Here is a 144179-nt window from a genome sequence, read left to right on the forward strand (position 1 = left end):
GTGTCCTTGGTGACGTGTGCTGATGAGTGTGTCCTTGGTGATGTGTGGTGAGGAGAGAGTCCTCGGTGATGTGAGGCGAGGAGTGTGTCCTTGGTGATGTGTGGTGCAGAGTGTGTCCTTGCTGATGTGTGGTGCGGAGTGTGTCCTTGGTGACGTGAGGGGAAGAGAGAGTCCTTGGTGACGTGTGCTGCAGAGTGTGTTGCTGGTGATGTGTGGTGAGGAGAGAGTCCAGGGTGATGTGAGGCGAGGAGTGTGTCCTTGGTGATGTGTGGTGCAGATTGTGTCCTTGCTGATGTGATGTGAGGTGAGAGTCCTTGGTGATGCGTGGTGAGGAGAGAGTCCTCGGTGACGTGAGGTGAGGAGAGAGTCCTTGGTGATGTGAGGTGAGAGTCCTTGGTGATGCGTGGTGAGGAGAGAGTCCTCGGTGATGTGTGGTGAGGTGAGAGTCCTTGGTGATGTGAGGTGCAGAGTGTGTTCTTGGTGTTCTGAGGTGAGGAGAGAGTCCTTGGTGATGTGTGTCCTTGGTGTTGTGAGGTGAGGAGAGAGTCCTTGGTGATGTGTGGTGAGGAGTGTGTCCTTGGTGACGTGTGGTGAGTAGTGTGTTGTTGGTGATGTGTGGTGCAGAGTGTGTCCTTGCTGATGTGTGGTGAGGAGAGAGTCCTTGCTGATGTAAGGTGAGGAGTGTGTTCTTGGTGATGTGATGTGACGTGATGTGAGGTGAGGAGAGAGTCCTTGCTGATGTGTGGTGAGGAGAGAGTCCTTGCTGATGTGTGGTGCAGAGTGTGTCCTTGCTGATGTGTGGTGAAGAGAGAGTCCTTGGTGATGTGTGGTGCGGAGTAGGCAGTGTCATGGGAAGTGGGTGAATGGCAGAGAAGGTGAAGTGGGAGGTGTGGTGAATGAGAGGGCAGGAAATGTGGGTATGTTGGGAGGGGTTGTGAATAAGAGGGTAGTACGCGTGGGTAGTGGGGTGTCCTGGGAGATGTGGTGAATAATAGGGTAGTGAGTGTAGGCAGCCGAGTGTCTTTTTTGATGGGAGGTTTGATGAATGGAAGGGTAGCAAGTGTGTGCAGCCAGGTGTCCTGGGATCTAGGAAGTCTGTTGAGTGGGAGGGTAGGTGGAGTGGGTTGTTGGGTGTCCCGTGTGATGCTAGGTGTGGTGAATAAGAGGGTAGTAAGAGTGGGTAGCTGGGTGTTCTGTTTGATGGGAGATGTGGTGAATGGGAGGGTAGAAGGTGCGGGCAGCGGGTGTGGTGGGAGACGGGAGGTGTGGTGAATAAGAGGGTAGTAAGGGTGGGTAGGTGGGTGTCCTGTTTGACGGGAGGTGTTGTTAATAAGAGGGTAGTAAGGGTGGGTAGGTGGTTGTCCTGTTTGATGGGAGGTGTGGTGAATAAGAGGGTAGGAGATGCGGGCAATCACCCGGAAGTAGTGATTGGTGGAGGACAGGGGTATTAACAGTTTTTGGAACACGGGAGCTCCCGGAGGGGGCGTGAGTGTTGATGAAGGAAGGAACTAGGGGGCGGAAGAGTATTGTGGGGGTGAAACTAGGAAATGTGGGTAGCAGCTACGATCAAACTGTTGACACATCTCGGTGAGGTCAAATCCTGCAAGAATGACTGCACAGATGAATGCCTACTCCAGCGGTCGAAATATGAATCTCCACATAAACGATAGAATGATTGGGGGGGGGTCTCTCACCGCCCCCCACCACCACTGGCTTCACCCTCCGAAAGGACACCCCCGCTGCCCACGCGTGCCTACACCTCTCAGCCGCACGTGCTCCGGGGAGCCATCTTTGAAAGAATTAGTAAAGGGCCGGCCCTGGCGGGCACCCCCTGCAGACCCCAGACCCCTGAGCCTAGAGTCCCCCGTCCCCCAAGAGTGACAGGAGCCAGATGCCTCACGACAGGCTGGAGGGGCGTGAAGAGGACGCACAACAGACCCCAGAGCTCCGCCGACCCCTAACTGGGAGCGTGTCCCGGGGCGGCCAAGCGTGGGATGCAGGGGGACAGGGCGGAACCGGGGGGAGGGCGCGACTGCCCCAAGGGCGGCCAGGAGGAAGAGGAGGCAGCGCCCGACTGACAGCCACCAGCACCCGGGGGCCAAAGGCAGCAGGTCTGCGGGTGCACCAAACCGGGGCACCAGCAGCCGTGACAGGCCCGGTGTGGGGGGAGATCACACAACTCCCCTGACTGAGGTACCAGTAGCGGTGACAGGCCCGGTGTGGGACATCACACATCTCCTCTAACTGAGGTACCAGCAGCGAGACAGGCCTAGTGTGGGAGATCACACATCCCCTCTGACTGAGATACCAGTAGATGTGACAGGCCTAGTGTTGGAGATCACACATCTTCTCTGACTGAGATACCAATAGATGTGACAGGCCTAGTGTTGGAGATCACACATTCCCTCTGACTGAGATACCAATAGATGTTACAGGCCTAGTGTGGGAGATCACACATCTTCTCTGACTGAGATACCAGCAGTGAGACAGGCCTAGTGTGGGAGATCACACATCCCCTCTGACTGAGATACCAATAGATGTGACAGGCCTAGTGTTGGAGATCACACATTCCCTCTGACTGAGATACCAATAGACGTTACAGGCCTAGTGTGGGAGATCACACATCCCCTCTGACTGAGATACCAGTAGGTGTGACAGGCCTAGTGTGGGAGATCACACATCCCCTCTGACTGAGATACCAGCAGCATGGCAGACCTAGTGTGGGAGATCACACATCTCCTCTGACTGAGATAACAGTAGATATGACAGGCCTAGTGTGTGAGATCACACATCTTCTCTGACTGAGATACCAATAGATGTGACAGGCCTAGTGTTGGAGATCACACATTCCCTCTGACTAAGGTACCAGTAGATGTGACAGGCCCAGTGTGGGAGATCACACATCCCCTCTGACTGAGATACCAATAGATGTTACAGGCCTAGTGTGGGAGATCACACATCTTCTCTGACTGAGATACCAGCAGCGTGGCAGACTTAGTGTGGGAGATCACACATCCCCTCTGACTGAGATACCAATAGACGTTACAGGCCTAGTGTGGGAGATCACACATCCCCTCTGACTGAGATACCAATAGACGTTACAGGCCTAGTGTGGGAGATCACACATCCCCTCTGACTGAGATACCAGCAGCGTGGCAGACCTAGTGTGGGAGATCACACATCCCCTCTGACTGAGATACCAGCAGCGTGGCAGACCTAGTGTGGGAGATCACACATCCCCTCTGAGACTGAGGTACCAGTAGATGTGACAGGCTCAGTGTGGGAGACCACATAGCTCCTCTGACTGAGATACCAATAGATGTGACAGGCCCAGTGTGGGAGATCACACATCTTCTCTGACTGAGATACCAGTAGATGTGACAGGCCTAGTGTGGGAGATCACACATTCTCTCTGAGTGAGATACCAATAGACGTTACAGGCCTAGTGTGGGAGATCACACATCCCCTCTGACTGAGATACCAATAGATGTGACAGGCCTAGTGTTGGAGATCACACATTCCCTCTGACTGAGATACCAATAGACGTTACAGGCCGTGTGGGAGATCACACATCCCCTCTGACTGAGATACCAGCAGCGTGGCAGACCTAGTGTGGGAGATCACACATCCCCTCTGACTGAGATACCAATAGACGTTACAGGCCTAGTGTGGGAGATCACACATCCCCTCTGACTGAGATACCAGTAGGTGTGACAGGCCTAGTGTGGGAGATCACACATCCCCTCTGACTGAGATACCAGCAGCATGGCAGACCTAGTGTGGGAGATCACACATCTCCTCTGACTGAGATACCAGTAGATATGACAGGCCTAGTTGTGAGATCACACATCTTCTCTGACTGAGATACCAATAGATGTGACAGGCCTAGTGTTGGAGATCACACATTCCCTCTGACTAAGGTACCAGTAGATGTGACAGGCCCAGTGTGGGAGATCACACATCCCCTCTGACTGAGATACCAATAGATGTTACAGGCCTAGTGTGGGAGATCACATATCTTCTCTGACTGAGATACCAGCAGCGAGACAGGCCTAGTGTGGGAGATCACACATCCCCTCTGACTGAGATACCAATAGATGTGACAGGCCTAGTGTTGGAGATCACACATTCCCTCTGACTGAGATACCAATAGACGTTACAGGCCTAGTGTGGGAGATCACACATCCCCTCTGACTGAGATACCAGCAGCGTGGCAGACCTATTGTGGGAGATCACACATCCCCTCTTAGATTGGGGTACCAGTAGATGTGACAGGCTCAGTGTGGGAGACCACATAGCTCCTCTGACTGAGATACCAATAGATGTGACAGGCCCAGTGTGGGAGATCACACATTCTCTCTGAGTGAGATACCAATAGACGTTACAGACCTAGTGTGGGAGATCACACATCCCCTCTGACTGAGATACCAGTAGATGTGACAGGCCTAGTATGGGAGATCACACATCCCCTCTGACTGAGATACCAGTAGATGTGACAGGCCCAGTGTGGGAGATCACACATCCCCTCTGACTGAGATACCAGCAGCGTGGCAGACCTAGTGTGGGAGATCACACATCCCCTCTGACTGAGATACCAGTAGATGTGACAGGCCTAGTATGGGAGATCACACATCCCCTCTGACTGAGATACCAGTAGATGTGACAGGCCCAGTGTGGGAGATCACACATCCCCTCTGACTGAGATACCAGCAGCGTGGCAGACTTAGTGTGGGAGATCACACATCCCCTCTGACTGAGATACCAGTAGATATGACAGGCCTAGTTGTGAGATCACACATCTTCTCTGACTGAGATACCAATAGATGTGACAGGCCTAGTGTTGGAGATCACACATTCCCTCTGACTAAGGTACCAGTAGATGTGACAGGCCCAGTGTGGGAGATCACACATCCCCTCTGACTGAGATACCAATAGATGTTACAGGCCTAGTGTGGGAGATCACACATCTTCTCTGACTGAGATACCAGCAGCGAGACAGGCCTAGTGTGGGAGATCACACATCCCCTCTGACTGAGATACCAGTAGATGTGACAGGCCTAGTGTGGGAGATCACACATTCTCTCTGACTGAGATACCAATAGACGTTACAGGCCTAGTGTGGGAGATCACACATTCCCTCTGACTGAGATACCAATAGACGTTACAGGCCTAGTGTGGGAGATCACACATCCCCACTGACTGAGATACCAGCAGCGTGGCAGACCTAGTGTGGGAGATCACACATCCCCTCTGACTTAGGTACCAGTAGATGTGACAGGCTCAGTGTGGGAGACCACATAGCTCCTCTGACTGAGATACCAATAGATGTGACAGGCCCAGTGTGGGAGATCACACATCTTCTCTGACTGAGATACCAGTAGATGTGACAGGCCTAGTGTGGGAGATCACACATTCTCTCTGAGTGAGATACCAATAGACGTTACAGGCCTAGTGTGGGAGATCACACATCCCCTCTGACTGAGATACCAGCAGCGTGGCAGACCTAGTGTGGGAGATCACACATCCCCTCTGACTTAGGTACCAGTAGATGTGACAGGCTCAGTGTGGGAGACCATATAGCTCCTCTGACTGAGATACCAATAGATGTGACAGGCCCAGTGTGGGAGATCACACATCTTCTCTGACTGAGATACCAGTAGATGTGACAGGCCTAGTGTGGGAGATCACACATTCTCTCTGAGTGAGATACCAATAGACGTTACAGGCCTAGTGTGGGAGATCACACATCCCCTCTGACTGAGATACCAGCAGCGTGGCAGACCTAGTGTGGGAGATCACACATCCCCTCTGACTGAGATACCAGTAGATGTGACAGGCCCAGTGTGGGAGATCACACATCCCCTCTGACTGAGATACCTGCAGCGGTGGCAGACGCAATCTGGGAGATGTCAGACCTAATTTCTCTCATCATTCTCAGCCACCGGTAATCACTCTTGGCCGCATTCCACTCCATTGCATTTTAGCTCAACTATGTCACTGCAAACGGGGACTAATATTCAGACCAGTCCCTCGACCATGGGATTGTTGGGTGTCACAATAATGGGCCCAATCCACAAACTGCATGTTGTGGTACGTAAAGTAGTCCCGCAGTGGTACTTCTTACTTACTACACAGTGCAATTCACAAATATACAAGTGTAAATCCCACCTCTCCTCTCTGTTGTATGGTTAGAGCTCTACTTAGTTGTAAATGTAGGAGGGACCGGGCAGACTGTTGGGAAAATGGGGAATGTCCATTGCAAAACGGGAAGGGTTTAATGAAAAAATAATGTTTTATGGTAGTGACAGGCTACTACAGACACACACAAGAGTGCGCGCATTGCTAATCACAAACCACCCTTTTAAAGTTACTAAAGGTGTCAAAACAGTATTAAATATACTCCTGTCCAGTCTTGGAGTAAGTCAAGCATGGCACATGGTCATTCAAAGGTACTGAAAAACACTGCCATAGAAAATAATAGTGGCAGCGGCTTATAACAACACTCCATAGGAAATAATAGGAAACTAATTTGACTTTTAATGTTATATATATATATATATCTATAGAGAGAGAGAGACATTTAATTATTAAACTTATAATTATAAAATATAATACACTCAGTTTAACATTTTTATTAAACTTATGTTAAAAAAATCAAACAATGTAAATTAAATCAACCAAATGGTTAATACAAATTTAATATATTGAATATGAATAATGTTACAGAGGGTGGCATGTTTAGAAAAAAATATATAAATTTAAATTAGGTTATTATTTAATACACATGAATGAGTTAATGTATCAGAACATTTTATTTAATTAGTTCTATATAAAAAAGTTTTATGTTATTTTACTTTTATATTATAATATTTAAAACGTTTTTCTTAAAGAATTTTAAAACTTTAATACATTTCCCTATAACTTCCCACAGGGAGATCTCTATTGTGATGGTGAAGAGCTCCACCTATGTGTGAAAAGATACTAGTAGTAACTTTATAGTGGTAAAATTACTTTTAGATGTCTCCACACCCTGGTTTCAGGAGGTAGAGACATGCAAGTCTACACTTAGGAGTAAATCGACATTTAGAAATGGTGAGAAGGGCAAAAGTGAATATTTACACCTAAGTGGAAGAGCAAATTTACATGAGTAAAACAACATATGTGAATTTATTTTACACAAGTACATGGTAATCTTTTCCAGGGAGTGCACCGTACCTATGTTCTTACCTCTTTCGAGTGAATTTATTATTTAAATACTTTTTTTTGTTCTTGAGTGCTACATGTATTTATTTGATACTTATTTTCTAAAGTACATGTACATATATTTCCACAGAGAAATCTTAACCAGGCAAGCAAACGCTATTGGCTACCCATATTCCTAATGCCATTGGCTGCCAAGTCAGAGACATGTTTAGCCTGCAACTCTGAGTGACAATGGCAAAGTGATTGGAGCACCAACAACGCTCAGATGTCCTGATTGGCTCCTTTACTTCTAATAGTCGAGTTCAATATACCTTTAGTTCAAACAACCTTATTTAGCTCATCCATCAATGACATTACAATTCTATTTGCTTTGGCTACTCTTCTTTACCCTAAACTCGACCTGAATGCTAAACTTTCCCTGAATCCTAAAATGTAATTACATTATATTTTATTGGGGCTAATACAGTAACCCCAAATTAAATACAGGTTTTATTTTAAGAATTAAATTATTATAAGTCATTTTATTCTGGCCACATCCGAATCCTACAATAAAATTAATTGATTTAATTGGCTCCATTAGAATCAATACTCACTCTAAATATAATCCTATTTCTTCTAAACTATCTATTTAAACACATCCGCAAATGAATTACCTTACTTTAATCCTAATCCTAAACTGAGCAATTTAATTCAATTTAAAATCTTTAAAACTAATTAATGTATTTTGCACATAATTAATTACATTAAGTTAATACAATTATAAACCTTAGTTTAACCATTATTCTAATTCCAGCCTTCTATTTTATTAGCTAAACATATTTTTAATGTAATTGCATTCAATTATTTTCATACCAACACATTAATCTAACACAAACCCCAACCCCAAAACTTAAATTTTTAATAAAAACATTTTTCAGATACGTACTGTAATATTAACCATAAATGTAACTATGGTACATTAATACAAATCATTTAAATTTTTTTTTTAGTTTTTTCAAATTCTTATGCTACATTATACTTACCACTTTCCTGTTCCTTTGGGTGACGTGATAGTCTTACAAAGTAAAGGTGGTCCCGAAATAACAGCAGAGAAGTAAATATCAAAAGAAGTAAAGACGGGAACAGAAAGTTTGGACAACTCCCAATATCCCTCAATTGAGTTAGGACACTTACATATCTTGACACTCACCTGTTAAGGGGCTGTTGGGTCTGGTGGAGAACACGAATTAAATCCTTAAAGACTAATTAAATGCATAATCAATGCCCCCCTCTGGAAGACCAGCTTGATGGGACAGTCTTAAATTAACAACCTCCGCTGGGAGTCGTGCTCCGGAGCGCCAGTAACGAGGAACCGGCCAGCGTAAGTAATCGGGTTTGATGAAGGGACGCTGAGACTCGAGGAAAGGGCTGAGCTGGTCTTTCCACAAGATGTAATTGAAGGGATCGGTGAGCTTGGCGCCAGCTTTTCGCGCTGTCAGGGGTGACTGGGGAGACAGCGCTGTTCCTGGCATCCCCAACCCAATTTTTTTTTAAACTAAATTGTTACCATAATTTTTGAGGAAGTGCAGTTACTTATTGCAGATGAAGATGTCCCAAACCCTATTATTGTGATGCATCTGTCTTGCTGTGTTGTGCGTATGCCGATGTTGGGGCGACTTGAAAATAATGCATATACCAACAAGCGATGTTGGTTAGAAAGCAGCTGTCGAATGAGCATAGAAACTATTCAGCTCGCTGTAAGGTCATTCCTTAAACATGAGGCCTAAATGTACTTCGTGTTGCTTGGGGGTTAAAGCGTTGCTGCGCAACACTGCGCTGCGCCTGACTTTTTTTAATGGTAAGTAAACCAACACAAAGTTTTTCATATGTTTGTGCCATGCAATAGCCATGGAAAACATTAGTACATCACCCAACAATCCGTATTAAAAATCTCTTCAGTTACTGTTTTGCACACGCGCTTTGATTCCATCATACATGCGCTTTACAACAAAAAAACTCAATAGTGTGAGGAATTCCTTTGGCCTAAAATTACACCCTGGGAAAAAGGATCTTTAGCCAACTCGTAATTAGGGCCCAGTGTTTAAAATGATAATAAATGAAAACAAATACATCAACTGCCCCACACCATTCAACTATAGCACAGATTCAGTTGTGTCCTGTCATTTTATATTTAAACTTGTATATGAACTTAGAGTAGGGATACAAAACGTAGGTACAGAAAGGCAAGATTCATGCCTGATTTTCAGGGTAATTCCCAAAAACATTTACACACAATGGGCCGTATTCACGAAGGTAAATTCTGCCGTAAACGTATGCTTACGACCAAATGTACCTAAGGAAGTTAAAGTACTACGAATGAACACATTTCTACCTAGAACCCAGGAACTCCACTCTCCGGGGCTGTCATGGCATGGCAAAAGATATTTACACTTTTAGTAAAATAAAAGAAATTATATATACATGATTGAATTGAACAGAATTCTCCGACAAATCACAATTCATAAATATAACTTGTTGCTGATCACTTGATCACACCTCGCTTGTTATGAAATTGTTTTTGATTTGTCGGTTTTGACACGGAGGTGGTCCCTTCCTCAACTGGGGGGGCTGCCACATCTTGTACTGGTCTCGATTATGCTATTATTGGTTCTAGAAGTCTCCTCTATCTGATCATTTGTAAAGCGATCTGATACCCTCGTGGGCCATGCACCTCCGCCATAGTTGAGGAGCCGCCACTACCTTTTTCTCCTGTGCAAACTCCGCACAGTCGGAACAGAATCCAGCTGCGAATGTCACAAGACCTTCCTTAGAATGAACTCAGAAACCTGTGCCTAGTCCAGCATTCCATGCGTTTTCCTGGGAATATTGTGAATTTAGAAAATTTGGAAATCTGATCTCGCTCGTAGCTGTGGGTGCAGATGTGCTACTTTGTTTATGAAACAGGCTAATGGATCTGAATGAATCATTTATAGCAATGATCTACAAGCGTTTCAGTGCTGCGATGCATACCCACACATATTCTCGTTTAAGTTTCTTTCTACTTCACCTTGTTTTGGTGGACTGTACGGCCTCAGAGACCCAGGGATATGCGGGCATGAAGTCAAATAATCTTACTCGTGTGCTCACCCCCGCCCGTTTCTTTGGGGACAAAAAAAAGATAGGACAAAAGAGTTGGAAAATTACTTTCCGGAAAATCTAGACTTTATTAAAGACATGGAGGATATCATTAGGCATGAACCTCTTTAATTACATACATCAGAAGCAACATTTGAAAGAGAAAAACACAGGACTACCCACAGATTAGTTGGTACCAACCCAAACCCTTCCTCTTCACTGCTTCAAAGACAAAACCTACACCTAATCCACCAAGCTGTGTGAATGTCCTTTATCCACTCCTCGGATGTCTTCTTTCACACAAGATCTCAAACGCATTGTTCCTCTATAAAAGAACAGCAACATTCACTAACAAGCATTGGCAAAACTAACCGTTATGTCTTTTGTTCGGGGGAGTAGTTTGTAATGTTTAAGTGACTGAGTGTGGTGCCCCCAAACCACTAGAAAGAAACATCCCATAATGAGGCAATATCTGGGCTGCAACAGTGGGAGTAGGGTCCATTTGCTGAATATATCAAAATATGACTTAGTGGATACTTTTTACAGAAGGACCATAAGCCATAAACCCGACAAGGTGTTATCAGGAAACCTTAGTATTAGAAAGGGAAACATCCTTTACCACGCAACCATTACAACGCGGTATGGTTACATCGTGGTTTTAACAACGCAAGTCGTTACACCGACTTGCGCTGGAGGGCGCTGTAGGATAAGGAATAGTGTGAATTACTTTCCAACACCTTCCCTACTGTACGTAGACTGGAGTTGGAATAGTAATTCACACTATTCCTATGTCCAGCGCCCTCCAACGCAAGTCGATGTAATGACTTGCATTGTTAAAACCGCGATGTAACATACCACGTTGTAATGGTACGCGTTGTTACATCATACATCCTATTAGAAAATCAATGTACAAGGTGATCAGTGAATAACATTGTCTTTATGACAGTCTAAGTCATCCAAGCACCAAGTAGTTCCCAAACAAACAAAGCCATAAAACAGCAATTACATTATTTTTGTCAAGACAACATACGTACATAAAAGAATACACCCTGGATCTCAACGCATCATGTTGCAACTGAACTCTACTAAAAGGATTATTTGAAGCCCCATCAACAAAACCAATGTAACAATCTAAAATGCCATGGCCTTGCTAGACAGCCTATCCAAGCAAGGAAAACAAATGAAAAGAACATGAAAGGCAACTTCTGAAAGGGTTGATGCAACGCCTACTCGCTATGCACTTCTTCGTATTATACTGTTTTGAAGAATTGATGACATGAGGTCAGCAGGCAGCAACAGCTACACCCAAACCTGCTGGGGTCAGTGAGCACTTACATCAGCCATCGACTGCGGCACTCGAACCCACGAAATGAGCTGTCATAGTGCTTCTAGCTCGGTCTACGAACAGTCGCTGTACTCAACCACACACAGATAATTAATGGTACAAATACACATATATTCATCATGACTAGAGATTAAAAACCCGAGGCGAAAGTGAAAAACAGACAAGGTGGACAGCTTCAACTATTTTTATAACACAAAATAAACTACCCGTCTAAGATCGTTCCCTCGTACAACAGATATTCCTTAACTGGTTTATCACTATTCTCAAAAGACATGATTTAACACATATTATGAAATCCGAAACCCAAAGACAGGGAAAAAGACTGCTTTGCTGTCTAAGGAGCAGCATTTTAAAGAGGAAGGAATTGAAGAGTTTCTAATAATAAAGTGCAATTGGGAAGATTTTATGTGTTTCTCAGTTTCAGCGGTTCTCGACCTTTTGACTTCTATGGACCCCCCACTGAATCATTACTGGAATCCGGGGGCCCACACTGAGTCATTAACGAAGTCTGGGAAAGTCTACTGAATCATTACTGGAAGCTGGGGGACCCTGGCCTAAGCAATGTCTATGATTTGAACCTCAAAACAATACAGAAAAATACAGAAACAAGTATACACCAAACAAATACACAAATTATGGCATTTTAATTCACATACAAATATAGGACAATCGAAATTATAATAGGAAGGTTGGATTTTATTTCAAAATGTGTTTTTTTAATTCGAAAACCCGAAGCAATATGCTGGAAATAACATATTGAGTTGTCTATTTTGCTGCTAACGTGTGCTCTCTTTTTTGAAGAGTGATATCAGGGCTTCAGTTAGGGCCACCAGTAGTCCATACAACATTCTATTTGCAGCAGTTGTGCAGCTGCCTCAAATCCAAAGAAAGATAGCAACTTCATTTTTAATCGCCGATTGTAACTTCCTAAACATTTACGGGACGTTTTAATATTAATCTTCTAAACAGTTGCGGAACCCCTGAGTAGGCATGCGGAGCCCCAGTGGTCCACAGACCACAAATCGCTGCACTATTGTTTTAATTTTATGCATAGGTGCAGAAGTTTGGAATTAAAAAGATTACTGCTTCATGCCAGCCTCTGGTCTTGTCATACAACAAGGCTGAATTTCATATTAGCGGGTTGTGATGTGTCTAACGGAGCAGATATTAATGTGGACATTGAAACTGGGTTCTAAGATCACTCTTCAAGATCCCTCCTCAACAAACAGCAACCAAGTGAAGTAACTCGGAGACCCAACAACCTTTCTTGGCCCGGATCCCCATGGAGGATAATAAGGTTCTTGGGCAGCAACAGTTACGACAAGGTGAAAAATTGTGGAGGGCCAGTAATGGATAGTAACACCTTTGAGCTGTATTAGCGCCCCAGCCACCATGTAGACCTTTTGAGTTTATTAGCTTTAAACTGAAAATTGAATTAGTGCAAATAACAGAAAAATAACCAATGCAACGGAGAAGATATTACACAATGACACAAAGTCTCTCGAGCCCAGAAAAAGGACTCCGTTATTTTACCTACACAGGACAGGCGCGAGCACTAACTATGTACAGCTACAAAGGCTCAGCTCTGCCTTCCTGTCCTCTTCTGCATGGTCGGCTCTTTGGTGCTTAAAATAGCTGATATTAGTCCTTCGCGAACACTGCTGCTCCGCTGCATTATCTGAAAGACCTAGATCTCTGGACTCTGGGTCTCTTCAGGTACATTCACCCATGGGCCACCAGCCTCGTATAGGTCCAGGGAGCCGCTCAGACAATAGGCACTCGGAGTCCACTCTCCATATTCCATAACAGAGGAAGTTGGGCTAGCAGGGACACGTGAGGAGTCAATGCTGCTCCAACAGGAGCTTTGCCTGGACATGGGGATATGGCTACCGGTCAGGTCCACGGATTTGTTACCAGTCTGAAGGTTCAACTTGGCCACAAGAGGCTTGCCAATGTTAACCGCCTTATATTCCTCGATAAAGTCATCAATGCCATGGTATCGGTACTGCAGGCAGACAGTGAAGGCCAGGTCAGCCTAGAAGTCATACAAGAGGGGCAAATTAACAACCATACTCAAAGTCAATAAACAGAATACACAGACCAACAAAAAAGGCAATACAATCACTACATCTTTTATGGCAATACCCAATAAACTTCAACTAAGTCATCAAAAGACAGTATGACAAGACTCTGCATTTATAGTATAGAACAAGTATTGTTGGTAGGCATTTATTTCATAAAAACATACAGCAATTACAGCCACAACCTTATAAAAGCCCCGCTCTAACAGCAGGCACAAAGTCCACCACCTACGCAAATTCTAGGTTGTCTGCATCACAGTCAATCATAAGAGCCACAGAGCTGCTCACAACCACCAACTCTCAACAAATTTACATTTTGAAACAGCCACATTTTAAACACACAATTTCTTAGTAGGATACTCTCATACACCACGAATAAACGTCATTACTAACATCATTATGATCAAACACTCCTTCCAGTGTTAACAGTTCCACAATCACAAGCCTTCTGCAACTAAAAAGCAATTCATTTGTATGATTAATAAAAATGTTCTACATTATTTTACACCTAGATCTAGACGTGGCTATCTTTGATCAACTGCTATCTAGGTTCTAGCCATTCCTATCTTGAAAGGAGGAACACGTTGACCTGCTCCATCGGTAGATAAACAGGCGATTAGCGTCCTCTGTGGTAGGAAGCTTGATCCCCAATATACTGACAAGGTAAGACCGGGCAAGTACCAGAAGACCTGATCCCACGCTCTGCGAACCTTGAAGGTTACTCATGTGATATAATCGCAAGAAGGAGCTGGACCCACAGTACAGCCATGTCTCACGCAGTGAAGAGGACCATGGGTAGATGGATCATTCCGGGAGGGCAGGAAGATGGGGGAGGGCGTAAAAGTAGGTCAGGGCCTGGACTGTTCTCCCCTGTTAGGGGTGAGTTTTTAATATGTATTATATGGATTCTTTTGTAAAAAATATATATACCAAACTCCAAAAAACAATCACAACCACAGCCCAGCATACAAATTCAGCTAAATTACACATTTTCTCATATCCATAAACGTTCCCAATGACTGATAAAGCAATACATCACCAGACCATACTACAACGTAACATGACAAGCATTAAAACTACACACTTTCCACAGCAGGTGACAGAAAATTGCAAACCCTCTCACAAAAAGACATTAAAGACACACCTAAACTCACTGCATGCGTAAGCGTGCCATAAAGCTCTTTATAGAACCAAATACACAACCCAAAGGGGACCTGTGTCTACCACAAACTCAACGCTGATACAACATCATCACAGACATTTTGCTTCCACAAACTTTTTTGTTGCAGCATCCCACAGTCACAAGTTTAACACAATAACAAGCAAGGGAGAAAATAAAGTCCATTAACAAACACAATGGTTTTCCATTGCAGTCATGAGTACGCCAATCACCCACAATAACAGCGTATAACCCGAACCCCTACACACAATCGTCCGCACCTTGAGCTTCTGCAGGCCACGTATTCGGGTGTAGAGGCAACAGTCTGGGAGCTCTTTGGTCCGACTGGTAAAGATCATACAGCCCGTCTCTTCTGGACTTTCCTTGTTGGTGAACTTCAGATCGACTTCCAGGTCCTGAAAGAGTCAAGTGCTTGTGAATCACAGCTCACGGTGAGTTTGTGATCTAGGATATGCATAGGTGCAGCAGCAGACCCCAAAACTAAGCAAAAGGGGAGCAGCAAGCTAGTGCCTGCTAGCCGTAAGGCAACGTTTGCCATTTGAACTTTAACGGGGTATGGTATTTATCCAAGGAATGACAAAGGGAGCCGACAACAGCCAGGTCTTTTCTTCTGTTAACCTTCTGAAATAGTGGTCTCGTCACTGGCAGATCGAGTGGTTCAATTCAGTGTTCTCACTCAAACACAAATTTATTGTAAGTCGAAATATCGACTACAGAATCATCGTGCTACCTAAATATCAAAATCTACAAAAAAAGTGATGGATGGAATGCTTGACTTGATTTCAGCCACTGGTAGTAACTCGGGCAGTATCCCGGTCCATCATTATTTTGCCCACTATGCCACCTCAGTTTGGATTCAGCCATATGCAAATCAGTCTCGACCCTGTTCCAATGGGGACTGTCCACCCCGAACTGCCAGGCCAGGTCGATCCTGAACCAGAACACAAGCAACCCAGGACCGGTTTCACCCTTATTAGGGCTCATCAGTGGCGTATAGATTGGTTCCAGTGGCATAGTAGGCACAGGACCCATGTAAAACCCGTCCCACTTAGAGTGTCACACTGAAGTATACAAAAAAGTGACGCTTTTTATTGAGTTACAAGTGAACGATTAGATATGTTAGATCATTGTGAGCACCAGCAGAGTAAAAAGCCTCTTAGCACTGGTTTGCAAAAATGTTTTTTTTCTCTCTCTCTCTCTCTCTCTCTCTCTCTCTCTCTACCTCTCTCTACCTCTCTCGACCTCTCTCTCTCGACCTCTCTCTCTCTACCTCTCTCGACCTCTCTCTCTCTACCTCTCTCGACCCCACTGGCTCCCTCTCAAAACGCCAGAACAATAGCTCAGTGGGTTAATGTATGTGCTACAGCAATCTAGTTCAACTTTACAAGACACCTGTTCGAAAGGGCCAATCTAATTACACAATAAGCTTGACTCAGCCTCTCGCTCGCCTGAGCTGTATACAATTGGGGCCATCATAACAGGAGAGCAGTAGCCTCTTATTGACAGTGCTGCAGAGATGCTGGACAGTGGTAATCTGCACGTGGTATCTAAAGGAGAAAACAATGGAGCTCAAGGAAGGACAGGATTCAGACTCCTCACCTCAGGCATGTAGATCAGTTTCGCTTCACAGCTCAGCATCTCCTCTGGGATTTTCAAAATTTTTGTGTAAATGATCAAGATGTTCGAGAACTCTGCTGCAAAACCCAACTGGACCAGAACTCCGCAATCAAACTGCAGATGCCGGCTCTCCGGGAGTACTGTGAAGGAAAGGGGAGATATCAATAGATGGGAGGGGCCAAGGGGGTAGGGCTCTTTCAGTGATTTGGAAAGGAGGATGTGCTGAGAAGATGAGCAGGGAAGTAGGGATGCAGGATGAGAGGAGGACATCAGTGGGTACCGGTGTATGACAAGGGTGCACCGCTGGAGGATGTGGGTTACTAAAGAAGAAGCGCTTAGGGAGAAACACAGCATATCAATGGGGATCATAATGGTCATAAAAAGAGCAGCGGCAGGTTACAACTGCCGAGGATGCTGCTGAGAACATCAGGGGACACTCAACATAGAGGAGGGTTGAGTGGACAATAGTTGAGTGCCGGCGAAGACTTTAGAGAAGACAGTTGCCGCTCAATACAGATCAAGAGATTAATGGAGGACTAATGCAGGTTCAGAGCTTAATTTGTAAACAAATAAGTAGCAGGGCTCTCGTCAGGAGGCCGATGCAGCTTGCACAGCATATTTCCCCTGCTATGCTGCCAATGATAGTAACAACACAACTATTAACTAACCATCACACTCCTACAAGTGTGACAATTCAGACTATTCCAGGCCCCCGAAGCTATAAGAATGGTTTGGGCAGCAGGCAATAGTCATTTTTTATGTATATGAACTCAATAATTAACTGTTGTTTTGATCATCTCTAAATTAGCCAGACAACGCCACCTTGTGGCAGACTATCGCAAGCACCGGTGTTGACAATTAAGTGCCTGTGCCGAGCACCGGAGTCCACCGGCTCAAATTAAGCACTGCATGGGCTGGAGGCTGCTGTTGAGAACGGTAATGGGAATGCTGGGGATAGAGAATGAATGGGGCACAGCATTGGGTTACTTATCAAGGATGCTCCAGAGGGCAGGGCAAGTTACAGAAGATGAAGAGGTTATGGAGGGCAGTGGCATGTCAAGGAGGATGGAAGATGCTATAGACTGTAGAAGGTTACAGGGGATAGCGGATGCTGTTAAGACAGGTGCTAGGAATGGACATTGGTGCCTGCTTCTTGCGCCCCCCGCACACCCATGGGAACTTTGATATCATGGAAGGGACAGCACATACCTCAACGTCCCCTTCTACAGCACGGATCTGGCTAACACACATTTTGCACTGATGCAGGGGGGTGTTCCTCATTTGCTTAGTGGCAGCTCCCATGCTGACGAGGTGACACTGACTTTAGGCCTGCACTGTATTACAGAAGCAGGTGCAGTGGCAAAGGAGGCGGGCTGATTGTGCTGCACAAAGAGGTGGTGCAAGTCAGTGTGTGCTGCTTATTTTGAGGAGGGTATAAAGCGGTTGAAGGGCCCTCCTAGGGTGAGTTCACTGGACCTACCTGCAGGGGAATCTCTACCTTCCTTTAACACATAGGGCAGGTTGCTGCTTGCATTGAAAGGCAGACCAGTGGCTTCAAACAGCCTGTCAGACTTTAACTAGTGCAGGTTTGAGTTTGCACCTGCACTCTGAAAAGCACATTCACCATAAAAGGGTCAATGCTCCAGTCTGCTCCCGGTGCGCACAGCAGGGGCGGCTCCTCTGCTATGGCGGAGGAGCGTCGCCCCACTGCTTTTAAGCAGTGCATTGCAAAGTAAAAGAAACATAAAATGATAATAACTGAGTTATTATAATGTTTTGTTTACTGCTGCTTTGCGGGCAGGCGGGTGGGCAGGGCTGCTCTGCTCTCGGAGCAGGGCAGGGGAGGAGTGGTTTACCCACTCCTAAGTGCGCAGTGACTGTTGGTTGGCCCTCTCAGGCCCAGGCCCCCATTCCCTGGCTGAGCGTCCACCCAGGATGCTCAGATCAATCACAACTCTGCATTGCAGCGTTGTGATTAGTCAGGGGAGCCTGGGTGCTTACCAATCACAACGCTGCATTGCAGCGTTGTGATTGGTCAAGGGAGCCTGGCGGTGCTTCCTGTGCCCCAATCCAACCAGGAGAACAGGAGCAGAGACGTGGTACCCGGCGTGGCAAGGTAAGTGCTTATTTTATTGTTCTTTTTTTAAATTGCTCACCATTTACGCCTCACTGCTAGTATTGTGTGGGAATTGTTGGAACTTGCTGGGGAATTTAAAAGGAGGGCAAATCTTTTTAACTCTGAATTTTCGCTGCATTATATGTTTTTAATTTGACTGTAACTGGAGCTGTGTTCAATGCTCCTCCAGGGTTGATAATTACGGTGTAGGTCACCGCTCTAGCTGATTGCAACCTGCCACTCCTCCCCCCACGTGATCCCGCGTACTCGGGCTCATTAGGAGCCGAGGACGCGAACGCGAAGCGGACGCCTCACTGCTAGTATTGTGTGGGAATTGTTAGAACTTGCTAGGGGAATTTAAAAGGAGGGAAAATCTTTTTAACTCTGAATTTTCTCCGCATTATATGTTTTTAATTTGACTGTAACTGGAGCTGTGTTCAATGCTCCTCCAGGGCTGATACTTACGGTGTAGGTCACCGCTCTAGCTGATTGCAACCTGCCATTCCCCCCCCCCACGTGATCCCGCGTACTCGGGCTCATTAGGAGCCAATGAAGCGAACGCGCAGCGGGCGCGCCAAAGGCACGCGTAAGGCAAGCCCGTTTGCGCCCGTCCGCGCCCGAACGGGACCAAGGGCCAGAACCCCTGCGAGTTCTAAGACTAGAAAAACTATCTACTCACATGATCAACTCATGAATTTGAAAACAGAGGTACCGCATAATTGCCTACACTCTATGTGCTGTGACTCTCCCTCCCCACGATGCTCTCATTGCGGCTATGAAACTGATCACCGCCAAGGCGGACATGAATCCTTATTGGAGGAGAAAAAATTTAAAATGTTCCTTCTCAAATGCCGCTCCCTTGTTAAACATGCAGTGGAAATCCACATGCTAATGGAAGATGAAAAGCCAGATATCTTATTTCTTACTGAGACTTGGCTAGACAAAGACTCGGACTATGTTATTTCTGAAACTCTTCCTCCTCATTATTTGATTCAGAGGCATGATCGAGAGTGTGGGCGTGGAGGAGGTATTGCTAATATTTACAAGGAAGAATTTAAATGCCGCTTCTCAAGTAGTCCTATATCGCAATGTGAGAGCATTTTTTTTTCAATCCAACTATCCCCTACCTCTACCTTTTCAGGTATACTACTTTACCGCCCGCCTGGCTCGACTGCTCCTTTCTGTCAAGTTCTGATAGATAGTGTAACTAATTTTGCCAGTTCTCTACCCAACTTTACGATTCTGGGAGATTTTAACACTCATTTTGATAAAATGAAACACCCCCAAATAACAGAGCTTGTTGAGGGATTAGAGACCTTTCAGTTCGCTCAAAAAGTCTCTGGACCCACACACATTAAAAATCATCTATTGGATCCCATTTTTTCTAACATCCAGTCTTTGACGGCATCCCAACCTATTCCCCTTCCTTGGACTGATCATTTCCTGATTCCTTTATTATGGGTCAGGCAGGAATTAAAACCGGTAGTGCAGAACACAAAAAAGTCTATTCGTACTTGGACAACCCTCTCTTGGAATATGTGGGAAAGTGAACTGGAACTCACCCGTCCCCCACTTCACTCTAATCCTATAATGGCCAATGACATCTTCAATAATTGGCTGGAGTCTTCGTTAAATAAAATTTTGCCCAAAAAAAAGATACAGGTGAAAACGGGCTCTAAAAAGAATCCGTGGTATTCCCCAGAACTTAGAAAACTCAAACAAGAGTGTAAAAGATGCGAAAGGCAATGGAGGAAAGGCTTCTTACTGACCAACAGAACTAAATATAGGAATGCTATTAGAGCTTATAAAATAGAGATAAAATCTGCACAAAGTATTTGTTTCCATGAAAAAATAACATCTGCAGCTAACTCTCCAAGGAAAATCTTTCAGATTGCAAAGTCTCTCTTGGCACCCCCCTCTCCCTGTCCCATTCGGGAGAATGTTCAATCCTGGTGTAATCAGATGGCAAACTTTTTCTCAGAAAAAATTCAAACTATCTATAAATCCTTTCCTTTGAAGGTAGATGTACATCTGCTCCACCAAATGGAGTCAAGGTTAGAACAGCCTCTCCTGGTAGAACTTCCTCTTGTAGATGAGCTGGAGGTAGATGGAATTCTTACTCATCTTAAATCTGGCTCCTCCTCCTACTGCTCTTTTCAAAATTAGGAAAACCATTTTATCAGCTTTGGTTGATCTGTTGATCTTATCAATGCCTCGTTTTGCACAGGTATTGTTCCTCCCCTGTGGAAAAAGGCAATGGTTAGGGCCCTGTTGAAAAAGCCCAACCTGAATATGGAAGACTGGTCGAATTACAGACCTATATCCCTGCTCCCAGGTGTCTGTAAAATTGCATAGAAGCATGTTAATTCTGTGTTATCTAGCTTCCTTGAAAAGAACGCCTTGCTGCATTCATCGCAGACCGGCTTTGGGGCACAACAGGGCACCGAGTCCGCGCTCCTGTCGGTGGTGGAGGAATCCAGGAAGATCTTAGATAACGGAGGCTGTGCTGCAATTATCTTACTAGACCTCAGCGCAGCCTTCGATACTGTGAACCACTCACTCCTGATTAAACGTCTTCAAGACATTGGGGTCAGGGGTGCTGTATTGAAATGGCTCAGTTCTTTTTTGGAAGACAGAGTCTTCTCCATTTTTGCGGATGACTGCAACTCTGACCCAGTACCGCTTTCGTGTGGAGTCCCCGAGGGCTCAGCATTAAGCCCCACCCTGTTCAACGTCTACCTGAGTTCACTGGCAAGCATTGTCACCCCGTTCGGGGTGCACATTGTCACCTATGCAGATGATACTCAGCTAGTTGTTTCTTTGAACAATGATGACAACTCAGGAGGGGCTCTCACGGCATGTCTGGAGAGAGTGGCTAGCTGGATGGAGGCATCCTACCTGAAGCTTAATGGAGCAAAAACGGAGGATATGCTTCTCGGTAAAGTAACATCTATAACCATTGAATCCTGGTGGCCGGTTAGCCTTGGACCCCCAACCACCCCTAAAAAAACCATAAAAAGTTTAGGAATCGTTTTAGACACCAATCTTGACTTTAACCCCTTCAGTGCCCATGACGAGATGGTCTCGTCATGGGCTGCGGTTGCGCTGTGCCCATGACGAGACCATCTCGTCATGAACTCCGCCCGCTAATAGAAAGCCCGGCACAGGGCGGGGAAAGGGCGTGGCACACAAGGGGTTAAGGAACAGGCGCGAAAAGTTGCAGGCACCTGTTACGGTCTTCTGCGGATGATTAGGAGGATTCTCCCCATGCTCCCCTTTTTGGCTAGAAGACTACTGGTACAGGCACTTATCCTGTCTAGGTTGGATTACGCAAATGCCATTTACCTTGGAACCCCGTTGTCTATTACTAAAGTATTGCAGACTTTACAAAATTGTGCAGCTCGACTCTTGCTGAATCTTCTGAAACGTCTATCAGCCAGACCAGCACTATCCTCATTACACTGGCTCCCCATTCAGGAGAGGATCAAATTTAAATATATGTGTATCATACAAAAATCTCTGACTGGGAAATGATCCATGCTGATTGAGGCCATGATGCACCCCTATCAACCACAAAGAACTCTAAGATCAGAGGACAAATACCTGTTGACAGTTCCTAGAGTAAAACGCACCAGATGTGGAGGCCGTAGGTTCTCCTACTGTGGGGCGAAACTCTGGAACATGGCCCCCCTGCATATCCGGTCTCAAATAAACAACGTTCACTTTCGTAAACAGCTAACAACCTTACTTTTCCCATGAACGATTACTAATGAGTAGAGTGTCCGTTAGCGCGGGGATGCCTCCGGGTAACCAGGCGCTTTACAAATGCTCTTTCATTCATTCATTTACCCCCTCCTCGCCCCCTCGTGCGCCCACACCTGACCCGCCACTCGCGAACCATGCTGGCTGCCACTGGCACATAGTTAAGGGTCCCTGGTGCCACAGACTGGGACAATGCGGCGCCCTATATGTAATATGGCCCCTGGTGCAGTTTCTTTAAGAGGAATTGTTTTACTATATCTTGTGAAAGACTAATATTAGCAATGTTTAAGGGTGCACCCTGAGTACACACTTGTGGCATCTGTACTGACCATGAGCCCTGGACCACTGCAGATTCCGGACCGACAGTTCATCAGAGCCTTCGGGCGTCTTAATCCGGTCTGTGAGGGCGCGCCTCTCGGACAGGTTGCTGCGCAGCTCCAGAGCCTGCTTCCCCCTGGTGATCTCACACGTTCCCATATCTGCAATACAAGAAGCAAATGAAACGAGGTGGACGAACCAAACAAGACAAAAAACACAAAACACAACCACTCTTGTGCCTCCATGAAGCGATAAACTCAGGATTATTTAATTTGAGTGTTCAGCACCGGAAAGCATGAACCTCCCGAACGTGAAAAATGAATCTCTGGCATCTATTCAGATGGGAGCAAACCAAAGCAGAAGAGGGGTGCCACTCAGGCGAAGCAGTGCAAGCCGCTCTAGCTGGGATGAAAAGTTTAGGTTTCAAGCCTGGTTGCCTCCCTGGGAGAAGGCAACCAAATCTGGAAAACCTCATTACCTGGCTGCTACAGGTGAGATTGGGATCTCAGCATCACTGAGCTGAGGGTGTCTTTCATTTAATTCCCTGACAATTATCATAGGTGGATTGGCCTAAAAGAATCTTTTTTGGCATTCATAGGTGGGTGACCTCTGAAAGTCCAGTGTTCCTGCTCTTTCCTGTCCAGCCTTTGCCATCCTCTGACGTCAGGCCCTTGCTAATTATTCAGGCCCTGTCCTTGCCAGCCTATCAGGCCCGGCCACTCTTTGCCACTCCCTCACATCCAGCCATTGCCACTACTCATGCCTAGCCCTTTATTTCACTCTCAGGCTCATCCCTCCTGCACCTGTCACGCCCAGCCCTGCCGCCCTCTCAAGCCCAGCCCTGCCACCCTCTCACGCCCAGACCTGCCGCCCTCTCACACCCAGCCCTACCGCCCTTTCACGCCCAGCCCTTCCACCCTCTCCCACCAGCCACCCCCTCACACCCAGCCTTACCACTCTCTTACACCTAGCCTTGCTGTGAGAAGTTGGCCTGGTATATGCTGTCCACTAGTTATAGTGGGCACCTTGTACCAGTCCAAACAACCCTTATTGATGAATAGGTTTAAAGACAACCTTTATTGAAAGCTGTACTAGTGGTAGCTGTGGAGAGCAGCCTTCAGGACAAGTCTTGAAGGAGTGTAAAGCAGCTTGGTTTACCAGATTATAACCTCTTGAATCACTAAATGAAAGGAGAACCACACAAGGTATATATAAAATATATGTATTTATTTCTAAACACTCACTACTAGTCTCTTTATGAGATTTGAGTCCAAGATACACAATAATACAGTTCTAAAACGACAGTAAATGGCACAATACACAGTGGGCCCCGGGGGGGGAGGGGGGGGGGGGGGGGGGGTACCAAACCATATATTAAGAAAGTGGAATAAGAACCACGACTTGACTAGACACAGTGCCTAGAGCACGTAGAATCGCTGGGACCCCAAGAAACCACCCAAGGTAGTGACACAGGAGACCCACGGGGGACGCGTGCAGTGTGAGAACACAGGCGCGAGTCCCGTACTATTCTATGGGAAAGTCGTGGTTGGAATTTTAGAAGTTAAGGACACTTAGGAGAGGACTTTGAGCAAACCCCTTTAGACTTAGGGGGTTCTAGGGCCAACACCCACGGGAGCACGGGAGTACTCGTGTTACCTCACCCAGGAAAGCCGGGTGCATAGGTGTCAAATGGTGTCGGGAATCGTCGTTGATTTCAATGGCGATCTGCTGCAAAGTGCTGGTGCCGGGAAGAAGAAAAGTGCCTGGTGTGATTGAAGATCAGAAGAACCTGAAAGCAGAGGGGACAGAGTCTGGGTCACTAGCCAGTGGCCAGGGACACGATAGACGAATGCTCACCGATGTCGCGTGTTTCAGGTGCGAAGAGGTGAAGCTTGACTCTGCAGCCACGAGGACCAGGAGGCGTCGACGATGACCAGGAGCTGGATTCGAGCTGTCCCACGAAGGATGTCGAGTGCTGCGGTGTCGGTGCTCGGATTGAACCCAACAAGCCTTGGCAACAGCAACCCACGCAGGAAGAAAAAAGATGCTTCGGTGTGGACCAGCAAGGTCCTGGGGACTCCCCAAGCGATGGAGAGTCAGGGCACGTCTGGAGCAACCAGGGAAGCCCAATTAAAGTTAGAGTTGCCTTCACAGGGACCCACCAGTCGACGGACGAGGAATCGCGAAGGGACCTTGAGAGGAATCACACAATACCAGCCCACGGGACACTCACTGACTGTAGGCCAATAATCTTCGGTGGAGACACTGCTCGGGGTGTGGACTACAAGTAGCCCAAAGCACAGCCTCAAGGATCGACGAGTAGCATATGCACTTGCAAATGTGCACGGTGTCCAGGGGTTCCGGTTCCACGGTCCCCACGATGGCTACAGGTCTCAGCTTTGCTGGGAGCTCGGGTCGGCCTCTGGAAAGTCTGGGAACCCTCCTCCTGTATTGCAAATTCTTCGGAGTCCGCCGGGAGCTTCGGAGATGCAAACCGGTCAGATGCGTCTTAGGTGCCTGCCTTGCAGGGGAGTAACTCCTTTACTCCAAGGGAGATTCTTTAGTCATCTAGCGCCTTGTAGAACGTCGAAGTTCCAGGATTATGTATCAGAGTTTCGTCCAGGTAAAATCTAAAGTCCTGTAGCCAGGTGTTCCGATCTTATACCCAAGGAAGGGGTGGGACAAACTCTAGGGAGCCACCTATGGGAGGGTCAGGAAAGAGGGGTGGCTACACCCATTTCCTTTGTCCAGTTTCGTGCCAGAGCAGGGGTTGGTAGCCCCTGCAACCGGTTTAAGCTGGACTATGCACAGACTTCAAAGCACTCTTGAAGTGCACCCACCCAGCCCCAATACACTAAAGCCTGTCTGAGAGATGGTCACACCTCCCTGTGACAGGAAACCTATTGTCCAGGCCTTCCCTGCCGGAGTTTCATCCAGCAGCAGGAGGGCAGACTCGTGTCTGTGGCTGGCAGCATCCATTTTGTGATGCCAGGGTCTGTTAAGCTGGTACCAGGTATACCGGTGCTGTCATGGTTCTCCCTCTAGAAGGGTGGGATCATACTCCCACACCAGTTACTAGTGTGGGGTTACGATGCCAAGGTGTTTGACACCAAACACGACATGTTTCCATGCAGTCATCCCAAAGTTAGCATTTACCGCGAGGTTATAATGCACTTAAGAGTATATGGTTTGGCTGCATCACAAACAACCCTGGAATAAAGGTTCCGAAAGCTGCAGAGTTGCTCTGCTCATGCATGGTCACCCTCTCACATGAAACCCAGCACCCTGCCTTCAGGATTTTAAAGGCCTGCCATAGGGGTTACTGATAGGTTTACACGTGCAGTGATCTGGAGAGATATAGGTAACCTATATCTCAGTAAGGGGTGCATACACCACCTTACTCAGGCTGCAGTAGCAGACCTGTGGTGTCATTTTGGAAGGCTTCCCAGGGGTGGCACAATACATGCTGCAGCCCCTGGTAGGCCTCTGGGGTACCTATGCCCTGGGTACATAGTATACCATATACTAGGGACTTATAAGGGTACCCCAGAATCCAATCTGGAGTGTAATCAATCAATCAATCAGTGACACTTGTAAAGCGCGCTACATACCCGTAGGGTCTCAAGGCGCTGGGGGGGGGGGAGGGGGGGGGGGGGTGCCGCTACTGCTCGAACAGCCAGGTCTTCAGCTTCTTCCTGAAGGAGAGGTGGTCTTGGGTCAGGCGCAGGTCGGTAGGGAGGGAGTTCCAGGTCTTGGCGGCCAGGTAGGAGAAGGACCTTCCTCCTGTAGTCGCTCTTCGGATGCGGGGGACGGCGGCGAGGGCGTGGTTGGCTGATCGGAGGTGGCGTTTGGGAGCGTGGAAGTTGACTCGGCTGTTGAGGTAGCTCGGGCCTTGGTCGTGTAGGGCTTTGCGTGCATGGGTGAGGAGGCGGAAGGTGATTCTTTTGTTGACGGGGAGCCAGTGAAGGTCTCTCAGATGTCCGGAGATGTGGCTGGTTCGTGGGATGTCGAGGATGAGTCTGGCTGAGGCGTTCTGGATCCGCTGGAGTCTCTTCTGGAGCTTGGCGGTGGTACCGGCGTAGAGGGTGTTGCCGTAGTCCAGTCGGCTGGTGACGAGGGCCTGGGTGACGGTCTTCCTGGTCTCGGTGGGGATCCACCAGAAGATCTTCCGTAGCATGCGTAGGATGTTGAAGCACGCCGAGGAGACGTTGTTGACTTGCCTGGTCATGGAGAGGGAGGAGTCCAGGAGGAAGCCCAGGTTGCGTGCATGGTCTGTCGGTTTGGGTGCGGTGCCCAGGGCGGGAGGCCACCAGGAGTCGTCCCAGGCGGAGGGTGAGGAGCCCAGGATGAGGACCTCCGTCTTGTCCGAGTTCAGTTTCAGGCGGCTGGTCGTCATCCACTCGGCTACCTCTTTCATCCCTTCGTGCAGGTTGGATCTGGCGGCGGCGGGGTCGTTGGTCAGGGAGAGGATCAGTTGGGTGTCGTCGGCGTAGGAGATTATGCTGAGGTTGTGTTTGCGTACGATGGCCGCGAGGGGGCTCATGTAGACGTTGAAGAGGGTGGGGCTCAGAGATGATCCTTGAGGGACGCCGCAGGTGACTTCGGAGGCCTCTGACTTGTACGGTGGTAGGCGGACTCTCTGTGTTCTTCCGTCGAGGAAGGAGATGATCCAGTCCAGCGCCTTGTCCTGGATTCCGATGTTGCTGAGGCGCCGTACTAGGGTGCGGTGGCAGACCGTGTCGAATGCCGCAGAGAGGTCTAGGAGGATGAGGGCCGCTGTTTCTCCATTGTCCATCAGGGCTCGGATGTCATCGGTGGCGGCGATGAGGGCGGTCTCGGTGCTGTGATTGGCTCGGAAGCCGGACTGTGAGGGGTCGAGGGATCCGTTTGTCTCGAGGAAGGCGGCCATCTGCTTGTTGACGGTCTTCTCGATGACTTTGGCTGGAAACGGGAGGAGCGAGATGGGGCGGTAATTCTTGAGGTCGGTGGGGTCCGCTGTAGGTTTCTTTAGTAGGGCGCTGAGTTCGGCGTGCTTCCAGCTCTCAGGGAAGATGGTGGTGTCGAAGGAAGTGTTGATGATGTCTCGCAGGTGGGGTGCGATGACAGCGTCGGCCTTGTTGAAGACGTGGTGAGGGCAGGGGTCGGTCGGTGATCCGGAGTGGATGGAGTTCATCGTGCGGATGGTGTCTTCGGTGCTGATCGGGGTCCAGGCGTGGAGGGTGGTGGTGGGGGGTGGTTGTTCGGTCATGGTGTGCGTTGGTTGGTTGTTGAAGCTGTTATGTATGTCCGCGATCTTGTTGTGGAAGTATGAAGCGAGGGAGTTGCAGAGGTCTTGCGATGGGGTGATGTCGTTGTTTCCTGCGCTGGGGTTGGAAAGCTCTTTCACGATGTTGAAGAGTTCCTTGCAGTTGTGTGCGTTGTTGTCCAACCGGTCTTTGAATGCTGTTTTCTTGGCGGCGCGGATCAGCTGGTGGTGTTTCCGGGTGGCAAGTTTGAAGGAGGTCCTGTTGTCTGGTGTCGGTTCCCTTCTCCAGACTTTCTCGAGGGCTCGGCAGTTCTTCTTGGAGCTCTTGAGTTCGTCGGTGAACCATGGGGCCTTCTTGCTGCCGGGTCTGCTAGGCGGGGTCCTCAGTGGGGCGAGTTCGTCCGCGCAGTTGCTGATCCACTTCGTGAGGTTGTCGGCGGCTTGGCTGGGCTTCGCTGAGCTGGCAGGAGGGTGCTGGTTCAGGGAGGTGGCGAGCTGGTCTGCTGTGATCTTGTTCCAGCTTCTGCGGGCTGCCTGTTGCTGGTGTTGGTGGGTCGTCGTTCTCTTGAAGGTGAAGTGGACGCAGCTGTGGTCCGTCCATTGAAGCTCTGTGGCGTGGCTGAAGTCTATGTCTGTGCTGGATGAGAAGACTGCGTCGAGTGTGTGTCCGGCGAGGTGGGTGGGGGTGGACACCAGTTGCTTGAGTCCCAGGTTGGCGAGGTTGTCGAGCAGGGTGCTGGTGTTGCGGTCGTTGTTGTTCTCCAGATGGAAGTTGAGGTCTCCCAGGAGGATGTAGTCGGCGGAGGGGAGGGCATGCGGGCTGACGAAGTCGGCGATGTCCTCGCTGAATTGTGTGCGTGGTCCAGGGGGTCGGTAGATCAGGGTGCCTCTGAGGGTGGTGTTCGGGTTGGTGTGGATCTGGAAATGCAGGTGTTCGGCGCTGGTCAGGGTGTTGTCGGTGCTGGTCGTGAGACGGATGGTGTTCCTGTGGATGATGGCGATGCCTCCTCCCATCTGGTTGGCGTTTCGGTCCCTCCGGACGACCTTGTAGCCCTCTGGGATAGCGATGGCGATGTCGGGAGCTGAAGAGGCGTTCATCCAGGTCTCCGTGAGGAAGGCGACGTCAGTACCTAAACCTAAAGTACTGGTAATACATTTAGAGAGGAAGCAGCTAGGCTGGGGTCCTGGTTAGCAGGGACCCAGCCAGACTAAAGTCGAAAAACAGTGAAACATCAGCAAAAAGTGGAGGTAACTATAAGAAGCAGATCCTACTCTCCGGCACCTGCTGCCCTTTCAAGCCCAGCCTTGCTGCCCCATCATGCCTAGCCCTGCTGTCCTCTCATGCCCAGCTGCCCTCTCACGCCCAGCCCTACCAACCTCTCACGCCCAGCCCTATGATCCTCTCATGCCCAGGCCTGCCACCCTCTCCTCCCCAGCCCTGCCGCCCTCTCATGCCCAGCCCGCCGCCCTCTCAAGCCCAGCCCTGCCGCCCTCTCACGCCCAGCCCTGCCGCCCTCTCATATCCAGCCCTGCTACCTACTCAAGCCCTGCTGCTCTCTCACACCCAGCCCTGCTGCCCTATCATGCCCTGCAGCCCTCTCATGCCCTGCCCTGCCGCCCTCTCATGCCCAGCCCTGCCACTCTCATGCCCAGCCCTGCTGCCCTCTCATGCCCAGCCCTGCCGCTCTCACACCGAGCCCTGCCACCCTCTCATGTCCTGCCCTGCCGCCCTCACACCCAGCCCTGCCGCCCTCATATCCTGCCCTGCCGCCCTCTCATACCCAGCCCTGCCACCCTCTCACACCGTCTTGCCACCCTCTCAAACCCAGCCTTGCCGCCCTCTCACACCCAGCACTCGCCATCCTCCATGCCTCACCTTCAGCCACCTTGTCGAGGAGGACGGTGATCTTCTCGTCCACCAGCAGCCACTTCTTCAGAAAGCTGATGAAGATGCCATTGGAGAGTCCACCTTGGTTTATCTCGTAGGCTTCAGCATCGGCACACCTGCAGGGGGCGCAGAGAGAGTTACAAGGAGGAGGGCGGGAACTGGGGTCAGAAGGTTGAAGAGGGCCAGAGCTGGAATCACAAGGAGGAGGGCAAGAGCTGGAGTTACATGCAGGAGGGCGGAAGCAGGGGTCACAAGGAGGAGAGCGGATGCAGGAATCTCAAAGAGGAGGGCAGGGGTCACAAGGAGGAGGGCAGGGGTCACAAGGAGGAGGGCAGGGGTCACAAGGAGGAGGGCGGGGGCAGGAGTCACAATGAGGAGGGCAGGAGCTGGAGTTACATGCAAGAGGGCAGGAGCAAGGGTCATAGGGAGGAGGGCGGATGCAGGGGTCACACGGAGGAGGGCGGGAGCCGGGGTCACAAGGAGGAGGGCAGCCAGGGTCACAAGGAGGAGGGCGGGAACCAGGGTCACAAGGAGGAAGGCGGGAGCCAGGGTCACAAGGAGGAAGGCGGGAGCCAGGGTCACAAGGAGGAGGGCGGGAGCAGGAGTCACAAGTAGGAGGGCGGGAGCAGGAGTCACAAGAAGAAGAGCAGAAGCAGGGGTCACAAGGACGTGGGAAGGAGCAGGAATCACAAGGAAGAGGGCAGGAGCCAAGGTCTCAAGGAGGAGGGTGAGAGCAGGGGTCACAAGGAAGAAGGCGGGAGCAGGAGTCTCAAGGAGAAGGGTGCAAGCAGAAGTCACAAGGAGGAGGGAGGGAGCAGGTGTCACAAGGAGGAGGGCGGGAGCAGGAGTCACAAGGAGGAGGGCGGGAGCAGGAGTCACAAGGAGGAGGGCGGGAGCAGAAGTCACAAGGAGGAGGGCGGGAGCAGAAGTCACAAGGAGGAGGGCGGGAGCAGAAGTCACAAGGAAGAGGACAGGAGTCACAAGGAGGAGATCAGGAGCTGGAGTTACAGGCAGGAGAGCAGGAGCAGGGATCACAAGGAAGAGGAAGAGGGAAGGAGCAGGGGTCACAAGGAGAAGGGCAGGAGCTGAGGTCACAAAGAGGGCAGGAGCTGAGGTCCCAAGGAGGGGAGCAGGGGTCACAAGAATGAGATCAGGGGTCACAAGGGGGAGTGCGGCAGCAGGAGTCATAAGAAGGAGGGCGGAAGCAGGGGTCACAAGGAGGAGGGCAGGATCAAGGGTCATACGGAGAAAGGCAAGAGCAGGGGTCGCAAGAAGGACGGCAGGAGTCACAAGAAGAAGAGCAGGAGCCGAGATCATAAGGAGGAGGGCAGGTGCTGATGGCATAAGAAAGAGGGCAGGGGTCTTAAAAGAAGGTGAAGGAGCCGGAGTTACAAGAAGCGGGTAGGAGCTGACGTAACAAGAATGAGGCGGGCATGAGCTTGAGTCAAAGGAGAGGCAGAAAAGCAGGAGCGAGGATCAGAAGGAGGAGGAGGGCTGTAGATGGGGTCTCAAGGAGAAGAGGTGCAGGGGGGTCACAAGAGGGGAGGCAGGAACTGGAGTCAGACGACAGTAGGCAGAAACTCAGCATGAATCACACGCAGCAGAAAACAATCACTCCAGACTGAGCTCTGATCAAGATCTTGGAAAGAACAAAAGTCACAGAAAACTGTACCCACCCAAGCACAATGCAGAAGTGACTGCGAGGGGCTAAGAATACCCTCTATCGCGGCATTTTAAACTGGAACACTACACATACACTCAATACATTTAGAAGTGTTGACGAGGCATGGCCTGCATGGGACAGGAGACAGACGTGAAATATACCCCATAGCTACATGTTTAAACTGGGCTGCAGGGGCTGCCAGAAGAACCGGTGAGAGGTTGGGGGAGCGGGCTGTCGCCCTTCCTGGTCCTAGAGCCGGAGGAGGCGTGTTTAGGGCAACCTTAAAAGCAGAGATTGGAGGGAAGCAGTTCTAGCTGTGGGGTCTGAGTGGACCCAAGGACCTGAATCGTGAAGGGGCACACTGGTTCCTGAATGACCAAGTGATGGTGGTAGACAGTGTGCTAAGCTGTCTGCTGGGAGAAGTTCATCAAAACGTTAAATGTTGGGGGGCTGTGCACTGCCTTGCAGACCAGCGTTAAGAGTCTATAATGTACCCAGTGCTTGGACAGGAACCCGATGTTGGCAGAGAGAGGAGCAAATCAGCATGGGAGGTTAAAGAGATTGTCTGTCCAAGTAGAAGGGATAATGTTGATGTCAACTAGGAGGCTGTTGCGCTAGTCAAATGTACACATCATGGCATACTGCACTACACATGTAAGCAACCTATTATGAACAACACTGCCAGAGTTTACTGAAGGAACATATGTCTGGAAGGGCAGAGAAGGACATACCATCTAATTGGTGAATGGAACTTGGATGAAGTGGCAAAGGTGCAGTCGCGAGCAGCGGGGCAACACCAACATCCTAAACCGACCCAGAGAATCAGCTGAGAGTTTTGCGATATTCCGTTGCACTTACATACACGACTACATTTAGAAGCAGAAAAGAGGGAGGTTTTGTAAATGAAACAGGGGAATTTATTTTCCCGATTGGCTTGCATTCAAGTGAAAGTAATTTCAGTTGGAACAAAGGTAAAATATAGGTATTTTTGGCTTTAAGAATCGGGGTCTCCCGTCTGTATCATTGTGTATGCTCTTAGTAAAGGCTCTTTTTTGAAGCACTTAATGAGAAACAGCACTGATCCGTCAGAACTGGGAGCATTCAACACCACTTATCGTCTGCGTTGTATGAAGCTTCTTGAGTGACGGCGCCCCGTTACCGGGGCCATAAATCAGGCCCACAAAAGCAGGAGTTTGCCAGAAGCGGAAGCAGCAGAATCAGGAAATGAGCCCACGGACAGCAGACTAGGAAATGAACACATGGAAGCACCTGGATACCTTGTTGGGTGATTACCCGCTCTTTACAAATCCTGACTGATTGATTGATAGAATTAGAGCAGCAGCCATTAGCGGGTGACACAGACGAGAGGGGGGTGGGACACCATGAACTGATAGCACAGAAGAAAAGGAACAGAGTCGCTAATTGAGTTTGAGTCCCACACTTCGGTCTCACTTGTGGTGTGAGTATCACACCTTGGTGCCCACTCACAATTCTGTGGATTAAATATCAAAGCTTGGCTGTTACAATACTCCCTTGCTGGGAGTCCTACTTCCGGCTGCTCAGTCTCACATCTGGACAGTCTCAATGGCCCCACTGGCCCTAACCACGGATTTTACGCCAGTAGCTCTTATATTTTACTCCTGTGATTCCTCTTTCTAGAGAGCTCCACTGAAGTACAGACTGGGGCCTGAGTGGCCATAGGCTCATCTGTGGAGTAAGAGGGGGTCAAGAAACTGAAACTGAAGGGACATGAGTTTCAAAAGACATTCCTGCTTGGAGCGACCACTGCAAGAACATGGGCTGCTCTGCATGAGGGGCGAGAGTTTCTGATTACAAAGATACACGAAGAGGGAGAAAGAAAAGAGACATTGAGTAGTCACAGGGGCAGGCAAAAGAATAAGGAATAACCCGCATGCACTGCAGAAAGACAAAAAGCAGCAGAGACAGATGTAGACTATGGCAAGATGGAGAAAACACATCATGGTTGGCACGGTGGCCATAGCGCCTACAAGAACCTGGATTTCAGACTGCTGAGAACAGGAAGTGGGGGGCACTGAGCAGTGGTGGAACAGTAAATGCAATGCTTAGTTTGTGCCAGAGTGGGCAACAAGACTCATTTTTGGGGACTGGGCTTATTTATTGTCATCAGACTTTGACTCAGAACAATAAATAAGCCTGACAAGGAAGAAAGGAGGAGGAAGAGAAAGACTGGAAAAAGTAAAACAACGCTGGGATGAAAAAGTGCCTGCAAGAGTGAGATAAAGAAACAGGAACTGTAGATAATGAAAGAAGGAGGTGCGAGGTGGAATCAAGTTGGAGCGGCTTTGGAATTCATGCAATAAAGAGACAGGAAGTGTAGGGGGTGGAAGAAAAAGGGATGAGGTGGAATCAAGACTAGGCAGACTCAGAATTCATGAGATAAAGAGACAGGAAGTGTAGGGTGGTGGAAGAAAGAGGCATGAGGTGGAATCAAGACTAGGCAGCCTAGGTATTCATGAGATAAAGGGACAAGAAGTGTAGGGGGGTGGAAGAGAGAGGTAGGCATCCTTGGCATTCATGAGATAAAGAGACAGGAAGTGTAGGGGATGGAAGAAAGAGGCATGAGGTGGAATCAAGACCAGACAGCCTCAGTATTCAACAACCCAAGCATTCACCAGTTCCTAAAGAACATTTGGGGCTCCTGAACTTACTTATTTATTTCTACAATTGAAGCACTAAGTAAACAGTAATAGCCACATATAGCATCAATATGTGCTCTGAAACACACATGACCAGGGCTTTGGTTGTATATTATATGGCAGACTCAGAAACAATAGAAAACATTTCAGTGCCTCATAATAAAGCCATCGCTCTCGCCCGCAGTCCCTTCCAAGGGGGAAGTATCGGAACAAACCGAAAAGTGGTAATGGGTGACTAGACAGCCACTTCCTAAAAGGTGGAAAAAGGGAAGAAAGACAACAAAGAAACAATAACTCACTAAGTTTGAACTGAGCCCAAGAGCCACTGACTCTGGCCATAGAGGGTACCTTGGCAAGGCTCATAGTGCCCACTCCCATCTCCTAGGGGGCTCCACATCTGATGCAGACTATGGAAGGGAAATTAAATCACCTACGTGGCGTATCCGAAAACGATGTTGGCGGTGACCTTGAGCGCGCCAATCTGGGGTATGACGTCATCATTCATATTCCTAAAAAACAGAAAAAGAACAGAAAATTTCACAAACTAACTGGGTTAAAATATATACTTTAGAGGTTTTCAGCTCAGTAAAGTAAGTTGGTGCCGGTTTGTTCCACAAGGGGGGACTTTAGCCAGACAACTGTGCCTTTGCTGAGCGAATTGCACACACACCCACACCATCACGTGAACACATGCCTCTTTATTTTGTCGTCTTGTATTTCAACGGACTTGAAACTAAATGTAAAAATCATTCTCTCTTTTCCATGGGATGGTGTAAGTTTTTCAGTGGGCACCTCCTGAAAGGTGAGGCAGGCTCCCCATGCAGAAGTGTCCATCAACTAATTAGGTGAAAGTTTAAGCTCCTGTTTCTCCCATTGGAGGGTCTCTTACCATTGCTTTCCGCTTCCATCCTTTACCTCTCCCTATTTTTAATGTTTACTCATCCCCTTCACAGTAGTATACAATCAGAATGAAGATTCAATCCTCTAACCTTCATTAACTCACTTACACACATGTAGCATTGCTAATAATTTACAAATATAATACATGAACTTTTACAATTTCGCAAAACTATTGTAACTTTTTCTTTGAGAGATCAAACTAGAAAACATGTCCCTGAAATAAGCCTGCTCTATGTTTGCTCACATAATATTAATTACCAATCTGTCCTTCAGCCACATCTATTACTGTATTCCACTTTTTCAGATGGAGGCTGTTTGTTTTTCAACCCTTTCGCAGCCTAATTTACATATTTATACACTATAATAAAGTGGACTTTTAGAACTCTATGGCATATATTTAAGGATCCGCAGCAGGGAAGTGGTCAAGCGGCAAGTGAGGTACCTGTGTTTAATCAATCAATCAATCAATCAATCAATCAATCACCTGCTCTGGCTCTGTAGATGCGGGGGTTTTCAGAGACTGCGAGGTTGGCAGATCGGAGGTTTCTTTTGGGTGCGTGGAAGTTGAGTCTGTCATCGAGGTATTTGGGTCCGCTGTTGTGTAGGCATTTGTAGGTGTGAGTGAGGATTTTGAAGGTGACTCTTTCCTCCACGGGGAGCCAGTGGAGACTTCGTAGGTGGTGGCTGATGTGTTCGTGCCGGGGGATGCCTAGGAAGAGTCTGGCGGCGGTGTTCTGTATTGTCTGGAGTTTGTGGAGCAGGGACTTGTTGATGCCGGCGTAGAGTGTGTTTCCGTAGTCTAGTCTGCTGGTGATGAGTGCGTGGGTGACTGTCTTCCTTGACTCCGGGGGGATCCATTTTAAGGTCTTGCGGAGGATGCAGAGGGTGTTGAAGCAGCTGGAGGTGACGGCCTTGACCTGACGGTTCATGGTGAGTGCTGAGTTGAGTATGATGCCGAGGTTTTTGGCGTGGTCTGCGGGGGTGGGTGGGCTTCCGAGGGTGGTCGGCCACCAGGTATTGTCCCATGCTGAAGGGGTGGTTCCGAGGACGAGGATTTCTGTCTTCTCGGCGTTGAGCTTCAGGCAGCTGTTGGTCATCCAGACGGCGACGTCTTGCATACCTTTCTGGAAGTTGAGTTTAGTATTGGTGGGTTCTTTGGTGAGGGAGAAGATGAGCTGGGTGTCATCAGCGTAGGATACAATGTTGAGGCCGTGTTGTCGGGCGATGGCTGTGAGGGGGGCCATGAAGATGTTGAAGAGGGTCGGGCTTAGTGATGACCCCTGTGAGACTCCGCAGGTGATTTTCGTGGGATCGGAGAGGCAGGGTGGCAGCCTGATGCTTTGGCTTCTTCCAGTGAGGAATGATTGGATCAAGCCCAGTGCTGTCCCTTGTATGTGGCGTCATGTAGTCTGGCTAAAATGAATCAAAAATAGAATCAAGCCCTCGTATAAATAAACAGGGCCTAAGAATTAGGTCCCAAATTATAACACCACTAGTAAGGAGCTGAAACCACACTTAAATGTGCATACAACATGAAATGAACAACAGAGAGTTCAACATATTGGTTTGATACGAAAAATAGGTTTTCAGTTTGTTTGATTGTTTTTTTGCTTTGTAAATACACATAGTATAACTTTTGGTATTAACTGTTTTTTAAATATTTTGTTTAGTAAAAATGTTTTTAGTGCAGTTTAGTGATACGAAAAGCGACAATACATAGTATTGGTGTATAAAACAGTGACATGTCCCACTCAACATTCAACACATACATATCCACAATCATTCATCACAATTCAAGGACAATAAAACAAATCAAGTAATGAGATTCAAATGAGAACAAATGTATCATACAATTAAATAACAAACAAACAACATATCAGGGGTGCAAACGCCAGATGAACTGAAGACAGATGGACGTTACAGGTGTCTGGAGTATAAGCGCCAACGCGCGTTTCGGTGAATGACCCAAGCAGGGGTCACACCTTCATCAGGGCGCCGAGAGATAAGTAGAGGGGGACATGTATGATACGTAATTCGGTGGGGACGTGCCCTTAGTGGTTTATCTTAAGGGATACATCAATCATGGGAACTAGTTCCGCCATAGGCTGGCTCTTCGCAGGACCAGGAAGTCGTAGGAATGCTTGCGGAACAAGAGGTTTACAAGGCCGTTCAATTGGTGGAGTCAGAAATGAGGGGATGGCATACTTGGGCTAAAACTTCCAAGGAAAATGAATACTGGCCTGCAAGAAACGAATATAAAATTGCTAAATGAGGCAGGAGAATCTGTGGCAGATGCGCGTAGTGGAGACACAAAGGTAGAAAATCAACTTCTTCTACGGAGCCCCGTAGGGGTCAACGACTCGAATAAAGAGATAGCGGGATATACGCAGATCGAGCTGTTAGTTTCCACAAGGATGTCATGAGGAGCGTTCTGCACGAATTCATCCGTTAGCCATGGTCCTGTCGGGCGTACGTCCGAGATCCATGTAGTCTGGCTACCAGTGTGCAGTGGGAGATGGTGTCGAAGGCTGCAGATAGGTCAAGTAGGATGACAGCTGCAGAGTGGCCTTGGTCCAGGAGGGTGCGGATGTCGTCTGTGGTGTCAAATAGGGCGGTCTCGGTGCAGTTGTTGCTTCGGAATCCGGATTGGGACGGGTTGAGGATGGCGTTCTCTTCGATGAATCGTGTCAGCTCCCTGTTGACTGTTTTCTCTGCGACTTTGGTTGCGAAGGGGAGGAGCGAGATGGGCCGGTAGTTCTAGAGGTCGGTGGGGTCAGCTGTGGGCTTCTTGAGCAGGGGCCTGACTTCTGCATACTTCCAATCATCTGGGAAGGTGCCGGTTTTGAAGGTGGTGTTGATGGTGCATTGTAGCTGGGGTACGATGGTGGCTGCAGGTCTGTGGTAGATGTGAGGGGGGGCAGGGGTCAGTGGGGGCCCCCGAGTGGATGCCTTTCATGGTCGAGGCGGTATCTTCGGTCGTGATCGGTGTCCAGTTGGAGGTGGTCTGCTGGCTGGTGTCTCTGGGGGGCGGGCGGCAGGCTGTGGCGTCCGGTGGGTGGTCGATGAAGTTGTCGTAGAGGTTTTTGATCTTGAGGTGGAAGTAGGTTCCGAGTTTGTCGCAGAGGTCTTGGGCTGGGGTGATGTCTGTGGCTTCGCTGCGTGGGTTGGTGAATTCCTGAATGACGCTGAATAGTTCCTTGGAGTTGGTGGAGTTGGCGAAGATTTTGTTTTGGATGAAGTTCCTCTTGGTGGTTCTTACTTGGTTGTGGTATTCTGCCATGGCGTTTTTGTAGGTGGAGTAGTTTACAGCTGTCTTAGAGTTTCTCCAGTTCTTCTCCAGGCGTCTGCAGGTGTGTCTGGCTTCTTGGAGGACGGGGGTGAACCAGGCGGCTTTTCTGGGGCGCTGTTTGTCGGGGTTGCGTAGCGGGGTGAGCTTGTCTGCGAAGTTGGAGATCCAGGTGTGGAGTCCTCTGGCTGCGGTGTTTGCGTCGGATGTCCGGGTGGGGTTGTCTCGGGTGAGGGTGGAGTTGAGCTGCTCGTCGGTGACCTTGCTCCAGTTTCTTCTTGGTGGGCGTGGGGCTGGATTGGGTGCTTTGGGTTTGTCAACGGTGAAGTGCACGCAGTGGTGGTCGGTCCATGGCCGTTGCGTTGTGTGGCTGAAGTGGACTCTGTTTCCTGCCACGAAGATGGGGTCGAGGGTGTGTCCTGCTCTGTGGATTAGTGTGGTGACGAGTTGTTTGAGTTCGATGTCGGCGAGGTTGTCGCAGGGGATGGTGGAGTTGGGGTTGTCGAGGTGGAGGTTCAGGTCTCCAATGAGTATGTAGTTCATTGAGGCGATGGCGTGGGGTGCGATGAAGTCGGTGATGGTGGTGACGAAGGGAGTCCGGGGGCCGGGGGGTCTGTAGACTAGGGTCCCTCGGAGTGTGGCATTGAGGGTGGTCCAGATCGAGAAGTGTAGGTGTTCGGCGGATGGGAAGATTTCGCTGGAGGTGGTGAGGCGGAGGGTGCTCTTGTGGGTGATGGAGAGGCCTCCCCCTGGGTGGTTGGGGCGGTCCTTCCTTTGGATTTTGTATCCATCCAGGATGGCGGTGTTGATGTCGGGGGCGGAGGAGGCGTTGGTCCAGGTCTCTGTGAAGAAGGCGGTGTCGGGCGAGAGAGAGTCGAGTATGTCCCACATCTCTACGGCGTGTTTGTGCATGGAGTGCACGTTGAGGAGGATGCATCTCAGGGCGTCGTCAGTGCTGGCGTCGAGGGTGTCGGGGGCCGGGGTTGGGGTGAATGTCTGGCGGCAGTGGAGGCAGGAGAACTGGCTGTGGGTTGTGTTCGGCGAGGCCTGTTGGCACTCTCTGTGTCTTCCGGGTTTGAGTACGAGGAGGGTGGTAGTTTCGTAGCGATGGATGGCTGGGGGTCCAGGATTCCTGGTACTGGCCGCGATCGGGTCGCGGATGGGCGCAGACGGGCTTGCCTTAGGCATGCCTTCAGCTGGTAGAAACGTTTTGAAAAGCCTCTGACACATGGGTTTTAAAGTTAATAATATAAAAAATGTTCCCCTCTGATTTTCTGAATGGTTAGCATGGGTGGGGCTATCTTTGTGATAAAAGGCCTGCATGTCTGCTATCCTGTGCCTGATCCAGATGCATAGTTACTGGCTGGCTACATGACATAGCACATATGTTCAGTGAGGCTTTTTTTTATTTTTATAAATTAAGAAATCAAAACCTGAGCTTTGTACTCCCAGTGATGAACAATAGCCCTGCCTCTGTGAACCATACCAGTCGACCCCACCATCTCACACCCAGCCGAGAATCAGCATGCTCTCTCTACACCAGCAGTCTTGACAATCTGGGACCCACCTGCCCCCTGGCAGGGCCAAGAGATGCCCAGTAGGTGCTTGCCTATGAAAGGAGAATGCAAATAAACACAAGGTGATGGATGGAATGCTTGAATTAATCACAGCCACTGGCAATCGCTCAGAGCCGCACCACAGTCCATTGTTTTTTGCCCACCATGCCGCCTCAGTTTGGACCCAGCCATAAGCAAATCTGTCTTGATGCTGCTTTTTATGGGAACCGTCCAGCCAGAGCTGCCTGGTCAGGTCCTCCCTGGACCGGAAGCAAACATCCTAGGACAGGTTTGGGGGTATCGCCCCTCATCAGCCAGGCTAGCTTGAATCCAGTGGCGTAGTGACCAAGGGACCCACGTCTGGGCATACCCTTCCCACTTAGGGTGACAAAAGCAAAAAGAACAGATGATAGACAGTATTATGAACAATGCAAACATTCACCCCCAGTCATAGATCTGGGTTTAATCCATTGTATTCTCGCCCACCATGCCACCTCAGTTTGGAACCAGCCATATGCAAATCAGTCTTGACCCCGCTCCTCATGGGAACAGTCCAGCCCGAACTGAGAGTCCAGATCCTCCCTGAACTGGAAACATTCATCCTGTGACCGGTTTCAACCTAGTTATGGCTCTTCAGCCAGGTATAGCTTGGTTCCAGTGGCACAATGAGCCCGGGACCTACGTTTGGGCATACCAGACGCACTTAGGGCATCAAATGCAAAAACTACAGCGTGTTTTGCATGGAATGCTTGAAGTAATCTCATCCAGTGGCAATCACTTGCATCCCAATTCATTGCTATTTTTGCCCACCATGCCACAAACTGAGGTGGCATGGTGTGCCAAATAACAATGGGCAGGGATGCGGCCCGAATAATTACCAGTGGCTGAGATTAATTCAAGCATTCCACCCATCGCTTTTTTTGGACAATTTTTTGTATACTTTATTGCAAGGAGAAGGTATAAAGTTGCCTCCGCCTCTATAGAAGAGTCAACGAAAAACAAAACCATTTTGCCACTGCATCCAGCAAGAGTTGCATCTAGTGAAAACTGAATATTATTGCAATGTTTAACATTTTAAATATACCACTGCATGAATATAATAGACAAAAATGAACAAAGAAAGTCAATATTTCATAGAAGACACTCCTTGACCCCACAAGTCACCGATTCACTCACTCACAATGTTTTCAGATTTACACACCTTTCGGTTTTTAGTAAGGTATCTCCTCAAACAAGTCTTGAGATGTCTGCCATGCTGACTCTCTTTCCTTTTCACATATTTTTTTTAACAATATTTAACATTTACGTATGAATTTCAATAAAATAATAGCAGCTATATTAGTTGTTTGATTAAAATTGTTTCACTCAAAGTGATTGACAACTAAAAGTTTGAAGAGCCCTGCTCATACTTGAAAACACGAGCGAGACTTTAAAAGGAAAGTTGTGTTCCATGGGGACCAGTGCCACCAAAGAGGCAAAAGAAGTCGAAATTAGGCCCAAATCAGAAGTTACAGCCCTTCTTAAGAAAATGCTAAACATGAGATGCGCTACACATGAATTTGCCAAATCGGCCTCTAGGTGGTGCCAAAGGTCCATCTGCTTTGGTCTCTAAAACAAGTGGATGAGGAAGCACACTGCCGAATTTTTTATGTCATTTTTTTTCTTTTACAAAACAAAATTAAGGAGGGGGGGGGTGGTATTCTCTGACATTCAGTAATGGAATTAGAGGCCTGGTGATACGCTAGGCTCTGTGGAAAATTCCTGAACCCTCATTATATGTCTACTCAACACAAAGGGGTGGGGGGGGGGGGGTATGCTGATGGAAAACACTGCTGCTGCTTCTGTTACAGGGGGCCGGTATTTCAGCACCAGTATAGAACCTCAGGGACACGCTGCAACAGTGTAGAGCCACTGGGACACGCTGCACCAGTGTAGAGCCACGGGGACACACTGCACCAGTGTAGAGCTACGGGGACACGCTGCACCAGTGTAGAGCCATGGGGACATGCTGCACCAGTGTAGAGCCACGGGGACACACTGCACCAGTGTAGAGCTACGGGGACACGCTGCACCAGTGTAGAGCCACGGGGACACGCTGCACCAGTGTAGAGCCACGGGGACACGCTGCACCAGTGTAGAGCCACGGGGACACGCTGCACCAGTGTAGAGCCACGGGGACACGCTGCACCAGTGTAGAGCTACGGGGACACGCTGCACCAGTGTAGAGCTACGGGGACACGCTGCACCAGTGTAGAGCTACGGGGACATGCTGCACCAGTGTAGAGCCATGGGGACATGCTGCACCAGTGTAGAGCCACGGGGACACACTGCACCAGTGTAGAGCTACGGGGACACGCTGCACCAGTGTAGAGCCATGGGGACACGCTGCATCAGTGTAGAGCCACGGGGACACGCTGCACCAGTGTAGAGCCACAGGGACACGCTGCACCAGTGTAAAACACGGGGACACGCTGCACCAGTGTAGAGCCACTGGGACACGCTGCACCAGTGTAGAGCCACGGGGACACACTGTACCAGTGTAGATCCATGGGGGCCTGGTGCACTAGTGTAGAGCCACGGGGCATGCTGCACTAGTGTAAAGCCACGGGGGCACGCTGCACCACTGTAGAGCCAGGGGGACAAACTGCACCAGTGTAAAGCCATGGGGACATGCTGCACTAGTGTAGAACCAGGGGGACAAGCTGCACCAGTGTAGAGCCACTTGGACACGCTGCACCAGTGTAGAGCCACAGGGACACGCTGCACTAGTGAAGAGCCACGGGGAAACGCTGCACCAGTGAAGAGCCACGGGGACACGCTACACCAGTGTAAAGCCATGGGGACATGCTGCACTAGTGTAGAGCTACGGGGGCATGCTGCACTAATGTAGAGCCACGGGGACACGCTGCACCAGTGTAGAGCCACAGGGACATGCTGCACCAGTGTAAAGCCATGGGGACATGCTGCACCAGTGTAGAGCTAGATCTACGGGGCCATGCTGCACTAGTGTAGAGCCACGGGGACAAGCTGCACCAGTGTAGAGCCACGGGGGACACAGCACCAGTGTAGAGCCACAGGGACACGCTGCACCAGTGTAAAGCCATGGGGGCATGTTGCACTAATGTAGAGTTACGGGGGCATGCTGCACTAGTGTAGAGCCACGGGGATACGCTGCACTGGTGTAGCCACCAGGACATGCTGCACTAGTGTAGAGCTATAGGGGCATGCTGCACTAGTGTAGAGCCAGGGGGACAAGCTGCACCAGTGTAGAGCCATGGGGACACACTGCACCAGTGTAGAGCCACGGGGACACGCTGTACCTGCGTAGACCCACGGGGGACTGCTGCACTAGTGTAGAACCACGGGGACATGTTGCACCAGTGTAAAGCCATGGGGGCATGTTGCACTAATGTAGAGCTACGGGTGCATGGTGCACTAGTGTAGAGCCACGGGGACACGCTGCACTGGTGTAGAGCCACCGGGACATGCTACACTAGTGTAGAGCCAGGGGGACAAGCTGCACCAGTGTAGAGCCATGGGGACACGCTGCACCAGTGTAAAGCCACGGGGACACGCTGCACCAGTGTAAAGCAATGGGGACATGCTGCCCTAGTGTAGAGCCACAGGGACATGTTGCACCAGTATAAAGCCATGGGGACATGCTGCACTAGTGTAGAGCTACGGGGGCATGCTGCACTTGTGTAGAGCCACGGGGAGACACTGCACCAGTGTAGAGCCACAGGTACACGCTGCATCAGTGTAAAGCCATGGGGCCATGCTGAACTAGTGTAGAGCCATGGGGCATGCTGCATGGGGAAATGCAGATCTGTGTCTGAATGCCGGTAACCCACCACAGAACAGCTGCAGCCACGAGGGCCAGTCACACGTCCTCACCTTTTTCTGCACATGTCCAGCAGGAAGACGTTGAGGCCAGTCTGCCGCTCCTGCATCCGCTGCAGGACGCTCTGCACGCACAGGCAGTGCTCGGACGTGTATGCGCGGGGGGCATCAGTGGGCACCATGAAGCTGTTCCCGAAGTTCTCATATCCATGGCCTGCATAGTACAGCAGTCCTGTGTCAAAAGAATACACATCAGCAGCTGGACACCCTCTTGTCCACACTTGACTTGCAAGAGCCCATTCACCTAGTTTAAAGGGGCCATCCGGTGAATGATGTCACAATACATCTCAACACCAAAGCAGACCTCATCAGACAAAACCAATGCATCTCAAAACCTAAGCGTAGGTCATCACACAAATCAACAGCCTGGAATACCAGTGGGACAGGGGAAAGAGCATTGCTTTTACCCCCAAGTCACTGGACTTTAACTGGGAAAACAAATGAACCAATAGGCAGAGCTACTGGAATTATGTGGCACTGCAGGGATGCATTATGTAACCGGGCTAGCATAGGTATCCTGCAAGAGTACTATGCAATTAAGAGAAACCTATGTGGAATATAAAAAAGCCAATTCTATAGATACTGCAGGTGATCTTCTAAATCAAAGAGCGCATCATTTCTACCATCCATGCCCAGTACAGAGGTCTCTGAAACTACTTTTCTCATCTTAAACTGAGGAGTTGGTGACCAAAGACAGCAGAAAATATATATGGAACCCCAGCTACCAAATACATGTGACACACCAACCTGGTCACAATCTATGGAGGCAAAATGGTAGTGTTTGTGGAACCCTCAGCACTGTGTACTTTTGATGTGCTGCAGTCTATACCACTCCAAGCCATAGTATACATATGCTGTGGTAGAGTATGAACTATAGCTGCGGCCAGTACTTAAGAGCAGTATATAGACCAGCCCCAGTATATATTTGATGAGAAAGAGAATATGCAGCCAGAGCAAGCATGCTAAGTTGTAGAAAATATATACATATGTATATGTATGAAAATACATGATGTGGTTGCAGAATACATGCTACACCTGTAAACAGTTTATAAGTGATGTTGCGTACATATAACACCACCCTGGTCCACGATGTTTATGCGACATGGCAGAGTGTGGATTAGCCAAATTGATTGTATATTTGTTATGTAGCACATGCCACACCACTGATCACCATGCCTATGCGACGTATCACTCCAGATGCTACCCTCGATCACATACCGTACACTCCCTTGTCCAACAGCAGCAGGAACTCGCTAACGGCTGCCCCCATCTCGTCCTTCGTCAGGTCCAGCAAGGAGACCACCTTGAAGTTGAGCTGCCGCAGGAGGTTGGTCAGCTCATGCACGTCCACCATGGGGGCTCGGAGCTCCTTGTGGTTCTGGTAGGACATGTTACCGATCAGCAGCGCCACCTTATCTGTGGCTACTCAAGACAGAAGCAAAAACACAACAGATGAAGACATCGAAGTGGCTTTGCAAGTACAGCGCATATTGCAAACTAAAGTCCTTCTAGGCGTTTGGCCTGCGTGAGATGGGGGTTCATGAGTCTCAGCACAGAGCACTAGGGGTTGAAAGTACAAGAGGTCGTGCAGGCATCTCACAGGGTTCACCAGAGACCATCCTCCCTGGTCAAATGAGTAACAAGGGACTTTGAACGTTATCCTTCTTAGGAGCACCTACTCACAGAGGGCGGTACGGGCCATACGGGAAACACGTAACGCCTCTGGAGAGCTGAAGACCAGGCACTGCATTTAGGGCTTTATGTTTTGAGGAATCTTCAATCCATCCAACCCAAAAAAGCAGATCTGAGCCAGTGACGTACAATGTTTGTATAAGTACATATAAGATTTGTTGCTGCAGAGAAACAAGGCTTACTGAAGTATGGGAATATTTAATAGATATATTTTCATAACTGACTGTAATAGTGTGGAATTTTACCCAATCTATTTAGAAAAATATCTTCTTCAATAAAACACCTGGCCCCATTTTGTTTTTACTTTTTTTTTTTTAAATAAAGTTCCTGGGAACAAGCTCTTTTAGTTCTGCTGTGTAGGGTAGGTCTATCTCACTTGATGCAATGTTGGGCTGACTTTAAAACATTCCCCATTTCTGCTTTTATCCCCAAGTTCAATGCAAGACCCTGGACAAACCAGAAGACTAACCAAGGCCACCAGCCGCAACACCACTCTGTGGAATGGGTTTCAGTCAAGGAAACACATGTTTAATATTGAAATATAATGACATAAAACTCAAAAACACTGAAAAATGTATCGACAGAGAAGTATCAAGATTTAACAGTTAACCGACAGAGGGAAGACTCCTATTGAATAAAAACGATTTATAATAGCTAAAATTAAACATGTGGAGATTCTTTGAATACTGTGCAACACTTTCAGCGGCATACGGTCCCATTTACAGGCGCAGCGCCCTACGAGCTGGGCAGCCACTGCTCAATAGTATTTTCAGAATGTATTCTCTGCCCACAATAGAGATTTCTGATATTTAGGGCCCTTTTTTTCCTAAAAAAGAAAAAAATTATCCAAGAGAATGGGGCAGATGACTTCCCCTAATGACTCTCATATTTTATTCATTTGAGAAATATTTTATTTTAATTTTGACATTCGTGTTTCAATCTAATGTGTGTTAGTGGCAACTATAGCAAACACAAGCTTTTTTTGATGTTGTAGCCCAAAATCTATCTAGATATTTTTAACATATTGAATTTTGAATATCACATACAAGTCTGGGAGCTTGGCTTTCCCGTCCAATTTCTACCATCTCTTTGCGCTGTTCCCCTCTATATATACTGTCTGTACGCATCATACCCTTGAACTCCTGGCAATGTATGGATTACTTCTGAAATTAGTAGGTGACCCTTATTTCTTCCTATTCACAGCTTCTGTGCCATCCTGCACAATGGTCTAAAACGCTGTGGGGGGACTGTGAGATCTCCACACAGTCCTGCATCTCTGAATGTCCACAAGGGACTGGCATGGAGCCTGACCTGGTACTAAGACTGGCTCACGGCTGGGCGTAATTTGAGCAGGTGTTTGCCCAGGCCTCGTACCTAAACTCATTTTAGAGCACCGGGACTTAAATAAGATGGCTTTACTGACCCCCCATTGACTCGGAAGTGGTCAAACAGTTTCCATGACACAAACTCAGCTATGCCTGGCTGGGAGTAACAGGCACACATTTTTATTTCAAGATGGGCAGTGCTACATTGGCATAGGGGCAGTGATGCCGCTGCCACTAAAGGCCTTTCCCTGTGATGGCGCTACCAGGAAGCTCCACGGATTCCTAGTGCTGCCAGTGGTTGCCACAGTTCAAGACCTCCTAAGAAAAGACATGTCAATTCACACAATATTGGCTATTTTTCATACTGTCTCCTGGGGAAAGCAGATATCACGCAGTGGCACAAAGTGAGGTGGCAACCTCTTCAGAGAGCAGGCTTCTCTAGCTTGTCATTAGAGGGTCTGGGAGCCGATGTCCATCATGGGTTTCACAACCTCCCTAGGATGTCAGTGGCAGCCTCAGAAGCCTTTTTATTTTTGCAGGAGGGTAGGGCAGTGAGCTGGGTAGTGCCAGACTAGTGGCCCCACCCCCTCCTTAGCTGGCCAGGATGTGGTGGGCTCAAAGAACCACCCCTTCAAGACTCCTCCCCTTTTACAGGCCAGTTCCGCTCCACCCCTATTGCCCCTGCTCTAGCAGAAATTCCAGTCCAATGTTTATGTCCAATGGCCCCATTACAAGTTTGTTGGAATAGGGTAGGGTATTTACCACATGTTGTAAGTACTGCTACCCCACGTGTGAGGTATTTACCACATGTGGTAAATACCTCCTATACCGAGTTTTCAACAGGGAAACGAGGCATAACTTGCTGAATCTGTTTTAACACAGCAAATTCCACATTTGCCTTTTTGCCAGGCCATTTCTCCTCAGTAAGTTTCAAAGAGTGTATGCCTGCTGCAATTTATCAGAGGAAAACTGCGCGGATGTGATAATTCTCACAGAACTCGTAATTCTTACACGTATTTGCACAGGGATCGGAATTTAGCCATAAGCTCGTAATGAAGGCCATACGGTGTCAGCATCTGTCCAGACACCCGTACACTCTACTCTACTTTCAAAGACACCTACCCACCGATGCTACAGAAGTTATATAGTTGCTCTGTTTTTTCTGCCCTAGCAGATATTCAGAGTATTATTCTCATTGGGCAAATTTTGAGCACAGGTCACGTGATCAAAGAGTTGCGTGTATCTTTTCAAGTAGAAAATCGCTGCTTGACACGTGCTTTTCTGCTCAAATTCTCCAATTTCTTCTTTATCAGACTTGCTTAGCACAGAGCGAACTGTGCATCCACATGGTTTCTCCCTACCCTCCGAACGTATAGTGTGCTGCGGCATACAACTGCAATGTGGATTCAGAAGATAATTCGCTGTCCCTCTGGTTGCATCAATGTTAGCTCTGAAAAGGGCACTGGAGGTGGCCACTGTTACAAAGGTGCAGAAAAAACACACTGAAACACCCTCAATTATTTTCCACTGCCTTCAATTCCAGTGACCCCACAAGCCTCCACACACACACATATATTTCTTCATGAATGACATATTTGTTGGCAAAGAAAACAGTAATAGTCATGGATGCTGTGCAAATAACAGAAAAATACCCACAGTGTGTCCTATGTTGACCAGGGAAGCAAAACGTTGTTGCTCAGTGTGAGAAAGTTCCTCTGTGACATGGTTAGCCCCCCACTTTCTGCCTGGAAAATGATGTGGTTTCTGTTGTAGTGCACAGGCTCCCTTTTGCCAGGGCTTCTTTCCTAAAACTGTTCCACGATTGGCAACTTCAGTCCACTGTAAGTCCCTACTAAATGGTACCCTTGGTATCTAGGGTATGGGAAGTGGAGAGGGTCCCCTAGGAACCTCTCACCAAGGCATTGGCACTGCCACTGCAGGTGGCATGCCCTGGTGCAGTGAAAAGAAACAAAGTTGACATGGCACACTGCCTGTGTGCCATGCCAACCAGCACTGTCGTGAGGGTTTAGGGGTGCCAGCGGACGTTGCTAAGGTAGCATTAGTCCGTGCTTTGCATCCACGCCACCTTGCCGCTTATGCACACGACACTACATGCCTTGGTTCCCGTAAACACTTTTGCTCGCGCTGCTTCACATGGGAACTGTCTGCCTTTCACTATTTCTGTTGTGCTCTGAGTTCTCGTCTGTACATCGTGTTCAAGGCCAGAAAACAACTCCACTGGTTAACCGGCTTTGGTCCGTCCCACACACATATAGACATAACATGGAACACAGCTGCGATTCTGACTTTTCGGGTGCTTTTAATATTGCACGGGATGCAAGTTATCAACACTTGGAGAAAACCTTTCCAGAGGAAGAGCTGTGCTTGTCCCGAGATGTAAATCCTATCATCTGAGACTTGAGGTAGGGGGTTCCGCTGTCCTAGCCCAGAGGTCTTCCACTGATATAATAAACATAGCTTGTAGCACGGGGAGGGTGGTAAAGCGCTATAAGGCTTCATCCACTGTCATTATAATATGCTATCCCCGTTCGTATTATATGGAATTGTAACCATGCTGATTATATTGTTTTTATGCATTTCCTTGGTAATGTTAGCACGTGTACTGCATTACAGAACATGTTAGTTGAAAATAAACATTTTAAACTATACAGTGTCTCTGGTTACTCACATTGTGAACAAGTATGAGTATCGAAGCGAAAGAGTGTCTTGTTCCCACGAATTCTGAGAGGCCCTGAGTCGCATGTTCTAGGATATCCAATCATTGGTAGCTCCGCTGTAGTACGGAGAACATATTGGATACTATAGCTAGCCGGATAGGGGTTCTGGGTACTGAGGCGTGTTTTTGGTACACCACAATACACCGAAGTCCTGGTTTCCTGTGCATAGTTCTGTGTATGTGCAGAATCCCTGCAACAGCACTGCCTACAGTATAGGTAAGTCACCTCTTTAGCAGGCCTTAGGCAAGGTGCACTGTATCTTAGATGTGGGCATATCTGCAAGAGCAGACATGCCCCTACAATATTTAAGTCTTTTCTTAGATATTGTAAGTGCCAGGGAAGCCATTGAGAGCACATGGGTTGGAAACACAACAACTCTAGTTCCCCGGCACCATGATGGTTTCCCTAAACCTAGGAGTGTTTGGTACCAAACAACTCCTTTTAATAAACCCACACTAATGCCAGTGTTGGTTTTATTAAACCATGTACTCACAGGGCACCTTAGAGGTGCCCCCTGAAAACCTACCCACGCTGGTGGAGTCTCTGACCGGTTTTAGTCATCCGGCCACCAACAGACATGTTTCTGGCCCCCTGGGTCGAGAGCCCCTGCTCTCTGAGGCCATAAACAAAGCACATCCTGGGCGGAGGGGTCACACCTCCTTCCCCAGGATGGGCACAGTGCTCGAGAGGGAAGCTTCAAAGGCCTGCCGCCTTTGTGATGCGACCCCAGCCTCTTCTGATAGCAGCAGATGGCAGTGCCCGGTTCAAATGCCCTACTTTTGGCAGGAGAACTGGTGGGACAACTTAGGAAGAACAGGGGGCGTCCCCCCCCCCCCCTTCCTTCGACAACTCCACCCCACAGGTGCAGGAGGCAAAGTAAAACACACTTTTCAGTGACAACCATCTTGGAGACGGTGGGACTTATCCAATCAGGGGTAAGCTTATGCCCCCTCCCACAAGTGGGTGGCATAATAGTGGGTGTAGACACCCCAGGTAAGGAACCCATTTGTCCATACCTGTTACTCCCCTGTAACACCCCTAAATCTAGTATTTAGGAGGCTCCCTCAGACCCGGAAGTTAGTTTCTGCCGACCCTAAGAGGAGAGGATGAAGAAGACACCGTGTAGAGATGGCTAAGACACCCACTGACTTGACCCCAGCTCTACTGGCCTGTCTACAGCTTTGGAAATCCTTCAAAGAAAATGAAGCCTGTCCTGCAGCAGGCGACCTCCAAAACCCCTGGGAAGATGGCCTGCCTTCGAAGAAGATCAGAACTCCCAAGGACAGTGGACCTGTACCCAAGAAACCAAGGCAAATGACTCTGGTGCCCTCTGGAACTGCGATCTCTGACCACTCGGCACCCAATGCCTCCGGCCTGAGTCCAGGTGGCCCCCAGGTCAAGAAACTGTTACCCAGCAATCCTGAGACTAAGTCCAGCATTGGCTGAGCCCCCCTGAACTCCACGGCGAAGCCTGCAGTGTAAATTCCAAGACTCCCCTCAACAATGACCGGCTCCGGTACGATAAACCCAACATCAAAGGACATCCCTGCACCTATAGCCCCTGGGCCTTGGGGAGCTTGACCGATGGTGTTCCTGTGGCCCACAGTATCCCAACTTACCTCCGCTGTCGCTCGTGTTCTTCTTGCAGCCTCCAGTTCGACGCTTGCAGCCTGTTTCCAAAACCAAGTTCATCCAATGATTTGCACTGGGCGCCCGACACCATGTTTGCATCCTGCACCCAGCCTCCCTGTGCCGCTGGTGGTGTATGTTTGGTGCTGCCTTGTGGTCCCTGTGTGCCTGCCTAAACCACCAAAGCTTCACCACAGCAGCCTCTAACTTACCTGCAAGCAGCGTGTATCCAAGCACCCCCAGTCTCCATTGGTTAATATCGGGCCCTAACTCCAGATTTGACCTCTGCACCCGGCCGCCCCTGTGCTGCTGGTGGTGCAGCGCTTGTGCTTACCTGAACCTTGCCCTCTGCTGATCTGAAACCCCGAAGACTGGAACTGTAAGTTGTGTACTTACTGGTAAATCCCCCTTATTGTATTCCTCTATAGTATAATATTGCAAAGCTTGAAAATTGCACTGTGCCCACTTTTTAAAGTGAAAAGGCACCGCCCTTAGAACTTAGAAAGCATTTCTTGGTCTTATAATAAAACTTGAACAAAGCCTATTTTTCTAAAATTGGTGTGGATCTCTTTTTTGAGTCGTATGTCATTTATTAATCACTGTCTGCATAACAAACATCTTACGGCTGCTCGACCACACAAACACAACCAGAGGACTTTGGGTTTACATTGAGCACTGTACACTTCTGGGGGAATGTCTAGACTCTTTGCACGATATAACCACGTATACCACATACAGAGCCAGCTTCCTACACAATGTATTAAAGGTGTGTAGTTCAAAACACACAAAATCCGCTCAACATGAGCAAAAGCTTGCACAGAGCAAAAATACACCAAGTAGCCAATGCTGTGCACGTTTGCAGCTTTTTTCTCATAAGAAATATCAGTACATGCAGAAGAGTGTAACCAATCTAGATGTGGACACCTTGAAATCCTGCACCTCCACACCCAGGTCCAGCCCTCCGTCTCCTCCCGGCCTCCTTCCGCAATGCCATCTTACCATAGAGTTCTTACCATAGAGTTCTCTTGCAGAGTCACCTAGCACTGGGGCTGCTTCTGCAAAAGAACACAAGGTTTGATTAGTGAACTTCCAGATCAAGCCACAAACTTGAGGCAACAACTCTAGATCTTGAGGCACGTGGGAGTGACACTGCACTACCAGTCTGAGAGACAGGTGTTACTATGAGAGCAGCAAAACAGGACAAACACGAGGGGCATGAGAGGATCTAAGGCTGAGTGGAAAGGGGAAGTGAGACACCATCAGTCTAAGACATCTGGGTGCGAGACAACATGACCAGTCTGAGAGACCAATATAAGAGCGGCAGTATGGCAGCTCACTCACACGCGAGTGAGAGGGAAACAATTCTCAGAAACAAGGAGTGAGGAAGTATGAGAGACAAGAATTGAGACAGCATCACCACACTGAGAGACATCTCCAGGTGAGACAAATTCACCAATCCGAAACATGTAAGAAAGAACACATGGGAGTGCCATAGGATGACCAGTCTGAGAGACATCTCCAAGTGAGACAGATTCAGCAGTCCGAAACATGTAAGAAAGAACACATGGGAGTGCCATAGGATAACCAGTCTGAGAGACATGTCCAGGAGAAACAAGTTCACCAGTCAGAAACATGCAAGAAAGAACACATGGGAGTGCCATTGGATGACCAGTCTGAGAGACATGTCCAGGAGAAACAGGTTCACCAGTACGAAACATGTGAGAAAGGACACATGGGCGTGCCATAGGATGACCAGTCTGAGAGACATCTCCAAGTGAGACGGATTCAGCAGTCCGAAACATGTAAGAAAGAACAAATGGGAGCGCCATGGGATGACCAGTCTGAGAGGCACAAGAGAGAGGTCCAGGAGGTAGTATGAAACGTGTCTGCAAGAGAGACAAAGAGGACAACTGATTGCTTGAAAAACAGTGAGACACCATGCCAGTTTAAGCGACAAAGAGGTGTAAATGACAAGTCAACACTCATGCCCATTGTGAGGGAGGGGCTATTCCATTACCCCATCCACTTTCAGGTTAGAGGTCACAATCAGACCCCAGCATGTGTGGGGAGTGTCTACACACCTGCAGCCGACGCCTCTCTCCTGGAGCTCCCCAATGGGAACAGTCGTGGTCCTGAGGGATGGAAACAGAGAGTCACGAACAGGGGTCAGTTATGCAATCACAAGTCCCTGTCGCACTGTCCATGAGCAGGAGGTAAGGGCTATGGGGGCAAGGGAAAGGCTGAGCAGAGAGAGGATTGACATGAGGTCAGAGGTTCTATTGCGTGTGAATTTTTGAAGCTATGGGTGGAGGTCTAAGCGTGCTGCCAAATGTGAGACCTGCTATCTGGACTGTGAGAATTGTGAGATCCTGAGGTCAGCAAGTTGCAAGAGTCCAAGTGAAACACAACCACAGGTAACACTGGACATCCAACACAACCCCGCACGCTCACGGCTGGGTACGGTCTGCCATGGACATCACCCAAGGAAGACACTTCATGTATTAATCTGCTCCTAGACAAACCCTTGGCATGTAAAGCAGTACAAGGCTTTGTATTTAGAAGGTGTGAATCAGGTAAAAAGTGTGTAACACAACTCCAGGTGTCACGGTCTCAGATCTCACAAGCACCGGTGCCTGAGTCCCCACTGGGCCGGGTTCAGCCACACTCAAGATGGGCTGGGCTCAGCCACACTCAGGATGGGCAGCGGGGCTCAGCCACACTCAGGATGGGCAGCGGGGCTCAGCCACACTCAGGATGGGCAGCGGGGCTCAGCCACACTCGGGATGGGCAGCGTGGCTCAGCCACACTCGGGATGGGCAGCGGGGCTCAGCCACACTCGGGATGGGCAGCGGGGCTCACCCACACTCGGGATGGGCAGCCGGGCTCACCCACACTCGGGATGGGCAGCCGGGCTCACCCACACTCGGGATGGGCAGCCGGGCTCACCCACACTGGGGATGGGCAGCCGGGCTCAGCCACACACGGGATAGACGGGGCTCAGCCACACTCGGGATGGGCGGGGCTCAGCCACACTCGGGATGGGCGGGGCTCAGCCACACTCGGGATGGGGCGGGCTCACCCACACTCAGGATGGGGCGGGCTCACCCACACTCAGGATGGGGCGGGCTCACCCACACTCAGGATGGGGCGGGCTCACCCACACTCAGGATGGGGCGGGCTCACCCACACTCAGGATGGGGCGGGCTCACCGACACTCAAGGATGGGCAGCGGGGCTCACCCACACTTACCAATCTCTACCTGCGCCTCTGAACTCCAGGATTCATGGAAGAGGTTGTACACCTTACAGCGATATCTTCCCCGCTCCGCTGTTGTCGCCGCGCTCACCTGCAGTGGAGTGCAACATGTGGAGGGTTTGAGAGGAGAGGGATAGAGACAGAGAGAGAATGGAGAGACAGAGTGCAGGAGAGTCAGAAGAAAGGGGGTGAAAGAGAGACAGAGAGAGAATGCAAAACTGATTTATTTATTTATGCAACGCCAGTACACATTTTCTTCAGTCCATTCTTTTCTCTCACTTCACCCCACCTCTTCCCCCGTCTTCTGAATTCCCTTCTCCCAAGCTCACCTGAAGGGAGGCAATCGTTGCCCCTGGGATGGGGGCTTCGTTCCTGAACCACTGGTATTGAGGGGGTGGGTTTGCCACGGCTAAGCAGGACAGGTTAAACGGGTCCCCCTCCATGAGGACGCATGATTGGGGGTGCCTCAGGATACACAGGCCATCAGCGATTGAGCCAAACCGACCACTCACTGAAAGAGAACAATAGAAAAACATAGGCTACACCTCGACCAATACTGGACAGTCAGAAATGTGGAGCCGCCACAGAAAGTGTAAATCCTCCGCTGACAGGGTGACCAACTGGCATGGGTGCAAATTTAGGATGGTGAGTGTAAAAATTCAGGACAAAGGGTCAAAATTCAGGACAAAAATTCAGGACAGAGGGTCAAAATTCAGGACAAAACTTTGTGACAAAAGGTACGTTTTACAGACACGTCAGTACCATTGTGAGATGTAAAGCGGCATGCTTTCGCCCCATCCATCCTTTCACTCATCCATCCACACTTCCACCCATCCATCCATTCACTCATCCATCCAACCATTTATCCTTTTACTCATCCTTTCACTTACTCATCCATCCATTCATATAGTTACTCATCCGTCCATACGTACATCCATTCACCATTTCACTCATCCATCCATCCTTTCTTCCAGCTCTTCGACCCTCCCTTTCACTCATCTATGCATTCTTACACTCATCCATCCTTACCTCCTTCTTTTCACTCATCCATACAGCCATTCGCCCAACCATCCTTTCAATCATCCATCCATACTTTCACTCATCCATCCTTCCTTTCTCTCTCCATCCCCCTTTCACTTAGCCATCTCTTCACCCATCCATCCATCCGTGAATCCATCCATTGACCTTATCACTCATCCATCCTTTTACTCTTCTATCCTTTATCTCATCCAACCAACCTTTCACTCAACCATTCATCCTTTTGCTCATCTACCTTCCCTTTCACTCACTCATCTATCCTTACATCCACCCTTTCACTCATCCGTCCATCCATTCACCCTTTCACTTATCAATTCATCAATCTATTCATCATTTCACTCATCCGTCCACCCATTCACTCGCCCATCATTAACCCTTTCACTCATCCATCCATCCATCCTTTCACTCACCCATCCACCCTTTTACCGATCCATCCACCCTTTTTCCCATCCATCCACCATCCCACCCATACAGCCACCATTCCACTCATACATCTATTTGTTTAACCTTTCTCTCATCTGTCCTTCCACTCACTCACTCATCCATCCATCCATCCTTTCTCTCATTGTCCATCCATTGACCCTTTCACTCATCCTTTCACTAATCCATCAAGCCATTTACCCATTCCTTCAATTCCTTACTCATCCACATGTTCACATTAATTTTGAGCTGAGCCTTTGTCTGCAGAGTTGCAGACAGAAGAGGCCCATCAAGAACTTCACCCTCGCTGTAGTTCCTAAAGCAATGGGCGAAGTGGGGTCGGGGAGGGTTCATTATGCCCCTGCACATAGGCAATCTGAAAACTAGGAAGTCACAAGTCATGTATGATGCCCAGTGCTCTGACCTGTGGTGACTGTGACATGGTGTTGTTTACAGGGCTTTAAGTGGGTTGAAAAAACTTGGGGGTCTCTCCAAAGGGCACATCCGATGAAATTAAGGGGGTGGCTTAAAACACATAAGCTAAAAATCTGTGCTTAGCATAGTGTGCTGCCCGACTGGTATTCTGCTACTGCTGTTATTGCATCCAGATATATATAATACATTACACCTACAACAAATCAGTACTATTGTCTTTATCAATGGTTGTTAGTTGCATAAAATAGAAGCCGCAATGGCTTCGTTGTATATAGTATTGAAATGCTTCAGTTCTAAAATGGCGAGACTGTGATAGAATTATAACCCCTTCTTTTTAACTTCTTTCGCTGGCTTCTTTACATGAACTGGATTCTGTACATTTCTTCCACCTGGTGAGGTGCAACATTGTTCTTTATGTAGTGTTAAAACAGAATGCCCTGCCCTAGACCGAGGCTGGAGCAGGCCCACCACATGCTGTAACAGCCCAGATAGGCCCGTTGTCATTCTGTGTATGACAATCATTAGCCGGCACACAGAATGACAATGGGCGGGGTGGGGCTGCTCTTGTGCTCAGAGGAGGGGTGCAAGGCGGCCGCATCAGAGAGCTGAGGCTTCTTGCAGGGGAACAGTGCTGCTCTCTGCAGTGCCCAAAATTACAGACAAAAGGCGTCCGTAAAAGGGACCATCATGGACAATGGACGTGAGGTCCAAATTGTGGACGGTCCATGAAATTTACGGACGGTTGGTCACCCTACCCGCTGATAGGACAGGAGCAGGCACAAGTCAACAGTAGCGATAGCTGGGTCATCACATCACACCAAGTGGAAGAGAAATTTTGTGATTTTTTTCCCCTGTGAAATCTGTGTAATTTCCACCAAACTTGTGAAATCTATTTTGCCAGTATCGAGAGTAACTTTTCTCCGCTAGGATCCACCACAAGAAAAAAATCAATGGACGTATAAGCAGAACAATGGTTTAAGAAGAATATGATGAATTTCAGTGCAAAATATGTCTTTCACAAACATTTTCTTCTTGAACACATCTACCATGGGCAAAAATCAAGCGAGTGACGTCAGTGGTCTGAAGGGAGTGAGGCCTGTTAACTGCCAAGGAATGAACTTTGTTGGCGACCTGTAAGAGTGAGATAGTTGCACTGAGACCAGTGACTGCAAGGGAGGGTTGCTCAGTGTGCGGCCGAGTGACACATATGATGTACAAACATAAATGGGTTAGAAATTAGATTGAGGCCACAGCACTTTGGCAAGCACTGACATGCTCACAAGTCAGGCTTGCATGCCTATCATACGAACAGTGGACACATGACAACAGAAGGACAAGCATGTGAAGTTAAAATTTACAGAGCCATATCGCTGACATCAGTGGCAAGTGGATGGAAGCGTATCCTTCCGCGATATGCCAGGCCATGGAAGCGTATCCTTCCACGATACGCCAGGCCATGGAAGCATATAATTTTGCGATATTCTAGGCCATGGAAGCGTATCCTTCAGCGATACGCCAGGCCATGGAAGCGTATCCTTTTGCGATATGCTAGGCCATGGAAGCGTATAATTTTGCGATATTCTAGGCCATGGAAAAGTATCCTTTTGCGATATGCCATGCCATGAAAGCGTATGCTTCCACGATATGCCAGGCAATGGAAGTGTATACTTCTGTGATGTGCCAGGCCATGGAAGTGTATCCTTCCGTGATATGCCAGGCCATGGAAGCGTATCCTTCCGTGATATGCCAGGCCATGTACTGTGTTAATCTTTAAGAAACAGACATGTATGATTGGCTGTCTGGGCTACAGAGGAGGGACATGGGCACTACCTGGAAACATGAGCTGTTTGAAGCTTACTGTCGGCGGGGTGAAGAGCGTAGGAAGACGCAGTCAACAAGATGGCCTGAGCACGACTGCTATGCCTGCCTCCCGTGTCCAGAGGGCTACATTTCTAGGAGTGTGCATAAGTGGCTACATAGTAACCAAGAGGATGGAGTTGGGGAGGGCATATTCTAAGAGCATGAAAGCATCAAAAAGCTCGGGGTCGGAGTCCAAAACCTGAACATTAAAGGTTTCCAGGCTTACTCTGGGACGTTTTTTGTGGATTCCGAGTTACGTTCAGGTGGAGGTATTTCCATATACATAGTTGTACATTGTTTACAATAAATTTAGGGAAATGCCACTCATTCCATGCAATTAGACTTTTTTTCCTCTTTTGGAAAAATGTTTTTACCTGTGGTGAAAACCTTCTCCGACTTATTAACCAACTTAAGGGATTTAGTCCTGCAAATCTATGACTGTTTCTGCGATTCACATAGGTCATTAAAACGTCTGTCTATGTCCATGATTTTGTGGATATTCCCAAAGTTTCCAGGTTATCTACGTCCTGAAGTGTAGAGTAGGATTTAACAATGTGTCATTTACACTTTTGTGCTCTTAAAATTGTGCATGAGTAAATGATCTTACAAATGTCAGGTCACATCTTTTAAATTCTTTGCGCTCAAAGATCAAGATATTTTTTGTACACAAGGAACAGTTTTTCTGACTCGGCCTTAAGACTTCCGGTCACTTTGAAGAGTCCATCTGGTAGCGAGGGTCAGAACTTCATCGGGTCGAAGCAGCATGGACTAGAACAGACCATGTCCCCAAGGCAACGCATGGGGAAACCACCATGGAAGTTTAGGTTCTTGAAGTCTATAGAATGCCAATCTTACATTAGTGTATCCTTGGGGCACTAGAAAAGCTGAGATCAGTGGCCATTGGTTCTGGGTATCCTGACAAATGCTACAGGCTCTCCCCCTGCTGCACTTGGAAGCTCCAGCGGCTGAACACATTAGCTATCTTGGGTGATTTTGAGGCAATACGGAAACAGAAAAGCAGTGCTTAATTTGTGCCAGTGGTTGCAGGTGGTGGGAAGCACACACATTTTTAAGGACCAAGATAAAAAAAAAATCATTAGACTTTGATGTGGAGAGAGCAAGAGAGACAAAGAGAGAAAGCTGGGCTGAAAAAGGACCTGCAAGAGTGAAACAATGAGCCAGGAAGTGTAGGGTGGTGGAAGAAAGAGGGGTGAGGTGGAATCAAGACCAGGCAGCCTTGATGTTCTTGAGATAAAGAGACAGGAAGTGTAGGGTGGAAGAAAAAGGCTTGAGGTGGAATCAAGACCAGGCAGCCTCGGTATTCATGAGATAAAGAGGCAGGAAGTGTAGGGGGTGGAAGAAAGAGGCTTGAGGTGGAATCAAGACTAGACCGCCCCGGTGCTCAGCAGTCCCATTAGGCAGCGCCAGTGGTGGGCTCCTAAGAAAAGCTTTCTGCCCCTGCAGTTTTTGTTTTTCAAATGAATATCTGCAGAACATAAAATGTGCATGGATTGTAAGATGCTTGAGTGTCTGTAGCAGGATGATGCCCAAGCCCTCGAGGTAGACAAAAGGGAAGCTAGGGCAGACATTTACAGGGAGGGGTGATGTGTACATGTGCATCCATGCATACAAGGAGTTTATCAACTGCACCATAGCACAGCTGTCCACGACTTATTCTCACACAAGTGCAGATCACAGATGACTGAACAGGACAGTACTCAATGTGAGGAAAGAAGGGGACTTTGTAGATAAAATAAATCACAAATGAAGAAGCAAGCAATCCAAAACTGCTCAAAATAACATTTAGTTGAATAATGAATGGTATTTTAAATACCCTTATTCGAAAATATCAAAAGAATAAAACAACGGAAAGGGGCAAAGATACCCTGTCCCCACCTCTTCCCCCGTATAATAACTTAGGCTGAGAAGGTAAAAAACAAAAAACAAAGAGAAACTGCCTGATTCTTAGCCCTGTCTTCCACAGTTGCCTCTGCGGTGCGGCCTACCTGCATTGGGGCTGGTGGTCCGGGTCACCTGGAGCTGAGCCCACCTGGAGAAGATGAACTTGGTGCCGTGGTGAACTCTGCAGATGTACCAGCCGCTGGACTGCAAGGTGACCGGGTTGAAGACGAGCTCTGGGGATGTGGCGTGGGAGACCTGGCCAGAGGATAAGAGATCCAAATCTCAGCAAAGAGGTCAAAGCTTGCAAAGGGTCACAACATAGAATCACCAACATTTTCTGCTTCATGCTCTGCTTAAAAGCTTGTGAGACTGTAGTTCAACCACTCTGGACTAAGGCAATGGCCCGTCACCTGCTCTCTTTCCTACACAAAGTGCCTAGAAGCTGCACCACTGAAGCTCAGGGCACAGAAGTCACCGGTATGACCACCAGATAAGAGCCTCACACAATCTCCATCTGTTGGACAAAGCACTTAGAAGCCTGAATGTGGAAGAATCTCAGCAGAGAGACCAACCTTCATTCAATATAGAGGTGCACATTCTATGTGTTCTGCACACTGTACTTTAAGGTGTCAACACTCTATAAGCTACAGAATCTGACCAATGAGGGCCAAGATTGGAGAATGGGAGAAGAAAAGATTCTGTAAAGACTGGGGCTAGGAAATGGCAAAGGGCAACAGAGGAGCTAAGTTACACATCACAAGACAGCTACTAATCGTACCACACACAGACAATATTGTGCACAGGATCACACAGTCAGTCTGTGATGGAATACAGACTCAACCTGTGATGGCAGGTGGACGAAATTCACATAATTTTCTTCTGTGTAACTATGCAAAACTACGTGTAATTACGCGAAATGCAAATCCGTTATTTTTAACATAAAATACGTCATTGCGTAAATTCTTGGCGCAAGTACGCATTTAAAACAAAAACACTGCGAACAACAGTTGACCGCCTTCTATTGCTGTCACGTGTTCACTTTAAATGTTTAACGCAACTTTCACGGTCGCTGTAAATGTTTACCACGAATGGCGTGTAATTATGCGCAGTGGCATAACGGAGGAACTTCGTGTAGTAAGCATAATGCAAAATTCCCAAAATTATGAAAATTACGCCAGCATAATTTACATTTGTCCAGGCCTATATAAAGTAGGTAGATTTATTCCTAAAGTACCTCTTCGCTGAGTTCGAACTAAAAAGGAGATGACAACATACATATGTTCTGCTTAAGAACATGGCAATCCTCACATGATCATGCAATGCAAATAACTATGAAAACAACAAAGTCCAACATGTAAGAAGGCCACTGAAGAACCATGGTGATGAACGCTTACTAAAGGAAGATCTGCAAGAAGGAACATAGTACATAAAATTCAGTTTTCAGAAGTATAATTTAATCATATTTTTCACATCCATTCGTTCACATTTAAGTATCTATTTACTCCATCAAAAATGCTATTTTAATATTAAAAACAAAAATATATTCTTATTTCATCTAATCAAGAGATGAATAAAACAAATTATTCCACTTTCTGAAAATCTAATTTTGGAGTAACAAACACTCGATGCAAGCGCCTTTTGTGGTCTTTAGAAAGTTGGAGACATGGAGGAATGACAAGCAGCAAAGACAGGAAGAGAAATCGCTGGACTGACTGTCAAGAACCAAAACGACCCTATGAAGCGCCAAGATACCTTTTTTTTTGGTTTAAATCGTCATACAAGCACTACTGGACTAGACTATCCAAAGCGCCTGTTCAGAAATAATGTACCCTTGAACAATTCCAAATCATATGAACATCTTGTTGCCACATCCTGCCAAAGCCGCTTCAGACCAGGGGTGACCATTGTAGGATCATACCAGATCCATGTCAGATTTTCAGAAGCACTGGCTGGGTCAAGTTTTATCATCCCTGTATGTAGATTTATCTTATGTGGATATCCTGAAAAATTGGCAATGATCTTCCCCTCCTGGGTCTACAATGGGCACCCCCACAGCTGCCCATATCAGGGCTTTGGGCCGCAATGAGTGGTCTGCTGCCAGAAAGTGACATGCAGACATGTTTCCAGCATGGCCCTCTGTGCTAAACATGTATGAATAACAACTCAAAGGTGTGCGCTCACTCACTTCTTGCTTCCCGCAGAACCACTGGTAGCCGAGTCCAGGGGGGCCGGTCGCCAGGCAGGTCAGCGAGACCTTCCTTCCCTCCATGGTCACCTGGCTCTCCGGCTGCACCACAATGCGAAACCCCTCCTGTACTGTGAAGAGTTAAAAGTGTAAGCCTTCGTTGCACCAGTGCAAGAGATGGAAACTGAGATGGCAATATCGAAAGCAGGGGTGTCCAAAGTAAGCAGGAGTTTGATTCCATCCCAGGATTTGAGGAAATCCAAATATGGTAAAACTGGCTTACACTTAATCAGAATGGACCAATTTACAAAGTCAGCAAGTATCCTGAAAATCTGGTCATGGTCCGATCCCCCCTGTGCACCGTGGACTCCTTCAGGCGTAAGGGGGCGAGAGGGCAGAGGCCTGGCACCCCACCATCAACTGTTTGCATCATAGTCACGACTGTATCCATCTTTAAACAAGCATTGGCATAGCCAATACGTCTCGCCTTTGGGACCTTATAAGTGTTTAGCCATGCAACAGTTGCATAACTAAATACTTATAAGGTCCCAAAAGCGAGACCTATTGGCTATGCCAAGCGGCCGCGAAAGTGATCGCGATCAAACTTCAAAGCGGCCGTGCGACCGCGAAAGTGAAAGTAATCGCGGTCAAGCGCGGCGCGCGTGTCCGCGCACATGCACTGTAGCTCTAGGCTAGCCTGGTAGCACTTTTTGGAGCCCTCTCAATAAGTCTCGCCAGACCAGCGCATGCGCTGGGTCAGGCGAGACCTAAAAATGAGGGCACTGGCGGCTAGAACATGTGCAGTTTGCACTAATGAAAAATAAAGCAAATGGATTTTGCACCGATTTTGCTGCTTTTATAATATGAAACTGAGCAAACAGGTTATGTTCCAGTTCATATTACAAAAAGAGTTTCATTTTCACAATGCATTGACAACTGCACTGTAATGTATGTACCTACCTACAGGCCACTCTTACCCATTCCTCAGGATTACTTATTAGATCTCTTCCTGCAACCTCCACATGTTTAAAGCATTATGGACTTGCACACACTTGCGCAGATGCAAGTTATTTTCGATGCTTTACATCAACTACTCTTTGTTTTTCATCAAATCCTGAGACCCTGCCTGACTTATGGATTTATTACCTTCACTGGGACCGCGTTTAAGATGAAGCATTTCAAATATTTTAAGGTTAAGGGGTGAGGCTTGTGTTCAAATAATGAAAAATATAGAGATCACAAAAATAATTTGACTTGATGCAATGTTATCTGAAAATATCAGCATAGGAGAGCCCCTAAATGCTCCAATACCTATGAATGAGAGGAAGTTGAAAGTTATGATGGGGCAGGTGCCCTGTAAAGTAAACCCAGGTGCACGGGAGAGTTTAGGGCAGAAAGTTTTTGTGCAATGAATGTCGCAGGCGCTGATGAACATGGTTTCAATATGTCCAGATTTTGTGCTAGTAAGGAAAGGTTACAAATCAATTTTTATTTTATGTAGCAAGCATTCAATCTAAGTGGTATATATCATGTAATATTAAACACTGTAATAATGCCTGCATTGCACTTGATTGTACATGGTTGACTGTGCAAATAAGGGTGAAAATATGTTAATTATTTTTACTTAGTGCATAATTTTATAGTCAATCAAAGCTGCAAATGTTGGAATGGGTATATTAAAATGTAAGACGTATGCAAAATAACCCTAAATGCTGACTGTATGATTGATGAATTGTATAGCGAATCAAAAGTACACATGCGAAACCAGCGTAATGACATGTGAGCAGTGTTTGGAAGGCTGAAAAGATAACACAAGAATGGATTTCTCTTAAACCGATATCATGTTCTTAAAGGTGTATTTTGGACAAGTGTATGGAAAATAACATTTGCTGTATTTAATAAGTCTGTCAACAAACGTGATACCCTGGCTGACATTATTAACAATGCCCTCGCTCAGACAGATATAAAATGTTAAAACTCGAATCCTCATTTGCGCCCTCCCCCCCCCCTCCCCAAGTGACCTTTGATTAAGAAGGTGGCAAAAAGATTAGAACACTTTGCATTTTCAAAAATGTGTCAGCAAAGAGGGTGACTGCCTTGAGAGGAAGGTGGTCTTGGGACTGAAGGGTAGCACCACTGAGTGCAGATTTTAGGTCAAAGGGCAGAAAAAGAGCCTCCGGGTGTAAATTTCGCAAAGGCCATCCCAGGTAATGAAGGTCAGTTAAGCAGGGGAGGCAGGTGAGAGGACATTGCATAGGAAAACGGGTCAAAGTTCATTCAGAGGTCAGCAGGCTCAGGGGATTTCTCTAAGGCCAGGTTGAAGGTGAAGGAGTGATGCACGTACCCAGGTCCAGGAGGAACTCAACAGCTTCCACGTGCCCCATCCGGTCCAGGCAGCAGAACAGGAAGTGGAGCGTGCAGGCTCGCTCCGCCAGCAGCTGCAGGAAGTACCGGCTCGGACTTCCGCCAGGCTCCAGTACTCGGAGAGAGCAGGACTCCAGCTCCTCGTCACTGGGGGGAGAGAAGAGGACATCAAAACATCAACAAGAGCGGCGACCAGGGAAAGCGGCTCTGGCAAATGCAAGAAGGCTCGTCCAGCAGCAAAGTTACATGACGCCCCCTCCCCAAGCAGAATGCGATGAGCCCCCTATACCACCTGTCCAGCCCCCCATACCTCTTACATATCTACTGAGTAGGGGCCCAGACAGAGAGGGCATTCACGCCCTCCACTGGCTTCCAATCAGAAAGCGTATTTCATTTAAGGTACTCTGCTTGGTATTTTTGGTCCTACAACATAAAGAATCTAGACAGTTCATCTCTCTCTTCAACTGGTACTCGCCAGGTATAACTCTTATATATTCTTCAGGCAGGAAGTTGACTATCCCTAGCTGTCGTAATGCCAGATGGGGTGGTCGCTCCCTCTCTGTCGCGGCAGCCAAGCTGTGGGACACGCTAGCCACACACATTTCTAAGTTAGACACTTTGTCCCCGTTTAGGGAAAAACCTTAAAACCTGGCTCTTTTCATCCTAAACATTCAGCTTTCTGTTGGGTATTGTCATTTTTTTGGCTTAGCACCTTGACACCTTTGGGTTTAGTGCGCTTTATAAAAGTATTTTTAATTTCATTATGCCCCTGGACTGGCCCGTCATTACTTCCTGAAAAGAGCAGCAAGTAAAGGAGAGGTCTGGGTGCAGGTAGGGATACAGGTCTCGCCGGCGACCTTCTAAAATCAGCCTCTGATAGCTCCCGCCACACAGGGAAAAGCTTGATACAAAAAAATGTCAGTGCTTAATTTGAGCCGGTGGTTGCAAGTGGGGCCCACCAGCACTGAAGTCTGTGGCCAGGCACTTATTTTTCAGCATCAAACATTTATACAGAGCAAGAGAATGAAAAGCACTAAAAGTGGAAAGACGGAGAAGAGAATGACAAAAACAATTGTCACAAAGGCAGAAAGCAGGAACCTGCAACAGTGAGATAAATGGGCAGGGAGTGCCTGGCAGTGGATTAAAGAGGCCTGACGTGGATTAAAGAATGCGCAGCCTCGGCATTCGGCAAGTCAACATTTAATAGCACCGGCTGGGGGCTTCTGAGCAGTGCATGGGGCACAGGCGCTCATTCTTTTACAAATTAAGCACTGAAAAACTAATCGGTTCAGCCATGCTCTCTGCAGTGTCCACTTGGCGCAAGCACACCAAGACACTTAGGAGGTGTCTGTTTTTGGTGGCATCTAGGAAAAAGGTACTACAGGCAAGTCTCTGGGCAGACACAAGGAGATGACGGACGGAGCGCTGAAACTTTTCAAACACTCACCCCCAGTTACAGATCTGGGTTGAATCCATCATCATTCTTTAGCTCACTTTGCCACCCCAGTTCAGACACAGCTATATGCAAATCAGTCTTGACCCTGTGCCTCATGGGAACAGTCCAGCCCGAACTGCCAAGCCATGTCTTCCCTGGACCGGAAACAAGCATCCTGGGACCGGTTTCAGGCTAACAGCCCTCTTCAGCCAGGCTAGCTTGAATCCAGTGGCAAAGTGAGCAAGGGACCCACGTCTGGGCATACCCTGCCAAATTAGGGCGAACAAAGCAAACACAAGAAGATGATGTAGGGAGTGCTGAAACTTTTCAGACACTCACACCCAGTCACAGATCTGAGTAGAATCCATCATCATTCTTTAGCTCACTTTGCCACCCCAGTTCAGACACAGCTATATGCAAATCAGTCTTGACCCTGTGCCTAATGGGAACAGTCCACCCCGAACTGCCAAGCCATGTCTTCCCTGGACCGCAAACAAGCATCCTGGGACCGGTTTCGGGCTGACAGCCCTCTTCAGCCAGGCTAGCTTGAATCTAGTGGCAAAGTGAGCAACGGACCCACGTCTGGGCATACCCTGCCAACTTAGGGCGAACAAAGCAAACACAAGGAGATGATGGACGGAGTGCTGAAACTTTTCAAACACTCACCCCCAGTCACAGATCTGGGTTGAATCCATCATCGTTCTTTAGCTCACTTTGCCACCCCAGTTCAGACACAGCTATATGCAAATCAGCCTTGACCCTGTGCCTCATGGAAACAGTCGAGCCCGAACTGCCAAGCCATGTCTTTCCTGGACAGGAAACAAGCATCCTGGGACCCTTGCTCACTGCGCCACTGGATTCAAGCTAGCCTGGCTGAAGAAGGGTGAGATACCCTGAAACCGGTCCCAGGATGCTTGTTTCCAGTCCAGGAAGGACCTGGCCTGGCAGTTCGGTCTGGGTTGTTCCCATGGGGCACAGGGTCAAGATTGATTTGCATATGGCTGGGTCCAAACTGGGGTGGCGTAGTGGGCAAAAGAACAATGGATTTAACCCAGATCTTTTGACTGGGGGAGAATGTTTGCATTGTCAGCATTCCGTCCATCATTTGTTTGCTGTAACAAGTGGTCTCTGGGCGGCATCAAACTGTGGGCCGAGGCACTCTACCCTCTTGGTGGAAGTGCCCAGGCAGGCAGGAATGAGATGTTCTTGAAGTAGCAGCTTCCACATGGGCTAAAATTCTGTGCACTCTGCATGGCAGCTCACAGCCGGCCTTCAGCTCTCTGCATGGCAGCTAGGCCTTTGCCTCTCTGCATGGCAGCTCGCAGCCGGCCTTCAGCTCTCTGCATGGCAGCTCACAGCCAGGCCTTCGGCTCCATGCATGGCAGCTCACAGCCAGGCCTTCGGCTCCATGCATGGCAGCTCACAGCCAGGCCTTCAGCTCTCTGCGTGGCAGCTCACAACCAGGCCTTCGGCTTCATGCGTGGCAGCTCACAGCCAGGCCTTCAGCTCTCTGCGTGGCAGCTCACAACCAGGCCTTCTGCTCCATGCATGGCAGCTCACAGCCAGACCTTCGGCTCCATGCGTGGCAGCTCACAGCCGGCCTTCAGCTCTCTGCATGGCAGCTAGGCCTTTGCCTCTCTGCATGGCAGCTCGCAGCCGGCCTTCAGCTCTCTGCATGGCAGCTCACAGCCAGGCCTTCGGCTCCATGCATGGCAGCTCACAGCCAGGCCTTCGGCTCCATGCATGGCAGCTCACAGCCAGGCCTTCAGCTCTCTGCGTGGCAGCTCACAACCAGGCCTTCGGCTTCATGCGTGGCAGCTCACAACCAGGCCTTCGGCTTCATGCGTGGCAGCTCACAGCCAGGCCTTCAGCTCTCTGCATGGCAGCTCACAGCCAGACCTTCGGCTCCATGCGTGGCAGCTCACAGCCAGGCCTTCAACTCTCTGTATGGCAGCTCACAGCCAGGACTACATCTCTCCGCATAACAGCTCACAGCCAGGCCTTCTGCTCCATGCATGGCAGCTCACAGCCAGGCCTTCTGCTCCATGCATGGCAGCTCACAGTCAGGCCTTCAGCTCTCTGCATGGCAGCTCACAGACAGGCCTTCTGCTCCATGCATGGCAGCTCACAGCCAGGCCTTCAGCTCTCTGCATGGCAGCTCACAGCCAGGCCTTCGGCTCTCTGCATGGCAGCTCACAGCCAGGCCTTCGGCTGCATGCATGGCAGCTCACAGCCAGGCCTTCGGCTCTCTGCATGGAAGCTCACAGCCAGGCCTTCGGCTCTCTGCATAACAGCTCACAGCCAGGCCTTCTGCTCCATGCATGGCAGGTCACAGCCAGGCCTTCGGCTCTCTGCATGGCAGCTCACAGCCAGGTTTTCGGCTCTCTGCATAACAGCTAACAGCCAGGCCTTCTGCTCCATGCATGGCAGGTACACACAACAAGAAGCCACCCTGAACTAGTGTCTGATTCTTAAGGAAAACCAAGGCTCACTTCGCCTTTTACTGTGTGGTGTTGGGCATCTCAAAAAAAAGTATGGACTGTCCTCACACACCACCAGGTGTCATGCTTCATCATTGGCAGTCCTTGCTCTCTAGAACTCACGCCTGATAGAGAGCGGGCCTTCACCTGGAGACAAGGAGGCACTTCTGCAACTAAGTGGGGGCCCGAGCAGGAAGGTGAGTGAGTGATTAAAAAATGAATGCGAAATCCACATGGAGTTTTATTTATGTGGGATTTGCTTAATATTAAAACTAAGGGTGGGGACACGGGGGTTAGCACCCCTTGCCCATCAGTGTTGTCAACATGTTTCTGCTGTCGTGGTTTGAATGTCCCATGTGAAGGGAGGAGTAGAGGGACCCCTGTAGTCACACTTACCTCAAGGTCCCTTGTGGTGCTCCTATGATCTGTCCTCCAAACTTGGGGTTACGAAGTCTCGCAGTAGAGTTTGACAAAGGTCAACCTAAAAAGGTGGATTTATCTTATCTTCGTCTGTTAGAGAAAAGATAGGAGCCCTCCTTTTCACGTCCTGACGAATGCCATGGACCCTCCTGGCCACAACGGCAGAAACATGTTGACAACACTGATGGGGATGGGGAGCTAAACAGCCAGGCCTTCGGCTCTCTGCATGGCAGCTCACAGCCAGGCCTTCGGCTCTCTGCATGGCAGCTCACAGCCAGGTCTTCGGCTCTCTGCATGGCAGCTCACAGCCAGGCCTTCGGCTCTCTGCATGGCAGCTCACAGCCAGGCCTTCGGCTCTCTGCATGGCAGCTCACAGCCAGGCCTTCGGCTCTCTGCATGGCAGCTCACAGCCAGGCCTTCGGCTCTCTGCATGGAAGCTCACAGCCAGGCCTTCGGCTCTCTGCATGGAAGCTCGCAGCCAGGCCTTTGACTCTCCGTGGGTCCGCTCACAGCTGTACTATGACCTCAACACATGACAGTTCACAGCCACATCTTGGGCTCTCTGCATGGCAGCTTACAGCCATTTATTGGGCTTTCCACATGGCAGCTCACAGCCCGCCTTGTGTTTTCTAAGCCCTAGCTCATAGACTGGCCTGTGTTCTCTAAGCTCTAGCCTTGGGCTCTCTGCCAGCTACCACAAAACCAGCCTTGAACTTTTCGCATAGCTGCTCACAGCTAGGGTTGCGCAAAATGTATGTAATTTCAGTAATAATATGAAATAACGCAAAATGCAAAAACAGCATTTAGCTTTATACTTCAGCCTGAAATGCATCTGTGTCCATTTTGGACACGAGAAGGCATTACATACCAAAACAGCGCAACATAACACAAGAGCTGTGAACAACAGCTGGTCGCATTCTGGTCCTTCACGTTGTTCATTGCTCCAATACTAAAATGTTGCAGTAAACCCACTGTGGTAACGTCACGTGGATTAATGGTGTAATTTCAGGAATTTGGTGTACTGCGCAATAAACCAAAATTAAGTGACATCACGCTTGCGTAATGCAAATTTCGTTCAGACCCACTTACAGTATGGTATGGGGCGCTGCACTCTCTGCTTGGCATTGGGGTGCAGCGGTCCTCTTACAGATTCCCTGGGGTGCCCAGCCTGCCACCTACCTGCACTTGAACTGCTTCTCTGTACCAGCGATTTCAGCCAGCTTCCTCCAGCCTCGAGTGCTGTCGCTGCAGTCCAGCATTTCGCTCAGTCTCGCGAGAACAGCTTCCCTCAAGTTGCCCACAGGCATTCTCCACTCTGACATGCTGGCTCCCTCTGCAGGCGAGAGAAGATGCCTCAATTCTGGAAGAGAAGACATATATGGCACAATAAGGAGAACCTACAAGGTTGTAGATTATATAGGGCATGAAGGGTGAGCAGGGGTATTAGAGAGCTTTACAACAGGGAAAATAAAGTAAACAGGGTGAGACAGAATTATGTACAGAATATAAAAACAAAGAGGTTGCAAGAGAAGAGGTAATTTAAGTATATAGCTTACAAGGAGTAAAGCTTGTAGACGAATAAAAACTTAGAATAGACTATGCTCTTAATACTAGTTGACGAGGAAGGGGGAAGAGAGCAACTGGGGGTATGACTAGTGGGTTGAGGTAGAAAGGTAAAAGAAAACAAAAGAGATAGTGGGAAGGAGGGAAGTACTGAGGAGAACTAGGGGATGAAGATGAGAGCCAGAGGAGCCCTAGAAAGGTGCCCGAGCCAGAAGACGGGAGTAACGAGTTAAGTCACCCAGATGCAGTAAAGGCAAACGCGGTGTGAGTCGAAACCTCAGCAGAAGGTGTCTTAGAATCGTAGAAAAAGAACAGATTTCAGTTCCTTTCTTCACATGGTTGGACAGGAAGAGGTGCAGAGAGCTGGCTAAAGTGAGCTCCAGAGACTCATTGCACTGCCTTAGAATGATTGAGACATAGTCAGTTCTTTCTTGAAGGCCGATGTCATTCAGGAAAGAGAATCTGCAATTTCTGTCAGGGCTGGACTGGGGAACCAAAATCAGTCCCGGCACAAATGCTCAAACCAGCCCTGCTCCCTTACTCTACTCACGCAATCGCTCTCTTTCCATCCATCCTTTCTCTTTCTCCTTCTCTCTTTTCGATTCCTTTTTCTCTACCTTCCCCTCCCTCCTCTCTTGCTCTTGAAAACTCCCTGTACTTGCTGCGAGTAACCCCAGGGAGCTGGAGAAAGTGACAGGCATCAGGAACAGTCCTGAGATTTCAAAACCGACTTTCAAGGGCTCCAGCCCCCTGGGGAAATGCCCTGTGGAATATAAGACCTGCCCGGCCCTGATTTCTATACTAATACTACAGGGCTGCCCTCCCAAAATCTGTTGTTTCTTCTAAAGGTGGCATCCTACATCAAAAAGTTTTGTGCAAAAAATATGCGTAGTGTGTGCAGACGATAGGTTGCACACCGGAGGGACTCACTTAAATGTTGAGTCTTGAGGTGAAAGATGGAAACAAAACAGCAAAAACAAGGAATAATAAAATGTAAATAAGACAGTAAACAGTACAGCAGCAACATTGGGCTACTGCGTATTATATGCAATTTAAGTTTTCCTAACACTTATGCTGATAGAATATTACTCTATCACAAGTGGCTTGATTAAAGCAGAAAATGTCTTGAGAGAACTGTGAAACTGGAAGTGGGCAGTAGCAACCATCACTGTGTGTCTTTAGAAACTTTCTGGACAATTCATTGGAGATAGCATCTCGCGAGGCTATGGTATGCAAGGTTGTATCTCGCATATTTCAGGCAGATGACCTCTAGGGGAAATTTCCACAATTCCACTCACACCTGGCTATTAGGCTGTTTGCAAAGAGTGAACTGGGAGGTGAATGGATTTGTGCAGGATGACATGGTTTAATGAAGTGAAGAATCTGGGATTACAAGTCAGGCCTTGCGGGTACAAAGCCCACTATTTAGCTGTTAGAAAACTTTAGTTCCTGCTATAGTTTTGGACCAGCTCTGTCACCCTTGGCCCCTATGGTAGGCTCATTGTGAGAGATGTGCTGGCGTGATGAATTTTAACATCTCCAGTTGATAGGAGTTATAAAAAACATAGTACAAAACTACTATAAAAGTGAGTTTATCTTGCAGTATAAGGAGTCAAATATCTAACACACAGCATATTACCATCTAGAAAGAACATTCCAGATCACAATTTCAACCAGTAAACCTCCCATTAATCGTCAACGAGTGGAAATATCAGCTGTGTGTATATATATATATATATATTCACTTAAAAAACCATAGGTTTCACACATGTTATAGTTAGGTGGATATTTCACTCGTAAAAAACCAATGAAATTCCAGCGTTATAGTTACTTCAGATAACTATAACTCGCGCTCCCGCAATCCTGTGCTCATGACGTCACATATTACATCACTCATGAGATGGTCAGTGGCATCACCCTTGACATCACTGATGACATTATCCTTGTGATAGAGTGGCGGTCGCGCGAGTTATAGTTATCTGAAGTAACTATAGGCGGGAATTTCATTGGTTTTTTACGAGTGAAATATCCACCTAACTATAACATGTGTGAAACCTATGGTTTTTTAAGTGAATTTGCAAGGTTTTTTAAATGCTAATTCCTAACTATAACGTGTGTGAAACCTATGGTTTTTTCAGTGAATTTGTACGTTTTTTTAAATGCTAAGTTATGTATGTATTATAATTTTTTTATATATTTATTTTTCACTAAACTACTTATTAAAAAAAAAAAAGTATGGTTTTTCACCGTGCGCGCACCGTGCGCGCACCGTGCGCGCACCTCCGCGATTTTGAAAAAAAAAATTCGATTATTTTTTCTGCCTTCGGGGTCCTTCAGGGACCCCCTGACCAAGGCTAGGGGGTCAGGAACTCTCTACCCTGCCCCCTTTTCACGTTCGCCACCTTCCGTTTCCACTCTCGCACTGAAAACAAACAACATGGCGGCCGACACTTCCTGATTTCGACCGATTCGAACGTTGACTGACATGTAACAACCAATCAGAATTACGCTCGCGCACGTTAGGGTGCGCTCACGGTGCGCGGCTATAGATATGTATGTGCTTTTAAATGCAATTTTCTCAGGAACTACTGAACAGATTGACTCCGTATATGCAAAAGGCACTTCCCTGACCTGAGGACTACCTCTCTGCCAAATTGCAAGTAATTCTGTTCAGCCGTTCGGGCTGTACCTTCGACTAAAGGTCCTATGGAAAAATGCATGGGGAAAACGCGTTTTGGGACCCCCCTTTTTTCTCGGCCCCCGCTTGACGAATCACCCCGAGACTTTCAGGGTAGGAGCTGAGCGGAGCGCCCCATTAGTTTTGAAAATTTCGCGAAGATTCGTCAACCGGCGCCAAAGTTATTCAAAATAGAATTTTGAGATTTCCTATGGAAACACGGTCTTAACTATAACTATCTACTGGCGACCTAAAACAGAGGGAAAGCATGATTAGGTTTTTAGCTAGAGGGTATAGCTACGAAGTAGTGGAAGCCGCCAAGAAAAAGGCCCAGTTAAAACCTAGGGACGAACTTCTAGAATACAGAAAAAGAGAGGTTTCAGACCCTAACAGTGAGCCTGTGCGTCTTATTCTAACATATTCCAAACAAGAAAAAGAATTGAGGAGCATCATGAGAAAAAAATGGCATTTGATTCGGGAAGATCCAGTGATTTGTTGCCTTATGCCCTCAAATCCTCCAATCAGCTTCCGCAAATCTAGAAGCATGGGGAATATGTTAACTGACAATAGCCAAGAAAGCTTTAAAAAGCAAACGTGGTTACCTACAAGAAAAGGCTTCTTTAAATGCTCATCCTGCAAGGCCTGCCAGTTTGGTGCAAATACAAAGACATACTGCACAGCATTTTCTGAAACACAAAGGGAAATCAAGCAACATCTTACGTGCAAAATGGATTACTGTGTCTATGTTTTACAATGTGACTGCCCTTTAAAATACATAGGTAGCACCAAGCTGGCAGTCCACAAGCGTATTTTGCAGCACATTAGAGCCATTGTCAATAAAGACCAGAATTACCCTCTAGCCAGACACTTTGAAAAAGTGCATAAAAGTAACCCCAAATGCCTTAGGTATTTTGCCATTGAATCAGTTCCCCAGAAGCGAAGGGGTGGCAATAGAGAGGCCATCTTACGCCGCTTGGAAACTCAGTATATATTAGAGTTTGATTCAAAATGGCCGGGGGGCCTCAATGTGACAGAGGACCTTTACACTTTTTTATGATTCAATTCAAACTGTCTGGCAGAAGAGTATAGATGTGGGGTACTTCTTCTCTTAGGAATGAAACATTTGCAATTGTTGGCTCTTGGGCTTGCTTTCTATGAATATATATATTTAGTGATTGGTTTTTAAGATACTGCAGGGTAGGTTTTCATTTACCTAGTGTCTTTTTTATTGATCATTTTAAATATGTCGCACGCCACATTTTGCCTATTACTTTACTATTGCACTTTAAAACCTTGTTTTAGCCATTTAATATATGTCTCAAATATCAACTCAGGGAAAATTTTTAGTGCAATGTCTTTCTATCTTGGCTAGCTACGTCTCCAGAATTGTTTACTGCCCTATATATATCTATGTCTCCTACCTCAGTTCGTAAAGGTTGCCTCATTTGCACCTCTAAGCATTAGTCACTTTATGTCCACATAGTACTGTTGCATGTATGCACCTTAATAGATTAACTTTTGTTAAGTATAGTGTTGGACTATTGTGGAAATGTATATAAGTTAATTTCTGTTTTTAATTTTCAAACACGGCAAGGTGAGCACAATATCATTAGTCACATGATATGGAATGAATTCTCAATTGTTATTAATTACTAATAAAGGGGATATGTTTAGAAATATTCAAGCTTATAAATATAGGCATTTAGGCCTGTAATTTTCTAAATACACATTTGGACATTTACTAAGCATTAGCAAAAAATGATTATGTACAAATGATGAGATCAGTAGTAATTTTTCCATGTCAACTAGAAATGTAATGAGCACTTGCACTTTAAATAGCGGGTTTGTCAACGCGTGTGGTCAGGTGATCAAGGCCGATTGGACGGCCGAAACGCGTCTGGACATCACTATGGGAAATAAATAAAACAAACTGTTTGGTATCACAAGAGGTCTGTGCCCGTGATTTCCTCAAGGAAAAAGATTTGCGAGTTGTTTCATATATATATATATATATACACACAGACACACACAAACACTACTGAAGTAAGTGTTATCGTGCACTGCATTTACCATAATGCATTGGGGCAAACTGAGTGTTGAAAAGTGAGGCTTTGTGCGCTCATCCTCCTGTTTGAAAAGGCTCCCTTGGGCTACTGATCTGACGAGCTTGGGTTCATGCACCTGCGCCCAGTGAGTGGTACAAAGCTCTGAGAAGACTTTGGACAGCATTTCCAGCACCCCCAAAACGACTTGTTGCTCGCTACTGATCAAGGTATGAATCCAGAAACACATTTCTAGAGTAACACAGCACAGGCTGCACCAACAAGGGTGAACAATTTAAGAATACTACTGAAGTAAGTGTTATCATGCACTGCAATCCATCGTTCCAAGTGAAGTAGTATCGGAGAACCCCTTAATTGTCTAACATTGTGCCAGGCTACCACCAATCCTCAATTGCAAAACAGGAGCTTGTATCTCTCAATCCGCGTCAGTAGTGCTGCATACAAGTAGATTCTATGCAGGACATATTATTCAACAAGACGAAACCCCGCCTCAGTCGTGTCCCTTGCCTTCCTGCTGTTTTTATTGTAGAATCCAGCTGTGCACATTTCAATTCCTACTTTCTCTGCTTTTTCTCCCTTCTTTCTCTTCCCTCTCCTTTGTTTCTTCTATGTGTTCTTCCTCTTGCCTTTTCTTTTTTGTGTCTGCTTCCCCCTACCTCTTGTTACTCTCTTACTTTCCTTTTCTTGACTATCTCTCTCAATCTTTCTCTCAACTCCCTTTTCTTTATCTGACCCCCCACTTATCTCTCTCACACATCTATATTTTCCCTTCTTTCTACCCTCTCTACTTTCTAAACCCTTTCTAGTTATTTCCCGACTCCAAAGGTGAGCTGGATATACTCGGGGCTACTGAAATTATACGATTTTTGGTATGTTGCGTTTTCTGCCTAGTTGTGGATTTGCCACATAATCCTTCGTCTGCTGAATAATCTGCAGATTTTAACAACAAAAAATGTCTTTCTAGTTCAAAAGGTTCAACAGACACAAAAAATATAGCGATAAGTTTTGCAACGCAGTGCAAGATCCTTCGCCAAGGTTGACTGGTCACCTATATGTTGCTTATGGCTGTAATTGGGCGTTAAATCGGTTTTAATGGGGTGTAATCTTTGTTCAGACAGTGTTAAAATATGTGAAAGTGGCTAAGTAATGAAGTAATACTATAAACAAGCGCCTCGTTACTCTCCACTGCATAAGCAATCCCCGTGGTGTCGGAAGGTGCAACATGTCTCAGTGGCGTGGGTTCTGTTAAAAACCCTATACTGATCCCACAAGTCCATTCTGCCCCAGGCACACAGAGCTGTTTTTTTTTTACACCATCAAAAATCACGTAGACTCACCCCGGGCAGGTTCTCTCTCGGCCAGCGCCTTCTCATGATCCGTAGACGCTTTCGGGGAGCTGCAGGCCCCGGCTTGTACTGCACCGGGCACCGCCTTGCACCCCATGAACTTCCTCTTTCGGCTACGGAGGCCGAGTTATTTAAATCCTCGAAGCCGGGGTAGGCAGGAAGCAGCGGGGACACTCGCTTTCTGCCTCCAGGGTACGGCTCTCGCCCACTTTCGCTTCCTCTTTCACCCCGTAGATGGCGCACAGGCTCTTCGACACATCCGCAGGCACGTGCAAGGGGCACAGACCGGGTTTGTAGTGTGTCCACCGAGACAATGTGGTGCACTAGTCAAAAGCCCGGTGATAACTTGATGCACTCACTGTGTTGTTACATTACACGTCACACACACCTTGTTATAAGTATCTCAGAGAGAGCTGAAGTGATTTGCCCAGGATCACATGTTTGGTCAAACGAATAGCCGGTGTTAGAACCGAAGTCTATACATTCCAAGTAACACAGCCACTATAAAGCTTGTACGCACAGGGGATTTTACAGAATGGATTTGACTCGCCCATGATTCATATTACCACCAGGGAAAAGCTGAAGAGAACAGACCAGCGGTCCCGTGCCACACAAGAGGTGCCGTGCCTGTGGGCTGGTTCTGTCAGGGACATCTTAAGGATTTTGGGGGCCCTGGGCCAAACATATTTTGGGGGCCCCTGTTCAGAACAACTTTGAATTTATGTTCCAATTTGAGCTCCTATTTCCCACGCAGTTTCCGCTTCCTCAGCTGTGTTAGTAATCCAGTTTTCATCATAGGCATTAGCCTATATATTCCCGATGCAAACAGACGAGCGCAGCTGACAGTGGTAGTATTTAGTGTTTCCTGCCATGCTAAGAGGTTTTTAATACTTTTTAAATTGTATATGTGTGGCTTAATTACTCTGTGCTTTTTACCAATTTCTCCTACCTACGCGCACTTGCACTTTACTTGATTCTGCTTGCCTACACCTCCTTAGCTGCTTCGATTCACATCTTGCTTTTCCTCCAGTCCTGGTCCGCCGCGGCTGATACGCCGATTGTGCGGAGGGCTGGGGCTACTATCAGGCTCCACACCACTGCCCACTCAGTCTCGACTTCCTCAGCTGCGTTAGCGATCCAGTTTGCATCATTGGTATTAGCCTATATATTCCCGATGCAAACGGACGCGCGCAGCGGGCGCGCCGAATGCGCACCAAAGTCAAGCCCGTCTGCGCCTGGAGGCGTTCCGGAGGCGTCCAGCGCCGGCCATGCTGCCCAGTTCCCCTCCGGTGAGTTTATTCCACTATATTACAATAGGGACAAACTGCTTAGCCTTAGGCGGCTACCATTATGTCAGTGTACAGCGGCTGATCCGCGCTTGGAGGTAGACTTTTGATGCAATAAGTGCAACTTGTCTCTCCTCCAGCCCAGGAAACTCACACCCAAGATCCTCCCACGCAACAATAAGTGTAAAAACAATAAGAAAACAGAGGACTTAAAGGCCACCCTTTAAATTGTCGCTCTATGCAAAAGCATGAACCACACATTTATTGCCTACTTTTAGACGAACAGCCTGATCTTTCATTTCTCACTGAGACCTGGCTGTCTGAAGCCTCCAACCCTACTATCACCTCGGCCATCCCTACGGGTTATAAAATCCTTAGGAGGGACCGGCCGAGTGGGAAGGGTGTGGTGTCACCATAATTTACAATCAAAAACTAGACTTCTCTCCCATCCTGATGGAAAACATAGAGGGCGCAGAGTCCTTAGGCTTCTGCTGTACCTTATCCCCCCATCATAGCTTAGCTGGTTTTCTGATTTACAGACCTCCCAGTGCCATTGGAAATTTTATTAGGACGCTTAATACAGCCACCACCTTCCTAGCCTTAAAATACAACAACTGCCTTATTCTGGGAGATTACAATATACATATGGAGAATGGAAAAGACCCTCAAACAATTTCCTTGTTGGAGACTCTGCAGGCCTGCAACATGTTTCCATCTATTTCTTCGGCCACCCATGAGAAGGGCCAAACCCTAGATCAAATCTTTCACAACTTTGACATATCAGTAAGCCTACCTCTTCCCATTATCTGTTCTGACCACCTCCTATTAAAATTTGTCATTCCCAACTCTGCCACAGCCCCTCGGGCTAACGCAGGGCAGAGGGTCCCTAATTACAGGACGTTCCATAAAATATCCATCCCGATGTTCGCAGACGCCCTCAGTCATTCCTCACCGGAGCTGTCTGGCTGCCCCGACTCGGACGCCCTCTCAATAGATTCATGGCTACAAACCAACATTGATGCAGCGGTACTGGTTGTTTCGCGCTCCTCAAAGAGTTTGGCCCCACCAGCTCCATGATTTAACGATTCCCTCAGATCCAGAAAAAGAAATTGTAGAAAAATGGAACGGAAATGGTGTAAATCCTATCTACCCGAGGACAGGAAGGTGTATAAAGATAACTTAAAGGCTAATTACATTCTCGTGAAGGCAGCCAAGAAAAACTTCTTTCAAACCAAGATAAAAAAATAAGAGTAAGGAAATCTTTAGCATAGTCAAATCCTTTACTGCCCCGAAAGTCGGCACAAAGGAAGGGCCATGCAAGGAAGAATGGTCTAAGCAAATAGCTCAAATCTTCCACAAAAAGATGTCCGTGATCCAACAAGCCTTCACTAACATCTCAGAAGAAGAACTGACCTTCTACCATAGTTCTAATAGCAAATTTCACCTCTTGGATCCTCCATCTTTACTAGCTTTCCCTGAGTTTCAGCTTGAAGAGTCACTGACCCTTCTCCAAAGCATTAAGTCTGGCTCTCCTACCGTCCCATGTCCAGCGAATATCCTGAACCTATTAGCTCCCACCATAAACCCCATGGTAAACCAGCTCTTTAATGCTTCCCTCTCCTCAGACAACATGCTGAAATTATGGAAGAATGCTAAGATTCTTCCACTGATAAAAAAAGGCGAACGCCAAACCGAAGGACCCTGCCAACTACAGGCCAATCTCTCTTTTTCCTGCCCTCTCCAAAGTATTAGAGAAGCATGTAAACAAGGCCCTCCAAAAACACATTGAAAATGGGAAGCTCCTTCATGAGTCCCAATCCGTTTTTAGGGCTAACTACAGTACGGAATCATCTCTGCTGGAAGTGACTGAATTTCTCAAGGGTAAGCTGGACCAGGGAGGCAAGGACGTATTGATACTGCTCGATCTGTCGGCTGCATTCGATACAGTCCCACATGAGAGGCTCCTGGAGAGACTTGCTAACATCGGCCTGGGGGGACTGCCTGAACATGGATGTCATCCTTCTTGGCAAATAGATCTCAGGACATCTGGCTCCCCCCTTTCTCATCCCCAGTTCCGGCCATGAATGTAGGTGTCCCTCAGGGCTCCATTCTCAGTCCTACCCTTTTTACTATATATCTATCCCCCTTGCATTTCTGGTAGAAGAAGAGGGTACCAAAATTGTTTCCTATGCTGATGACACTCAGCTGATTTTTACGTGTGAAAAAGGAACCGACTTTGACGGGGCAATGATTAGGTCTTGCCTCACAAAGATTTTTAACTGGCTTAAGATCTATCAGCTGAAGTGCAATCCGGACAAAACTGAAGTCGTTTTCTTTGGTTATCCAGAAACACCTGAAAGGAGCACTTGGTGGCCAAAAGATTTGCTGCCCCCACCCGCGGAAAAGGAGAAAGTTAAAAACGTACGAATTGTCACGGACAAGACACTCTCCATGCGCTTTCAAATCCAAAATCTAACTGGCGCTTGCTTTGGCATACTCTGGATGCTAAAAAAATTCCTGCCACTGTTACCGCTTGAGAGCAGAAAGATCGCGGTGCAGGCTCTGGTGACATCAAAGCTTGACTATGTCAACAGCTTGTACTTAGGTCTTCCCAAATCCCTTATCCAGCGCCTACAAGTAGTACAAAATGCGGCGGCCAGACCCATCCTGAGACCTAAACCCAGATCTAGTAGGACACCTATTCTTAAGTCTCTACACTGGCTCCGCATAAAAGAACGGATCAACTTCAAAGCGATGACCATCTTCTTTAAAGCTTTCCACGGCTTAGAAGCCGGCTACCTAAATAAGCGAGTTAATCGCTACACAACATCTAGACCCCTAAGATCTTCCAATGCCAATCTGACCATCGTGCCTAAAATATGCCCTGCCCGCACTTGAGGCAGATCCCTCTGCTTTCTAGGCGCAAAATTGTGGAATAGCCTCTCTGAGACTAACCACAGACCTACTCTCTTTTGGGAAGAACATTTATACACGTTTTCGTCCCGCTGTCACGTGCCAGGACACTCTAGTCTGAGTAGCTGCGCTCTTTGATAAATACACTATTTCATTTCATTAGGTCCCTGACAGTGCAAAGGAACACTCGTTCAAATTCTAAGGGCCTTTTATACCGCCGGTGCGTCATGTTTTGTGACGCACCGGCAGCGTAAAAAAATATGCCATGTTGCGCCCTATTTACAAAGTAACGCATCTAGGCAGATGCGTCACTTTGTAAACCCCTGCACCACATTATACATGCATCAGGTATAATGTATGCAGGGTGGGTATTGCCCCGCAAAAAGCCTCGTAGAAGTGGTGCATTGAAATCTATGAGAACTCAGTGCGCCACTTCTAGGACGCCATTGTGTCAATATCTTACACCTGCCTCACAGCATGTGTAAGACTGATGCAGGCCCTTTCACATGGGGCTTGCCCCATGTGAAAGGACACATTGCTGGAGCTGCGTCTATTTTCAGACACACCCCAGCAATGCATCACTTGTGCGCCTACAAATACGTCAGAAATACTGCTGTATCTGTAACTCCTTGCGACATGATGCGTCATACAGTAAATATGACGCATCCATCATGTCGCAAGGAGGACGCGCTAAGAAGTGACGCATCCCTGTTTTCACACAGCGATGCGTCACTTCTCATAAATAAGGCCCTAAATGTGTTTACATTTAATAGTCAGGGATAGTTATGTGTGTTTTCAATATTGTAACACAGCAGCAGCTCACCAATATTACTGCAAATAATGTCTGTGACGCCCTTGTTTTGATCTTAAAGAAAATTATTTTATGTATATTGCATGAAACATAAACACAACATTTCTCTGCAAAATGGCTGTACTAGACTCTCACACATCAGGTACATAAAAATAAATTAAAGGAAAATAGTATTTAAAACAATTTGTTTAAGAAATATTCAAGGTCATTGGGGCAAAACTCTGGAAAACAGAGCTGACTCTGTCAGGGGGCCCCCTGAAAGGCTGGGGCCCTGGGCCAGAGCCCACTTTGCCCATGCATTAAAACGTCTCTGGGTTCTGTTGGCACAATCTTGCACGAGACAACAGGGCACATTTTCTTCCAGGCTTGAGGCCCTTTTTAGGTCTCGCCTTGCGTAGGCTGCGCGCATGCGCAGTCTCACTAGCGAGATTTAATGACATGGGGATTTTTTAGTAAAGGGCATTAAGCCCCGCCCCTCTTTTCCATTGGCTGGCGTCACTGTTTATGCTAAACTGTGGCCAGCCATTGTAAAAGAGCTCCTTGTGAAGTATTCGCTCGGCTTTTTCGGCCGTCCCATTTGGACGGCCTCGCCTGCTTTGCGATCGTCGCAAAAGGTTTCTTATCTTTATGGGGCCAAACACATGGCCCCATAAAGACAAGAAACCTTTTAGTAGGCGAGGTCGTCCAAGTGGGACGGCAGAAAAAGGCAAACGATAACGTCATGGCGTTTTCCTCTTTCCCTACTCTCCGGCGTCGCACAGCGTAAAGGGGGGGGGGGGGGGGGGGAGTCCACACATTCGTCGCCGCTCAGCCAATTCACGTCGCCTGTTTCTTCTCAGACTTTCATTCGGTGAGTTGTGACCGAGTCCTTTGGTACAGTGTAAGGCATGAGCATGCTATTTTGCTTGGATAGGGGCTGTCCGGTCTTTCCTGGCCACGGCGGCACCTTGTTTTGCTGTCCTGTTAGGAATTAGTTTACGTGTTTGAGCCACGTTTTGCTTTGCGCCTCCTGCCTAATTTATGTTTCCTTGTGACTATCTGCTATATGTGGATGTTGATGTTCCAGGATGGATGTTTTAGCTGCTGAGTTCGGGAATCTGACTGCAGAGCAAATCGTAGCCCCTATAGATACTGTGGAGGTGAGAACGAATCTGCTGTTCACACTGAGCTGGGAGAACAGTATGAAATTATCAAATTCCCATTTATATGCTGTCCCATTTTTGTCATGGATCATTTCTTAGGTGAAATGTATAATCCCACCAACCCTGTATTAACCCCTGTCACTCCAGGTACTTGCATTGCAAAACTCTTGTCATTTTACAAGTAAGATCTATATGCTTGATGATTAGGCCAGTGTGGCATTGAAGGACCCTTCATGCAGAAGGGTTGCCTAAATTGTGAAACAAGGCGATACAAGTTTGGTGTTGCATATTAAGTACTCGTCTTACAGAGACGCAAAAGAAATGTGACCTGTTTAGCATTCTTATCAAGTTCAGGTGTCATATTTAAATATTTGCCGCGTTTAGAACAGACCGTGAAATAACTACTGCTTTGAGAGCAGTGTTTCTTGTGTTTACTCACACTTTAGATTTAATTATATGAAGTTTTTCTTTCCTATTGCTGACAAAAGCCCTTTTCCCAGTCCTTTCAGTTGGGAATGTTAACAACATCAAAGCGAAGTTTTCGAATACGCAGTGAACAGCTAAAAGTAAACCTGGAGGGCGCTGTTTTAAAGGACTGTAGTTATCTAGGCACCATGGGTCGCGGAGAAGGCATTAAGGAAACAGGGTGGATACAAGTTGTGGTGTTTTTCTAAAATAAAGACAGTTTCTTTGGGCAGCAGTTCTTGTGGTGTTTGAAGCCGTGAGTGGTCACATGGGGGATTAACCACCACTGGTGTCTGGGTGCCAAGTGGTGCTGCGGATGCACAGAAGCTACACATAGTCGAAGTATCCAGTCAGCGGTCCGCATAACACAGTAGTAAGGGGATTCTAGGGACTATGCAAAGGAGAGGAGGGCTGGTAAAGTTAGGTACAGAGGAAAGGAATTAATAATTTGTGGGGCGGGAGCCAGGGTCATCTTGGAGGACAATCAATGTGGGGCCGAAGGAAGTCCGGCCTAGTGGAGAGCATTATGACCAGATGTTTGGGGAGAGAAGGGGCAGGGAGGAAGAAGACAACCAGTCCACAATTCTACAACAGAGGGCAAGAGAATTGCCAATTATGTATTATAGTAAAAGGGTGAGTGAAGCAGACCGTCGAGGAAAAGGACCAGAGAAGAGGAAAGGTTAATGCCCTTCGGTCAAGGGATTAGGCTATATGGGGGAAGGGAGAATGGCCAGATCAACAAGGGGAATATTCGCTGATGGTCTTTCTGTCTCCCCACAGGCAAGTGGAATTTACATTGTCACTGCTAGCGCTCCCATCAGACCACAAGCCAATCTTCCAGAAAACTCAGGTTGATTTAAACAAAAGAAACCTGTACCTGCAGAGATCACCACCACTGAGTACAATCTATGTGTGAAGGAGCAGCATTCAGTGCACCCTTAATATTAATCATCTTCATCGTACCAAGTTATTTTTGGGGAGAAACCCACAAAAGGTACTGTAGGAATGGTATAACAATCATTAAAATGTAATCATGCATACAAAAGTATAATATAAACATAGCTTTTGAACATGTGCAGCCATGCAGAGATATTCTATTCGTAAACATTTGTTAACCAAAATATTTTGTATCTTGGAACAAGTTCAATGCTGTAGAATGATACACCTCTCTGATGCCTTTTAGCTAGGTTTGTGCGATAGAAACACCATATACAAATATATAGCAAACACTAGTCTTTGGTGTGCATATTTATAACGCATCACATCTTTCAGAGATTGAATGAATACTTAACGAGTTAACCTATAAATAGGCGTTCAAACAGGTAGGAAACTGGGTTTTTGTTGCAGAACCCCCCACTTTTTGCCTGTTATTTGGTGCAACGTTGACTGAAATGTGCTGGGTTCCTGCTAACCTGGTCCCCAGTACCAGTGTTCTTTCCCTAAAAACTGAGCAATTGTTCCCCCAATTGGCAAAACCTTTATCATCCTCTGTGAGTCCCTAGTAAATAGTACCCTGGTACCTAGGACTTACGGTACTAAGGAGGGTCCTCAAGGGCTGCAGCATGATTTGTGCAACCCTAAGGGACCCCTCACAAAGCACATGCAAGACTGCCATTGCAGGCTGTGCGTGTCTTGGTGCAGCCAAACATCAAAACACGACATGTCGCACATCCACACTCTAAGCCTGAAAGAGTATTAATTTTGTAATCATATTGTGTGCTGCCTTGTGTATGGACACAGCTATGTCTCTCTGGTGAGCTCTAATAAGTAAAACACATGCCAGTGACAGCTTTTATTTATTGCAGGTTGGCTTGGATAGTATCTTACCAATCCCAAGCTGTAATATTGTGCTTGGAGTGGCAAAAGATGTTTGTCAATTTTCAGCTCAGTGTGTATGGCACTAGCTAATCCTATACTTAAAGACCTTGCTACACAAATGTAAAAGGACTTTGTCACTTTTCTAGGTCAGTGTGGATGACACTCTGATAATCCAATGCTTAAAAACAATGCAGGAAAAATAGACATGAGCAGTTTTACAGTGTCGTGGGGGTGTACAGGGTTCCAAAAAAAGAAATCTGCTCTCCACCTAAAACTTGGGAACTACCCAGAATTCCCTACCTCAATTTGTGTGTGTATGTATATGTGTGTATACATGTGTGTGTGTGTATATATACTTTTTTCTCAGCCCCCGCTTGACGAATCACCCCGAAACTTTCAGGGTAGGAGCGGAGCGTAGCGCCCCATTAGTTTTGAAACATTTGCGAGGATTCGTCAACCGACGCCAAAGTTATTCCAAATAGAATGTTGCGGATTTCCTATGGAAACACGGTCCTAACTATAACTATCTACTGGCGACCGCCAGTAGATAATATATATATATATATATATATATATATATATATATATATATATATAGGCTTTCCTGTTTTCAGTTTCTATTTTTGGTAAATTCTGGTGGTGTTTCTTCAGTGTTTTCCAGTGATTTCCATACCTTAAAAAAACAGTGCTTTTCAGTGGTTACTCATTTTCACGCCATAAAAAACAACTGAAACAGTGTTTTACCGGTGTTTATGGAACGCTTCGCTTTTATTATTGCTTTTTCCATTTTCTTCAGAAATTGTATACTGCTCTACATTTCAGAAGTCTGCAGCTCAGATTTAACAAGCATTTGCAATGCAATAGGTCTCGCATTTATGCGAGTTTAAGCTATTGGCATTGTAAATGACTGTCAAAACTCCTTTTAGCAATGTTGAAATCCCTATCAAGAAATCCCTTAATTGCAAAAAAACCCATGTGGTCTATGTGTTGGAGTGTCCGTGTGACCTATGCTATGTGGGAAGTACGATCTTACAAGGCCACAAACGCATACTCCAACATATAAGGGCAATTAAGAATCAGGATCAATCATATCCAGTGGCATGGCATTTTGCTGAACACCACAAGTCTGATCCTACACTACTGAGATATTTTCTCATTGATTGCATCCAGAATAAAAAGAGAGGGGGAGATCGAGTACGTGCATTGCGCCAGTTAGAGACTAGATATATTTTGAATCTCGACAGTAAACATCCTGGGGGTTTAAATCAAACTGAAGATCTGTATACCTATCTATAATATTTTATTAGAGCAATTATTCAATACTGTTTCAGCATTAACATCTTGACGATAACGATAATGGTTTCACATCAACATATACTTGAAGTTAATTAACCTTAATAACAAGTTAGAACTTCAAATTATTTATTTCTATTTTAAGCATCGGACTTTTCTGCTTGCAGTCTCCTAAACATTCCCTTGTTTTACTATTTAACTTTCCACTTGGTGGTTTTTTAAGGCTTTTTAGAGGATTTTATGGTATTTTAGTTTTTAGATTAACACACTGCACTTTGCACTTTTTGTTATTTACAATGCACTTTAGGCAACCAGAAGCCAATAAATACCAGATTGTTGTTGTCCAAATAATGCACTATTGACCGCATATAAGTCGTTCATTTACAAAACATGCCTTGGTATTTAAACCTGGACCTTTTACAATATTTAAAATTTTATGCTATTTATAAAGTTTTATAATTGGAAAGAAGAGTGTGTTTTAGGAATAGAGAGAAAAAATTACACGAAAAAATATTTTTTCTTCTATGTGCTTACAATTTTAGCAAATACACACGTGCGTAAAAATTGGCAGCTATAACATAATCCAATGTATTATATTTTAGAAACAAAGATGAACTATTTTAATGTGTTATTTTAACATTATATTGGTTTTAATTCTTTGTTTGTCTATTTTTACATTGTGATGTATATGGTATGTCTACTATGTCTATGGTTGCAATTTTAAGGTGTATTCTGCATCTGTCACTTTAAGAAACACAAAAAAAGAAAAAAATGTAACATCCTATTTAAGCCTATCAAACGATGTAAAGCGCGTCATGTGATCAAGATCCCCAGAGGATCGAAACGCGTCAGGCGAGTGTGAGGGTGCAAGGAGAAGCATCTCAATAAAGTAAACTTTGCACGTACCTGTGGTCCGTCCTCCATTGGTGTCATAACGCCGATTCAGCTTTGGAGTTCAAGATATATATATATATAGGCTTTCCTGTTTTCAGTTTCTATTTTTGGTAAATTCTGGTGGTGTTTCTTCAGTGTTTTCCAGTGATTTCCATACCTTAAAAAAACAGTGCTTTTCAGTGGTTACTCATTTTCACGCCATAAAAAACAACTGAAACAGTGTTTTACCGGTGTTTATGGAACGCTTCGCTTTTATTATTGCTTTTTCCATTTTCTTCAGAAATTGTATACTGCTCTACATTTCAGAAGTCTGCAGCTCAGATTTAACAAGCATTTGCAATGCAATAGGTCTCGCATTTATGCGAGTTTAAGCTATTGGCATTGTAAATGACTGTCTTTTATGTATGTTTTAAAAACGAAAACAAAAATAAAAGGCATTGTTATTTACAATGTCAACAGCTCAAACTCGCATAAATGCGAGACCTATTGCATTGCAAATGCTTGTTGAAGGTGGCTGTGCAGGTTGTTAGGCGAAGGGAGGGCGGTAAGGAGTTCCAGATTCTTGTGACCCTATTAGACAATGACTGGCTCATGTACCGTTCTCAACTGAAGGTGGGGGGGGGGTTCAGGAGCAGGATTGGGCATTTCTGGAGCCCCTATTTGCTCCAGAGATTTTCAGTTTATCACTTGGATAGGAGGGTGAAGAGGAGTGCAGCGCTCTGTGGGTAATGCACACGGTTTTGAATTGGGCCCGAGCTTTAATAGGAAGCCATAGGAGGGTTAGCAGGGCTGGTGAAATGTGGTCACAATTCTTGAACACGAGGCGCACTGCTGCACGTAGAGTTGCTCTTAGTGCGCCTAGATGAACTTTGGGAATGCCTGAGAGAAGGGCGATTCCGTAATCTAGTCTGAACAGGACGAAAGACTGCACCAAAGTCTTGAGTTCTTGCTACTGGATCAGTTGTCTGAAGCCCCACAGCTGCCCGAGTTGGTGTTGTGTGCTTTCGTCCGTGGCTGTGGAGGGAGGTTTAGATGATTGTCAAGGGTGATACCAAGGGATCTAGCACTCTGTACAATGGTAGGGCAGCCATCGAAAGAGGGAAAGTTGGCCATCCATTCCTGTACAGGGGTTTTTGCTTTCGGAGGTGAGATCAAAAGAAATTCTGTTTTAGTTGGGTTGAGTTTTAGATGATGGTTAGACATCCAGTTCTCAATCTTTAGGAGAGTGATTGAAAGGAGGGTAAGATCTGCAGGGAAGAGATTTTAATGTATATTGGGGTGTCGGTGTAGAGGTGAAAGAGAATCCCAGCATTTCTCAGAATCACTCATAGTGCTTCTAGGTACAGGTTAAAGAGGGTTGGGGAGAGGATCGAGCCTTCAGGGACCCCTTCATGTATATTGACTGGTCTCAAGAACGAGCTGCCCATTTTCACAATTTGGGAGCAGCTGGTTAGGTAAGAGGAGAACCAACTGAGGACTGTGCCTCCACACCCATGCTTTGTTCAAGAGTGCGAGGAGGTGCAGATGGTTGACAGTGTTGAATGCAGCGGACAAGTTCAGGAGGCAGGAGTTCCTGGAGTCAAGGAGTAGGATCGCAGTTTCTGTACTGTGGCCCTGGTGGAAACTTGATTGGAAAGAGTCTAAGGTGGTTTGTTTGAATATTTGAAGTGAGCTGGGAAGCAACATAACTTTTAATGATTTTGCCTGAAAATGGAAGTGTGAGGACTGTGGATCGATGTTCATATTCTCTGGGTCAAGAGATTGTTTTTTTCCAAGAGAGGAGAGACTTGACCCACTTTTAGTCATTCTGGAAGGAGGCCTTGTTGAATACTAGTATATCCATGGAAACACCAATTTCCCTTGAACTCAGGCCCTCCCAGCGCACTTGAAAGCAGCAGACTGATACCGCTTACAAACAAAAATGTAAAAGTGGACTACTTTTGTAAATGCACATTGTGCAACATGCTGTCACTCATAGAAAGGTTAGCCAATAGCTGAAGTGAGCTGCCCTGAGTCCCAAGCTGTACACTGTGGATGGGCGGAACAAAAGTGACTGATACACTGACAGACCAATAGAAAAGAGCTGGCTAAAAGTGTCTACAAGTATATTCTATATATAATTCTATACGTTTAAAAAAGTCCCAGGTTCCACCAGACCCAAATAAAATGGAGCACTGACCGCCTCGAGCAATAGTAATACAAAGGTAGGGAGGAACTATAATTGCCCGACTAATGCATGCATGGAAAAGCAATGGAATAGAGTAAGTCCAACCCTAAAAGCATGACATTTGGCGGGACTGCCCTCTTCACGGTCCACATGGTCCAGTGGTTTTCTACTTAGATTGAGGAGACAACATTTTACTTTTTGGGAATAGCCACATAAAGCCAGTGTCATACACCGACTAAAACAGAAACTGGTCCACAATCAGTGGTTACCCTGAAAATTTGAAATGCTCGCAGACCTAGGACGGACACCTTGGCATGTCCCTCTTGCACACTATGTTCACCATGTTGTGTTGATGGTCTCAGGTCATTGTTATTCGGTTCTTGTGTCACTCGCCTGCCACTTCCTGCACAACACAGCAGCCACGCCAGGGGACGCTGGGGCCTGTTTACAGAGCAGAAGTGTCTTTTGAAATCCTGCCTCTTGCCCTTCTGCCCCTGGACCCCTTACACTTCACAATCCCAGCCCTGTGGCCCTTAGACAAGGGGTCAGCAGAGATCTCAAGGCCAAGAGTCCACAGCAGAGAGATTTGAGGGGCCCTGAACCAAAGTCCACCATGCACAGCTCTGTTAAAGCTGAGTGGGGCACGGGGGAGATTGTACTCCTGGAAGTAAGACTCACTCCCAGCGACTGAGACTGCACCACATACAAAAAGAGTGAGACACTGCATTAGGATGTGGGCCTCACACCCAATGAGCGAGACTGTGCTTCAACGCATAAACCTTGCATTCAGTAACTGTCACTGTGTTTCGTGAGCTTGTGCATCAAGGTGTAAGATTCACATCAAATCAGTGCAAATGTGCACTAATGTGTGGGTGGATGTTGTGAACAGCAAGCCTATGCTCCAACGAAAGGAAAGGAGTGAGACTTAATGAGAAATACCATACCAAGAGTGAGATTGCAGTAAGATTTGTGACTCATGTCTAGAGTGAAATTACTCACCAAAGTGTGTGACTTACAGCAAATTAGTTAGACTGCGTTCCAAGATGTGAGGCTTGCAATTAACCACAAGCTGGTGTTAGAGGAAGTGAGACATGCACGTGCCTCTCAGGTGTCTCCCTTTACGTTACACGCCCTGCCTCTTGTGTGTTCTCCTCTGGTGCATTCTGTGTTGACCTGCCACCTTTGTGTGTGCCTCGTCCCTTCCTGTGGCTGACGTCTGGTTCCGGGAAACACTTTGCAGCACAGGCAAAGGGACGCAGGCGTTTAACAGAGCAGGGCAGTGGTTCTTAGCCTTTTCACTTCTGGGGACCCCCAATTAATCTTTACTGGAACCCGGGGACTGCCCCAAATCATTATTGAAGTCCGGGGACCCCCCCTACCGAGTCATGACTGGTAGCCGAGGACCCAAGCCTAAGAACGGTCGATAATTTGAGCCGCAAATAAATACACAAAAAATACAGAAAAAAAACATTCAAACAAATACACAAATGATGACACATTTTATTTAATTTGCAAACACAAATTAAAAAAGCAAAATGTTCAATTTAATGTGAAGGTTGGAGTTTTTCTAAATTCAATCAAGGCCACTCGTTGTCCATACTATATTCTGTTTGATGCACTTGCACAGCTCCCACAAATCAATCTGAGGTTACGGATTTCATTTTCAGTCTCCAACTTCAAATTCCTTCACATTTACAGTATGTTTTAAAATGTTCATTTGCACATTTAGCTTCTTTATGTACACTTTATTAATCTCTCAATAGTATTTAATTTTCTAAGTAGTTGCGGACTCCCTGAGGAGGTTTTACGAACCCCCAGGGGGTCCCGGAGCACAGGCTGGGACCCACTGCAGTGGGGTACAAATGTATTAACGCATTTTCCCCAAAGATACAGAACGGGAAAAACTCTTTTGATACATCAGGCCCCAGATTCCATTAAATGTCTAGTTTTTCCTGGCTTTACCCGTTTTAGCCATTTCCTGACATCTTTCAATATCTCAGAGCATATTTTCCCCCTCGATCTGCCATAAGGGGCTGAATAAATTATCTTCACACTCCTATTTCGAGTGCAAGAGGAGGACCTCTGGACTCTGATGGCGGGCCTTCAGAGTTTGGTCACAGTGTTCGGGGTTGGTATCCAGGCATTAATGCATTGGAAAACAATCTGTGCTGGAAACCAGCTCACATTAATGGCCACAGAAAGTGGACTGGTTCACAACAGTGCAAGTAGCGTACCAGTCCACATTCTGTGGCCATAAACGTGAGCTGGTTTCCGGCACAGATTTGTAAGCTAGTGGTAACCCAGGTCTGTCCCATGACCCCAACTCAGATCAAACCACATGAACCTCCCTTCAGCTCTGGTTGTACGTCCGAACCAAACATGCCTTTACCACGCATGCCGTTACATGGCGGGAATTACAACCAAAATGTCCTTACCAGGCATTCCTTTACCACGCATATTGTTACAAGGACATGCGTAAGGGAAAGTGTTGGATTTCGGAGAGGTATAATTTACTATTTCAACTCTAGTCTGATCAACAGTAAGGAAAAGTTGGTCTTTGTAGTCCAACACAGCTTTCCATAAGGCATGTCGTGGTAACGATGTGCAGTAAAGGAAAGTGGGGTAAAGACACAATCGTTGTAAAGTCATGCGTAGTTCGGGCCGCATTGTAATTGCTGTTTCCCTTCAGCTCTGGCTCAACCTTTACAAAAAGTGCTTCAACGCCTCATTGGAGATAGTAAGTGCTATAGAAATACAATTACAATATAAACTCCCCATTCACGTTCTGATCTACCTTTACAGTCTGGGAAAGCTCCCCTGCAGTGTAAACTATAAACACATTCTTCCAAATACACAACCAGACACAAGCATCCAGTGACATAAAAAAGGCTCACCTGGCACTAATGCAAGTAAGGAGAGTGGGACCTTACCCCCTGGTTTGGTAGTAAAAAGGATCTATTTCTGGGTGCCTGGATCCCCTTTCACCCTTGGAATCTAGTGCCACAACACCTGCTGCACTTACGATAGCTACACCCCTACAAACATGCAATCACTAGTATGGCGCAACATGGGCACATGAATGAGTGGCTGTGAACATTTCTGTGCAGCAGGATCTCTGGTGGAACAAAAAATGCCGGGAACTTCGATTCAGGAAAATTTTGACTTTTCTCATTCAGTAGAGCCTAGTGGAAGAAGTGAGGTCCCCTTTTCCCCGGATTTCTGCAGTTTTCCACCCAGGAATACAAATCATCCCAAACAGCTTAACCCCAGAACTAGAGACTTCCGCTACTTTCTGAGCAGTCACCTGTTACCTGCATCCTCTCCCTTCCCAACAGCCAAAACAGCACTCACAGTCAGTTGTTCCCCAGAATAAAATCTGTTAAAATATACACAAGGTAACCCTCCGAATCCGGGTCTATTACATATAAAATTCCAGAATGATTATCCTAGTAGATTTATTTTGGATTTATAGATTTCACAGAATAAAATCAGCCTACATTTTGGGCTTCCTTCACATCCAACTGAGCATGTTTGATGGTGTAGTGTAGTTTTGCAAAGCATGAGGTATCCCCCAAGGTGTCTTGGGGCGAAGGGGAAGGAAGAATGTTTCTGACTATTGGAGGAAGATGATTGGAAAAGCCAGATTTCGAGTTTCTTGCGAAAGCGAGAGTGGTTAGAGGTGGTTTAAAGTCCAGGGGCAGGGAATTACAAAGTTTGGCTGAGAGGTGACAGAAAGGCTTGCCTCCCGATCTGGGTTTCCTGACAAGGGGGATGATGACAGCCTTGAATGAAGAGAAGTGGAGGTCGAGTTAAGGAAGAGAAGACTACATGTGCATGAGGAGTATCCATCATGTGAAAACTTTACCCACAGGATATGAAGCGCCTTCATTTAAATTTCAGCCATTTTCTTGGGTTCTCCACCAGTCTCCTATCGACTTCAGGCTGGAAATTGCCTCGAATGAACATTTTTTGCTATAGTCTGCGCTTAACGCCCAGCCCAAAGATAGGTGTCTAATTTCACTATGACGTGCTTTATATAAAAAAGCATCAGAGAGGAGGAAAATGGAACTTAGAGAGGAGGCCTGGTTTGATGTGGTGGAAGCGGCAACAAAGGCCGACAGTGCCCGATTTTGGGAAATTGCTAACCACGCCCACTGTTCAGCGCAAGTCATGGTCATGCCATCTCCTCCCGCATCTCTCCTGAAAATTGGACTGCACATTTTGAGGGTGTTTATGGTTTGGGGGATTACATCCCCCTCGCATGGGCTTCCCATGACAGTCCTGCAGCGAGGTAATTTAATATTTGAAGTAGAGGAGGTTTAGTTAGAAATAGTACACATGACAAGCCACAAGTCACCCAGCCCTGACAAGATTCCTGCCGACCAGTTAAAGCGGTCACCGAGCACGCGGGCCTCAATCTTAACGCGATTATTTAATTTGGTCGTGCGTGCCGGTTTACCACGCTCCTGGTCAGAGTCCATTATCATCCCTGTATACAAACAGGGCTCTAGAGACCTTCCCCGCTGCTCAGGACCATTTCTTTGATAGACTCTGTCGTCAAAGTAATGGGCAGGGTGATCCTAGAGAGCCATGCAGTGGGCCGAGGAGGAGTCTCTTCAGACCTCCAGCATGGTTGCCGGTGGGTCTGGGCACTATGATGAGTGTTCAAATTTTTATATGCTCATCAACAAGTATACAGTAGTAAAATCAGGCTCTTTGTTTGTTGCATATATTGGCTTGTCTTCTGCATTCGACAAAGTGAACAGATCTAAACTGTGGCAGATTCAGTTGGATGCCGGCCTGGATCCAGCCATTGTGTATTTTCTTAGTGAGTTACATAGAATATGAAGGCAGACACCCGGTTCAACATGTATGGGCCCTGTACAAGCCCTTTTCTTTTGAGGAATGGTATATAATGAGCCCTTTTTTGTTTACCCTGCACGTGAAGGATTTAGGGGCCAGGTTACATGATAAGCAGGTAGGTTGCCCCAAATAGGTTCTTGCCCTATCCCTGCACGGCTATATGCAGATGATACTCTTCTGTTGGGTAGAACCGCACTGTGTCTCCAGACCCTGTTAGACGGATTTGTGAGCTATATGAATCATGTAGATATTTCCATCAATTAGAGCAAAACACAGGTAATGGTGCTGCGACCGAAAAAGACCAAGTCAAGATCTTTCCAAGGGCAGGGCTACAGTCTGTCTAGGGTGCAGGTAGTCACCTACTTAGGTGTGGTTTTTGATGACCGGAACACTTGGACCCCACTACTTAAAGCTAAGAGATTAGCTCTTTCAAAAACTTTAGCCGCACTCTTCTCTGTCTCCACCAGAATTAGCAACAAATCACTGAATGCCCTGGATAAGATTTACCAGGCCAAATCTGTCCCAGTAGCTACTTATGGTAGCGATGTATTGGGGTTATGTCAATCTGAGGGCACTCCAAATAGTTGAAAATGGCTTTTGTAGGCGCCTACTGGCAGAACCGGCCTCTACTTTCATTTTTATGGCCCATGAGGAACTTGGGTTGCCTTATCTTTTGGACTTTATTGCACTTCGCCCCTTAATTAGATGGCTTAATATTTGGATACGACTATACAACCATCCGGGCAGAGAAATAATGAAGGACTGTCTGAAGCTTGACGGGTGAAGGTCAATCAAACGGTCGATATATATTAGGGACACCTTTGCTAGGCTAGGCAGGCCTTCTTTGTTTGACTCGTCCTCTTCCATTGGTAAAGAGGGCATTGGCTGGACCAGGGATACTTTTTGCAGTGGAGGTCATTCGAAAGGGAAGCCATGGAGCTGGAAAAACCCATGGTTTCGTGGCCATGCACTGATCAAAACAGGTCCTGCCATTGAGACCTATTTGCTAACCGCTATTAATGTTCATCATAGATTTCGCCTTACTAGATTCAGGTTTGGCCAGTTCCATATGTTGTTAGCCTTTCCCAAACCCAATGTCTAATGTACAAAGTACCCTTGTATTTGTGATAACTTCCCCTCAGGATCTATTGCACTTTGTATTTTTTGTGGTTTTTAGGAGAATCTCCAGACGTGTGTTTTCACTTTCATTATTGAAAAGTTTGCACTTTGTCCAAGTAAAGCCTGGCCTTAATGTACCTACAATCACTCCTGGATGCATATCATATTCTACTTATGTCATAGCTTGCTTTCTTGCCTCATCTTTGAGGTAAAGAAAGTCGTTTGATGATGGGAGTGATTTTACTTAAAGGATTTTAACCATCTTCAGGAAGAAGTCGATTATGGATGTGCATTTTATTGTCTTTAAAAAAAAACACAAAAAAACTTTAGATGCGTTGTATGATTTTTTATTGTTTTTTGAATTGGTTTTATTGGCGCATCATTGATAAAGTATTAGTAATGCTATATGAATTTTTGTTTCTATTGATATAAGCGGTTTGTCATCATAGTACTTAGAATGTTTATATTCTTTGTGCGAATGATTGTGTATATAATTTTTTTATGTTTCTTGTACTTTTATGGTCGAATACAGTTACTTTTTAATATTGTTCAAACATTTTAGGTATATTAGTGAGTATATGACAATATACGTGCCCTTCATATTTCATTAGACTACTGTTCGCTTGGATGTCATGCGTAATATGATCCTCTCTTCATAGCCTTAATTGATTCTTTCATTATAAAAATGGCTGTTAGACACAGGAAATCTATGGACAGTTAAGGAGTGCTTTTTATGTTTTTCATCTAAAGGCCAGCCTTATCTCCTTTCGTTTGGGGAGGGGGGGGGGGGGGGGGTTGTGTAGGAAGGTGGATATCTGATTATGGTTACCCCCAACTTTTTGCCTAGTGTCTAGCTGGTTTTTCGACTTAGTTGGCCTGAAATCCTGCCATTCAGGGTCTCAGGCTGTCTGCTCTCTCTCTAAAATGGACTCCATGTACCCTAGGTACATACACAATTGGTAAGGGTCACCTTATTGGACCCTGTACAGTGTACCCTAGGTACCCAGGGCATAGGTGTACCCTAGGCCTCCCAGGGGCTGCAGCATGTATTATGCCACCCCTGGCCTGGCCTTCCAATCAGACACAACTGGCTGATCACTCAGCTGGGGCAAGGTCGTGTAATCACCCCTTGCTTAGATATAGTATACCTATATCTACCCTTAAAATAGACACATGTGTACCTGTGAGCCACTCCTATGGCAGGCCTTAACAATCCTGGAGGCAGAGTGCTTGGTAACATGTGAGATGGTGCTCTAGCATGAGCTGAGCCTGTCTGCAGCTTTCGGAACCATGTCCTTATAGCTGTTCTAGGATATAGCCTACCATATACTCTTAAAGTACCTTATAATCTTAAACGGTTATGTAACTATGGTTTGGCTTTATCAAAACATGTTGTGTAAGGTGTCTAACACTTTGGAATGATACCCCCATACCATTTCTGGTGATGAGGATATTATTCCTCACTTCTAGAGGGAGAGACATGTTAAAATCCTACTTTGCTGTTTAACTCTGACCAAAGCCTCAGCATCACAAAATGGATGCTGCTGCCACAGACACGAGTCTGACCTCCTGCAGCTGGGAGCCCTCCCAGCCAGGGAGGCGTGGACAATAGGTTTCCTGCTTGGGGAGGTGCTAGCACCTCCCCAGACAGACTTTAGTTTATTGGGGCAGGGAGGGCTGAAAAGAATGAGACATGCCTGGGGCACACAAGGTGTCCCATGCATAGTCCAGTTCAAACCAGCGCTGGGGCACTCCAGCCCCAGCTCTGGCGAGAAACTGGACAAAGGAAAGGGGGTGTAGCTACCCCCTTCCTGGTCCCACCCATAGGAGGGACCTTGCAGGTAGCCCAGCCCAGCCCACTAGCCCAGTATATCAGTAGGTAGCTGAGCCCTGCTAAATTAGATTAATCTGAATCTGCAACTTGAACAGAAACTCTGGACCTTCGACATTCGACCTCAGGAAGAAGACTGAAGAAATCTCCCTTGTGGCCAAGGAGTGACCACCCTGGGCAACCAGGCACCATCCAGCGACCGCTGCTTGCTTTGCGTCTGATCCTACGAGGGACGACTGCAGAGACTGACCAGCGCCGAGACTTCCAGACACCTCTGACCCAGATCCACATCTGCAGCGAAGCTGAGACCCGTGGAGGCGACGAGGGACGTGGGACCGGCGACTTGGGAAAAGTGGCTAGTAACTGACTAGCGCGACTTCTGAGGCTTCTTCGAGGCTGTGCTTGGGGAATTGAGAAGCCCCCATCCCGAGCACCATCTGCAAAGAAGATCAGCTCCCCACACTTCACGTGTTCTGCGTGGGGCCCTTCTGCACCTGAGTTGCTCGACGTGTTGTCCGGTTGCTGGCCCGTTCGTTAGTGACCTCTGCGATGACGAACCTTTGGTTTCACCTTGCTGGTCCGGCTCCTCCAGACTGGCACCCGCTCCTCTGTGAAAGAGAAGCACCCCAGACCTTCCTGGTCTGCACCAGAAGCAAGTCCTCCATTCTGCGTGGGTTCCGCTTGCCAAGGCTTGTTGGGTCCTAACGACCTCGACGCCGCCGACAGCAAGAGCCTTCGTGGGACAGCTCGCCTCCTGGTCCTGGTCGTCCTCCACACCTCCTGGTACCCGTGGCTGCTGCGACAAGCTTCACCTCTTCACCTGCATCTGCACGACATCGCCTGGTTCCTTCCTGGTTTCTTCCCGGCTCCTGGCTGGTGACCTAGACTCTGTCCCTTCTGCTTGCAGGTATCCTTCCTTCTTGATTCCATCCTTGGGATCCACCGGACACTCTTCACTGACTGCCTGTCAGCAACTTTCCTTCAGGCATCCATAGGAGTCAACGACGAAACCCGACGCAAGTTCACACCTATGCACCCACAGCCCGTGGGCTAGGTAACTTGAGTACTCCGGTGCTCACAAGGGTATTGACTATCCTTGGGTCTAGTTTCCAAGTCTCGACTTCCTAGCTATTCCAGAAGTGTCCTAAAACTGGTAAATTCTAATAACTACGATTTCTATCGACTTTTACGCATTACGCGTGAGTGTTTCCACTCTGCACCTGAATCCCGTGGGCCTCCCACTTCCTAACCTTTGGTAGTATAGTGTAGCCCCAGCGATTCCCTAGGCCTAGGCCTATCCTGTGTTCGTGACAGTGGTCCTTATACCACTTACTTAGTATATGGTTTGCGTGGCCCCTAGGGCCTAACTGTATTACTTACCTGTGTGACTTAATGTATGCTTAAATAAGACTGTGTTGTACTTACCTCGAATCTCATAAAGAGTGCTGAGGGTTTAACTAGAATAAATACATTCTATTTTTATATACATCTGTTGTGGTGTCCTATCATTTGGTATTCAAGGGATTACATATGGTATAACAGCTGGCTTCACATGCCATACAGAGTTTAGCCTAAGACTGCTCTTGTCCATGCTACCACTAGGATAGCTGGTCTATAAGGTTGACTTTACAACCAATCACCATAAGGGTTGTTTGAACTGATACCAAGTGTACACTAGAACTAGTGACATCATATATCAGGCCAACTTCTCACACACATTTCCAGGGTTGCTTTTAGCTTGAGCAAATGTACTTCATCTTTTCACACCTGTTTTTTAGAGTGATCAAGTCTCTCTGGATACAACTGCGTTACCATGTTATCATCAATTTTATTTATTAGTTTTAATGGACGCCACTCCTTTGATGCAAAATATCTGTTCTGTATTATATTTGACTCTGAACATTTTATTTTTAAAATCAAATTAAGAACTTTCGATGAGGATGGTTCTTTCTTTAACTAGGTATTTATGCACCAAAGAGGTTAGACCCCCAGATCAGCAAATCCAAGCAGTTTCTTGTCATCAAACATGCTGTCAAGATGAGGCATGACTGCTTTGGAGCTATCAGCACCAGATTATTGGAGAATGTGGATAATCTGGAAAGGTGCATCACTGTTTCTTCCCGGATGAACAATCTCTTAGCAGCCAAGTTGAATCTGAGCATGTGCAGCTGCATGAAGAACTTTTCTTTCGTTCTCTGCGATTGGCCAGGAGCAACCAATTTCTCCAATGACTACACCCTTTACATAGGTTCCATCAGCTCTGTTTACAACTTCATTTAATAGCACCGCTGGAAGCTCCATCAACATAGCATGTGTTTCTGCAGTGTGGGAGCCACCCACATAGAAGGCAGCCCAGGCAGGATGTTAGCTCCAGCCTTTTCCAGCCATCACATGTTGCATCATAGCTTCCTTAGTAACCTGTACCATGTTTACGGTTGTTAGTTGCATCCAAGTGTAGGTTCTAAATCTGGGCTAGGACAGTTACTTTCAAGACATCAAGCTGTACTGATGTTCCTGCTTGCTCTGAATAAACCTACTTCCAATCCTACATCTGACTGAAGCATCATTACAATTTTGGCGACGAGGATGGGATAGCGTTGTCTTTGAGTATTATCTTGTGTGTGAACCTACACAGTTTTCCCACCTTACCAGAAAAAACACTAGGGAATTGTTTAACTACCTCATTAGCTAAACATGTGTCAGAGTCTTCAACTAGCATAACTTGGTTTTTCATTTTTACATTACATCCCAGCCTTGTAATATAACAGATCCCCTTTATGGCTTTAGCCTCCTCATTCAGTTCAAGAATTTTTTTGGTTGCTGTAGGATTCGGTTTCAGTAAAAACACGTTTGTCATCAGAATAGGACCTGCTGAAGGGGGTTGGAAGAAGCAGTTGAAGGTCATATTCCAAGGTTCATGGGTCAATTGTGGCACTTGGTTTCCTGTTTCTGTTCTGGCCTTAGAGCTCCCAAGTCGTACCTACTAGTCAGGGGTGTCCAGGAGGGCCTGATCCATTTTCTGATGTTCAAGATACCAGTGTAAGATCAATGTACATACATTTAAACTAACTTGAAAACGTGAAACATTTTGCTGTTGGGTTATTTTGAGAAATCTTGCACCAATCTGGGACCTACTTTGTACATCCCTATAGAACATCCTAGATTCTCACAAGTGCCTTTATGACGATTCCAATAGCAGCGCGAGTTCTACTGGAACACTCATTCAGTCCCATGCAATCCTGGAGCACAGAATGATAGACTGTTCTCGGTTGTGGCTCAGATCTCAGGCAGGCTCGTTCCAGAGAGTGGAACAAGTAAGTCTTCAATGAAGCAAGAATAGAGAAAAAATAGGTACCCCTTTGTGGCGTGACCCAGGTGGCACGATCAGGTTCCATGGTTCTCCCAGGCAATCTTTAGGGAGGAATGCTTGAAGGCCAAAAAACGGAGGACAGAGGTAGGTGTAGAAGCACTCACCATGGCTTTGGGTACCATTCCATAAAACCCCAGGCTGCTAATACAGGGGGAGGGGGGGGGGGGGGGAAAGAGGAGAGGACGCGACTCTATGGACCGAAATATACAGAATGCTGGAACAGAGGTTCAAAACTACAGGCTGCAGCATGGAGATGCGGGAGAGGACAGGCTGCCTGGACAATGGTGGAAACTAAGGCTGCCAATCCAGGGAGAGGGTGCCCGATACTGAAGATATGAAGCAAGAGGCCCAGGGCCCATCTCTGAAGAAAGAAGTCATATGGGCCAAGTACTAGTGACTGGAGAACAAACAACACATCTGAAAACTACCTGCTGTGGCCTGTAACTCCTGACCTGCCAGATATTCCCATCTTGACCGGAAATCTCAGTTTGCCTCTAATCAAGGGAACCTCTGTCGGAATACAAGGCCAGCCATAACTGTAATAATGCAAATAGCAGAAAACATCTATAAATAGCAGGAAGTAATGTTCCTGGCCTGTTCAACGATGGATCATGCTGCTGGCGGTGGGAGAGGGTCTGGCCAAAAGTTTTTGTAGTTTCTGAAGGTTTTAGGCCTGGGGATAGGCTGAGTCACCTGCATTGAGATAAAAGGGAAAGAAACTTGTTTTCACTGCTTCACATTCTCCTGCGACATCCATCTCCAACACGGCTCAATAAGCTGAAAGTCCACAGGCTGCACACTTCTCCCTCATCCGACTACTAGTGAATGCCTTGGAGGCTGCTTGTGAACTCACCACTGTTCACAAAAACCTTTCACGAGAATGAAGAGTCAGGGAAGAAAGCAAAGGTGGTAGCAATCTGGCACACAAAAGAAAATGTTTCTTGGCAGTGTGGAGTTCAATACTTGAGAGATGAGACAAGGCCTTATCAAAAAGTTTTATTTGTTTTCTGCATATATAAATGAATATTTACAAAGGGTCAGGGAAAGATAGCACAGCTTATTCCACCTGCAAGGTGCAGGTTCCAGTCCATATGCACCCAGGCTTCATCGAGGACCCCCTCCCACCCTCTCCACTGGGCTCTTGCCTCCATGTTAGAACTTCTTGTTCTTGCTCAGCTTGTTGTTTCGCCACATGTGGTGCTTGCGCAGGAGTGCCCAGTACCGGGGGTCCTCAGGGTCCAGCTCGTCCAGGGTCTTGGGTGGTCCCAGGTGAACTTGGAAGAGCCTGGGGAGAAAAGCAGTGGGGAGAGTCATGACTGAGATCACTACGAGGGAAGACAGAAAGGTGGGAAAGTCTGCCTGAAGTGCTAAGTGAGGGGTAGGGAAAGTATGCCTGAAGGAGTGAAGTCTGGTTCAGGGGTGGTAGAGAGAGGTGGGAGAGTAAGCCTGCAAGGGTGGAGGACCCTATCAATGGAAACAACCCATGTAAGAGGGTACCAGAGGAGAATAAAGCACTTGAGAAGAAGAGGGTGGCCATGGAAGTCTGTGGGGGCCAGTAAAAGTGGATACCTGGGGGCCAAGATCTGTGAAAGGTCAGGTGAGTGTGCAACGAAGGGCTGGGAGGGCATGGGAAAGCATACCAAGGACACAAGTGCTCAACTCTATTTCACGAGGGCCACATCCATGAGGTACATACAATAGATGTAAATGTGAATCATTTTACAGGCATGACTCCACTCCTCGTGGACTAGCGTTGAACATTACTGAGATGCTCCAAGGATGCAAGCGCCTGCACAAGGGGTGAAGTTTGTGTGATGAAGTGCGAGTACACTTGAGGAGATGGAAGTATGTGGTGTGCCTTGGAGAGTTGAAGACTGTGAGGGAGGGGGAGATAGTACCCAAGGAAGAATCAGGGTGTTTGGAGACAGCCCACTAGTTTTAGAGAGCCCTTAACCCGAGGCTGGTAAGTGTTCATCTTGTGAGCTTGTGTCCCCAACACTGAACTGTGTACATTCACACATTTTGCACAGTACAGTGTACGCCTACAACATGGTTCCCCCAGACACCATCCTCTTTCTCTGCGAGACTGGCCCAGGAGGGCTCGCCTTTGGATTCAGACTGCAAAGGACTGAGGGATGCACACTTTACCTTCCCTTGCTTCAGGAGGTGGGAATCAAAGGCCCTTTTCAGCTTTGAATAAGTGCCCAACACTCGCTTTACTCCTGCTACATTAACTGTGACCAACGTCTGATTCCCAAATTGGGCTAATTCACGCTTTGCTGTGGACCATTTAAAACTAGGAGCTAGCAAAGTCCTGAGACTAGCAAATTTGGAAAATAAGGAAAAAACAGAGAAGTTACAGTGACCCTGTGCAGCACAAGGACAACATTCCCGCTCTGCAGAGGGACTCAGAGAGCTGGCTGCTGCTACTTTCCTGGTGCCCATGACTTCAGGGCAGCCTGAACCAGGGAGGCATGCTGGACCTTTTTACTACAGACGAAGTCTATTTTACTGTCACTCTACACAAGCGCAATGAACATATAGCCCACCTCTACTTAAAGCGGACAAGCCATTAATACCAAATCACTTCCATCACCGGCATGTGCCAACACCGTTCGGTTCATGCACCCAGGTACAAATTCACTGGATGCCCTTGAACTGCAGCAACTGGCACTGTACAGTGGGATGTGACCCTTAGCAATAAAAATAAAGAGATCTGCTAGAGTATTAAAACCGAAGAAGAAATACTCATCTCTTCAACACCTTTATCAGTGTCCAGCAAGCATTAACAAAGCCAGTAGATCTGCCTTTTGTATAATGCATGCCCAGAGAGTCAGACAACATACACGTATCCCAGATACCTCAACACTCATTCTCATGAAGTCCCAAACATGAACTGGCGAGCATGCAGCCAGCAAAATGCAGGGCTGCACAGGGGCCAGGATGTAGTCACAACAAGGCGTTGAGGGGAACAGTAAAGCGTACACTGGACTAGTCCTGCATAGCTGGTTTGGCGCTTCTCGATTACCAAAGACGAGTCTTTCGGAATGGCTGGTTCTCGGTTCAGTGTGGAACACCATCTGGATGTTAGTTTCTGCAGTAATGAATTAATGATTTATAAAAAAGCTCACTTGCCCGACAACCAAATAGCTGCTATAATGACTGGGTATGATCTGGTGGCCTATTTTGTACCCTAAACAGAAGAGACCATGCTACCATCACAGCAACTAGGAGAAATGCAAAGTCCTTTACGCAAAGCCTACAAAAATCCTACTCATGTTCGTGTATTTTATTTAATAGACTTACTACAAATAGTATCCTGTAATATGCTGTTTGTTCTACTCCCATATCACAGACAAAAATAGCAGGGAGTACTATTGTAAATCTGGGGGCCAGAATCAGCAGCTCTCTCTCTGGTTACCATCTCGAATGAAAATGGAGAGAAATTTGAAGAGATGGCTCAAGTGGCAATATTCATTTTTTGGCAACCTGGATTCATTTTTCAAAAAATGTTCTACTATGTTTTACTTGTTGTTTTGGAAAGCATAATAACAGTTTCTAAATATCTGCGGGGTACATGGATCTGTTCTCACTGAGAACTAGAACCCATCAAAACCTAGCTCAGTAATTGAACTACCTGTTCCAAAGTTACTTAGAATGTTTAAAAGGATCAGATGATGTTATGTGTTGCTCTGGACTATCATACGAACGGGAAACTGATATTGTCCATGATATTACCCGTCCTATCTATTTACAGATCTTTGTTAAAGTGATATAATATGAAGTGCATTTGACCTTTTAATACTTTATTGATTTACTATGTATTAATTTCCTACTTATACACACACACACATAATGTAAGTCTGAGTAGTTCTCAACTGGTGCATTTACTATTTTTGCTTATAGAAGTGTAGTACAGATTTTGCTGAAAATTCTACAAAAATATTAAACTACACATTAAACAGGGCTGTCTTAATGCAGAGTATTTGTAACTTAACTACAAGTAGGAACAAATCAAACCTTGCTTTTTATCGAGTTTTGATCTCCTGCCAGATGCACTGCATAGTATTCCAAACCAAACAGTGCCTCGCTTTATTGCACTCCAATGTCTTAATTGGTTACCCTATACCATACACACTTAAGTACCACTAGCAGGCACGGTCAGTGCCTGGGCTGTGTCATAGACAAGCAGGGAGGCATAGACGCCAATGTCAAGGCAAGAATCGGCAAAACAAGGGCTGCCTTCATTCAGCTAAATACAATCTGGAGCTCCAAGGACCAATCACAGCAAAACAAGTTCAGGCTTTTTAACACCAACGTAAAATAGGTCCTTCTGTATGGAGCAAAAACTTAGGAGGACAATAGTGACCACCACAAACACAGTCCAAACCTTCAACAACACCTGAGTGAGGAAACTCCTCTAAATTCGCTGGCCAAACACCATCAGCAACAACGACCTATGGCAGCAGACGACCCAACTCCCTTCTCATGAAGAAATCATGAAAAGATGCTGGGACCGGATAGGTCACACCCTCTGCAAGCCCACATCAAACACCACCAGGCAAGCCCTGACCTGGAACCCTCAAGGGAAAAGGAAATGAGGAAGGACAAGAAACACCTGAAGCCGAGGCTGACTGCAAGGAGACGGGTTAAACCTGGCGTCAAATTAAAAGAAAGCCCAGGACAGAGATGGCTGAAGAGTCCTGAAAGATGGCATAAATAAGCAAGCAGACATGGTCCCGGCACACACATGCTTGCATGGGACACTACAAGGAGGCATGGATGCCAGCAAGAAAATACTTACTCCATAACACCAGGTACCAATTTTAGCTGCTCTATTTCTGACGCGCAAGCTCAGAAATAAGCATCTCAAATTCATGTGAATAATAGATTACAACACAACAGGCAACTTGATACACTGGTAAAACTATAGCACACAGCAGGCACGGGGGAGTCAGAGAGCGGAAGGCTGAAAGCAGTTACAGGTGGACTGAAAGCCATTGCAGACAGAGACATGTTTAAAGAAGGAAACCCACAAGGTAGATGAGGTCACATATACACTGACACTGTGGACCATGTGACATGAATGAAACTGTTAGTACGTGTACAAGTAAGGGACCATAAATTGTCATTCTTTTCATACGGCCACTGCTTAGGAGAGCCCACACTGTTCAAATCCCACACCTCCCTTTGGTACCTATACAGCAACTGCCACCTATTTTTTAGGTGGAGCCTAGCAGAGAGTGAAAGCTGTCTGATTGCAAACTAAAATATTGTGGGTAAACCTAGAACATACAGGGGTTTACAGCCCACCCATTGCTTACCATTGGCTGGCTTGACTGACATTCTTATTTGCTTGTTTTCTCTTGGACAACTTTCCTTTTTTCAGCCCGTCCCTCTTGTGCTGATTCTTCCTATGGTGCATAGCCTCTTTACCCTCTCCTTGACTGGCTGTCTTCCATGCTTCCTCTGCTCGCTTTTAGGGAACTACTTATTTTCTTTTTGTTTAAACACTCCATGATAGTGAACGTGTTTTACAGCTGTCTCCCTTATGTACATTTCTTACCACTCCAGGTTAGTCTCTCACCCTCCACCCACATCCGTGTTGCTATTGTACCCGCCCGCTTCTCCCCGTGCTCCATGTTGCTTTCCCCCCCCCCCAGCCCCCATCATGTTGCTTCTTTCCACGCCCCACTCATCATGTTGAGTCTCCCCCATGACCTTCCCAACTTGCTCATATGTATACTTTTTTTAAGTGATTTTTTGCTTTCCTAAAATGTACTGATCCAGCTCAGATCAGTAAATTAAAAAAGTGATTTTTTTTGGGGCACATGCATACGCAAAGCAGCTGCGCATGGTTAAAAACAATGGCAAAGCAAATAGGCAAAACCTACTGCTTTGCCAATGCTTGTAACTTTTGCCTACTTTCACTCCATTTACATTGTTCCAGTCTTTCAAACTAACAGTATATAATTATGCTGGTGATACACAAAGCATAACAACAATAAACTGCTGTTAGAAGCACAGAACATTAGAGCTTAATAAGAACAAGCTGAAGCGGCACCAATGAAAACCAGAGGCCACTGTGCTTATGCAATCAGCCTCACATATGGGGACCAAACTGCTGAACTAATGGTCTGGTCCAATGTCCAAAACTGGTTTCCCAAGTTTGTAATCTCGAAGCAATAGTAAAAAAAAATATTCTATAGATACTCACATCTTAAAAGCTTATAATAGCCATCTTTGGTCCTCGGCTAGACTGTTTCATTGTTTTCCATATCCTCAATGTGGGTCGGTAATTGCAGCACTTGTGGTAGGTCGGATACATTTCTCCAATCAAGGCTGTACTCATTGAGACTGGAAGCCCAAACTTATAACATTCTACAGAGTCTTTACATGCCTGGGATGCTACTTCTTCGTAGTATGTGCAGCGGTGATGACAAAGAGTGCTAAATTCACTACTTTTAAAAGTCCCTGGAAAGTGGTACCAGTGGTACCCAGGGCATGGGAGTTAAAGGGGTCACCAGGGCCTGAAGCACTGATTGTGCCACTCTGAGTGGCCTAAGTAAAACGATGACAGCATTCCTGCCAGTGCAGACAGCATGAGCAATGCAAACTGCTCAAACTCGACTTTGCCCTCGCCATGAGTGGCATGGTCACAACACTATTTTTAATATAGGCAAGTCACAACTAAGACGGCTACCATTTTGTCCTGGACATTGAAGTGACCGAAGGCTGAGCTTGCCGCTGTCAAGGATTGTTGGTGGCCAGTCAGGCTACCACCACCTTTGTTTGACACTTTGCATCGAGGGAACCCGTCGCATCTTCAACCCGACGCCTCGGTGGCCCTGTTGTCGAGAGTTTACATCCCCTTCCTCAACAGCACCGTCTAAGTGGTAAAAGCAGCAACCGCAGCTCCCGTTGTTCAGCATAAGAGATATCAAGGAGTACTCTGCACCCGGGTCCTACGAGCCAGGTAAAATTCAACTGACTGCCTGAACCCGGACCTGGGACCCGCCTCACCTTCACACCCAATGGTTTCCACTGAGCTTGACCAGCAAGCGACCGTTTGTCACTAGTCTATTTCCCCATTGACCACACAGTTAACGTTTTGCAGGAATGAAATACACTGATTTTATATATCTATAACTTGAGTTTTACTCAGCCGATTATGTTTGTTTTGGTGTCTAAAATATACAAAATCTGCTTTCTTTTTTATAAATTGGTGTCTGATTACTTTCGAGGTGTAACAATTACATATCATCCATGTTGGTACTTTGAAATGCTTAATACATGTTCCTCTAGTAAAGCCTGACTGCTCTGTGCAACGCTATCAGGACTGAGCTAGGGATTTATTAGTATGAATTCAACGACCTATTAGGGTTAATGTAAAGTTATTACACTGTGCAGCATAACCAGCTTCACTGCATAATAACCCACTTTCCTACAGTGAATATAAAATGTAAGTCTGAGTAGTTCTCAACTGGTGCATTTACTATTTTTGCTTATAGAAGTGTAGTACAGATTTTGCTGAAAATTCTACAAAAATATTAAACTACACATTAACCAGGGCTGTCTTAATGCAGAGTATTTGTAACTTAACTACAAGTAGGAACAAATCAAACCTTGCTTTTTATCGAGTTTTGATCTCCTGCCAGATGCACTGCATAGTATTCCAAACCAAACAGTGCCTCGCTTTATTGCACTCCAATGTCTTAATTGGTTAATTAGTGAATATAAAAACCTGAATCAAAAGAAGTCAGATTTAAATTTTTTTACAGACTTTTATATAGCGCGAACTTGACCCGAAGGTATTGGGAATCAGAGCGCTTTACATGAGCATCAGTTGCATTACATGAGGAGACATTCATTTTTTATTAGGCACTGGGAGATGAAGTGATTTGCCCAGAATCACAGGATGTTACACGTCCTTGTCGAGACTCGAACCCGGTTCCCCAGATTTGAGGTTGAACTCCCTACCCGTTAGGCCAACTCCTCTCCCCAGATCATTACATATAAAACAGATCACTTTGTGAAACCGACTTATGTTGAAAGAGATTCATTTAAAATGAAGTAAACCTAGGAGGGTTCTCTGAAGCTGTCCCAGGGATTCAGTGCATAGGAGTATATTTAGTGTGTAGCGTGAAATAAACTGTCAGTGGTCACACGTGCATTGTGCGTTCAGGCATGCAGTGCATAGATGTGATGTGAACCACAGTATGCTGTGTGCTTCCAAATTTACAATCTAACTCTCTCCACCCCCAGCCAGCGTTCACCTGCTGAGAGCTTACCAGTCAGGATATTCTGAATCTGCCTTGAGTGGCACCTCTGCTCCTTGCTTGTAGATGTTGACTCCCATGGCATGCGTGGTGAGCAGCGCAGCATCCTTGCATACTTCAGGCCCTTTCAATTCTTCTTTGGCTACACTCCTTCCTTTACCCTTGACCACTGGAAACAAAGAGTGATAGGACATCAACTGGGATCATGGCTTTGCCCTTTCAGCAAACGTGGCATCTAAATGGCATTCACTTTAATCGTGTGAAAAAGCCAGATGTAAGCATTTAGCGAATCAAGGAGTGTTAGAACAATCAGTGTTTTACTAATGTCTGTTTAAGCAATGCCAAACTTCTTTACACGTAACAAATACATAACTGTAACCTTGAAAGGAGAAAATGCCCTCTCCACTCCGCACACAAAAGGTATATTTGAGTCAGCTGGTACTCAATACAACTCCCAACTTCACCAATTATAGCACAGACTCCTTTGTCATTAGAAACTTGTTCCAATTATTGTTCACCGTGTTTTTGATGTCATCTATTTTTTCCTCTTCTATCCTTCTGAATCCAAATAACTGACTAACCTATCCACTACTCAAATTACTTTCATATTTCACAATACTAATTCAACACTGATCCTTTAAGGTTCCGGAGAAGCATGCTACTCACCGAAAAAGCACTTTGACGCCTCGTCAGGGGTAGTAAATGCTATATAAATGCAATTACAATACAATCTATATTCTGAAAACACACATTTCTAGGTCTCTGGTGTTCTTGATTAGGTCTCCAACCTGAGTGTATATTCAATGGAACCAGGTTAACAAAACAAGAGGAAGAATTGAGGTACAGGCTAAACACGAAACTAGGTCTGCTGAGCATCCTTTTTTTTTTTGAGGCAATCCAAATGCAGGTATTGTGTGGAAACCCACCTTTCAAATGCAAAACTAAGTTGGAACTTCTGTGGGGACCGCTTGTAACCATCTAAGGTATCTGTGAGGATTGAATCCTTCTTTAACAGCACCTTATTTAAACATCACTGACATAGCCTCTTGTTCTCCCTGATTAAGATTGTACAACTAAAGTGCTTGGTTGAGGATAGGTGTCCCTGATGACATGGACTTAGCTGGTAACATTTGGACAGTCTAGGAAAGCCAACAATTTTAATAAGTATAGCGACCAGATGCTTTCACGTCACTGAGGCACTACGTTTTTAGGTCTCTCCTGGCTACCGCGTAAGCGATCGCTCAGCGAGACTTATGTAGGGGCTTCAGAAAATGCTCCCAAAGGCTTCCCAGGCGGATCGGGTGGCGGTTACGCGCACAACCACGCGCATTCCATTTGCCACCAGCTACTTCCTGCGCGTGCGCCGCCTCACGCATTCAGAGAGATTTAGTAAGGGGCACAAGACCTTAGGAATGTGGTTTATGGCCAGTGCATGTGAGGCATTCAAGCGCGAAGCTGGTATCAGGCATCGGACTTGAAAGCAGCAGACTGCTTTCGCCAGCGCGCGCTCGGCCTCACTTCCTGCATCCCCTCTTACAACAATTAACTTTCGTTATAACTCACACCCCATATGCTTGTTCCCTCCCACCCTTCCTTTGATGTCCACTTTTCTTGTTGTTTACAAGCCACGCCACACACTGCTGCACGCCACACACTGCCGCACGCTGCTGCGCACACTGCTGCATTTCACACGGCTGCACGCCGCACACTGCTGCACGCCGCACTGCTGCACGCCGCTGCACGCCACACACTGCTGCACGCCACACACTGCTGCACGCCACACACTGCTGCACGCCACACACTGCTACACGCCACACACTGCTACACGCCACACACTGCTACACGAAACACTGCTACACGCCACACACTGCTACACGCCACACACTGCTACACGCCACACACTGCTGCATGCTGCAACAGGGGTGTGGAATTTAATAAAATATCTACTTGTCCATGGGGCAAGTTGCTTCATAAATCTACTTGTCCTGTAACAAAATTCACTTGTCCCTTTTGTGCCATGTAATGCAGGGACAAATTATGGCAGCAATTTCATTATATAAGAGCTCAGCAATAGCCTCTCTGATTAAGCCAGGGCCCCTTCCATAGTAGGGTTTGAATACTAGCAATTCCCTTATGTTGCCACATTTCCGCAGATCTACAGACTGGGGCTGAAGGTAATGGTATGCAACAGTTCCATGGTTGGAATGCCTGTTTGTGTCTATGCAAGCCTATGAACTTGCATGTTTTAAGGGTTTTCATGAACTCTTCTCTAACTTTTTCCTATTCTGAGAAAGGCTGGAAATTGATTCCTGACAACGGCAGACATAAAACGTCTTCCAGGGTTGGAAAAAAGTGTTGGAGGGAAAGTGAACTTGCAAAGACTCAGGTTTTTGCATGAGCAAATCTACACCTGCATATTGGGTCATGCTAAAATGCAGTTCACAAATATTTTCTAGGAGTACTATATCATGGCCAACTTCTGTAAAGTCTTGTGAATTCACGAAAGCTGTATATCTGCACTTATTGCAAGGACTTGGGTGCACTCTTGAGACTTTATTTAATAATTGGGCCCCAAATTAGATCTAGTGTTATCTATGAGCTATTGTGTTTATTAAAATTCTGTCTCTATCGGCTAGCTTCACTGTGAGTGACAGCATTCTGCTCTTTCACAAGGAGCATATCGACACACAGTCGTTTTGTTCAGCGCCAGGAACTACGTTGGCAATGTGTGCTTTTTGAGACCAAAACAGCTTTTTTGCTTTTGCCAATGTTTGTTTTAATAGTGAGGGTCGGGCAGATCACACACTAAAAAGGTTTTACAAAAACCATGCCAAAACAAGTCGCGCATTAGCAAAACCAAAAGGCTGATCAACAATTACAGACCTATTGGCGTCACCAATGCTTGTTTATTTTTATGTTTCCCATAATTTTATTAAAACTGCTTACACTGATTTACTATTATGAATATTTTTAGGAAATACTATCATACATCAACACATTTTACTAAATGATGCTGCAAAGAGATGTTACCTAAAATTTGACGGTAGTTAAGCGAAATGTTTTTGCCTTTTTTTAGTGAACATTTTATTTTGAAAGCAAAGAATCCTCAATCTTGCTTTCAAGTTTCCGAAAATATTTGCATCTAATCAGAGAGCATTATGGGAGCATTATACTTAGCCTCATATTGCTAAACATTGAAAACGTGTATACACAGTTATGTACTGGAACCACTGTCAGTAGTGTAGTCTGAGGTTACCACATTTACTTAGAGCGCTCACCTTAATAATAAAGGCTTTGCATTAATGAACCATAAATACAAGTTTGAATAGCGTTAACACTTGGACACGCATATTACCTTAACTGCAGGCATGCCTTTTCCTGATCCGTAAGGTGGTACTGTAAACTGGCAGCCAAAGAGTTTGTGCTGTTGGGGGTTGGGCCTACTTGCCCCAAGGACAAAGTACACATTAAAACTTGTTGCCCTTGACCCCAAACAATATGTCCTGGGCGTCGGGCTATAGGAATTCCACATCTCTGCCTGCAAGACACTGCTGCACGCCGCACACTGCTGCACGCCGCAGCACGCCACACAGTGCTGCATGCCTCACACTGCTACACGAAACACTGCTGCACGCCACACACTGCTGCACGCCACACACTGCTGCACGCCACACACTGCTTTTATGCGAGTTTATGCTACTGACATTGTAAATGACAATGCCAATAGCACAAACTCTTATAAATGCGAGACCTATTGCATTGCAAATGCTTGTTATTAATTAACAACGCTTTTACATATCGTCAACAAGTATTTTGACAATTTAAATGAATCATGACTACACAGCTCCCGCAATGCACTGACAAGTCAAATCAAAACTCAGAACTGAAAAAGTTGTATTCCAGTGTCGCTTTAATAAAGCTATGGGCTAATGCCTCCAAACACCAGTACATGTTCTGTCTTTCACATTATCGTAGCAAGTGTGCTCTGCCCCATCGATTGCGCTTGACCTTCCTCTCCCCCTTACAATGACCCTGCCCTGGTATCCCGCTAGCCGGGCCTCACCGGGTTTCTTGGCGTAACCCCTGGCCTGCGCCGCCCGGTGTATCCAGTATGAGGTCCCATTGAACCCTGTTGCCCGCAGGAGCCAAGACGCCCTACACCACAAACTCATGCCGGTCACGGGCATGGAGAGCAGGGATGCAGCTCTAGGGAAGGACGTCACTTCCGGGTACGTAGCACGCAGCAGCGCGGCACGCTGGGAGCTGTAGTTAACCACTGCTCTCGTGGCATCGAGGGTGTTGCCGCCCCGCGCTGCCTCTCCCCGTCGGACTGATGGCGTGCCCTGTTTACGCAGAAACTACATGCCCCATGATACACCTCGCGCGCATGCGCATCTCAAAGAAGAGTAAGATGGTAGAAGATAGAGGAAGCAAGGGCTGAGGGACATCGAGAAGTTTAGCCGTAGGACAAGGACGATCGGAGTGACACTTTCCTGTTCCCGACACGGACGCCGCTGCCAGTGAGTTTAATTGCCCGCGTAAAGGTTTTTATTGCGCGCATGTCATGGGATTGTTGCACGGTGTTTTTGTGACAGTGGCGTCAGTGTAAAGTGTAGGCTGAAAGTGAGGATATGGTAAAGTTTTTAAAGAACAATCATGTGGTGATTGTTGGGGACAGTGGCGTAATTGTAAGATCTGTCGATACTCCTGACGTCACATGGCATTTTTTGAGTGCAGGTATGACGTCACTACATGGACTTCAGGCAACAGAGATGCCCTGCGATTGGGACGACTGTAAAACAAGAACTTTGATAAAGAGTGCAGCCAGCATTTTGTTCAAACTGTAATGCCTTTATGGGGCTCTGAAGAATTCCAAACAATTGCCAAAGAATAACAACTTGAAGGCATTCAGAGCCCTTCTGCTGAAAGGGGACTGAAACACAGACCCAGTGCTAAGAGGGGAAGAGTTGCTAAACAAGGAAGATTGGTGTTAAAAGTTATGTTTGTCACACTAGTGACTAAAAATGGAATTCCAGCACCATGTGATGTTGGAGTTATAAGTTCCAGTGTATTGTACGTTGGGCAGCAGGGCACAAGTCCTAAAAAAAGAAGTGGGGGGACGCTGTCACCGGAAGTGACGAGAGGTGGGGGGACGCTGTCACCGGAAGTGACGTCACAACAGGAATCTCATGGGTATTCATATGCCTTTAGATGAAAGGTGGTCTGCACCCTACCTCGCTGAGGCTGCGTTTAATCCCCCCGCAGTGGGAGTGTCTCTCAGATGTCAGGCCCAATACTTCTTCGTGTAGCTGCTCGTTCGAGCTCTGCAGTATGTCAGGAGATCTTGCCGTTTGTGGAACGGCTTCCTTGGTGACAGTTTGCTTTCGCGACTGGCGAAAACAAATCGTCCGGCATTACATTGTTGGTCATGTTTGTGCTGTTCTTGGCAACGGGCCCCGCAATGATGCCAAAGAGTGAAGTCCAGCTTTTGGGCAGGGGGGACGGCATCCACCCGTTAAAACCTGGTAAAATAAGTGGGGGACGCCGTCCACCCACGTGGTACCCCGACTCGAGCCCTGTTGGGCAGATTATAAAGAATATGTCCAGGTGGGCCCAGCATGGGCGCATTTACGGCCTCACAAGTCCTGTTACTATCTTAAAACATCAGCCTCGATTTCATAATATCGCCTCCTACCTTTCCAATAACCTTCAAAGCTTTGAGGTTTTAAGCCTATCTCCTTTTTTTAGGTCTCGCGTAGCGTTGCAGCGCAACGCGCTGCTCGCTCTGCGAGACCTCTTGTGAGCAAGAAGATATGAAGGGGACTTGAAGCCCCTCCCCTCAATTTCATTGGCCGGCGTTACCCTTTATGTAAAACGGTGGCCGCCGATTGAAACTGAGGCTTTTTGTTTGCAGCCCTTTTGCCTTTTCGACCGGCCCAGCCTGACTGGATCGCCTGCTTCATAGCTGTCGTGAAGCAATTCCTTATCTTTATAGGGGCCATCAGTGGTTCTATAATATGGTTCTATAATAGAGGCTTGTTTACTCGCACGGAGCGAGGCAGCAGCGCGTTCATTTTTGCATAGCACTTTCACTTAAAGTGAAAGCGCGATGCTAAAATAAACACGCTGCTGTGTGCGTAATGGTGACAGCTTGTTATTGTACTGAAGAGGGTAGGCTGCCGAAGGTACTCTGCCCCACCTCTGTTTTCAGTTAAAATCGGTACTGGTCCGCAATGCATGGGCGCTATAAGGACCCGGAGAACAAAGACCTCTGTGCGTTTTTACGACAGAGTGCTTTCCTTTTTATGTCAAATTTAGAGAAGCACTCGCTTAATTTGGGATCTCTGGCCGTCAGCGTGTCACTGCTCCTGGGTTTAAAGGCAGAGGTGGGCTCAGTCAGGGGTCATTTCAACCTGGGACATACAGGCACACATCGTGTGTTCATTTTTGCCCTGCGCTTTCACTTTCACTTAAAGTGAAAATGCGATGCTAAAATAATCACGCTGCAGTGTGCGTAATGGCGGCAGCTTGTTTATTTTTTTATTTAGGACACTCGCTCCAGTGGCGTGACGCAAATTGATAGGGGCCCCCTGCAGAATGTGGTGAGGGGCCCCCTCTTAGTTCCCAATGGCTCACAAATATTCACGGCGGACTATGCCACAATGACTAAAATACGTCATCCGAAGGAGCTCCATTAAAACACTAATAGGTGATGGGTGGCGTGCAATAACACGCCTCAGCTGCCTGCAACTGCTATAGATCCATAGATAGCTGCCTTCCATTTCTTCATTTTCTGCCCATTTCGGAAGTCTGGATGGGGAGCGGCAATGTGCAGATAATTTTTAACCCCAGCTCTGATTGCAACAGTCCCGGGGCCCTAGACATGTTGGGGCTAATTTACAAGCCCCGTGCGCCACCGGTACGGTACGTCACTTTTAGCGTGGGCAAAAGTGACGCACAGACAGCTAAAGGGGCTTGTAAATAAGCTCCGTTATGCTTTAGTTGCATTATTTCGTTTTGTCTTGCGTTACATTATGGTGTGCTACGGTATAGGTTTATTTTCTAGTCCAAAGCTGTCTTACTTGTATTATGCATGGCTGCAATTGGCATGACGTCGAAAATTATGTAGTGTTGTTGCTGTCATTAATGCAAACGGTGTAGTGGCACCGGGCTCAATGGACGGAGGAGGGCTACTTAATTCCAATTATTGCGCTTTAACCAGCAAGGGTCGCGTGGGGGTAGCCATTCCTTTTACATTAAAACCCTCACTAATTCACTTCAATTAATTGATTTTAAGGTCACGGTTAATCATGTCTCCAGGGAGTTAATGATGTGGTTGCCTACGTGGCATCGGCCATTGGCGACGTGCATCAGGCTCTAAGCGTAGTTTCAGCTCACACTGCTCAGAAGAGGATTAAGTTGTGTCCCTGGAGTACAAAGAGGCTGCACTGGAAAATACAGGACGATTCCTGTCGCAGGCTGAGGTAAACTGCCTGCTGTTATCAGCCTTCCATTTGAAATAACGGCCGCCCTGTGCCGAAGTCAGAGCTGTGAGGCGCCTCCGCGCGTCCGTCCGGGTGCAAATGTTATAAGGCTCCACCTGTTGGTCTGGAGATGAGAGAGGCGCCTTTTAGCCTGAGGAACATCCTCTGGATACAAAAATGTATGTTCATGACAGGAGTAGAAACACTATTATTTGTAAAAGGGAGGCTTTATCAAACATGAAAGATGGTGTTCAAAATTAAGGGCAATTAGATCTACGAATAGGGAGTGGTGCTGCTGTGTCTGTGTTGGTACCTTTCAGGTTTCATTGCATAAAAAGCGATACTTGCTCTCTTACAAGCGGTGGACTCGCTTGTTCAGTTCCACAAAAATATGGGTTGTCGTTGTATAGTGGGAGCAGAAATATACCACACTTCCTGCTCTTATGCATGTGAGGCAGCGGTGGTTGCTTGAGAATGGTTGAATGTGGATTTCTAGACCCTCTGGAAACACGAGCGCAGGAGAAGGCGTCTGGAATGTGAGAAGAAAGATGGCAAACGCAAAACAAAGATAGCATGCGTCGATCTGGTAAGTTAATACACGTTTTGGTGCAGGTCGAGTCTATTCGCACATGCCTCCTCACGCATGGCCTTTCATGTCTCCGTTGTCATGTACTGCCTTGGCATGGCTGCGTTGTGTGTGTGCATTACTCTGCACAGAACCAAGGCCCAGATGAGGAAACAGCAGTAAGGGCGGGATGGAAACGCAGCCCATGTTACAGAAGGTTAAGTAAAATGAGTGCACTTTTGTAAACTCACTGGTAATAATAAAAGGTAGTTTCTGGCAACCCCTTCTTCCTTGTAGGAGCGAATCCCCTCTTTCGAAGCCACACATTAACACAATTTCTGCAGTTTTATAGTTTTCATCTTTGTCGGTACAAAGTAACTTGTATTCTTGGCATTTCGGTGGAGGCGTGCAAACCTGTTTGTAAAGCGGCCCTTTCTTTGGTTTTGTTAAGTTGAATATGGGTGACAAATTCCTTTGCAAGCTCTCACAAAGGCACAAGCACACATGGCGTTTTACGGCCAATAGCGACCACCACTCCTGCCTGGGTTTTCACACTGCCTTCAATGTCTCCAGCTTTAGCGCTGCTTCTTTCACTCTTGTTGCCACCCTGGTTTTTGTGTACTGTATTTGGAGGTTGTTTCACAAGTTCATTTCAATATCAGCGCAAATAAATAGGTCTGCTATTACACTTGTGCCCCCTTTGTTAAGCCATGTCTTTTGGGAAGTGGTATTTCGGAAAGTTTTGAGCTAATGTTCTGGTGCGGTGTGTTTACAGTGGTGGGTTCTCCACCAAGGATGGGGTTGTTGATGTTGGATGGGTTCTCTCTGAGCGAGTTGTTGGGCAACTGGGGGTATCTGTATTCTGTTGGTGTTTGGATGAGAGCTTTGAGCTGGTTTGGTGCGTCTGGGGACATGAGGAAGGTGCTACTGGATTTTCCTGCCAATTGCTACTGTTAGTGTTTGAGTGCCTGATCATTTGAGACCCAGACTGGTTCTCACTTCTATTCTTGCCCCTAATTATCTGATTTCCGGTTACTCTAGGGTACTGTGCCTATTGATGTCAAAGCTTCTATGTTAAATAAATACACTTTTTGAAATTTGAAAAGACTTTATCATATTTTCATTATATAGCACGGAAGGAAGCCCATCCTTGGGTGTGTGTGACCGTTCACCAGTGGCACATGAAGTAACAGTAGGTGTTGCAGCACACAGGCTAATGTGCTGCGTGGTTAAATACTTATAAATTACTAAAGGCGAGACCTATTGGCTATGCCAATGCTTGTTTTGACTTGTCATCCACTAGAGCAGGTCCACCTTGTTGCCTAAAATTGCATTTTGCAATCACATTTACAGGGGGGACTCGATGTTTTTTATTTATTTATTTATTTATTTTCAGAGTTTTATATGGCGCAAACTTGACCCAAATCGGGTATCAGAGCGCTTTACATAGTACCAGTTGCATTACATGAGGACACATTCATTTTTGTTAGGCACGGGGAGATTAAGTGAGTTGCCCAGAATCACAGGATGTTCAGCGTCTTTGCCGAGACTCGAACCCAGTTCCCCAGATTCGAGGTCGACCGCCCTAGCCGTTAGCCCAACTCCTCTCCCCATTGATTGATCTGAACATCAGTATGTGGACCCTGTTCTTTCTCCCCAATCACTATTGTCGATCAATTTGTGCTAAGCATGATGTTTAGGTTACTCCTTGTCGCTACTGAATGAACCCAGGTTGTTTACCATGACTTACTGTATACAGAGTAGAGGGGTGTGGTTGCATTCTCCAGAGTTCCACAGAGGCTTGGAGATGCACTGGATGCTGCAACAGATTGAGCCTTTGTAATTTTGTTAGCAGAGTGCAGAAAGGAACCTTATGGGCCCCCGTTCTTTGGGTGCAGAGTCTGTGCTAAGTGGCAAAAGTAGGGGAGGGACAAACGCAAGAAGAGGAAGTCTCGCCATCAAATAAGAAGCAAGTGAGATAGACAAGAAAGTGAAGCAGTGATAAGCAACAGACTAACCCCTATGTCCATTGTAAGTATTGGTATTGCACACAATAGGTCTTTCCGCATAAGACATCCGAAGGAGTATGTAGACGAGATCTAAATGTGCACACCAAGGGAAAAATAGGTACATCAACTTGTTATTGTGTATTATGTTTAGTAAACATTGGTGTACCATGTCACATTTTCAATAAAAAGGTTTGAATGTAAAAAATGGGACTTAAAATCAAAAAAGAATTGTTCTGTAAAAAGGCCCGAGGTATTTCAGTCTTGCCCACAGACATCGTTTAGCTGAATTTTGTCGATTATATATTATGGCCAATACTTACAGTGGGCTTTGGGTAAGCCCATTGATTGTCATTGGTTTGCTTGTCGATTTCATTTGTTTGTTTCGTATTTAGCGGTGTTGCTTCCTCTCCTTTTCTTGTATTAAAAGACCATAACTGCTTTCCCACCCCTTCGATTGATTGATTGATTTTTATCTTCCTACTGCTTACATTCGGTATTTTTATCAGCAGTCCATTTGAGTGCATTTGTTTTCTTACACTCTTTTGTGTGCTGCTTCTCCCCCTCTCATTCCTTCCCCTTCAATGTTACTGTAACACCCCCACACCTCCCAGCTTCCTTCTGCCTTTTTGTAATTTAATTTTCAAACCATGCACAACCATGTGCATGCTTAATGACTCTTGCATGTGTGATGATGCTTGTACTCGTATAAGTCCTCTCTCTGGCTTCTTTCTAATTTTTACCTTTGTCAATGCTGTTTCACGTCTACAAACCAGCATTTATATATATATATATATATATATATATATATATATTTTATATTTTATTTTTTATTTTTGTTTTTCCCAATGCGGAACAGCATTTGCAGATATCGATGGCAAAGTCAAAAGATTGGGTAACACCATTCTAAAGTCCTTTTTAGGTTTCGGCTGCACAGCACTTGCGCTGTGCTTGTGAAATATCTTGTATTTAAAAAAAAAAACCTTTACACGGGGCTTAGAGCCCACCTATTATTTACCTTTACTTACCGTTGGCTGACTCCTGTGATAGTCTAGTTTCCTTGCTTTCTATTGGTCAAAGTTTCCTCCTTGCCTCTGTCTGCCTCCTCAGCTTAGAGTCTTTATCCTGCAGTGGGGCGTGGATCAATTACTGCTTCCTGTGGCCAGTGTCCTTTCATTTTTTTAAAATGTTTTTTTTTCTGTAATTCATCCCTCCCTCCTCCCACTCTTAGTTGTTCTTAACCTCTTCGCTGCGGCGCAAATTCCGCCGCAGCGCTCCCGCAGTGCTGGCATTCCGATCACGGGCGTGGTCATGACGTCTCCCGGCCGTCGTCCGCACACGCCCATCGTGACTCATGACGGCCGGGAGACGTCATGAGCACGGAAGAGGATAAAAACCACCCCAAGGTGTTACATTACAGCAGCAATCCCTCCGCTAAGTGTCTATACCAAAGCTTTCTTAGAAAAAATAGCCTTAAGTGGATGTGATGATGCGTGTTGTTATGCAAACCGGCTGCACTTCTTACAGTGAATGAGTGAATTGTATGTATTCCACGGGCGCTTCACACCGCAAGAGAGCGACACTGTTAGAGCCTCTCAGCTTAACCTTGCTCTGCAGTACTCTGCACACATACATTTTCTATCCTTCACAGAACTATCGACCCATCCCCCTTCCCAGCCAAAGTCATTGAGAAAGCAGTCAACATCCAGCTCACCAGCCATCTGGAGAACTACGACCTTCTGGACCCCTACAATCCAGCTTCAGAGCACCAAGACAGCTCTAGTCGTAGCCACAGACAACTTCCGAATGCTTCTAGACCTCAGAGAAACAGCAGCCCTCATCCTCCTCGACCTCTCAGCAGGTTTTGATAGCGTATCCCACCATACACTAATCAACAGACTCCACCAGATCTGAATCCAAGGTGCAGCCCTCAAGTGGTTCGCATCCTACCTCACAGGAAGAACAGAGATAATCCCCACTCCCTATATCTCGCTCCCTAAGAACAAAACCTGCGGTGTACCTCAAAGCTCATCCTCAGCCCAACCCTTTTCAACGTATACATGACACCCATGGCCATGATCGCCAAGATTCACGGACTCAATATCATCTCCTATGCCAACGACACCCAACTCATCCTGTACCTGACAAACGACCTTCAAATGCAAAAAGAACAGTTGATGGACAGAATGCAGACTAATGTCAAACATTCACCCCAGTACAGAGATATGGGTCTAAATCCTTCGTTTTTTTGCTCACCATGCCATTCCAGTTTGAACTTAGCCATATGCAAATCAGTCTTGACCCTGTGCCTCATGGGAACAGTCCAGCCCGAACTGCCAAGCCAGTTCCTCTCTAGACTGGAAACAAGCATCCTAGGACCGGTTTTGGGGTTTCACCCCTCATCAGCCAGGATAGCTTGACTCCAATGGCATGGTGAGCATGGGACCCACGTCTGGGCATACCCATCCCACTCAGGGTGACAAATGCAAAAAGAACAGTTGATGGATAGAATGCAGAAAAACGTCATACATGCACCCCAGTACAGAGATCTGGGCCTAAATCCACCGTTTGTTTGCTCACCATGTCATTCTAGTTTGAACCCAGCCATATGCAAATTAGTCTTAACCCTGTGTCTCGTGGTAACAATCCAGCCCGAACTGCCGAAACCGGTCCCAGGATGCTTGTTTCCGGTCCAGGGAAGACATGGCTTGGCAGTTCGGGCTGGACTGTTCCTATGAGGCACAGTGCCAAGACTGATTTGCATATAGCTGTGTCTAAACTGGAGTGGCGAAGTGTGCTAAAGAACAATGATGGATTCAACCCAGATCTGTGACTGGGGTCAGTGTCTGGAAAGTTTCAGCGCTCTGTCCATCATCTCCTTGTGTTTGCTTTAAACGACCATCAAAGACAAAATTCCAAAGATGCATTAAATGTGTGGCAGTCTGGATTAGCAACAACTGTCTCAAACGCAACACCTATAAGACAGAAGTACTTCTCTTCGGGAAAGGCAAGGATACCTTCAGGACCAATGAATGATGGCACACAGAACTCTGCACAACCACCAAACCCACCGAACATGCCTGCAACCTCTGCATCATCCTTGACAGCCATTAATCCATGAAGAAGCAGGTCTGCGCCATCTCCTCCACTTGCTTCCTCATCCTCTGAATGCTCAGGAAGGTCTTCAGGTGGCTCCCACCCAACACTAGGTTTATGTATAGTGCTTGCAATGCAGAGTACATTACTTCTCAGCTCTGCGCATGTCTTCAGTGCTCCGCGCTGTCTTGGCTTCAACATTAAAAATGCAGGTTTTCTTTAATTCTGCATCTGCAGACATAATGTTCTTTTTGCCCATCTCCTTCATATGTCACCTTTTTTTGTGCAGCCAGAATTTTTTGGGTGATCTCAGAATTGGCTAAATGCAGCAGAGAACACAACACTGACGCACACATACACAGGGGAAAAAAAGTCAGAAAATCCCTGGGGGAGGAGCTATTTCATTTCAGATAGATGGAGGAACAAGCAAGCAGAGTCCGTGCTCAGACGCCTTTTGGGAACAAGCATTGGCAAAGCAAATAGGTTTCAGCTATGTGAAATCTATTGGCTTTTTCAATGTTTTGTTTACATGTTGTACAGGTCCTGTGCAATATGGCTGAAAGTAAAAATGAAAAGCGCTGCAATGCAGACAATGCTGGCTGCATCAAAGTGTGGTGTTTTTAAAAAAAACTTTATGCCATGTTGCACAGCAGTACATCTGCTGTGCAATATGTAAAAAACATTGACAAAACCAACAGAATTTGCATAGGCGAAAGCCAGTGACAGCTCCTCCGCTATGGCAGAAGTGTGTAAAACCGCCCCCCCCCCCCTTCCAGCAGCCGCAAAACTTGAAACAGAAAACAATAATAACACGGGTTTATTATCATTTTATTTTTAACATGAATGAGTCTTGGGGTTGGGGCCAGCCAATGGCAGGCTCGCATGGCAGAACCAACATGCACAATGCGATGTCTCCAACCTGAGCTGCGTTGCCGGGTGAGAGACAGAAGGCACAGACTCTTTGGGTCTCTAAATGGAGGGCACTCAGACCAATCCTGATGCTGCTCTCATGCATGACAGCAGCGTCTGGATTGGCCGCAGGGGAGTGAGGGAGCTTGTGCAGTGCAGCAGACGAGCACAGAGTCGTCAGTGCGGCGAGAGTCCGATAAGTAGTTTTCTTCTGTTTTTTGCCGTCGCCACTCTGCCCTAATACCAGCTGCCACTGGCTAAACCTATTGACTTTGCCAATTCTTGCGGTAAGATGATACATCCTTCTCAAATGTACTTCTTCAAAAGTACAGGCTGCACATGGCGACAGATGTTCAAAGTCTCATATTTCATACCCAATCCGCACCATCAGGTCTCCAGATAGGTGACATGCTGGCCTGTTTCACTCTCCCTAATCACACACAGTCCCACAAGAAAAGAAAATGTAGAGTAATGGATACACCAGAGCCTGCCTTCACCAGGAGTAACCTAGTGACGTACCCTGATCAGTGACACAGGTAGTAATGTGCCTTGAAAACGTGCATTTCTCTTGCTGTTGTGTGACCTGGGAAGTCCCATGCAGGTAAAAAAGTACATAATTTCACGTTCGTGAATTTCCCACTACTAGAAACAAAGCATGGATTATTGCAAAAAGTAGATCTACTTTACACTTTAAATGTATTTTTTTGTTTTAACTGGTCTTTCAAAGCAATGAGAACATACTTTTTACACAATACGCTTTTTATATTCCAAGTTTTAGGTTTGGGGTGAGGTAAGAGCTTTTGATTGTCCAGGGGGAAAAAAAATCTTATATTGAAATATACATTCTTATTAGGGCTTTCAGTAAGCCCGCCCTTGTTATCTGTTTGTCTGATGCTGTGTCATTCATATATATCTTCTACCTACTACAGCATACAGAACGGAGCAGTGGCTCTCTCCAACCTTTGGCTAACTACATTGTGAGTGACAGCATTCTGCTCTTTCACAAGAAGCGCATACAAAGTAGTACCTTGAGTGTCATGGACTACTATGGCAATGGGTTCTTTTTGAAACATGAGGAAAAAAATATTTTAGCCAATTTTTCAAAATATATATTGGCGAGATCCCAGCAGCTTCCTCCAAAAAGTTGTTAAAAAACATGCCAAGGCCAAAAGATTGGCAGCTGATGCCGGACCTATTGCCTTTATTATTATTATTATTACATTTGTATTGCGCACGAATCATCCCCAGGGGGATCTCTCGGCGCAGATGAGGCAGGCTTTGAATGACCACAGCAGATCAGCTAAACAGCCAAGTCTTTAAGTGTTTTCTGAAGATGTTTAAATCTGAACAAGCGCGCAGATTCCAGGGCAACTGGTTCCAATACTTGGGCGCGAGATAAGAGAAAGCACGCCCCTCCCCCCCCCATTTTTTTTGTCCTAATTCTCGGTGTTTGTAGGAATTTTCGGTTGCTCGATCTTAGGCACCGTGCCGTAGAGTACCAAACTAGTTTCTTAGTAAGATAAGCCGGCCCCTGGCCGACCCGTGCTTTAAAGGCCAGATAAAGAAGTTTGAAAAGAGCCCTCTTTCTGATAGGTAACCAGTGAAGTTCTCTCAGTAGAGGGGCAGAAGGCGTGCGTGGAGGTTTATTTAAAGCCAGACGTGCTGCCGTATTTTGAACGACCTGTAGCCTTGACAAAAGATCTTCCCTGACTTCTACCAGAAGAGCGTTCCCATAATAGAGTCTGCTCACTAGTAGTGACTGGATCAGGACCCTTCTCGCAGAAAGGGGCAGCCAAGGAAAGATCTTCCTTAGAGTACGGCCAAAGCATTTACCTGTTATAGTTTTGACATGCTGTTCCATGGATAGATTCTGATCCATGATCACACCCAGATTTCTGACCCCTTTTTTTGGAAGGGGTGGAGGACCCAGTAACTCTGGCCACCACTCATCCGTCCATATTTCCTCTGCCTTCCCGAACAATAAAATCTCCGTCTTGGTGGGATTGAGTTGGAGATAGTTATTTTTCATCCAACTGGAGATTTTCATCATGCAACTCTTAAACCTTTCTCTAGTCAGTAGGTGATCGTTTTCTATGGGGATAAGCACCTGAGTGTCATCCGCATAGGAGATGGTTTGGAAGCCGCAGGATTCAATGATGGCAGCCAAAGGGGCCACGTAGATGTTAAACAATGCTTGTTCAAAAGTAGGGTGTAAAATAGTCCCACTTCAAAACCGTATATGAAGCCAAAAGTAATTACAAAATGCTGTTAAAATCACAACCTAGTTGTGTTGAAAAGCTCAGAGCGTGAAGAGGGATGCTTGAATCCCAAGCAGTTTTACTACGAATTACAGGATGCTTTCTTCTGTCCGCACTCATGGTTGGCGCTTATAATAAGACGCAAGCTGTGGCATTCAAAGATGGCGTCCTCTGTTGTTCATACTGTGAACATAAGTTGGTTTAGCCACCACCTCAGCCAAGTTAAAAGGGAGCTAATAGGTCCCTCACGCCATTGAAGCTAATAATGTTAATTATACTCATTAAGTAACATCGTTTGCCCGGTGACCATTTCCCATTGAACTTTTCCCAGATTATTGATATCGTACCCTGAATACTTGCCATGATAATTTAGGATTTCCATGAATGGCCAAGGTTAAAACCGAAACTTTTTCCTCCGAGTGTTTAACTGGAAGTCACAATGTTATAGTTTGCCACAGTCTTCATGAAGCCTAACACTGCAATCATTTTATTTTTAGAGCGGTAATTCGATTGTGGTTGAGAGGTGTGTATATTTGAGGATGACTGGAGCACTGTAAGTGCTGGTGACTGTACTGTAGAACTCTAGGAGCTTAGGGACATTGGATATGATACTTTAAATTCTGACAGAGACCAATAGGAACTCTGCCAAACAAGTGCCAGCCATCCTTATACTAGAGTGATTTTTCCCATGGCACTTAGTTCTGTGGTCTTGACATTTTTGTAAGTGTCGTAAATGACACACGTTAATGGTACTCAATTTATCAACCTCCAGAGGTTGAAAGACCCGAGTTGAAAATCCTGACAGGGCCAACTCATGACCTTCAAGTCACGCACACAGATGTCAGCAGTGAGCAAGAGAACTCACTAAGTGAGCGATCTGTGGCGCCAAGTGAAAGGCGTTCTGAATTCTGAGACGGGTTGTTTTGGTTGAGGGCCTCCTATCCCCGGCATGCAAAATGCTGCTGATTAGAAAGAGTCAGGCCCAAAATGATGGCAATGAAACTACTGGAAACTGGTAAAATTGTCAATGTTGGCAGTCTCCTGCACAGGATAGGTCCGCACTGATGGACGCATGGCCACTGATACTGAGGTTTATGAATAGGGGCGGTGGTAAAATACCTTTTAAGAGGGTTGTGGCTATGCCTTCTGCTGGGGAAATGTACAGAATTTGCAAATGTATATTGGATTCTGACTTGAGCACCTAACTCCAAGTTCTTTATCTGAAGAAAGAATGAATGTGTCTTGAACATAAAAATAAATCACTGACCTCTGTCTTAGAAGTGCACCCTTCCACTGTCTAAAAACCTGCCCCAGATCTTGCGCCACAAAATACATTTTTCTAATGTTTTTATACCAAGTGAAATCTTGTATGTGTCTCAATGCTTGTTTTCCTAATGATGAGTAGTTTTAAAGAGGGTAGGAGAGCTGGACTATTTGTAATTTAGTAACTTTTACACTTGATTGGGAAGAATATTTAAAATGGAGTTGGAGAAAATAGGGAGGGGCTTGTTCCCTGGTGTGTTTCTTGTCAGTCATTCAGATCTGATCCGGGCACATTCCGAGAAAGACATAAGATACTCTCAATCCAAGATTCACATCTACAACTCCGAGCCTGGGGAGAGACAGCATAACTCCTTCACAGGAGGTGGAGAAGCAGCGCTGTGTTTGCTTGTGACAGTAAAGACCTTGTGCAAATTAAATCTCCCAACATTTCTTGGCTCACGGATGAGCCTACTGGGCAGTGGATCAGTTCCTACATTACCCACTCAGTTGGGTCCATGCCAGGCTGGCAGACACATGGACGCTTTGAGTCCTGCAGAGCTGGCACATGTGAGGTGGAAAGGGGTGATAAATATAGGCATTACCAAGCAGCCCCAGTGGCTTCTGGGGGCCTCGCCTGATGTCTGAAAATGCACCTCTGCCTCCAGAGGCTTTCGTCACTGGTCTGCTCTACATTCGATGAGCTACTGTCTGCAGGAAGGCAGTGATAAATTAGGCTCAGAGGCATGCAAGAAGTGAACAATAGCAACCATTCTTTCGTCAAAAAGTGTGAGGACCTCGAGCTCGCTGGGGAAAGGTCTGTTCTGTATTTGACTTGCTTTTAAGTGTTTGCCCTTAACGTTTCCTATGTTTTTTCAGCTGTTTTAATGAATTTGTATGTTTCCGATTCATGAATTAAGTCTGAACCTGGAGTGTAGAATCTTACATATTGTCATATTACGTTTCTTGCACTGCCCTGCCCTTTCCAGACAGCTTCTCGTCTGTCCTGTTGAACCACTTGATATTGCTGGGGTCAACTACCTATACACTGAAGCCATAGGTTTACATCTACCCACAACGGCAACACCCTCTAAAACTTAAGCTTTGGAAACAACCTAGTTATTTCCTGTTCTTCACCATCTATGTTGTGCTATGTGGATTTGTAAAGCACATGGCTACTCGCAGGCTTCCCAGCTCGAGTTAAGACATAGCGTTGCTTCGGTATAAGTGGAGAAACATGGGGTCTATTAATGTGGATATAGCCATGTTTTTAGCCTTTTTCTGAACAATGATTCATTGTTTAGGTTTCTTAATTGTATGGGGAGCGTGTTCCAAAGTTTAGGGATGAGATATGAAAAGGACCTACCGCCCATCTGGCCTTGTGAATTCTAGGTACCTTTAAGAATCAACCCGTAGAGAATCTTAAAGCCCCACTGGGGGAGTAGAGGGTCACGAGTGTTCTTATCATTGTGAGCCCTTTGGCGTTAAGGCCTCTATGCGCCAGGCAGAGTATTTTAAATGTTATCCTTTCCTCATTAGGGAGCCAGTGCAGAACAGCTAGAGCACTGTTTGCCGAGGCAAATTTTGTGACCTTGTATAGGATACTTACTGCGCATTTTGGACAACCTGGAGCCTTTTGATGACATATTTGGGGGCTTATGTACAAAGAGTTCCCGTAGTCCAAACGGGAGAGAACAAGGGATTGGACCACAATATTGCGGACACACTCGGATAATGTCTCGAATTTTACAGAGTGTTCTGAGGGTGCTAATACAAGCAGACACAAGTTCTTTGGCCTGGGTATTCATGGAAAGGGACTTGTCCATCCACATCCCAAGGCTTTTAATAGGGAGGAGGGAATGGGTGGATTGCCCAAACATTCTGGGCAGTCTCTTGGTGGTTGGGGGTCAAGTCTGTTCCCCAGAACCATCAGCTCAGTTATTTCTCCATTCAGTTCTAAGCAGCAGTTTGCCATCCACTTGAATACTTTTTCCAAGCAGTGAGACAGTTCTTGGGACTGTGGGCCTTTTCTAGGGGCGAGGGAGACGACCAATTGTATGTCGTCGGCATATGATACTATTGACAGCCCAGTCTCCTGAACAATATCTGCCAATGGGCGCATTGACAGGTTAAAAAGGCATTGCCTAATATTCCAGAAGTAAATCTTCTTTGTGGTCCAAATACGATGGCGCCACTGTGGCAGCAGCTGCATCCACTGTCCATACTGTAAAAGTCACTCTGCCCTACCCTGCATTACTCTGTTCTGTGCCAGCCTGCACCCAAAAGGTAAAGCACTGTATTCCTGGCATATGGAACCTCCTCTGTCGTATAAGAGTAAGAAGAGGTGATTTTCTTAGATCCCGACCCTTTACTAATGCTCTTATTTTTACGTGTTGTTCGGTTTAACCTGATCTACAATAAGTCCCTGCAGGGGCCACAACATCTCTGTGGTGACACATCATTCATTGTTCCTGATCAGGGCATGCACTATTTAGCAGCAGGCCACATCTAATGAATTAACTTGGGATCAAAGCACAGATGGTTTTCTTCTGTTTGACAAATGTTAATACAGGGCATGCATTGCCTTTAGTTTCTAAAGCAGTGTTTTTTTTTCTCCTCCTACAGTGTACGACGTTTCTTCCCATCTCCTGCCCGGTTAACGGTCATCATGACAGAGGGCAGCATGGATTTTCAGACGGATCTAGTGGCTTTGCCCCTCCTTGAAGGTAATGGTCTCTCGTGTGAAGTCCCCGAACCCCCAGCCATGGACTTGGAGGAAGTGGCACAACCCTCATTGGTTTTTGAGCAGACCAACAGCACTGCACATCAGCTAAGCTCCCATTTGAGCATGCTGTCCTTCCTTCCTCCCGACCCGTCCACCTCTAGTGAAGAGACTCGGTCATGTAGCAGTGTCTCAGGAGAAACCTCTTGGCATCTACCCGACCATAAAGGGATCTTGGAGCCTGAGATTTCACAGATCACCCTAAGAAGTTGCAGTAATCAGACAATCACGCCTGTTTTAGAGTATGATGCACAGCAAATGTCAGCTGACACATTGCGCCAGGAGGTTTACAAGGACACATCCAGGGTGCTGGAAGAGACTCCAGAATGCGACTACAATTTGAAGGACACTCGGGCAGTATCTTCGGGGACACATGGGCTTTCTGAGCAGAGCAGAGTGTCGTCGGGCAGTGACCTCATGGATCTAGGAGAGCAATCCATGAGCCCTAACTCAGCAAATGCTCTGAAATGGTCTCAGGAGCCGGAAGATGATCACCAGCACATCCAGGAACTTCTAACACTGCTCAGTTCGCAAAACCTTGCTTCCTGTGATGATGCAGTCACTGCTTCCGATCTTGTGCTTCCTTCTGAGGAGGATGTGAACCTAGCTGTGAATTTTGGACTGGAGACAATGGAGGAAAAGGAAACCAGTGACTTCCACAAGACACAAGAACTATTTCCAGAGTGTCCACCTTGTCCTCTCCATATAGCCACAGGGAGAGGCCTTGTGGTGCAAGAGCGACATGGTGGGCATCAAGCTTACCATCAGGGTGACACCGAAATCCAAAGCCAGCATGGGCTACTCTTTGCTGATGCTGACCGGGAGGACTTGCTGAACCTTCTGAGGCATCAGAGGGTAACAACGTCTGAGCTTGGCACAGGGACACCGCTGGCCAGGTCAGAGGCTGTGGCTGGGACGAGCGTTGATATGTGTCATGGCACCAGCACCCCAGAGCAGGACAGCTGTGATGTACTTGAAGTGGCAACTCACCAAAGGTGCTGCCAGGACTCAGATTGTTGCTGCACAGCAACGGGGCTGGAGAGGCTGGTTGTGGGGGTGTCCCAGCCTTGGCCGGAGACAGAGCGTACACCAGAAGACTCCACCTGCATGTCTCCCATCAGTCCAGATGAGTGCCCAATGACTTCCAGAGTTCGGAATCCAGCTTCTTGCACACCAGAAGATCATCACACACAAAGTAACAATGATGTAAGCTATTTTGATGATGCCCTGTGTGTGTTGGACATTCAATGGAAAGTGTGGCGTGGGTAACTGTAGCGTGTAGTATTAGTAATCAACAAATACATAGGTTATTTAGTTTCCTGGGGAAATGTTTATGCTGTGCACGAGATGAGTGTGTCTCTGTTTGGACTGTGAAATTTTTACTGATGCAGATGGCGTAAAAGCTGCCTTTTGGAGTGATTCTAGTAATGTACAGTACAGAAGGTTTTAAGGATGGATTCCCCTGTGGACATCTTTAATGGGTCCCAAAGATTTGGAAGTCTTTGCATGTAAATGTGCTAAGTGACACATAGGTGCAGGAGGTGTTAAAATCCTAGGCTGTTTTCATTTTTGAACTGCAAATACAAAAGAGTTCTAGCCAGTGAGTATTTTGATATGCAGACTTTCAAATGGCTGCTGTATTTTATTTGTTACTTGCTCGCTATGCACTGGCTAGTTTGCAGATATTGGGGGCATCATTATAAAAGGAATCCAGGCCTGGCAGATAGAGATATATATGAATATGTGCCTGGTGAGAGTAAAACAGAGGAATCGGGGGCCTTGACATAAGGACTGAAGAGGGGCCCAAATAGAGCACTTGAGGATAAGGGATGACTTCTGTTATTCTCTCGACCTCTGAAGGCAGCGGCCTCAGATCTTCCTCTCTCACCCTTAAAGATCTTGTTCTTGCAAAACTAGTGCTAAATATGAGCCATTAGGTGGGTGAGCAGTGTGGCTACTACTTTAAACACCCTCCCATTGCCCTTTCTATTGAGAGGGTCTGGTATCAGAGAAGTTTGGGGCCCATAAGGAGAGCATACTACAGGCTCAGCTGCTATCTGTCTGCTTACACATTTATGGCACCAGAGTGCAGCATCTTTTGCTTGGTTGCCCCTCTAGTGAAATAACATGGACATAGCCCAATGCCTTCCTTTCTTTAGTATTTAAAAAGTATTTAGAGCAAACTAGTCAGTATTCCTGCTTGGATTTGCCTGTTGGTGGTAAGCTGGTCTTAAGCCCTTGTAGTAATCAGCCAATGCCCCAAAACAGGTCACTGTAGACTGTGAAATGCCTATAGCAGGAGTAAAAAGGCCAATTTTGTGCAAGCGGAGGGAAGAAAGGTGGAAATCATATGCCTTAAGTTCAATTGGATTGAAAGCTGGATTTTAACAATAACGTGTAACCCACATCCGGAATACATGCTTGCCGTTGTCCCCCAGCATTCACAAATAGCCATATGACCGCAGCCCCCACCCATTGTCCTTTTTAGTTGGAGACCTCCTACCACCCATTGCCAGGAGCTTCCCCTTGACGTCCTCCATGATGGTATCTTGGGCTGGCAGTCATTATACTTGTCTCTGAAACCACCGGGCACGCCAAGAGATGCGAGCGATCCCACCCACAAAAGTTCTAAGGCAAGTCGTTTTAAGGAAAGAACTGTCCAGTTATTACCGTGGTCCTCTTCGGAAACTTTCACCATTGTCCTGTTAAAAACGGGTGTCCAGAACAGCTTATGAGTGGACAGCACAGAAGGTTTCTTAGAAGCCAGCATGTTTTGCCAGGAGGAGGGGTGTTAAGGTGTTTGAGAAGCTTGTGGAAGGGCACAGGAGGGATCTGATGTGAGATTCAAGAAATGGGTGGGATGTGCTGTGACCAGGATGGGTTATGAGTGGACAGACCCAGAAGGGACCTGAGAAACTAGAACTGTGTGGATCGAGGTGTTGAGAAACAATCTTAGGATCTAGGACAGCATATGAGGGGATAGGCTGAGAAGGGATATGAAAATACGGCACAGGGTGTCAGGGATGGGCGCATAATGGATCTGAGAAATCAGGAGGGGACGTGGAGGAGGGTCCATAAGGCATCGAAGAAGCCAGAACAGGGTGGGTGCATTGAAGGGATATGAGAAACTATGACCGGGTGGGGTGGGTGGGCCCATAAGGGAACTGAGTAGCAGACAGGCAGTCAAGTACTAACTCAGAAGCCCGGTAGGAGTCTGAAGAGAGGCCCAGCAGAAGCCAGAATGTGGAAGTATGTACATCTCTGTCCTTTGTAATTTTGGTACTGCAGGGCTTGCAATCCTTACCTGAGATATATGGCTGGGCAGGTACGTGCTATTCCCTGTGGCTGGTCTATCCAAAGGTGGGCTGGGGGTGGCTGCCAAGTATCCCGTAGGTATTTAGAGGAGTGTGCATGGGTGTCTCCTTGCATCACTTAAGTGATCATTTTAGGATAGGAGAAGGTTGTCCTATGCCTCATGGGTATGCAGGGGTGGGCAGCAAAGTTCTGCTGCTTATCCCAGGGATGGAGTTGCCTTGGGAGGAGGAGGAGGGTCTAACCCTGTATCTTTGGGGTAGCAAGGGGTGGTAACGGGACTGCAGTCTATTCCTGGGGTTGTGAGCAGAAGGTTGCTGCTGTTTATCTGTTCCACATACAAAGACAGGAAACTATGTGGCTTACATGTCTTTTATATATGCATTCCACTGGCAAATGTGAACATTTATCAGGTGTCAGGATACCTACCTGGAGGAGTGTTGGTGCAAACAGGCACAGATATTGAAAAATGCTCCTGCCTTTTTGATTCATCAGACAGAAATTGAGTGTGCGCTGCACCACAGATGACATTAGCCACACAAACGGACCATGTGCTGTGCATTTGTTGGGATAACCTTAGTATACTTCTGTACATTTTGTTGCTATTCCTGCCTCCAGGCTGTACTACTAGCAGCATTGAGGCTCCACTTCATATTTGAATCTCATCTGTGCCAGTGAGTGGTAATGCAAGGTGCCAGCCTGCAATTCTTGTGCCAGTGAGTGGTAATGCAAGGTGCCAGCCTGCAATTCTTTTTCAGAGCAGAGTGCCCCTTCCTTTTGAGATTAACCTCACAAAGTAGTTTGAACATGCCCAAAAAGTTCAACAGGCCTTTACCTTGTAAGCTTACAGACCTCAGTGTATTCACAAAATATCAGCGTCTCGCTACCAGAGAGAAGTTATTTTGCAAGTGAGTTCAGCGCAGTGTACCAAAGACACCGCTTTATTCTGGCCATTGTTTGACTACTCAGCCCTCCCATCACATGGTCCCTGGCCAAGTATGTCATTATGTGTCTAATATCTACTTGAAGCCACTAAACCCCCCCACAAAGTAGCTCCTCCGGATCTTAGAGAACAGCCCCATCCCCCAGGACGGGGGTACAAAGCAATTTAGGACACTTTCTTATAAGCTTTCACATAATGTGACTTACTGCAGTGGGCTTTCCTGGCAAGTGGTGGAGAGCAAAACAAAATGGCAGCTGTCTCAGTGTACCCTAGGAACACATCTACACATCATGGGTCCTGGAACATGCCTGTGGCTCACCCTCCTTAGGCATGTGGATGTATTATGGTCTTGGGCAGAACGTGTTTATAGTTCTGAGGCGTACAGCAAGTTGTTGCAGTTAAATCCAAGCTGAGACACAAGCTCAAAGCATGAAATAAAAAAGAGAACCCACAGCATTTTTGCTGAGCCTACAGACAGACGTGTGGTTTGGCATGCTGGTACAACAGCAATTTTCAAACAGATTGCAGTAATATGATCAGAAGGTTTTAGCTGCTGACAGACGTGGTTTTTAAAGTAGCCTCCGCCAGAAGATGACAGTTCACAAAAAAAAGTATAATTTCTAACCAGTTATCTTCCAGCACAAATACGTTTGGACTTGCTGCGCCAGCACTGGAGCTCTTTGACAGCACTCATACGGAGACAGGAGAGTATCGGAGAATGCACACAAATACTAGGCTGGCTAAACTCTAGCTGGTTTGGGAAGGGGTAGTTTCAGATGTGGGTCAGAGCTGAGGTTGCTGTTTTTATTCAAGCATAGGCTTCTTTAACACTATGCCATTGAAGAGACCGTGTTCTGTATATTTCAGTGAGGTTGATTATGGTTCCAGTTGCATGTCCCATTATTACCGGTATGGAAATGTATCCTTCCCCGTTGAAGCAGTGCTGTGACTTGTTTCCAGTCCAGGTAAGACATGGCTTGGCAGTTCAGGCTGAACTGTTCCCATGAGGCACAGGGTCAGACTGATTTGCATATGGCCATGTCTGAACTGGGGTGGTGGAGTGGGCTAAAGAATGATGATGGATTAAAGCCAGATCAGTTGACTGGGGGTGAGTATTTGATTTGCTCAAACGCTCCGTCCATCATCCCCTTTGGTATCCCTGTGGCTGGAATCGAGCAGCCGTCTGATATTCTGTGAGGCCCAGAGTGCAAGAAATGAATTTGTGGCCACCAGGGGTAAGGAGTATTATTGGCATGTATCTCAAATCCATTTGGAAACATGGAATAGAGAAATAAGCAGGGATGGTTTTTGGAGCCCAGTAATCCCTGTCCTTGATTTTACTCTCTGGGTTGAACTCATGTGGTACCCCCTTGTGTGAAGGGACGGGCAGTGTATATGAGGCTGGAATCAAGGTATGGTACCATAGGCACTTTCCCATGAGATAAAGCACTAACGTGGGGCCATTTAGCCTCTTCAAAATGCTGTGCCTGGTTCCATACTTTCCCAGCATCTCCGAATAACCATACAGAAGGAAAAACACAGTTGCAAACCGGAAAATGAACATATAAAACATTATTTCGCTCTCTTTTCCCATGATCAAAGCCTGTTGAGCAAGACTTTATTCGCAGTACCTCCACAATGGGTATTTCACTTACCAAGACAGCTACAGATCGTATAAAATATTAGCACACATGTATAGACCTATAGAACTCGGGAATCCAGAAGGTGCCACCTTTATGTGATGTGTAAGGGAGCATGTAAGCTTATAATCTCCAAGAAGCTTAGAGTGACATCCTAGATAATTGGTGGCTGAGCACGAAGAGTTAGGTCAGGAGACCATCTAGCAAGTTGTGGTTTTATTTCCTTCACTGCCCAGTCTCACAATCCAGGTCTGTCCAATGCTGAAGTAAAGAAGTAAACATATTGTGTCAAGTAGCGCTTACTATCATCTCTTTCTAATGATTGAGCTTGGCACTTCACAGATCCTAGTGAAACCTTAGCGCTGATCTGTGGACACTTGTTTCCTAACACTTATGCTTCCACAGCCGCAGTCTGAAGTTGTTGACCCCATGAGTGGAAGACGTGTACTCTTGCCCTTAGAGCTCGTCTACTGAACTTTTGTTGTTTTATTCTGAATGATCCTTTCTCAAACTGAAACTGAAATCCTCCTCTATTTCAGATGGTGGAATCGGTCTCCTTTTATCCCGCTTCAAAGGAAGGTGAGTGTCTGGTCTGTGCTGGGGGAAGGTAAAAGTAGGCCAGACTATTGGATAAGCACAAGTGACTTTGAACATGCCTTTACCTAGAGCTCCCCTCCCTGCTGTATGATTGACTGTCCCCATCCCAAGGGGCTTTTCATAGGTGCTGGTACTAAACAAATGAAATTAGCAGAACTAATGTGTTAGATTTACTCAAGTGATTTTCATCCAAACAAAATTAATCCGTCCTTTGGCCTTTTCAGCTGATGGGGGGCAACACAATCGCCTATGCGTTAGTTCCAAAGGCGAACGTTTTAGGTTTCGACCATCTGAGTGCTGATCTAATGGGAGAAACCGATAGGCCCCTCAAAACTGCTTCTGGGGGCATTTAATAGAGAACCCCTATAGCTTTGCCCATTCATTTCTTTCTTCTTTCTCATAGGGGCTTATTATCTTCTAGGACCACCAGTCAGCGAGTCACTGAAGAAGACCCCCTTTCATCTAAATGTTATCTAACTCCTACCATCTTTTTGGTGGCTTTCGGCACATTAGTCACTAATTTGATGTCATTACAAAATTATAGATAATGAACAACTATTGTACCATAATGATTTTTTTTTATTATGCCAAAATATACATGCAAATAAAACTGGCTATGTCCTGCATTGGATGACATTTTTCACTTTATTTTGTTTGTACTCAGTCCTCTGAAACCTTGTGGGATTTTTGTTTTAATATTAACAGAGACAGGAAACAACTTTAGGCACTTATAATGATATGGGACTCAGATTTATAGGAGCATACTATGGCATTTGGCTGGCCTACATGAACGTCACCACAAAGAAAGTAGATGTTAGATAATATTCACAAGAAAGCTGGTTTTCTTAGTTGGCTTTATTACAGGTTGTCCTATAAGTCAGTAAGCCCCTGTGAGAAATACTTGTGGGGAGAGCCATGGACCTTCATTGAATTACCCATGCAAGAGGCTTTTAGTCTCTGTGTCTGTTTTTCCCTTGAGATCAGCACTCTAATAGCCAGGAGGTAAATTATACACTTTTGTAACTAATTAATTGGAGATTCGTTGTTTAGCATTTTTAGTCAAACCGGAGGGTAGGAATTCAGAGACTGGTCTGTTGCATGGGCGGCAAGTAACATCCAGTCATTTGTGGTTGAAGTTAGAATCCTTGCAGTCGTGCATAAATGTTATGGCCTTTAGTGGCAGTGAAGAGTTCAGTGACCAGGCCTGACAGAAATGATTAGATTGTTCAATGACGAGATTGCAGGCGGTCTGCTTCCCAGGTTGCCTGTTGGAGGTGATGCATGACTAAGGCCTAATCAAGTGAGGCTCTTTTAACAATCAAGAGGTAAAGAAAGAACAGCCTGCACTGCCCTCTGCAAGTGCCTTCTTGTCTTTGAGGGTAAACTCATGACCTATCAAAAATGATGAAAAGCAAATGGGGTTAAAAATTTAAAAAAAAGTGACGGGGCAATAGGGAAACGCCCTTGTTGACATACATGGGAAAGCCGATGCCTCCGATTACTGGAAAGTGGTGGAAGAAGGAGGACTTGTATTGCACCATTCAACATCTAAACTTTGTTGTGGGAATCTATTACAACCATTGATGTGTTGAGTCAACAGTGATGGTAAGCCAGATTGTACAGTGCCCATGGCACATCTGGTGCTGTCTCAGCTGCTAGGCTGAAACTGCAATCTCCTGAGGTTTGTTTTTCCGACTGTTTTCTCTCCACCTCCCAGTGCCTGGTCCCTGCGACCCCGAAGACCTCTTGGATGGAGTCATTTTTGGAGCAAAGTACCTTGGCTCCACCCAGCTGACCTCAGAGAAGAACCCCTCCACCAGCACGCGCATGCGGCAGGCTCAGGAAGCGGTCGACAGGATAAAGGTAAGAAATGGCAGCGGGTCACTTTTGGTGGGTGTTTGTGCAGGTCACATCATTACAGTAGCGCAGAGGAGATACAGAATCCGTGAATGAATGCAGAGGCGAAACACATTTTTGCCAGATTATGGAATCTGATAAAGGTTGGGCATGCATCCGCTCAACCAGTCAGCCTTTTTCCTGCCCACATATATCGTGGTCTGTCGCAAAAAAATTACCCATAACTAAAAAGCAAACAAATAATTCCCCATCCTACTATCAACCATAAACTGCTGAGTGCCTCTAGCCTTCCTACTCCTTAACTCACCTTTCTTATGTGTATGGGATCAACGGATATCATAAGTAGATTTAAAACGTAGTCCTGTTCAAGATAAAATCCTGTGAGATTTTCATAAAGAGACCAAAAGTAACCCTCAACTTATAAAGGTGCCAAAAATACCCAAAGAGGGAGTTCCAGGCTCGTTACAAAAAGGGGAAAAAACAAACCATAAATATGCTTAAACTAATTTGCAGAAAAGTAAAATTGAAGCTCTTTCTAAAGAGCAGAGAACAAGAAAGGGACTGCTCACTTTTGGTCACATGAACAGAAAACAACAACTTTCTTAGCGAGAAATACCTAATCTAAAGTCTGAAAATAGTATTTGTCCTTTTGGTACATGTGTGTACAGCAGACTCTTTATAGGCAAAGAGGTAATTCAGTAGACAAGAGAAGGGAAAATAACTTTTATAATAAAAGCAGCTTTTATTTATTTTTATTCTCCCTCGACCCAAGTGTTAGTTTTATAAGGGTTTCACAGTAAACAGGAATATAGACATGAACAGTAGGGTGACCAGAATTTTAAAGCCAAAAACCGGGACATTTCCCAAAAATAGAGGGACTACAATTTTACTGCAACCCAGCGCGCAGAATGACAGTGCTCCTTAGCAGAGAATTACAGAAGACGCAGTGAGAACATACATAAAATGCCATTTTAAAGCCAGTAGCTTGCCTGTTAATTAAATGACTTTCTTACAACAGCTGCTAACTATACCTGCTTTGAAAAACATGAAAAGATTCCTCCCACCGTTTTCAGCGGACACTCTAAAAACCGGGACATGAGCTTAATAGCCTGAAATCTGCCAGGACAGCTGCCGGAAAACCGGGACCATCCGGGACGCCTGGTCACCCTAATGAACAGCCCATGTGGCACACAAGTGCACAGCACGCAGTGATGAGAATAGCGTTAGACATGGGGGCATTTGATAAGCAAGAGCAGCATAAAGAAGGTTTTAAGTGGATAGGCAAGCAATAAAAGCTGTGATCATGGGTCCAGATTGGCAGTGTGTTCATGGATTGGGAGGAAGCATTTGGGGAGGGGGGGGGGGATAAGACCAGGGTGCCATGAAGCAGAATTGGCAAATGTGCACATTAGGTCCAACTAGCAATCTGAAGTGGTTACATTAAAGTTGGTGTTATGGTGAGAGGGGTCCCCGGGGGCAATTGTGGGTGGGGAGGGGATATTCAGAATCAAATCCGCCTTTATGAATGAGACATTCTTAAGAGGGGTAGGCTAGCAGCTTCCCTCCTAACTCTAAAAGGGTTATGATGAAGGAACCCCCTAACTGGGGTCCTGTTGCTTTGCATAGGCTTGTGCCCCACAGCATGTTGGAAAACCTAAGGCAACTGGAAAAATTAGGCCTTGATAATGGAGCGAACAGAACATGGCACTACAAGACTCACACCACATTACAGAGAACTGAATAGCAACACAGGTGTTTAAAAAAAAACCTCAATTTTAGTCAGACCCTGTAGTATTTTTTCCTCTATGCTTTCATGGCAACTGCCAGTAGTGTCTATGCCTCGACGCTGACCCACTGTGTAGGAATGTGCACATTGTAAACTTTGAGGTCCTCTTGATCTCATCCAAATACCTACACAATGTGTACACTTAACTCCACGCATAGGTTTTGTATGCATCACCCACCACGTGCTTTACATAAATGTCTAGAGAGATCGCCGCTGATCTCTGAAGAAGTCTGAGACTTGGGTTATTAGGAGCAAATCAGCTGTGCTTCAAAAATGTAGTCCCATTAAGAACAAAAGCCATAACGCACATATGAAATGTAAACCAGGGTGGTTCACCTTTTGCCTACCTTCAGTGGTAATATGATCAATACGCCTCGTCTTCGTGCAGTATGTTGCTCCTAACACTGCGCCTCTTGTACTGTAGGCACCGGACGGAGAGTCGCAGCCAATGACTGAAGTAGATCTCTTTGTCTCCACCCAGAGGATTAAAGTGCTTACTGCGGACAGCCAGGTAGGTGCTTCATCCAGATGGGGTTGAAGCCGGGTGCTTAAAACAGGATTACTGCTACACTGTATGCCTAACCATGAGGTTATTAAAGTTTCCTTTGTTCAAGGTGATGCATTCATTGTAAAATAGTTGTGCCTTTAATATTCAGCCTGTTTTGTGCTTAATAGCAGTATTGTGGCTGTTGTTCATAAATATGTGCCATTTTCTTGTACTCCCTCTCATTACCTTGGAATAAGGCGTTAGGCACTCTATTGGTTTGTTTGGTGTGCTTTGTACTTAATGCTTGTTTTGGGTTTAGTTGATGTTTGCGAGTCAAACAATCAGTAGATTTGTAGAGCGCTTCTGGTCACCAGTGAGGGTATCCAGGCGCTACGACGGACTATAATTCTGCTAAGCTCCTAGATGGGCAGTGGAATAATTCTGGATTAAGTATTGCTGTCCTGGTGTGAATGGTAGTCTTACTGTTATGTCCAGATTTTAGTTTGAATGAGTTGTGCAATGCTTAACTAATCATAGCTAATTTGCACCGTGTCTACTATTGGGTTAATATTTACGTTATACCTCTGGTTAATTGTTTGCGTTCCAAAGGTCTTGTTTCTCACCACACAATTTTTCTTTCTTCTGTTGTCTTGGAAGTATTATGGGATACTGCCGATTTTGTTGTTTGCGCCTCTTTACTGTTTCAGGAGGCCCGTGTATGTTATGATGTTGGCTGCATGAATTTTTTCTCAGTATTGTGCATCATTTCTGACTTGATTGTTTTGACCTTAATCAAGGTCTAGTCTGTTTTCCCTTTCTGATTATGTAGCTTTATTGCGATACCTAAAACTCCGGTGTGCTTGCTGAATTGACATTGTAGTTGGTTTCCATTTTCACCAGGTCAAAAAGTGTATATATATATATATATATATATATGTTGTGGTGTTCTTATGCTATTTTGTGTCAATTTGTTGTACATATGGTTATATTACTCATTGTTCTGCTTTCTGTGGGGTTTACTATTTTTCAGTGTCTTGCGTCATTAAGAAGTATGAATAGTTAAAACATTCTGGTTTGTCTGCTGTGCTGTCTTGTGCCATTTTGGTTATATTTCATGGTACTCTTGTTTGTTGTTGTACACGTTTTTCTTCGCAGTGTTACACGTTGGTTTTGTTAAATAATGGTAGTTTGTATGTGCAGTTGCTGAAACATTGCTGTGTCTTATGAGCTGTACCACTTCTGTTATTTGTCACTGGGCCCTTTAGGTGTGACCCAAGATACTCCTGTCTTGCGTGTGTTTATAGTTTGTCATGTGTCACATGCAGGAGGCCATGATGGATCATCCATTGCAGACCATCTCGTACATCGCGGACATCGGAAGTATCGTTGTGCTCATGGCTCGAAGGAAGCTACCAAGGAGGGCAGAGGACACACCCGGAGAGAAGAGGCTGTACAAAATGATCTGCCATGTCTTCCACTCTTCTGATGTAAGATGGTAGTAACAAGGTGGCACTGAGAAGAGGGATGATGTCACTGACGCCCACACTCTAATGTTCTGCTAAATCTCAGGAAATGGGTTGTCCCCATCATTTTCAGACTAGTGCGAGATGCTATTGTGTTTTTCCTGCTCAGCATGATGAATGAAAATATTAGCGAGCAAGTCCAGGAAACGGGTAGAGTGGTTTTCACAAATCGTCGTTGCTGTAGCTTGTGGTGCTCCTGCCGCTCCTTGATCTCACTTGAATGGCTCTTGTGTCTCCCTTAGGCTCAGGTCATCGCTCAGGCCATCGGACAGGCGTTCAGTGTGGCCTACCAGCAGTTCCTGCACTCCAGCGGCATCGACCCCAGCAAGCTGACCCCCGGCGAGTTCAGCAGCGTCCTGAACCAGGAGGAGCTCTACAACGGAGACCTGGTTCACTTTTCCAAACAGGAGAACTGCAAAGAGGTAAGTGCTTCAGCAAACACCATCCATTCGGGAGCTTCCTGAAAACCCGTATCCCACAGTCCTAGAGCTCACAAATTTCCGTGCAGTGACATTTTGTCTGTAACCCTCCACAGTCTTAGCCCTTGCTAGAGGGAGAGGTGTGGCACATCGGCCAGAGCGGCTGAGTACGGAGCACGGGGCTCACAGGTCAGTCGCCGGCGGTAGCTCAGCGCAGCATCGTGTGACTTTGGGTAGTTGCTCACTTAATCTCCACAATAGCTCCCAGCGCCTGGATACCCCTAGGGGTGATAAGTCGTGCTTTACAAATCTGGAATTATAAAAATTTAAGACATTGTCAGCAAATCTTGAGCTAGAATAACTTGTTCTAACACTACCTGTGTATGCTCCCTGGATTACCCTAGTTAGCATTCTCGCAGCTCTCGAGTCCTTAGCGCCATTACAACATTTCCAATGGACTCTGGTCCCTCCCCACCCCCCACACCAGATAAAGTGCTGTCGCCCCAGGGAGAGGTTATCTTTTCTTGCAGCTGCTTCTATCGCTGGATGTGTACCTTGGGAACAAAAGTAAACGTTTGTGAACTTCGGATCACAGGAAAAAATAAACATAATAGTTTAAAACACCAGAGTTAAATGTGTAATTTCTAAATTCCACAGGCTGAAAATGCACGCAATGTACCTTCGTTTGATTATGCTCCGGGTAACATGAAAATTGTGTTGTAATTTTTGTTGATTATTTTTCTGATTGGTGCGCAAGTCTTGATGAACATATTGGACAGAATATAATACATTTGCTTTTATTATACTAAAGTACATCTTTTTGCCAGAGTCCATCACCTTCATTACGAGTGGTCTAGTAACAAATGTGATAATTATTGCACCCAATAAAATCCACCTTTGGAATGGTTAGAATTCGTCGCATGTGATAGTTATTGCCTAGTTCGAGTTTTGCCTGAAAAAATGGGGCATAATAAGAATTTAGTGCACCAAAATCTGCAGGTTCCAGTACTTACAGGGCCTTTCCCCAGTACATGTATGCACCTAGACCTTGTGTAATTTACTTGAGCAAAGTTGGAGGGGTGCATTGTTGGCTGAAATACTCATTGCTGCCCTGTGTGGTGGAAGGGGTTACTACACATATTGGAATTTACTGGGATATGCATTGTCAAGGCCTGTAAGAGATAGGATCATTTTGTGGACCAAATTACGTTTGGTAGAAGGCTCCTTGCACAAAGGACTCTGCAAACTTGTAGAATCTGGAAACTGGCTAAAACAATGGAGGACTTAACTTGATGCTCACTCACTCAACAGCCGCATCATACGATATCCTGCCCATGCTGATCCTGTTTTCCCCTCTTACTTGGGAATATTACGACTCTGACGCCCCCAGTTTCCATATGGCCGGCTTTCAGGGCCTTTCCATTACGCTTTGTGGTTCTTGTTGTTTACTCCTAGTGCCCAAGGGCCACAAGACTGTTGCATCTTTATTTAGACTGACAAGAGACTCCCTTTAGGCTCTTGTTTCTCTCACAGAAACCAGTGTGGGCAATCAAGGCTTACTGCAAGGGATAGAGGGGGGTTAGAGATGCCAATTCAGGGTGACAATAGATAACAATAACTTCCAATGCCCAGCCAGTTTATAACCTTAGAAAAGGACTTTTAATGATAGTTGATTAAAGGGAGCATTCAACAAGATAAGTATAAAAACAAAGTTCCCAAGTGACAATCCCAAATGTTCTTATAGCTCCCTTGAGCCAAGTCCTGGAAATTCAGTTAACATTGTGCCTCATTGCCAATGTTATCCCGTAGAATATGCTTTTGGGTCGACTGTTCAGAAGCCCTTTGGTCTCTCGGCCACAAATATACTTTGAGTGATGGGATAAAGCAAAGCATAATGGTTACCAAGAGTTTGCTTTTCCGTGCCCACCTATGGTAAAGAAGAATTTTTGTAGATTAAGAAAGGCACCCCAAAATATACATATTTTTGTTTTAAAAATGACTATCCCGAAAACCACCACCAAAACATCAGGTTCCCACCCATGGGCGATCTTGAAAGTGACCAGGTGTTTAGCTATAGTGACTGCTAGATGTCACCATTCATTTACTGGAATCCAGCTCCCAGTTGAGGGTCCACCTGGTCCCTTTGACTATTACAGCTAGAAAATAGTGGGCTGGTTCCCACGGTTTGTCACAAAGGGGTACCAAAAAGTCCATTCGTCTGGCTTCGTTTCTACTGATTGTGGTAGAGATTTTCTGGTAACAGGGCACCAACAAATCAAAACAGCCCCAGTATTGCTGATAGCTGCCGGTCAGATAGTAATGAAA

General features: G+C 46.5%; 3 protein-coding genes across 4 annotated transcripts in view; 1 reads left to right on the forward strand and 2 right to left on the reverse strand.

Moving 5' to 3' along the window:
* Positions 1–10374: 10374 nt before the first annotated feature.
* LOC146772429 (mucosa-associated lymphoid tissue lymphoma translocation protein 1-like) lies at positions 10375–76845 on the reverse strand. Of its 2 annotated transcripts, none has more exons than XM_085639851.1 (17): positions 76671–76845; positions 70210–70390; positions 64676–64842; positions 62332–62462; positions 60251–60401; positions 54821–55002; positions 54486–54582; positions 53318–53368; positions 52250–52291; positions 45071–45274; positions 43847–44024; positions 34645–34719; positions 29858–29985; positions 22748–22897; positions 16523–16680; positions 15184–15318; positions 10375–13697 (listed from the first exon to the last, which is right to left on the reverse strand). In XM_085639851.1, the coding sequence occupies exons 1-17, from the start codon at positions 76774–76776 to the stop codon at positions 13350–13352; spliced, it is 2484 nt and encodes an 827-aa protein (XP_085495977.1). In that variant the 5' UTR covers positions 76777–76845; the 3' UTR covers positions 10375–13349. The 2 variants fall into 2 exon arrangements, with proteins under 2 accessions (XP_085495977.1, XP_085495978.1); XM_085639852.1 differs by having other exon boundaries at positions 70210–70363; positions 76671–76784.
* A 24787-nt stretch (positions 76846–101632) lies between these two features.
* On the reverse strand, positions 101633–113173 carry MRPL54 (mitochondrial ribosomal protein L54). Its single transcript, XM_085636685.1, has 3 exons — positions 112994–113173; positions 108943–109099; positions 101633–101936 (listed from the first exon to the last, which is right to left on the reverse strand). The coding sequence occupies exons 1-3, from the start codon at positions 113115–113117 to the stop codon at positions 101804–101806; spliced, it is 414 nt and encodes a 137-aa protein (XP_085492811.1). The 5' UTR covers positions 113118–113173; the 3' UTR covers positions 101633–101803.
* Positions 113174–113310: 137 nt separating this feature from the next.
* Positions 113311–144179, forward strand: part of APBA3 (amyloid beta precursor protein binding family A member 3) — a 38188-nt gene continuing 7319 nt past the window's right edge. The window contains exons 1-7 of the mRNA XM_085636684.1: positions 113311–113450; positions 129134–130496; positions 135725–135764; positions 137500–137645; positions 139850–139936; positions 141238–141399; positions 141678–141857. Coding sequence (XP_085492810.1) covers positions 129177–130496; positions 135725–135764; positions 137500–137645; positions 139850–139936; positions 141238–141399; positions 141678–141857 — 1935 coding nt within the window. The 5' untranslated portion in view covers positions 113311–113450; positions 129134–129176. The remainder of the gene's footprint in view (positions 113451–129133; positions 130497–135724; positions 135765–137499; positions 137646–139849; positions 139937–141237; positions 141400–141677; positions 141858–144179) is intronic.

Source organism: Triturus cristatus, chromosome 12, assembly GCF_964204655.1.
Source record: "Triturus cristatus chromosome 12, aTriCri1.1, whole genome shotgun sequence".
Lineage (NCBI taxonomy): Eukaryota > Metazoa > Chordata > Amphibia > Caudata > Salamandridae > Triturus > Triturus cristatus.

Coding starts and splice junctions, on each gene's coding strand:
- LOC146772429 (XM_085639851.1), bottom strand. CDS start 76,776: ATGGGGTGCAAGGCGGTGCCCGGTGCAGTACAAGCCGGGGCCTGCAGC. Junction 70,391..76,670: donor CGAGAGAGAACCTGCCCGGG/GTGAGTCTACGT, acceptor CTTCTCTTCCAG/AATTGAGGCATCTTCTCTCG. Junction 53,369..54,485: donor AGAGGCGCAGGTAGAGATTG/GTAAGTGTGGGT, acceptor TCCATCCCTCAG/GACCACGACTGTTCCCATTG.
- MRPL54 (XM_085636685.1), bottom strand. CDS start 113,117: ATGCCCGTGACCGGCATGAGTTTGTGGTGTAGGGCGTCTTGGCTCCTG. Junction 109,100..112,993: donor GGGTTACGCCAAGAAACCCG/GTGAGGCCCGGC, acceptor CTTTGTTTCCAG/TGGTCAAGGGTAAAGGAAGG. Junction 101,937..108,942: donor GATTCAGAATATCCTGACTG/GTAAGCTCTCAG, acceptor TTTTCTCCCCAG/GCTCTTCCAAGTTCACCTGG.